This window comes from Oncorhynchus clarkii, chromosome 10 (assembly GCF_045791955.1).
Source record: "Oncorhynchus clarkii lewisi isolate Uvic-CL-2024 chromosome 10, UVic_Ocla_1.0, whole genome shotgun sequence".
NCBI classification, from domain to species: domain Eukaryota; kingdom Metazoa; phylum Chordata; class Actinopteri; order Salmoniformes; family Salmonidae; genus Oncorhynchus; species Oncorhynchus clarkii.
The window spans coordinates 52,704,107-52,825,871 of NC_092156.1; the positions used below are offsets into that span (position 1 = coordinate 52,704,107).

A 121,765-nucleotide genomic window follows, 5' to 3' on the forward strand; every position below is an offset into this window, starting at 1 on the left:
AGAGGTAAAGGTAAGTGAATATCTCTATTTCTGATTTTTGTGACTCTACTCTTTGGCAGGAAAATTGGCTGTGTTTTTCTGTGATTTGGCTCTGACCTAACATAATCGTTTGTGGTGCTTTCGCTGTAAAGCCTATTTGAAATTGGACACTGTGGTGGGATTACCTTTAAACAAGATTACCTTTAAAATGGTATAAGATACTTGTATGTTTGAGGAATTTTAAGTATGAGATTTCTGTTGTTTTGAATTTGGCGCCATGCACTTTCACTGGCTCTTGTCATATCGATCCCGTTTAACGGAATCTCAACCCTAAGAAGTTTTTTAACTCAACCAGAAGAAACATATTGTGTCCTGTCTGTCAGGTAATTTTCAAACCAAATGCAGCCTGCCTGACCCAGGACAATTTCAGACTGTCTATGAATTAATAATGAATGGTCAATCAATCAATCAATCAATCAATTCAATGTATTTATACAGCCCTTCTTACATCAGCTGATGTCACAAAGTGCTGTACAGAAACCCAGCCTAAAACCCCAAAAAGCAAGCAATGCAGGTGTAGAAGTGCGGTGGCTAGGAAAAACTCCCTAGAAAGGCCAGAAATCTAGGAAGAAACCAAGAAAGGAACCTGTCACGCCCTGGCCTTAGTATTCTGTTTTCTTTATTATTTTGGTTAGGCCAGGGTGTGACATGGGTGATTTATTGTGTTTCGTCTTGTCTAGGGGTTTATTAGATTTATGGGGTTGTGTTCAGTGTAGTTGTCTAGGTAAGTCTATGGTTGCCTAGAGTGGTTCTCAATCAGAGGCAGGTGTTTATCGTTGTCTCTGATTGGAAACCATATTTAGGCAGCCATATTCTTTGGGTATTTTGTGGGTGGTTGTCTCCTGTGTCAGTGTTTGTGCCACACAGGACTGTTTTCGGGTTTTCACGTTTCTTGTTTTGTAGTTTGGTCATGTATAGTTTCTATTATTAAAGAACGATGAACTTCAACCACGCTGCGTTTTGGTCCGCCTCTCCTTCGACGGAAGAATCCCGTTACAGAACCAGGTTATGAGGGGTGGCCAGTCCTCTTCTGGCTGTGCCGGGTGGATATTATAACAGAACATGGCCAAGATGTTCATAGATGGCCAGCATGGTCAAATAGTACTAATCACATTGGTTGTATGTAGAGGGTGCAACAGGTCAGCACCTCAGGAGTAAATGTCAGTTGGCTTTTCATAGCCGATCATTCAGAGTATCTCTACCGCTCTTGCTGTCTCTAGAGAGTTGAAAACAGCAGGTCTGGGACAAGGAAGCAGGTCCGGTGAACAGGTCAGGGTTCCATAGCCGCAGGCAGAACAGTTGAAACTGGAGCAGCAGCACGACCAGGTGGACTGGGGACAGCAAAGAGTCATCAGGCCAGGTAGTCCTAAGGCATGGTCCTAGGGCTCAGATCCTCTGAGAGAAAGAAAGAAAGAAAGAAATAAAGAAAGAAAGAAAGAAAGAAAGAAAGAGAGAGAGAGAAAAAGCGAGAGAGAATTAGACTTACATACTTAAATTAAAGGACACCGGATAAGAGGAGAAATACTCCAGATATAACAGACTGACCCTAGCCCACCGACATATAAACTATTTCAGCATAGATACTAGAGGCTGAGACAGGAGGGGTCGGGAGACACTGTGGCCCCATCCGACGATACCCCCGGACAGGGCCAAACAGGCAAGATATAACCCCACCCACTTTGCCAAAGCACAGCCCCCATACCACTAGAGGGATATCTTCTTTGTCCTTGAAACAGTCCTTGTCCTTGAAACAGTCTTGATATGTTCGTCAAAAGAGAGATCAGGGTTCAGAGTAACGTTGAGGTCCTTCACAGTTTTATTTGAGACAACTGTACAACCATCAAGATTAATTGTCAGATTCAACAGAAGATCTCTTTGTTTCTTGGGACCTAGAACTAGCATCTCTGTTTTGTCCGAGTTTAAAAGTAGAACATTTGCCGCCATCCACTTCCTTATGTCTGAAAGGCTTCCAGGGAGGGCAATTTTGGGGCTTCACCATGTTTCATCGAAATGTACAGCTGTGTGTGGTCCGCATAGCAGTGAAAGTTAACATTATGTTGACGAATGACATCACCAAGAGGTAAAATATTTAGTGAAAACAATAGTCTTAAAACGGAGCCTTGAGGAACAACGAAATTTACAGTTGATTTGTCAGAAGACAAACCATCCATAGAGATAAACTGATATATTTCTGACAGATAAGATCTAAACCAGGCCAGAACTTGTCCATGTAGTTCAAAGAATGTGGTGATCGATGGGATTAAAAGCAGCACTAAGGTCTAGGAGCACGAGGACAGATGCAGAGCCTCGGTCTAACGCCATTAAAAAGTCATTTACCACTTTACAACTTTCAGATGAGACTGAATTAAGATGACGATTAATATTGACTGCTATTGATGTAAAATATTACTAGGTCTTTAAGAGTTTATTCGGAAGATAACAGCTCTATAAATATTATTTTGTGGTGCCCGACTCTCTAGTTAATTACATTTACATGATTAGCTCAATCAGGTAATATTAATTACGGATAAATTATTTTATAGAATAGCATGTCATATCACTTAATCCGGCATAGCCAAAGACACGACAATAGCCACAGGCAGAACAAAGACACTACAGGTTCTACAGCTGCAACATCGAGAGCATCCTGACCGGTTGCATCACTGCCTGGTACGGCAATTGCTTGGCCTCCGACGCAAGGCACTTCAGAGGGTACTGCGTACGGCCCAGTACATCACTGGGGCAAAGCTGCCTGCCATCCAGGACCTCTACACCAGGCGGTGTCAGAGGAAGGCCCTAAAAATTGTCAAAGACTCCAGCCACCCCAGTCATAGACTGTTCTCTCTACTACCGCATGGCAAGTGGTACCAAAGTGCCAAGTCTAGGACAAAAAGGCTTCTCAACAGTTTTACCCCCAAGCCATAAGACTCCTGAACAGGTAACCAAATGGTTACCTGACTATTTGCATTGTGTGCCTCCCCCAACCCCTATTTTACACTGCTGTTACTCACTGTTTATCTTATATGCATAGTCACTTTAACTATACATTCATGTACATACTACCTAAATTTGCCCGACCAACCAGAGCTCCCGCACATTGGCTAACAGGGCTATCTGCATTGTGTCCCACCACCCGCAAACACCTCTTTTTACGCTTCTGCTACTCTCTGTTCATCATAAATGCATAGTCACTTTAACGATACCTACATGTACATACTACCTCAATAAGCCTGACTAACAGGTTTGCTACTCTTTTTTCAAATGTCTATTTACTGTTGTTTTATTTCTTTACTTACTTACACACACACACACGCACGCACGCACGCACGCACGCACGCACGCACGCAAACACACGCACACGCACACGCACACACACACACACACACACACACCTTTTTTTTCCGCACCATTGGTTAGAGCCTGTAAGTAAGCATTTCACTGTAAGGTCTACCTACACCTGTTGTATTCGGCACACGTGACAAATAAACTTTGTTTTGATTTGATGTCTGTCAATGTGGGTCAAATATGTACATTGAAAACATTTTATGTAAAAAAGCACCATCTCTGTGTAACTACTTCCACAGCCTTTTATTTAGTGAAGATGCACAAATAACAATTTCTAGTTAAATGAACATATGATTAAAAAAAAATAAACTATCGTTTTACGTTGACTGAATTTTTGCCACATTTTTGAAGTTGGAGCTAAGTTTGGGCCAATTAAAAGTGTTAAGTTCAGGAATCAGGAATTCCCCAGGGCAGCTGTCTAGGCCCCTTACTTTTTTCAGTGTTTCAATGAGTAAAGCCAGTGTGTCTATGTATGCGGATGACTCAACACTATACACGTCAGCTACTGCAGCGACTGAAATGACTGCAACACTTAATAAAAAGCTGCAGTTACAGTGCCTTGCGAAAGTATTCGGCCCCCTTGAACTTTGCGACCTTTTGCCACATTTCAGGCTTCAAACATAAAGATATAAAACTGTATTTTTTTGTGAAGAATCATCAACAATTGGGACACAATCATGAAGTGGACCGACATTTATTGGATATTTCAAACTTTTTTAACAAATCAAAAACTGAAAAATTGGGTGTGCAAAATTATTCAGCCCCTTTACTTTCAGTGCAGCAAACTCTCTCCAGAAGTTCAGTGAGGATCTCTGAATGATCCAATGTTGACCTAAATGACTAATGATGATAAATACAATCCACCTGTGTGTAATCAAGTCTCCGTATAAATGCACCTGCACTGTGATAGTCTCAGAGGTCCGTTAAAAGCGCAGAGAGCATCATGAAGAACAATGAACACACCAGGCAGGTCCGAGATACTGTTGTGAAGAAGTTTAAAGCCGGATTTGGATACAAAAAGATTTCCCAAGCTTTAAACATCCCAAGGAGCACTGTGCAAGCGATAATATTGAAATGGAAGGAGTATCAGACCACTGCAAATCTACCAAGACCTGGCCGTCCCTCTAAACTTTCAGCTCATACAAGGAGAAGACTGATCAGAGATGCAGCAAAGAGGCCCATGATCACTCTGGATGAACTGCAGAGATCTACAGCTGAGGTGGGAGACTCTGTCCATAGGACAACAATCAGTCGTATATTGCACAAATCTGGCCTTTATGGAAGAGTGGCAAGAAGAAAGCCATTTCTTAAAGATATCCATAAAAAGTGTTGTTTAAAGTTTGCCACAAGCCACCTGGGAGACACATCAAACATGTGGAAGAAGGTGCTCTGGTCAGATGAAACCAAAATTGAACTTTTTGGCAACAATGCAAAACGTTATGTTTGGCGTAAAAGCAACACAGCTCATCACCCTGAACATACCATCCCCACTGTCAAACATGGTGGTGGCAGCATCATGGTTTGGGCCTGCTTTTCTTCAGCAGGGACAGGGAAGATGGTTAAAATTGATGGGAAGATGGATGGAACCAAATACAGGACCATTCTGGAAGAAAACCTGATGGAGTCTGCAAAAGACCTGAGACTGGGACGGAGATTTGTCTTCCAACAAGACAATGATCCAAAACATAAAGCAAAATCTACAATGGAATGGTTCAAAAATAAACATATCCAGGTGTTAGAATGGCCAAGTCAAAGTCCAGACCTGAATCCAATCGAGAATCTGTGGAAAGAACTGAAAACTGCTGTTCAACAAATGCTCTCCATCCAACCTCACTGAGCTCGAGCTGTTTTGCAAGGAGGAATGGGAAAAAATGTCAGTCTCTCGATGTGCAAAACTGATAGAGACATACCCCAAGTGACTTACAGCTGTAATCGCAGCAAAAGGTGGCGCTACAAAGTATTAACTTAAGGGGGCTGAATAATTTTGCACGCCCAATTTTTCAGTTTTTGATTTGTTAAAAAAGTTTGAAATATCCAATAAATGTCGTTCCACTTCATGATTGTGTCCCACTTGTTGTTTATTCTTCACAAAAAAATACAGTTTTATATCTTTATGTTTGAAGCCTGAAATGTGGCAAAAGGTCGCAAAGTTCAAGGGGGCCGAATACTTTCGCAAGGCACTGTAGTTTCAGAATGGTGGGCAAGGAATAAGTTAGCCCTAAATATTACAAAAACTAAAAGCATTGTACTTGGGACAAATCATTCACGTAACCCTAAACCTCAAATAAATATTGTAATAAATCATGTGGAAATTAAGCAAGTTGAGGTGACTAAACTGCTTGGAGTAACCCTGAATTGTAAACTGTCATGCTCAAAACATATGGATACAACTGTAGATAAGATGGGGAGAAGTCTGTCCATAATAAAGCACTGCTCTACCTTCTTAACCTACCAACAAGGCAGGTCCTACAGGCTCAAGTCTTGTCACACAAAGAGGGACTTAGGAAAATTGCAATAGGCTCAGAACAGGGCAACACTGCTGGCCCTTGGATGTACACAGAGAGCAAACATTAATAATATGCATCTTAATCTCTCCTGACTCAAAGTGGAGGAGAGATTGACTTCATCACTACTTGTATTTGTGAGAAGTATTGACATGTTAAAAGCACCGAGCTGTTTGTTTAAATGACTAGCACAGAGCTCAGACACCCATGCATACCCCACAAGACATGCCACAAGAGGTCTCTTCACAGTCCCCAAGTCCATAACAGACTATGGGAGGTGCACAGTAGTACATAGAGCCATGACTACATGGAACTCTTTCAAGCAGTAGAATCAGATTCAAAAGACAGATAAAAATACACCTTATAGAACAGTGGGGAATGTGAGGCAACACAAACATAGGCACTGACACATGCATGCACACACATGATAAGATACACACTATGCACACACATACATATGGATTTTGTGTTGTAGATATGTGGTAGTGGAGTAGGGGCCTGAGGGCACACACTTAGTGTGTTGTGAAATCTGTTATGAATGTATTGTAATGTTTTAAAAATGGTATAAATGCCTTAATTTGGCTTTTTGTAAAAAAGGTATTTCTGTTTTTTTTACATTTAATACATTTGCAAACATTACTATAAACCTGTTTTGGCTTTGTCATTATTGGGGATTATGTATGGATTGATGAGGATTTTAAAAATATTTTATCCATTTTAGAATAAGGCAGTAAAGTAACAAATTGTAGAAAAGGTCAAGAGATCTGAAAACTTTCCGTATGCACTTTATATACAGTATACTGAACAAAAATATCAATGCAACATGTGACAATTTCTCGTATTTTACTGAGTTACAGTTCATATAAGGAATTCAGTCAATTGAAATAAATTGATTAGCCTCTATTCTATGGATTTCACAACTGGGAATACAGATATGCCTCTGTTGGCCATAGATACCTTTAAAAAAAAGGTAGGGGCATGGATCAGAAAACCAGTCAGTATCTGAGGTGACCACCATTTACCTCATGCATCACGACACATTTCCTTCGCATTGAGTTGATCAGGCTGTTGATTGTGGCCTGTGGAATGTTGTCCCACTGTCTCATTCCATGCACCAGTTTCGGAGGTCTACGTCACCGGCCTCTAGGAACTGAACTGTGTCATTATGCACACCTGGTCCCCATTCCTACTGATTATAATTGTCAACTTCGGCAGCTGCATCGGGTCCTGATCGACCCGCACTGCTTCCTGTGATCGTCCTCGAGGCCGGTGTCGTCCCGCTGCTAGTGCAGCGCATCATGGGGGTACTGTTACGGATCCCTCTGGTACTGTTTCTCATTCCGTGCACCAGTTTCAGAGGTCTACGTCACCGGCCTCTAGGAACTGAACTGTGTCATTATGCACACCTGGTCCCCATTCCTACTGATTATAATTGTATACATCTGCCCTTTGGTTCACCATTGGGCTGTCAATTATTGTTCCAATGTCCGTTGTGCCTGTCAGTACCTGAGCCTTGTTGTTTTGGCTTTCGTGCCGCTTGTATTGCGCAGATGATTACGGGTCTCTTATCGTGTGGTATCATTGTGCACTTGTGTATTTATTCCAGGTACTCCTCGCTCTTTTGTTTGGGTCTCAACCCTGTGTTTTGTATATGTGTTTGTTTGGTTTTCGTCCCTTGCCTTTACATGGCACGCTATAATTTGGGTGAATTAAATATCCTATTACGCTTTCCTGCGCCTGTCTCCCGATCATTCACACAACATGACACCCACTCCTCTTCAATGGCCGTGTGAAGTTGCTGGATATTGGTGGGATACTGGAACACGCTGTTGTACCCCTCTACCCAGAGCATCCCAAACATGCTCAATGGGTGACAAGTCTGGTGAGTATGCAGGTCATGGAAGAACTGGGATATTTTCTGCTTGTAAGAATTGTGTACAAATCCTTGCGATATCGGGCTGTGCATTATTATGCAGAAACATGAGGTGATGGCAGCGGATGACAATGGGCCTCAGGATCTCGTCACGGTATTTCTGTTCATTCAAATTGACATTGATAAAATGCAATTGTGTTCGTTGTCTCTAGCTTATGCCTGGCCATACCACAACCCCACCACCACCATATTCCCAATGTTGACATAATCAAACTGCTCATCCATACGACGCCATACACATGGTCTGTGGTTGTGATGCCGGTTGGACATACTGCCAAATTCACTAAAACAAAGTTGGATGTGGCTTATGGTAGAGAAATGAACATTCAATTCTCTGGCAACAGCTCTGGTGGACATGCCTGATTTCAACATGCTAATTGCAAGCTCTCTCAAGACATCTGTGGCATTGTGTTGTATGACAAAACTGCACATTTAAGAGTGGACTTTTATTGTCCCCAGCACAAGCTGCACCTACAGTATGTAATAATCATGCTGTTTAATTAGGTACATGGATTATCTTGGCAAATGAGAAATGCTCATTAACAGGGATGTAACCAAATTTGTGCATACATTTTGAGAGAAATAAGCTTTTTGTGCACATGAACCATTTCTGGGATATTTTATTTCAGTTCATGAATCATAGGACCAACACTTTACATGTTGTGTTTATATTTTTGTTCAGTGTATACATTGCCTTGAATTCACCCCTTTGGCGTTTTTCCTATTTTGTTGCATTACAACCTGTAATTTAAATTGATTTCTAGTTGGATATCATGTAATGAACATACACAAAATAGTCCAAATTGGTGAAGTAAAATAATAAAAACTAACTTATTTCCAAAAATGTAAAAAGGGGCCGCCCACCAAAACTTACGGACCAGGCAAGGAGGGCATTAATCAGAGGCAACAAAGTGACCAAAGATAACCCTGAAGGAGCTGCCAAGCTCCACAGCGGAGATTGGAGTATCTGTCCATAGGAACACTTTAAGCCATTCACTCCACAGTGGCCAGAAAAAAATCCATTGCTTAAGAAAGAAAAAAAAACACGTTTGGTGTTCGTTAAAAGGCATTCATCTCCCTCACTTTCATCTCCCTCACCAACTTCAAACATCTGCTATCTGAGCAGCTAACCGATCGCTGCAGCTGTACATAGTCTATCGGTAAATAGCCCACCCATTTTTACCTACCTCATCCCCATACTGTTTTTATTTATTTACTTTTCTGCTCTTTTGCACACCAATATCTCCACCTGTACATGACCATCTGATCATTTATCACTCCAGTGTTAATCTGCACAATTGTAATTATTCGCCTACCTCCTCATGCCTTTTGCACACAATGTATATAGACTCCCCTTTTTTTTCTACTGTGTTATTGACTTGTTAATTGTTTACTCCATGTGTAACTCTGTGTTGTCTGTTCACACTGCTATGCTTTATCTTGGCCAGGTCGCAGTTGCAAATGAGAACTTGTTCTCAACTAGCCTACCTGGTTAAATAAAGGTGAAATAAAAATAAAAATAAAAACTCCCCAAACATATGGAAGAAGGTACTCTTTGTCAGATGAGACTAAAATTGAGCTATTTGGCCATCAAGGAAAATGCTATGTTTGGCGCAAACCCAACACCTCTCATCATCCCGAGAGCTCAGTGAAGCATGGTGGTGGCAGCATCATGCTGTGGGGATGTTTTTCATTGGCAGGGACTGGGAAACGGGTTAGAAAACTGGTTAGAATGATGGCACTAAATATGGGGGAATTCTTGAGGGAAATCTGTTTCAGTCTTCCAGAGATTTGAGACTGGGTCGGTGGTTCATCTTCCAGCAGGAAAATGACCCTAAACATACTGCTTAAGCAACACTCGAGTGTTTTAAGGGGAAACATTTAAATGTCTTGGAATGACCTAGTCAAAGCCCAGACCTCAATCCAATTGAGAATCTGTGGTATGACTTAAAGATTGCTGTACACCAGCGGAACCCATCCAATTTGAAGGAGCTGGAGTGGTTTTGCATTGAAGAATGGGCAAAAATCCCAGTGGCTAGATGTGCCAAGTTTATAGAGACATACCCCAAGAGATTTGCAGCTGTAATGTGGTGGCCCTGTAATGTGCAACTGTAATGTGGTGCAAAAGGTGGCCCTACAAAGTATTGACTTTGGGGGGGTGAATAGTTATGCACGCTCAAGTTTCCTGTTTTTTTTGTCTTATTTCTTTTGTCTTATATCAAATAACACAAACCCCCCAAAAATCCATTTTAATTCCCGGTTGTAAGGCAACAAAATAGGAAAAACGCCATGGGGGTGAACACTTTTGCAAGCCACTGTATATATTTAATGAACACTACATTTCCCACTATTTACACAGATTACACACGATTTGTTTTAAGGGACAGAAAAGTACCACGAAATGACATAGTAACATGGTAATTACACAGTAATAATAACATATTAATTAGTTGTTTGTTTCTTTGGGATTCATTACAACAAGCACTACTAGGCAACATTTGATACCAGATAGGTACCAATTGTTACCAATTTCTACAGGATTAAATTACCAGGTAAATACGGTAAATAAAAGTGAAAAACAACCTCTAGAGGGCACTGTTGGGCAATCCTCAAGTACTGTATGTGTTAGGCTATATGTTTAGCTACTTATTACATATATTTACAAATTGTTCTACAAATAGTTATTGTTTTGTTGGAATAATGGATAGAATGACTGGAAATAAATGCCACCACGCAGTGAGATTGGGATTTGAATTTACACAGTCACGGTACATATGTGTAGGCCTAGATGGCGCCGATGCAAGATGGATCTCCTACAAAACTTTGCAGGTTTTTACTTTTTCTAGTGTTTTTGTGTGTGTTTTTCTCAAATGTTCTAGTTTGTTTCGTGCATTTCTTCATACACCGGGGAAGAACTATTGGAATATGAATCGCGGTGTACTCACCGTCCAACCGACCTTCCCAAATTCCCGGAGACAGCGGAACAGTGATCTAGCCCCTTTGGTGAGGCGCCGGGGTAGCCTGGGAGTCCTACCGGAGAGAAGGAAACAAAGATGTCGATGGAGAGGCAGACGTGGGGGTCTTAGGTGAGATTAGTGAGATTGAGGCGCCGAGCAACTAGTCCTCCATAACCGAGCATACTTCTCGCCAATGTTCAATCATTAGTGAATAAACTTGAGTACCTCTGAGCGAGGATCCCCTTCCATATCTGTTTTTATGAGACTTGGCTTTCCTTCAACATCAAAACAGATTATATAAAACAAGCTGGTTTTACAGTTCCTCAAGTGGATCGGAAGCGGGCTCTCTGACAAGAAGAAAGACAGTGGGGTCTGCTTTATGACCAATAACAAGTGGTGCGATGGGTGAAACAGGATCGTGTGAGCTTCTGCTCTCCCAACTTGGAATATTCTTGGTTATCAAATGTCACCCTTTTTACCTTCTAAGAGAGTTTTCAGGCATTATCATGGCTGTGTACATCCCGCCACAAGCCGACCCTGAACTAACTGGGGACCAGGTACCAGGAGGTAGCATTCATTGTCTCGGGAGACTTTAACAAAAGTAATTTGAGGACCGTGCTCCCTAATTAATTTCAACATATTGACTGTCCAACTCGCTGAAATTCCACTCTTGACCACTGCTACATGCCTTTTCGACATGGGTATATGGCCTTCTCCTGTCCTCCTTTCAGCAAATTGGACCATGACTCCATTTTTCTCCTCCCCACCTACAAACAAAGACTCAAGAGGGAAGTTCAGGTTTGGTCAGGTTTGTACAACACAGGTCTGACCAATCAGAATCCATGCTCCAAGACTTTTGATCACATAGACTGGAATATGTCACTGGTCGCCTCTGGGCATAACATCAATGAATACGTCGACTCAGTCACCGGATTCATAAAAAAATGCACAGATGATGTGATACCAATGGTGTCTTTCAAAACTTCCCCGAATCAAAAACCGTGGATTAATGGCAGCCTTGTCGGAAAGCTGAAGGAGAGAGATGCTTATAAACAATTGTATGGTTAAACAGTACAAATACGACCTACGCAGATCAATCAAGATGGCGAGACACAAGTATATAGACAAAGTGGAGGAGCAATTCCAAGGGTCAAACACAAGGTGTATGTGGCAGGGACTTCTTAACAATCACAAAAAGAAAGACAGTCACATCGTGAACACAAACGCCACAGCACCGGAGGACATATGTAAGTCATTAAAACGTGTTAACTCTCACAAGGCTGCCGGCTAGTCAAAGACCACATCACTTCCTCCCTCCCCGATACACTCAAACCTCTTCAATTCGCCTACCCGACAGATCCATGGACGACACAATCGCCAATGCACTGCACACTGCCCTCGCCCACCGGGACTAAAAGGAATGCATATGTGAGGATGCTGTTCAACGAATACAGCTCGGTCTTCAATACCATAGTGCTCTTTAAGCTCACCACAAAACTCACGGCCCTGGGACTGAACTCCTCCGTATACAATGGATCCTGGACTTCCTGACGGGCCACTCCTAGGTGGTGAAGGTAGGCAACATCACCTCCTCAACACTGATCCTCAGCACGGGGGACCCACAAAAGTGCCTCCTCAGCCCCCTCTCAGTCCCTGTATAGCCACAACTGCTTGGCCTCACACAGTTCCAACAGTAGTAGGCCTGATTAGCAACAATGACGAGAAGGCCTACAGAGAGGAGGTAGGCACTCTGACAGTGTGGTGCCAGTTCTTCCCCTTTCCCATTCCAGCCCCCCAGATTTCCTCCCCCACCCTCCCCCTACTGCTTCCCCTATGGACATTTTATTTCCACCCCCAAAATGGAAATTTTACCCTGCCCCCACCCCGCAATGGACATTTATCATTATTACAGTTGTAAATATGTGTCACGCCCTGGTCGAAGTATTTTGTGTTTCTTCATTTATTTGGTCAGGCCAGGGTGTGACATGGGTTTATTGTGGTGTGTTTTGTCTTGGGGTTTTGTGGGGTGTTGGGTGTGTGGCTTAGTGGGGTTATCTAGCAAAGTCTATGGCTGTCTGGAGTGGTTCTCAATCAGAGGCAGGTGTGTATCGTTGTCTCTGATTGGGAACCATATTTAGGCAGCCATATTCTTTGAGTGTTTCGTGGGTGATTGTCCTTAGTGTCTTGATGTCCTTATTCTGTGTTAGTTTACACTAGTATAGGCTGTTTCGGTTTTCGTTACGTTTATTGTTTTGTAGTGTTTGTATTTAGCTTCGTGTTTCGTTGGTTGAATAAACATGGATCGCAATCTACACGCTGCATTTTGGTCCGACTCTCCTTCACCACAAGAGAACCGTTACAATATGTTTGTATATATTTTTGTATTATTATTGTTTCATTCACTTCACTTTGACCTGCACTGTTGGAGCTCAGAGTTTAAGAATTTCACTGTACCCTGCCATTACATCCACGACCCTGTGCATGTGACTAAAAAACTCTAAACTAAACTAACTACTAAATGCATGGCTTTAACTTTGAATGTTCAACCATTTATTAACATTAAGTTGCTCCCAAATCAGTTTGTCCATAATTTTCATTACTGGTCTCAAGTTATCACAACCTATCTAAATTCTGTTGATTCCGAGAAAATCTGCAAGCTACAATTACAAAAGAATGGGAACTAATGTGATTGATAAATACCTCCATGAGAGTAGTACAGGGTTGTGTTCAGTATGACAGAACGGTGTGCAATGTTGAGGAGAAGATGGCGCCGATAGAGATGGCAGCTTCACTTCTAGTCCTTAGTATTTTGTTTTTTATGTATTATTTCTTACATTGTTAGCCCAGAAAACTTTACGTTTTATTACATACAGCCGGGAAGAACTATTGGATATGTCAACTTACCAGCACAACGACCAGGAATACGACTTTCCCAAAGCGGACCCTTTGCCTGCACCTTCCAGGGCATTTGAACTGATTCCAGAGGTCGACCCAAAACAACGCCGCCAGAGGAGAGGGAGCAGAAGCGATCTTCTAGTGAGGCTTCAGATGCACGTACACCACCCACCGCTTCCGACATTACTCGCTAATGTCCAGTCCCTAGTTAACAAAGTCGACGAAATCAGGGCAAGAGTTGCTTTCCAAAGAAATATCCGGGATTGTAACACACTCTGTTTCACGGAAACATGGCTAGCTGGGGACATGCTGTCGGAGTCCGTACAGCCAGGGGGATTTTCAATGCAGCCTGGAAACCATATCCTGAGGCTGCATTTAGTGTAGCTGGGGATTTTAACAAAGCTACTTTGAGAACAAGGCTATCTAAATTCTATCAGAGTAACACGCTCGACCATTGCTACTTTGACTTCCGCGATGCTTACATCACCTTCCTTTTGGCAAATCTGACCATGACTCCATCTTGTTGATCGCCTCCTCTAGGCAGAAACTAAAACAGGAAGCGCCCGTGCTTAGGTCTATCCAACGCTGGTCTGACCAATCAGATTCTACGCTTCAAGATTGCTTCAACGCCATAGTGCCCTCAAAGCTCATCAATAAGCTAAGGACCCTGGGACTAAACACCTCCCTCTGCAACTGGATCCTGGACTTCCTGACGGGCCGCCCCCAGGTGGTAGGGGTAGGTAACAACACATCCACCACGCTGATCCTCAACACGGGGGCCCCTCAGGGGTGCGTGCTCAGTCCCCTCCTGTACTCCCTGTTCACTCATGACTGCACGGCCAGGCACGACTCCAACACCATCATTAAGTTTGCCGACACAACAGTGGTAGGTCTGATCACCGACAATGAGGAGACAGCCTATAGGGAGGAGGTAAGAGAGATGGCCGTGTGGTGCCAGGACAACAACCTCTCCCTCAACGTGATCAAGACAAAGGAGATAATTTTGTGGACTACAGGAAAAGGAGGGCCGAGTACACCCCCATCCTCATAGACGGGGCTGTAGTGGAGCAGGTTGAGAGTTTCAAGTTCATTGGTGTCCACATCACCAACAAACTAACATGGTCCAAGCACACCAAGACAGTCGTGAAGAGGACACGACAAAACCTATTCCCCCTCAGGAGACTGAACAGATTTGGCATGGGTCCTCAGATCCTCAAAAGTTTCTACAGCTGCACCATCGAGAGAATCCTAACTGGTTGCATTACTGCCTGGTATGGCAACTGCTTCGGCCTCCGACCGCAAGGCACTACAGAGGCTGGTGCAAACGGCCCCGTATATCACTGGGGCCAAGCTTCCTTCCATCCAGGACCTCTATACCAGGTGGTGTCAGAGGAAGGCTCTAAAAATTGTCAGACTATAGCCACCCTAGTCATAGACTGTTCTCTCTGCTACCGCATGGCAAGCAGTAATGGAGCGCCAAGTCTAGGTCCAATAGGCTTCTAAACAGCTTCTACCCCCAAGCCATAAGACTCCTGAACAGCTAATCAAAGAGCTAGCCCAGACACCGCTGCTAATCTCTGTTGTTATCATCTATGCATAGTAACTTTAATAACTCTACCTACATGTACATATTACCTCAACACCGGTGCCCCAGCACATTGACTCTGTACCGGTACCCCCTGTATATAGTCTCGCTATTGTTATTTGACTGCTGCCCTTTAATTACTTGTTACTTTTATTTCTTATCCATATTTTTTAAAACTGCATTGTTAGTTAGGGGCTCATGTTAGGGTTCGTTTCCTTATCAGTTACTCATTGGTTAAATTAGCATTATGACTATCTTTAATTAAATCATTAAAAAACCTTTAATGCAATTGCAGACAGAAGTTGACAAACAGGAACATAGCACGAATGTTGCTGAGTAAGTTCTGCATCAAACAAAAGGCCTCAAGTTGTTTTATTAAACCTTAGTGATGTCACTGACTACGTCATTACCTTTTTATTCCTGAGACCAAAACCCTGCATCCATAGCTATTCAAACATAGTTTGTGTTTATCTAAAATCTAGGCAAAAATGTCCCCTCCCCAAAGTTGATTTATTGTGGAATGTCTGAGTAGTCTCTAATCTCCCACACTCCGCTGCAGAGTTCTGTCTGTCACACATGAGTGAGTGAGTGAGTGAATGAGTGTGAGAGAGAGATTGAGAACAACTGTGGAACAATTGTAAAACCATAAATTGAATATATATATATAGTTAATCTGTATGTAGTCTAGGACCCTATAAATGTAAGGGAGGGGTCTTATAACCCCTCCCCTTCTATTAATATAAGCATAATCAATTATTCTAATACATCAAACATTTGTACAGCCCCAAATCATGACCGCTAGGGGAATACTGACACTCGTAAATAAGCATTTCACTGTAAGGTTGGCACATGTGACAATGTTTTTTTATTTGATTTGATCACGTGGACTGGGATATGTTCTGGGTAGCCTGAGAGAATGACATTGACATATAAGCTGACTCTGTGAGCGAGTTTACAAGGAAGTATATAGAAGATGTTGTACCCACTGTGACTTTAAAATCTTCCCTAACCGGAAACTGTGGATTGATGGCAGCATTCACGCAAAACTGAAAGCACCATACCACCGCATTTAATCATGGACTGTGGGGGCGCACTGGAGGCCTGATGCGTGGGACCGGTACAGGTGGCACCAGGCTGATGACACGCACTTCAGGGCGAGTGCAGAGAGGAGGCACAGGACGTACTGGGTTGTGGAGGCACACTGGGGGTCTAGAGCGCAGAGCTGGCACAACGCGTCCTGGCTGGATGCTCACTTTAGCCCAGCAAGTGCGGGGCGCTGGCACAGGACGCACTGGGCTGTGAAGGCGCACTGGTGATACAGTGCGTAGAGCCGGCGAAGGATATCCTGGACCGAGGAGATGTACTGGAGACCAGGAGCGCTGAGTCGGCACAACCCGTCCTGGCTGGATGCTCCCTTTCGCACCGCAAGTGCGAGGAGCTGGCATAGAACGCACCGGCTGTGAATGCGCACTGGAGACACAGTGCAGCATCACCGCATAACATGGTGCCTGACCGGTCACACGCTCCCCACGGTAAGCACGGGGAGTTGGCTCAGGTCTAAACCTTGACTCCGCCAATCTCCCCGTGTACTCCCTCCCAAATATGTTATGGAGCTGCCTCTCGGGCTTCCGTCGTTGACTTAACTCCTCGTATCGTCGCCGTTCCTCTCTCGCTGCCTCCATCTGCTCAGGATGTCCTCCCATGTCCACTCCTCCTGGCAACGCTGCTTTGTCCGTTTTTGGCGGGATCTTCTGTCACGATCGTTGTAATGAGTAGACCAAGGCGCAGCCTGCGTAGAGTTCCACATATTTTTTATAAACCGAAACTCATAGAACAAAACAATAAAGCACAAACGAAACATGCCGCTACTGGTGTGCAAACAGGCAACTGACTGTAGACAAGATTCCACAAAATGGCTATATAAACATGATCCCCAATCAGAGACAACGATAAACAGCTCCCTCTGATTGGGAACCATATCAGGCCAACGTAGAAATACAATTCACCTAGATGACCCACCCTAGTCACTATCACGCCCCAACAAACATAGAGAATAAACAGTTTTCCATGGTCAGGGCGTGACAGTATGTGACCAATAAAATTTGAATCGATTTTAATTCAATGTAAACTGTACTCTACAGAACAATCAGCTAAAAAACGTTGTGATTATGGTGGCCCAGAGGGTAATTACTGTACGAGCTGTTTTGGGGAAACGTGTCATTCGGTACAAACCATTACACCATGTAGAAAACATTGAAGCGAACTGAACACACCCCAGCTGTCTTGTAATGTTTCCCTTGTGGAATGTAATTCCTTGAGCACATTCTTTGAGAACATACTGTATGAATCAAGATTATTTGCATGTGAAAATGTCATTGTTTACATTTTTTTGCTGGCCCATTCTCTGATGGTATGCACATTTTACAGTGTGTGGTTTTACTCTAATTGGAGTATTCCAGTGAGCCCTACCTTATATTACAATCTACTTCCCCCTTGTGGTGGACTATATGTACAAAATCCATTTTAGGAGAACATTTCCACTTAAACAGTGCTTTGTCAATGAATTAATGAAATATGCACACAGTGCCTCGCAAAATTATTCATACCCCTTGGATTTCCTCACATTTTATGTTAAAGTGGGATTAAAATGGATTTAACTGTAAAAAAAAAAATGTCAACGATCTACACAAAATACACAGTCAAAAAAACAAATAAAGCTTTTAAGATTGATAGAAATTAAATAACTAAAATAAAGTTGTCTAATGAGTAACATGAGTAATGAGTAACATCACATGTTAGAAACACATTTGGCAACAATTATAGCTGTGAGTCTTCTTGAGTAAGTCTCTAAGAGCTTTACACAACTGGATTGTGCAATATTTGTCCATTATTCTTTTCATAATTCTTTAAGATCTGTCAAGATGTTGGGGATCATGACTAGACAGCAAATGTCATGTCTTGCCATAGATTTTCAAGCAGACTTAAGTCCGGGAACATTAACTGTTTTCATGGTAAGCAACTCCAGTTGGTCTTGTTGAAGGTTATTGTCCTGATGAAAGGTGAATTCCTCTCCCAGTGTCAAGCGGTTTTCATCTAGGATTTTGCCTGTGCTTAGCAGCATCCTGTTTATTTTTTTCCTGAAAACCTCCCAAGCATTTGCCGATGCCAAGCATACACATACCATGATGCAGCCACCACTATGCTTGAATATAAGGAAGCAGTTACTCAGTGATGTGTTGTGTTTGATTTGCCCTAAACATGGGGGTGGCAGGTAGCCTAGCGGTTGGAGCGTTGGGCCAGTAACCGAAAGGTTGCTAGATCGAATCCCTGAGCTGACAAGGTGAACATCTGTCGTTCTGCCCCTGAACAAGGCAGTTAACCCACTGTTCGTAGGTTGTCATTGTAAATAAAAATGTGTTCTTAACTGACTTTCCTTGTTTAAATAAAAAAAACTTAAGCCTTTGCATTTAGGCCAAAAAGTGTATTCCTTTACAGTGTTTTTTTTCTTCATACAAGATGCATGTTTTGGAATATTTCAATCAATCAATCAAATTAATTTATAAAGCCCTTTTTACATCAGCTGATGTCACAAAGTGCTATACAGAAACCCAGCCTAAAATCCCAAACAGCAAGCAATGCAGATGTAGAAGTACGGTGGCTAGGAAAAACTATCTAGAAAGGCCGGAACCTATGAAGAAACCTAGAGAGGAATCAGGCTCTGAGGGTTGGCCAGTCCTCTTCTGGCTGTGCCGGGTGGAGATTATAACAGAACATGGCCAAGATGTTCAAACGTTCATAGATGACCAGCAGGGTCAAATAATAATAATCACAGTGGTTGTAGAGGGTGCAACAGGTCAGCACCACAGGAGTAAATGTCAGTTGGCTTTTCATGGCCGATTATTCAGAGGTAGCACGTCGGCTGATGTAAAAAGGGCTTTATAAATACATTTGATTGAAATATTCCAAAACATGCATCTTGTATGAAGAAAAAAAACACTGTAAAGGAATACACTTTTTGGCCTAAATGCAAAGCCTTCTGTTTTTTTTATTTAATTTAACAAGGAAAGTCAGTTAAGAACACAGTTTATTTACAAGGTAGCAAGTCCGGGGAACATGTCAGGGTTCCATAGCCGCAGGCAGAAAGAACAGTTGAAACTGGAGCAGCAGCACGGCCAGGTGGACTGGGGACCACAAGGAGTCATCAGGCCAGGTAGTCCTGAGGCATGGTCATAGGGCGAGAAAGAGAATAAGAGAGAGAGATAGAGGGAGCTTACTTAAATTCACACAGGACACTGGATAAGAAAGGATAAATACTCCAGATATAACAGACTGATCCTAGCCTCTCGACACATAAACTATTGCAGCATAAATACTGGAGGCTGAGACAGGATAGGTCGGGAGACACTTTGGCCCCGTCCGCCGATACCCCTGGACAGGGCCAACCAGAATACAGTATTTGTGTTCTGTATATTTGCAATTTAAGCCATTATTTTGGAGTCACTACAATGTTGTTGATCCATCCTTCATTTTCTCCCATCACAGCCATTGAACTCTGTAACTTTTTTTAAATCACCAATGGCCTCATGGTAACAGAACAGTTTAATTCCTGTCCTGGAGCTGTATTCAGAAGGAAGACTATCTTTGATGTATCTAGGTAGTTTAATACATCATCCACAGCATAATTCTTGTGGCCGCTTCGCGTGATGTATTGTTGTCTCTACCTTCTTGCCTTTGTGCTGTTGTCTGTGCCCAATAATGTTTGTACCATGTTTTGTGCTTCTACCATGTTGTGCTGCTTCCATGTTGTGTTGCTAACATTGTTGTCGTCATGTGGTGTGGATAGCAATGCTGTGTTGTCATGTGTTGCTGCCATGCTATGTTGTTGTCTTAGGTCCCTCTTTATGTAGTGTTGTTGTGTCTTTCTTATCGTGATGTGTGTTTTGTCCTATATTTTTATCTTTAATCGCCCGTCCCTATGGGAGACCTTTTGCCTTTTGGTAGGCCGTTGTTGTAAATACGAATTTGTTCTTAACTGACTTGCCTAGTTAAATAGTTTAAATAAAAAATGTAATAAAAAATAAATTAACTTGACCATGCTTAAAGAGATATTCAATGTCTGATTTGTTATGGTTATCCATGTACCAATCGCTGCCCTTCTTTATGAAGCTTATGAGGAAACGCTCCCCTGGTCTTTGTAATTGAATCTGTGCTTGAAATTCAATACTTGACTGAGGGACCTTATACATGTTGTATGTATGGGGGACAGAGTAATGTGTGTCAAACCCTATTATTTCTTACAGAGTGAGTCCATGTAACTTATTATGTGATTTGTTAAGACTCCCTCTCTTTTCTTGCCCTCCTGGTTTTGACCCTTGCCTGTCCTGACTCCGAGCCCGCCTCGGAATCAGCTTCGTGGGCTGATGGAGGGAGTCCAAACGTTGGCTGAGTGCCATGAACATGCCGCTGGAGCAATTCCACGGTTCATCTGGGGGGCAGCCTGCCACGGTGGTAACCCCACTGCCTCTCAGCAACTCGGAGGTTAGTAGCGCTGCCCCACCAGCCACTCCACTTTCCCGGGAGCCCCGGTTACCTCCTCCGGAACGCTTCAATGGAGAGCCGAGCACCTCTTAGCATTTTTAGCTCAGTGTGCCCTCATTTACGAGTTTCAGCCCTCCTCCATCCCCTCAGATTACTCCAAAATAGCCTATTTCATCACCCTGATGTCTGGAAGGGCTCTCACCTGGGTTACCACTGTATGGGAAGAACAGCCGTCCATATGCGTGAGCCTCGAGGGGTTCTTGGGAGAGGTGAGGAAAGTTTCTGATGCCTAGTTCTCCGGGAGGAAAGCTGCCCGGAAGCTAATCCAGCTCCGGCTATGTGGTGGATTTCCGTACGTTGGCAGCGGAGAGTGCGTGGAACCCGGAAGCACTGTTCAACATGTTCCTGCACCGCGTCTCGGAGGATGTTAAGGATGAGCTTGCTCACGGATTTTGACTCCCTCATCGCTCTGACCATCTGCATAAATGGGCGATTGCGGGAACAACGGATGGAGGGGAAATTCAATTTCACTTGCACGTCCAGGGATTCCACCTCGCCTCCGAGTCATCCTGGAAGTCCACAATGGTCCAGTGGCCGAGAGCATCCAAGATTCCCCCGACCTTCCTCAAGAGTCACCGAGGAGGGCAGAGGCACTGTTTTCCGAGCCCATGCAACTAGGCAGGGCTGGGCTGTCCCTGGCGGAACGGCAACACCGGATCAGCACAAGGAGCTGCATGTATTGCGGGACTTTTGGTGATTTCGTGTCCTCGTGCCCGGTAAAAGACCAGGCTCACCAGTAGGAGCGAGTACTCTACTGGGACATATGGGGATATTTTCTGCTTCCCTCACTCGCACCCCTTTTCATGTCATTCTGCTGTGGGGTAGCAAGGCCAAATTTCTCCGGGTCCTCATTGAGGATGAGAGCTTTTTGGATGCCACACTGGCTTCCGAGCTGAACATCCCCACTCAGACCTTCTCCATTCCCGTGGATGTTAGAGCTTTGGGCGGGCGCTCTATATGTCAGGTCACCCATAACACCACTCCCATCAACCTACGTGTGTAGGGTTAGGGTTAGCCATCATGGGCTGGGTTAGCCATCATGGGCTGGAGTCCGTTCTGCCACACCCACTGTCTGAAGTCGGCGCAACCTGCACCGGGACAGCAAGTCCCGGGCCACTTCCCTTCCGCCGTACCGCACCTATGACTGCGGGATTGACCTTCTCCCTAGCACCACACCGCACAAGGGTGTCTGTACTCGCTGACGGGACCTGAAACCAAGGCTATGGAGGACTACATTGGGGACTCCCTTGCTACTGGATTTATCCGTCCCTCCTCTCCTGCTGGCTCAGTGTTCTTCTTTGTGGAGAAGAAGGACAAGACCCTGCGCCCGTTCATTGACTACCGGGACCCCACAACATCACAGTAAGGAACCGTTATCCACTACCACTCATTTCCTTGGGGGGGCCATGGTGTTCTCCAAGCTGTATCTACGTAACGCCTACCACCTGGTGCGTATATGAGAGGGGGGTGAGTGGAAGACCGCCTTCAATATGGCCAGCGGCCACTATGAATATCTGGTCATGCCTTTTGGCCTCACCAACACCCCTGCCGTGTTTCAGGCTCTGGTGAATGACGTTCTCTGCGACATGCTGAACCGGTTCGTCTTCGTCTACATTGATGACATCCTCGTCTTCTCCCGCTCTCCCCAAGAACACGTGCTCCATGTCTGGGCAGGTTTCCCAGCGCCTTCTGGAGAACCAGTTATTTGTTAAGGCGGAAAAGTGTGAGTTCCATCGGTCCACCATTCCCTTTCTGGGCTACATTATCTCTGCTGGGAGCATCAAGATGGATCCCGAGAATGTGAAAGCGGTGGTAGATTGGCCCCAGCCTACGTCCAGGGTGCAGCTGCAACTCTTCCTGGGGTCCGCCAACTTTTATTGCCGCTATATCCAGGGTTACAGCACTCTGGCCTCCCCCGTGTCTGCCCTCACCTCTACCAAGGTTCCGTTCACGTGCTCCACAGCCGCTGACTGGGTGTTCCGGGACCTTAAACACCGCTTCACCACGGCTCCGATCAGTCAGTTTGTGGTGGAGGCGGATGCTTCGGATGTCGGAGCTGTTCTGTCCCAACGTTCTGCCCTGGACTTTAAGCTGCATCCCTGCGACATCCCTGCACCTTCGCAGTCTATCACAGTGCCATCCGTTTTGTCACCAAAGCCTCATCTACTAGCCACCACTGCAACCTGTATGCTCTCGTTGGCTGGCCCTCACTTCATATTCATCACCAAACCACCTTATCTCAGCTGGGCTGGCGCTCTCACTGGTCATCATAGCAACACTCAGCCGTAGCACGCGCTCTAGCAGGTATATTTCACTGATCATCCCCAAAGCCAATACTTACTTTGGCCGCCTTTCCTACCAGTTCTCTGCTGCCAATGACTGGAAAGAATTACAAAAATCACTGAAGCTGGAGACTTATTGTCACGGTCGTCGTTGGAAGTAGACCAAAGTGCAGCGTGATGAGTGTACATTTTCTTTTATTGTGGAATGACGCCAGCAAAACAAGAAACAAAATGAACAACCGTGAAGCTTACAGGGCTAAGTGCCAAAAACAAAGTTAACTACCCACACTGAAAAGAGGGAAAAAGGGCTACCTAAGTATGATTCCAAATCAGAGACAACGATAGACAGCTGGCCCTGATTGAGAACCATACCCGGCCAAAACATAGATATAAAGAAACATAGAAAACAAAAAATAGAATGCCCACCCCACATCACACCCTGACCTAACCAAATAGAGAACTAAAATGGCTCTCTACGGTCAGGGCGTGACAGTACCCTCGTTGCGGGCCCCGGACTGGGCACCCTCGTTGCGGGCCCTAGACTGGGAACCCGCACTGCGGGCCCCGGACTGGGCACCCTCGTTGCGGGCCCCGGACTGGACTCCCTCGTTGCGGGCCCCGGACTGGAGACCGTCGCTGGAGGCTCCGGACTGTAGACCGTCTCTGGAGGCCATGACTCCTCATTGGTGGCTTCGTGCCATGGATCATCACTGGAGGCTTCTTGCCATAGATCATCACTGGAGGCTTCTTGCCATGGATCATCACTGGAGGCTTCGTGCCATGGATCATCACTGGAGGCATCTTGCCATGGATCATCACTGGAGGCTTCTTGCCATGGACCATCACTGGAGGCTTCGTGCCACGGATCATCACTGGAGGCTTCGTGCCACGGATCATCACTGGAGGCTTCTTGCCATGGATCATCACTGGAGGCTTCTTGCCATGGAACATCACTGGAGGCTTCTTGCCATGGATCATCACTGGAGGCTTCGTGCCATGGATCATCACTGGAGGCTTCATGCCATGGATCATCACTGGAGGCATCTTGCCATGGATCATCACTGGAGGCTTCTTGCCACGGATCATCACTGGAGGCTTCGTGCCACGGATCATCACTGGAGGCTTCGTGCCACGGATCATCACTGGAGGCTTCTTGCCATGGATCATCACTGGAGGCTTCTTGCCATGGATCATCACTGGAGGCTTCTTGCCATGGATCGTCACTGGAGGCTTCTTGCCATAGATCATCACTGGGGGCTTCGTGCCATGGATCATCACTGGAGGCTTTGTGCCATGGATCATCACTGGAGGCTTCTTGCCATGGATCATTACTGGAGGCTTCTTGCCATGGATCATCACTGGAGGCTTGGTGCATGGGGCGGGCATCGGATACACTGGGCGGTGAAGACGCACTGGCGGTCTCGAGCACAGAGCTGGCACAACCCGTTCTGGCTGGATGCCCACTTCCATCCGGCAAATGCGGGACCCTGGCAGAGAGCAAGCCGACCTGTGAATGCTCACTCGAGACACCGTGCGCCTCACCCCATCGGTGCCTGACCAGTCACATGCTCCCCACGGTAAGCATGGGGAGTTGGCTCAGGTCTAAACCCCCCAAAAAAATCATTTTTTGGAGCTGCCTCTCGGGCTTCCGTGACCAGGTCTTGTCCCCTGCATCAGCTGTCAGAGCAGCTTACCAATCACTGTACACAGCCAATCTGTAAATAGCCCATCCAACTACCTCATCCCCATACTGTTATTTATCTTCTTCCTCTTTTGCACCCCAGTATCTCTACTTGCACATGATCATCTGCATATATATCACTCCAGTGTTAATGCTAAATTAACATCCATCCAGTACCGTTGCCCCACCTCTGGTTTTCTGACTCCGGCCTGCCTTGACCTGTCTATTGCCTGCCCCTGTTTGGAACATTAAACTATTGTTTATTCGACGTGGTCTGCATCTGGGTCTTCCCTTCATATCTGATAGTTATCACATCTTTATTAATCTTTAAAAAAATTTTGAATTTTTTTTCTCCCACTTTGACAGAGTATTTTGAGTAGATTGTTGACAAAAAATGTCAATTAAATCTATTTTAATTCCACTTTGTAACACAATACAATGTGAAGAAATCCAAGGGGTATGAATACTTTTGCAAGGCACTATAAAAACAATTTATAACAGAAGAACTGCCCTGACATTGCTAATCTGTATAATTTCTTTGCCGATTAAAAAAATTCTGCATCTGGACGACAGCCTTACTTGACTTAGTTTGTTGTTTATGGTATGTTTTGCTTAAGTAGGTATGCAGCATTGTCAGAGCCAGAACTGCTCATAGAGCAGGAGATGGTTTCTGTAGCTTCAGGCAGCTTGATGCACAAGTACACCTACTGAACCGGACGCTATAGTTTATTTCATGGCCTTATCATCGATCCATCTCCTTAATGCTGAGAGCCAAGCAGAGCGCCATCAGTCTTTGCTGACTCAAATGGGAATCAAACCCCCAACCTTCCAATATCAGGGCTGACACTAACCACAAGGCAACGTAGTTTGTCTGAGTTGTTCTGCTGAAACAGTTGATATTCTAGAGGTAATGAGAGAGAATCCCCGGGCTGACCTATTATCTCACTGAGATTATACATCCTTTTCCTACAGTGTCCTTTTCTCTCTTGATTGCTACATTAGCCTAATGCAACCGCATTGCACATGTCAGTACAATTAGCCCTCACTTAGTCATTAAGGTTGGCCAGTCTTATTTGTAATGGGCATGGTAACCATATTCTACAAAGAGGATTTTGTACAGTCTATTCAAATCAAATCACATTTTATTGGTTGTGTACACAGATTTGCAGATGTTATCGCAGGTGCAGTGAAATGCTTGTGTTTCTAGCTTCAACAGTGCAGTAATACCTAACAATAGATAATAATAACAATATTATACACATAATGCAGAAAAACTAAGAAATATCAGAATGAGCAATGTCAGAGACCGGAATATGTTTTGTATGGAAACATTATTAAAGTGGCCAGTGTTCAATGACTAGAACACAATATTTACATATAAAATGGGGAAAGCAGTATGTAAACATGGTCAGGGTCCTGTGTGTAGCTGGTGTAGAGAGTCAGGCGCAGGACAGCAGAAATGAGTAATCACCGTATTTTTACTCAAAATATCAAAATACAAAGTAACATCACCTGCACACCATGACAGACCGAAAATACAAACAATCACTCACAAATACAACATGGGGAACAGAGGGTTAAATAATAAACAAGTAATTAGTTGAGTGAAGCCAGGTGTGAAAAAGACAAAGACAGAACAAATGGAAAATGGATCGGCGGTGGCTAGAAAGCTGGTGACGTCAACTGCCAAACGCCTCCCGAACAAAGAGAGGGACCGACTTCGGTAGAAGTCGTGACAAACATTTTTTAAAGTGACCAGTGTTCAATGACTCTATGTACATAGGGCAGCAGTCTCTAAGGTGCTGAGTAGAGTAGCGGGTGGTAACCGGTTGAGAACAGTGACTAAGGTTAGTGGTGAATGTTTAACAGTCTGATGGCCTGGAGGTAGAATTTGTTCCTCAATTTCTTGGTCCCGGGCTTTGATGCACCTGTACTGTCTCCACATTCTAGATGGTAGTGGGGTGAACAGGCCGTGGCTCGGGTGGCTGAGGTCCTTGATGATCTTATTGGCCTTCCTGTGACACAGGTGCAGTAGATGTCCTGGAGGGCTGACCGCACAATCCTCTGGAGATCCCTGCGATTGCTGATGTTACAGTTGCAGTACCAGGATGCAGGACAGGATGCTCTCAATGGTGCATCTGTAGAAGTTTGTGAGGGTCTTAGGTTCCAAGCCAAATTTCTTCAGCCTCCTGAGGTTGAAGAGGGGCAGGTTGTGAGTGATGTGCACACCGAGGAACTTGAAGCTTTTGACTCTCTCCACTGTGGCCCTGTCGATGTGGATGGGGGCGTGCTTTCTCTACTGTCTCCTGTAGTCCACAATCAGCTCCTTTGTTTTGTTGACGTTGAAGTAGAGGTTATCTTTTTGTCACCACTCCGCCAGGGCTCTCACCTCCTGTCTCGCTGTTATTGTTATTCAGGCCTAGCACTGATGTGTCGTCAGCAAACTTGATGATTGAATTGGAAACGTGCGTGGCCACGAAGTCATGGGTGAACAGGGAGCACGCACTTCTGTGGAGCCCCCGTATTGAGGATCAGCGTGGCGGATATGTTGTTTCCTACCCTTCACCACTTGGGGCAAGCCCGTCAGGAAGTCCAGGACCCAGTTGCACATGGAGGGGTTCAGAGCTTAGTGAAGAGCTTTGGAGGGTACTAGCTGTAGTCGATGAACAAAATTCTTACATTCAGTTGAAGTCAGAAGTTTACATACACTTAGGTTGGAGTCATTAAAACTCATTTTCAACCACTCCACAAATTTCTTGTTAACAAACTATAGTTTTGGCAAATCGGAAAGGACATCTACTTTGTGCATGACACAAGTAAATATTCCAACAAAACTATAGTTTTGTTTACAGTATCACAATTCCAGTGGGTCAGAGGTTTACATACACTAAGTTCACTGTACTTTTAAACAGCTTGGAAAATTCAAGAAAATTATGTCATGGCTTTAGAAGCTTCTGATAGTTAAAGGCACATGACAGCCCACTTGGAGTTTGCCAACAGGCACCTAAAGACTCTCAGACCATGAGAAACAATATTCACTGGTTTGATGAAACCAAGATTGAACTATTTGGCCTAAATGCCAAGCGTCACGTCTGGAGGAAACCTGGCACCATCCCTTCGACGAAGAATGGTGGTGGCAGCATCATGCAGTGGGGATGTGCTTCAGCGGCAGGGACTAGGAGAATCATCAGGATTGAGGGAAAAATGAATGGAGCAAAGCACAGAGTTCCTTGATGAAAACCTGCTCCAGAGCTCTCAGGACCTAAGACTGGGGTGAATGTTCATCTCCCAACAGGACAACGATCCTAAGCACACAGCCAAGACAATGCAGGAGTGGCTTTGGGACAAGTCTCTGAATGTTCCTGAGTGACCAGCCAGAGCCCGGACTTGAACACAATCGAAAATCTCTGGAGAGACCTGAAAATAGCTGTGCAGCGATGCTCCCCATCCAACATTTGATTTGATTTGAACATGACAGAGCCTGAGAGGATCTGTGAGGCAAGCTTGTAGCGTCATACCCAAGAAGACTCGAGGCTGTAATTTCTGCCAAAGGTTCTTCAACAAAGTACTGAGTAAAGGGTCTGAATACTTATTGTTAGTAGAAAAAATAATATAATTTTCAAAATGTTTGTAGTATACATTAAGAGCTCAGTATTTGAATTATTTATTTTATTCAGTCTTTTTGCTAATCTTTATCAATGGTTCCACAATTTGGGAGGTAACTGTATGTGTTGTGTGGGGGATATAGCCAGAGCACTTACTGTTATAAATGTTTAATGTACACACTTATCGTTAATGCATCTTATCTTAACTAATTCAGTCACAATGCCATTAGGGTTGTCAATAGATCATATTAGCAGAGGTTATGATATAGAGGTCATAAATCAAAAGGATGAGTTGCAAACAAGTCCACAGCCCTAAAGGCCTATACAGAGTATTCAATGGTTTCAAATGTAAAATGTGTCTAGGCCTAGAGGTAGAACTATTACATTTGATCTAAGGTAGTCTAAAAGTATGGAATTGCTTCATCACCTGAGCTGGATCTGCCTCATTGTTTACACTAGCTTCTACAGTATATCCATACAGTCAGATTCCACAGACACTAATTGAGATTCACAGCTACAAAGTCAAATTGGCTACAAAAATGATCTTAATTGAAATCATCTTAATTTAAGGTTAGGGTTAGGCATAAGGTTAGCAGTGCAGTTAAGGTTAGATTTAAAATAAACTTTGATGAAAATAAATGGTAAATATGGGTGGGGTTTATGACTTAGAAGCTAGTCTAGGAGTTAGACATGAATCTGTCTCTCCTGTAGTTATCCTTCCTTGTCGTCTGTACTGGTGTAGGATCTTAATGTGATCACTCTTTTGTTGCTGGGATTTTTTTCTGCATTGCAGGAAAATCAAATCAAATGTTATTTGTCCAATGTCCCGAATAAAACAGGTCTAGTAGACCTTACCATGAAATGTTTTCCTACAAACCCTTAATTAAACAACAATGCGGTTCAAGAAATAGAGTTAAGAAAATATTTACTAAATACACTAAAGTAAAAATTAAATAAAGTGAATATGAGCTTCATGATTTACACAAATTCACTGAAAACACGCAATAACAACGGTTATATTAGCAGGCTATTGCACTTTTCATTAAGCATAATTTTGGACAAATAATAGATTCATGCAACATTATAGACTAAACTTTCAAATCCTGTTAGGCCTACTGTAGGTTTATTTTTCTGCGACAATAGGCTTATTGGTCAAATTAAAATCCTACACCTGTAAATCAACCATATACTGAACAACTAGGATGGCCCATGAATTTAGTTGTAATCAGGCATCAGACAAAACAAATATATAAGGGCGAGATATTGGAGATCACGAGACATGTACTAAATCATTCAAGAGAGGTCAGAAATTGTTTAGTTTAAACATGGAGCTGTAACATAATTGCGGACAGTATCCTATTTAGCCTATTTATAAAGGAGAAATGTATCCCGACAAAAAGCAGATATTGCCATGGCGGACACGTGGGTTTATGTGTTGGGGAAAAAGGGGGACAATTTATTTGAGAACATAACTACACTACAATCCTATTTTCAAACAAAAAAACTCTCCTTTCTCCGCTGCACATGTCAAGACTTCAAAAATCACTAGTCTGTCGCACATATGGGCCAACTTTCTCACCTATTGTAGCTTTGAAAGAAGGCTAACTACTGATATTATCATCAACATTTTTTAAATATTTTAATCGACCGTAGCTTGCCTGGAATCCCGGAAATCTTCCTGAATAGCGTTGGATGCGAAATTAGGAAGCCTAGCGGAAAGCATCTGCAGCAGAATCTGCTTATGTCAGGTGTTCTTCTGTCCACTGCTGTAGTCAAGGCACGGAGCGGTGAGATAGAGGTGGATTGCATCGAAGTCACTCTCTGCCATTGTCATACATTTAAAAAAAAAAATGTTAGCCTCGAAGCATTGGTTATGGATAAATTTGATTATACTGTGTCTCGGTCAAGCCAGTCTAGCTGCACCTAAAAAGGTTTTTCGATGCCCTTCGGGATGCTCGTGCTCCAGGGAGACCATTATCTGTGTCGGGACCTCAAGTGTACCACGGACTATGCCGAATGACATCAACTCACTGTGAGTATTGTCCTCAATTTATTCATCGTCACACATAGTTGAAAGGAAAATACAGTTGTCCTATCACATGGAATGTTGAAAAACGTGCAAGCATGAATTGTGTAATGACATGAAGTTTGTAATGACTTCAGTGTTACAAATGTAGCCTAACCCACTTTTTTTGTGTCAATGATTTCCTCGTTACAGACTATTTAGACAACTGAAGCATATTAATAGGTTAATGCTGGTTTCATATTGTCAACATTATGTCGATCTTCCACCAGGAGCATAGTAAATGGATCCCTCGCAGAAATCACAGAGGCCATGTTCTCCCTCATGCCATCTCTGCAGTTGCTGTACGTAGCCACATAATTTACATTTTCAGCAAGTACCTAAGAATATTTTGTTTTTATAGTAACCTATACATGGATGCAGCAATGCAGGCCTACACCACTAACTGTAAATGCAATTCTGATGAGGCTGTGGTCCTGTATGGCTCAGTTGGTAGAGCATGACGCTTGCTAAATCAGGGCTGTGGTTTGAATTCCTGGTGCTACCCAAACGTACAATGGATGTATGCATGAATAAGTCGCTTTCTGTTAAATGGCATAAATGATTACTATATCAGACAGAGACACATGCAGGGAGTCGTGTCAGACTGAACTGCCTTATTTATGAACAGTATTTCAATGACTTCGATAGTCTGTTTGGTCATTGTGTCTTGCAGATCGAAGGTCCGTCACTCACTAAATGGTCCGTCACTCACTAAATGACTAGATATTATGATGTAGCCATGAAAATGATTACTACAGTAATCATTTCAATTCTTCACTTGAAATCACACACACACTTGCGCGAGTACGAATGCAAGCCCTAACACGCACACAACTCACTGCATCCATGCTGCTAATCATTTTTTTTCTTCATCTTTAATAAGTGTAACATTTGCCTTCTAAATGTTAAAAGTGGAATATGCTATGGAATTTTGGCTAGTATGACCCAAAACGTATCATGTTTTTCTTATTTTCTCAGGCTTCTCAATTCAAATTCATTGACCACCATCAAAGATGATGCATTCTATGGCCTTCCTCATCTTGAATATTTGTGAGTATTTGGTTCAAACTAATTTGGCTTCCTCTCCTCAGTCAACTGTTTTTGCAGAGACTGTATGATTAACAAACATCTGAATTAATCTTCAATGTCTAAACACATTTTAAGGTGGCCTATGGAGCACTAGTGTAATGTGATACCTGTAATTCGCCATGATTTTTTCTTAATTTGTGTCATATAAAAACAAAAGTTGTTAGCTTTAGTAAAATAAGTAACTTGATGTTTTTAAAAGTGAATAACAAGCTCAAAAGACAGCTAGAGTAACATCATTACTCCCTTAATTTATTACATTTGTGATTAACAGATTCATAGAAGGCAACAAGATTGAGACCATCGCCAAAAATGCCCTCAGAGGTCTCCGAGACGTGACTCATTTGTAAGTCTGCTGATACCATTTCTACCGTCTCTATTCTACCCAGGGCTGTAACTGCATATGAAGACACCAAGGTCCGGACCTCTGTAATTGTTTAGAATTAAAAAAATATACAGTACCAGTCAAAAGTTTGGACACACCTACTCATTCAAGGGTTTTTCTTTATTTCTACTATTTTCTACATTGTATAATAATAGTGAAGACATCAAAACAATGAAATAACACATATGGAATCATGTAGTAACCAAAAAAAGTGTTAAACAAATAAAAATATATTGTATATTTTAGATTATTCAGGGTAGCCACCCTTTGCCTTGATGACAGCTTTGCACACTCTTGGCATTCTCTCAACCAAATTCACCTGGAATTAATTTCAAACAATCTTGAAGGAGTTCCCACATATGCTGAGTACTTGTTGGCCGCTGTTCCTTCACTCTGTGGTCCAACTCATCCCAAATCATCTCAATTGGGTTGAGGTCGGGTGATTGGGAAGGCCATGTCATCTGATGCAGCACTCCATCATTCTCCTTCTTGGTCAAATAGCCCTTACACAGCCTGGAGGTGTGTTGGGTCATTGTCCGGTTGAAAAACAAATGATAGTCCCACTAAGCGCAAACCAGATGGGATGGCGTATCGCTGCAGAACGCTGTGGTAGCCATGCTGGTTAAGTGTGCCTTGAATTCTAAATAAATCAGTGACAGTGTCACCAGCAAAGCACCCCCATCACAACTCCTCCTCCATGCTTCACAGTGGGAACCACACATGGGGAGATCATCCATTCACCTGCTCTGCGTCTCACAAAGACTAGTGGTGGAAAAAGAACCAAATTGTCATACTTCATTAAAAGTATCGATACCTTAATGGAAAATTACTCAAGTAAAAGTGAAATACTACTTGAGTAAAAGTCTAAAAGTATTTGGTGCTAAATATAATTGAAAATGTAAATGTAATTAATAAAATATACTTATGTATGAAAAGTGTAAATAATTTCAAATTTCTTATATTAAGCAAAGCAGACGGCACCCTGTCTGGGTACATTACAACACTCAGACATAATCTACAAATTATGCATTTGTGTTTAGTGAGCCTGTCAGATCAGAGGCAGTAGGGATAACCACGTATTATCTTGATAAGTGCGTGAAAGTCCTCAACTGGCAGCTTCATGAAATAGTACCCACAAAACACCAGTCTCAACGTCAACAGTGAAGAGGCGACTCCGGGATGCTGGCCTTCTAGGCAGAGTTCCTCTGTCCAGTGTCTGTGTTCTTTTGCCCATCTTAATCTTTTCTTTTTATTGGCCAGTCTGAGATATGGCCTTTTCTTTGCAACTCTGCCTAGAAGGCCAGCATCCCGGAGTTTCCTCCTCACTGTTGACGTTCAGACTGGTGTTTTGTGGGTACTATTTAATGAAGCTGCCATTTGAGGACTTGTGAGGCGTCTGTTTCTCAAACTAGACCCTCTAATGTACTTGTCCTCTTGCTCAGTTGTGCACCGGGGCCTCCCACTCCTCTTTCTATTCTGGTTAGAGCCAGTTTGCTCTGTTCTGTGATGGGAGTAGTACATAGCGTTGTATGAGATCTTTAGTTTCTTGGCAATTTCTCGTATGGAATAGCCTTCGTTCCTCAGAACAAGAATAGACTGACGAGTTTCAGAAGAAAGGTCTTTGTTTCTAGCCATTTTCTGGCCTGTAATCAAACCCACAAATGATGATGCTCCTGATACTCAACTAGTCTAAAGAAGGACAGTTTTATTACTTCTTTAATCAGCACAACAGTTTTCAGCTGTGCTAATATGATTGAAAAAAGGTTTTCTGATGATCAATTAGCATTTTAAAATGATAACCTTGGATTAGCTAACACAACGTGCCATTGGAACACAGGAGTGATGGTTGCTGATAATCGGCCTCTGTACGCCTATGTAGATATTCCATAAATAAAATCAGCCGTTTCCAGCTACAATAGTAATTTACAACATTAACAATGTCTACACCGCCTTTCTGATCAATTTTATGTTATTTTAATGGACAAAAAATGTGCTTTTCTTTCAAAAACAAGGACATTTCTAAGTGACCCCAAGCTTTGGAACGGTAGTGTATATATAGAGAGAGATTTTTTAGGACCTCAGTCAAGATCTCAACTTACTGCTAAGAGTTAGAATAATAGAATACACAAGGTGCAATTTTGAAACTTAGTTGTGAATTGGCAGTTTTTCTTTTGTTATATGTCACTCACAGACAGTCACTCAATTAGCCCAAGTCAGTTAAAACATTTTTGATTGGTAAATTAGTCTAGTTAGTCTATCCAGCTATATAAAATTGCAGTAATCATGGCCGAATTCCCGACCCGGCCCAGGGGCCCTGACTTCCAGGGGGCCCCCGTTGATTTTGTTAGTCACTCCCACTCAGATATCATATTAGCATGGCATAAGTCATGACAAAATGTGTAGAATTGCAGAAAAAGTGCTTTAAAACTGCAAAAAATTATCCCCATCCAATGACAAAACATTTAGAATTGTAGGAAATTATCTGTAAAACTGCAACCCCCCCAAAATGATTTGTTTACTTTTTGTTCATAAAATACTTTTTCTGCTTACAAATTCCTTTGTACGCATTCAATTATAGTTTTGAATCCTGGTGCTGAGTTAATGTGAGTTAATGTGTTGCGACTTATTCTATAGCTAAATCTCAAACCAAACACTTGGCCACTAAGTCCTTTATTGAGTGGTGTTGTGTTCGATAGTGATCATTCGTGTTTTGGCCAACATTAGCATTGGGACAATGCGCACTCCATGTCCCAATTGCCACTTAGCAATATTCAAACATTCTAAATCCATTTGCGAGAATCGCCTCCTGCGATCTGTCTTGTACCATGACTCACTTGCTATGAAACATGGGTACTGAGAACCTGGGGAAGACACAGACGCATACTCGGATAGACAGTGAGAAAGTTGAAAAAAAAAAAGAATCGGCGTTGGATGCCCACTCAATAAAGAGGCTTCCAAAGGGCGCAGTGGAGCCATCAATGACTCAAGACTAGCATTTTTAGATTGACTCAATTGACTTGTAAGTGCTCGAAGTACTCAAGTGTTTGGTTTGAGATTCAGCCTATATGTTTATAGATCAACTTTTTGCTGACCCCCCAACCCCCCCGTCCAAACCTCACTAAACTCAGACAGACCCTGTCTCTGCCATCTCTTCCATCTTTATTGTCTCTCGATCTCTATTATATTCCATCTTTATAATCTCTACCATCTCTATTTTCTATCATGTCTATCATCTGTACTATTTCTACCATCTCTTCCATTTTTCAATAATTTCTATCGGCGCTATCATTTCACTCTCCCTGATCATCTCTCTGTACCACCTCTGTCATTTCTATCAGATCTATCAATCTCTTATATCTACCATTTCTATTGTCTCTACCATTTCTATCATTTATATTCTCTACTATCTTTATCATCTCAATCCTCCACCCAAGAATCTCTCTCCATGATGACACATTATTTTTCTCACCGTCTCCTGCCGCACTGTCTCTCGCAGGTCGCTGGCTAACAACAACATGAGGGCTTTGCCAAGGGATCTCTTCCACGATCTTGACTCCCTGCTAGAGCTGTGAGTAAGAAACCCAGCTAGCAATCACTTATAGGACCACAGGTTTCAATGAGGCAGCACTGACACTGCACCAAACATCTCTAATTGACAGTTGGCAACCTGCTCTTATTAGGCTTTTAATGAGATTAACAGGAAATGGTTGTTATACTCAGCTACTTCAGTCAGAATGCTGCTTGTGCTTAAAGAGTTAATGGTCAATTTGTGTATATACCTCAATGTTTTGTTTTTAGTAGGTTCAATAATTAAGTGCTTTGTACCGTACACTGGCCAGACAGTGATTTAGAAATGGTGCACAAAATTGTTACTAGGGACAAGCTTAGTCCCGCATGCATACAGGGTGCCATTTTTGTCACAGAACAGAGCACAGATCTGTGAAAAACATTGTAGAGCTCCACATTTATAATATGCAGTGCAATATCATTTGAAAACGTTATTTAATGTTGTGCATAACTGCCAATTGCTCATGCAAAATTTTGCCCATAATGTGTTGTTGTTTTGGCATTTGAAAAGGTGTATGGGATGTTACGCCTGGTCCATAGACAACCTTCAGCCCCTTTCCCCTAGGTCCATCTGAAGAGAGATTGGATAGGTGAAATCAACATGATGTTTCATCAAATCTGAAAACCCACAAGGGGCTAAGGAAAGGGACTAGGGGTTGTTTTGAAAAAAGTGTTAGAGTTAGGTTTAATCTGATTTTAGGGAAGTAGATAAAGGGCTTCATTGCCACAATCCCAAACTATCCCTTTAATTGGTGTCCAGGAAACTAGCCCCTAGAGTCCAGACATTATTTTCTTGCAGTGTGAGGATACTGGATGGTATACATGTTCCCCATTATTTTAACTCTGAATGCCCTAAGCTTTGCCTTTTACTAAGTAATCACATTCTATCTTTTGGTGGATTTGTTTATGTTACTGCATCCATCCTCTGTCACATGTTAGGGATTTGAGAGGCAACATATTTCAGTGTGACTGCGAGAACAAGTGGCTGATGATGTGGCTGAAAAACACCAACGCTACCGTATCGGATGTCAACTGCGCAGGTCCCATAGAAATGAAGGGCAAACGCCTGAATGACCTTCCCATCCCGCCAGACGAGTGTATCTCCACGGGTAATTTAACCAGTCAAACATAAATGTCACACCCAACAAATGTATATTATTTCTCCTTTTAAGAATTATAATTTTGGTGTGTGTGTTGAGGGGGAATCAAATATACAGTTATGCATTTTATTTATAGGCACACTTGCCATCTGTGTGATACTGTAATAATACTACACATATACTGTAGTAGCTCTACATACTATGAACCATGTTTGATTTACATATTGTGATACACAAAGGTTTCATGACACACAGTCCTTTCACACCATATGTGTTGTCTGTTCAGCAGTTGATCAGATTTCTTGTAACAACACAAATACCTTTTTAACTCTTACATGGTAAAATACATTTTACTTTCTGTAATAATGTATTGGACATCATCAGTACTTTGCTGTTGAATAATTAACAAAAAATGACCAATATGGACAATGGGGGCTTTAATTCTTCAAATTCAAGTTATATTTAATTACTAATTTGTTGTAGCTTAATTAGAGAGTTGCCAGATTATTGTGGCCTTGTGTGGACATCAGGTTCTCCTCTGTACACATTTTTGTGTTGTGTTCATCATGTTGTGTTCCTTTTCTGCCCCACAGACTTTGTCCGTCATCAGTCCATTCCAACCCAGGCTTTGTCGGCTGACATTTTCTCCCATAAGGAGGACATTTATGTGGCGATGGCTGACCCCAATTACAACAGCTGTGTGGTCATGGAATGGGACCACATTGAAATGAATTTCAGGCCTTTCGATAACATCACAGGTTTGATTTCTTTTCGTGTTTGTTTAAAAAATAAAATAAAAGTTTATTGATTGTAGGCCTATCCTTGTTGTTTAGTTAAATATACTAGAAATCTCACCGTCCATTTTTTTTGTTTTTCAGTTGTACCATACACTGAGTTTACAAAACATTTTCATGCTCTTTCCATGACATAGACTGACCAGGTGAATCCAGGTGAAATCTATGAACCCTTATTGATATCACCTGTTAAATCCACGTCAATTAGTGTAGATGAAGGGGAGGAGACAAGTTAAAGAAGATTGTTAAGCCTTGACACAATTGAGACATGGATTGTGTATGTGTACCATTCAGGGGGTAAATGGGCAAGACAAAATATTTAAGTGCCTTTGAAAGGGGTATTGTAGTAGGTGCAAGGCACTCCGGTTTGAGTGTACCAAGAACTGCAACGCTGCTGGGTTTTTCACACTCAACAGTTTCCCGTGTGTATCAAGAATGGTTCACCACCCAAAGGACATCCAGCCAACTTGACACAACTATGGGAGGCATTGGAGTCAACATGCGCCAGCTTCCCTGTGGAATGCTTTCGACACCTTGTAGTCCATGCCCCTACAAATTGAATTTAGGCCCCAACGAATTACGGAAAAGGAGGGTACAACTCAATATTTTTTCATTTGTAAAAACGTTTTAAATTTTATTTAACCAGGCAAGTCAGTTAAGAACAAATTCTTATTTACAATGACGGCCTACCCCGGGCAAACCTGGACGACACCCTATGGGACTCCCCAATCACGGCCGGATGTGATGCAGTCTGGATTTGAACCAGAGACTGTAGTGATACCTCTTGCACAGAGATGCAGTGCCTTAGACCGCTGCGCAACTCTGGAGCAAATATTAGGAAGGTGTTCCTAATGTTTTTTACACTCAGTTTACATTTGTTGTTCCACACACAATTCAATAGAAATCACAAATTTGACTGGCCAGGACCTTAATACAACTTATCTAGTGTGAATGTATATTGAGAAACATTCTTTTCAAGTTGAAGTTTTTATTACACTCATATAGCAGTCAATATAAACTGAAATACAATCAGCATACAAAATATTAAGATAAGAGTAACAAAATAAAAAGTAAATACATTTGATAAAAAATGTCCTGCATCTTAAAGCGGCTCCTTAATCAATGAGCAGAAATATAGGGTGGTTGACCTCTTGTACTGTTCAGTTCTAGACTTTGGTATAGTCAGTTGGTTTTGGCTGCGGGTGTTCCTGCCTGTCACTGTTTCGTCAGGGGGTAGCCAGTCTTTGAATTTAGATTTTAGGAGGCTGACAGCGAAATCCTTGCAGAGTTGTGTCGTTATTTCATCGCAAGTGCCTCAGTATAACGGGAGTATCAATCCTAGGATGGTGTAGCATGCTCTTTTCTGAATAATTTCCAGGTCATCAGACTGGGCCTGGGTCAGTGAGCTATTCCATCACATGAGTAGTGGTAGAGCTTATAGGACTTGATAATTTGACTATATTTTATTTCATTTTGTTCTCATTCATAATTTCACTATTACTAATTATTTAAATATTACTCCAGGAAAGTCTGTTGTTGGATGCAAGTCTGTTCTGATTGACAACCACGTCTTGGTAATCGTGACTCAGCTCTTTGGCGGATCCCACATCTACAAGTTTGATGATCAGCAAAACAAGTTCACCAAGTTCCAAACCATTGAGGTCTTCAACATCTCCAAACCCAATGACATTGAGGTGTTCCAAATAGCCGGCGAGTGGTACTTCATCATTGTGGACAGCTCCAAGGCAGGCCTATCTACTCTGTACAAGTGGAACGACCAAACGGACCGGAACGAGACCGGTTTCTACTCCTACCAGTTCCTCCACGAGTGGTTCCGAGATACGGACGCCGAGTTCGTCGAGCTAGACGGGAAGTCCCACCTCATCTTGGCCAGTCGCTCTCAGGCGCCTGTCATTTACCTCTGGAACAAGAGCAGCCAGAAGTTCCAGCTGCACAACGAAATCCCAAATGTTGACGACGTGGTGGCGGTCAAAGCCTTCCGGGTGGACGAGGAGCTCTACCTGGCCATGACGTGCTACATCGGTGACTCCAAAGTCCTCAAGTGGACCAGCAAGCAGTTCACTGAGGTGCAGGCCCTGCCTTCTCGTGGCGCCATGGTCCTCCAGCCGTTTTCATTCAAGGACAGGCACTACTTGGCCCTGGGAAGTGATTACTCCTTCACACAGATCTACTTGTGGGATGAGGAGATCAAAATGTTCTCTAAGTTCAAGGATATCTATGTGCAGTCTCCACGTTCTTTCAATGTGGTGTCCACTGACCGGCGTAATTTTTTATTTTCCTCCAGCTTCAAAGGGAAAACTATGGTCTTTGAGCATGTTATTGTCGACATAAGCCTGTGAAACTAGAAAGCTTTTATTTGTGCCTAACACCATCAAATGATTGTTTCTGACACATTTATACCCCTGGCCATGAGTAGTAAATTATTTATTTATTTCATGAAAGATGAATATAGTGTTTTAAATTAGTCTTTTTCATTTGCAATGAACTATGGTTTAGACAGTCTCTGCAAAACTATGAATTTCTCTTTGTTTACGTTTGTTAACATTTTGTTATTGAATGTAATGATAGATTGGTAAAATGATTGTTAAGTTTGAAACCAAAATAATCATATTAAAGCAATGACAATATGTGAAATGTAACCCGCATGCTGAACAATTGGCTGCCAATACCTGCAATGGTCTTGTACAGTGACTTATCAGGGATATGATTATAGCAACTGCACAGTATTTACAGCTAGCTGTTAAACATTAACAACTATTATACCTTTACTGAACATAATGAATAACGGAACTGAAATTGATGATGGCCAGCTATATGGTGGAACAGTGCCTGGCTAATAGCAAAACAGAATGTCAATAATGTAGTATTAATTCCTATGCAAGATAATGATACATATCTTTCTGTATATTTAATGCTGTACTTTATTATTATGCTTTATTATATGCTGTACTACATTAGTACAGTTAGCTAGAACTTCATTTATATAATACACATATATTCCTTGTCTTTAGTGTCATGACCTTGCTGCCTTTACCTTCAACATGTTAACTATGCCCTACTACAGTATGTTACCTCTGTACAATGTTGATGTTCTGAACAAATGGTGTTTTCAGCCACATCTATCTATGTACTGTATATAAGTTAGACATAAAGAACATTAATTGAATGTAGATTCCATTTGGCTTTAAGAAGATCCTCGTGAAATAATTGTTCTCCATTTATTATTTAACATTTGTGGATTTAAAATGCAATAGAATTAAAGCATCTGACAGGAAATATACTGCACTGTTGTTTTTGTTCCCATTATTCTGTACAGCATACCTAGCACATACAAATGCTGAGAATTTGTCTGTGTGGCAATGATAAAGTGCCTAAGATGGCAAAGTTAAGATGTGTAGCCTTCTCAGCACTGAGCCTTTGTGACAGATTTATCTCTGGCTTGCAAGAATAGAGGACATCAGTGCATCGGTAGGCTACATGTATTAGCTAGTGTTATGAGAATAAGAGAAATTGTAATGTGTGGGGAAATTTCCAAACCACTTCCATTCCTTGATTAGTTGTCAATCAATGTTGTAATAGGAGGGCAAGTAGGCCTATGCTGTTATATTTCTTTCTTTGTGAAACAACAACACATTGTCAATATTCTTTGAATAAATTAACAAGGGCTATGAGCATCACTTGATTCTGTAGGATATAGCCTATAAGCCTACGCATTTACCTCAAGATGAGTGTGATAAGTGCACCACCCTATGTTTAAGACCCGACATTGCAGGGCATTGAGGCAAAAGGAAAACACAATATTTCGTATACAAATGCATTAAAATGTACTTTCCATGTCGGCATATTTGCATAACAAAGAAGACACAGATCACACTGAAAGGTCAGTCATATTCATATTAATGACCCTGATAGCTGCTCGACCCTGATAGCTGCTCAACTCTGCTGACGTTTCACACGCACGCATGCACGCAATTGACAGACAGACGGAAGTGAGGTAGACTGAAATAGCATGTCTTCCTATGCAGAATAAATACAGTGATGCTTCCCTCCTGATACTGACTGTACCGTCAAGCTTGATAAACGACAACATTGAAAGGCTGTCATAAAACAAACGAGATGAATTACTCAAGAAGAAGCGAAAGCGATTGGCAGGGTTTGGTCAGCGAGGTGAGTTTATTCAATATGCCACTGCCTCCATGTCAAACTTAATCCCAATCCCAATACATCGGCTCACAGCTGTCAGTATCTTTATCACGTTTGAAATAAATGTGGCTACAGTATCTCGTTTTTTTAAAACACTTCCTATAGTTTAAATGTTCATGTTTGTCGGGTAGCCTATTTAATCTACAACGCAGTTGCATATTTCAAATTCAACATGCTAGCCTACAACAAACTAGAACTGCATACAGGGTATTTTATTTCTAAAACAGATCCGCTACGTCGTTTCTTTTGATAAATATGACGGCTTGAACATGGAATGAGAGACAACATTTTGACGCATGTTCATTTTAAATGGAAATGGATTAACCTTGGTTTAATGCGATTATAAAATCGTCCTCGTTTGTTAGGAGGGAGGGAGGGAAGACTGTCTAGTACTGCACTAATAAACATCTAAATGTTTTCAATAAAGTCCATTACATGTTTTCCTGCTACGGACATAGTCTTCCTTGTGGGCATAGGCTATATGCTATCCCCGATAACATTTGTAAGCATAAGGAAGTACATTTTGAGAAGAATCCAGACAAATGTTTTCACACGGTGTTTGTACTGTTGGCCTACAGTACATTCTAAGCTTATTTACAGAAGCTTTTGTTAACAATTAGGTTAAGGTTAGTCAGTCAAAAAGCACACAGGCGCAGAACAGGAATGTGACAGCTATATAAAGCATTATATAAACTATTCCAATCTTTATTTTGGTCATGTATTCATTGGGTGTGAATAATAGTAGAGAATGATTTATTTAATATTGTATTTCTTTCATCACATTCCCAATGGGTCAGAAGTTTATATACACTCAATTCATATTTGGTAGCATTGCCTTTAAATTGTTTCACTTGGGTCAAATGTTTCAGGTAGCCTTCCACAAGCTTCCCACAATAAGTTGGCTGAATTTTGGCCCATTCCTCCTAACAGAGCTGGTGTAACTGAGTCAGGTTTGTAGACCTCCTTGCTCGCACACGCTTTTTCAGTTCTGCTCACAAATCTTCTATGGGATTGAGGTCAGGGCTTTGTGATGGCCACTCCAATACCTTGACTTTGTTGTCATTAAGCCATTTTGCCACAACTTTGGAAGTATGCTTGGTGTCATTGTCCATTTGGAAGACCCATTTGCGACCAAGTTTTAACTTCCTGACTGATGTCTTGAGGTGTTGCTTCAATGTATCCACATCATTTCCCTTCTTCCCTCTTCATGATGCCATCTATTTTGAAGTGCACCAGTCCCTCCTGCTGTAAGCACCACCACAACATGATGCTGCCACCCCTGTGCTTCACGGTTGGGGTGGTGTTCTTCGGCTTGCAATCATCCCCCTTTTTCCTCCAAACATAACGATGGTCATTTGCTTCATCAGACCAGAGGACATTTCTCCAAAAAGTACAATCTTTGTCCCAATGTGCAGTTGCAAACCGTAGTCTGGTTTTTTTATGGTGGTTTTGGAGCAGTGGCTTCTTCCTTGCCTTTCCGGTTACGTCAATATTAGGACTTGTTTTACTGTGGATATAGATACTTTTGTACCGGCATCTTCACAAGGTCTTTTGCTGTTGTTCTGGGATTGATTTGCACTTCTCACACCAAAGTACATTAATTTCTACTTGCATACTATTGTTTGTACAGATGAACCTTCAGACATTTGGAAATTGCTCCCGAGGATGAACCAGACTTGTGGAGGTCTACCATTTTCTTTCTGAGGTCTTGGCTGATTTCTTTAGATTTTCCCATGATGTCAAGCAGAGGCAGGCCTTGAAATACATCCACAGGTACACCCCCAAATGACTCAAATGATGTCAATTAGCCTATCAGAAGCTTCAAAAGCCATGACATCATTTTCTGGAATTTTCCAAGCTGTTTAAAGACACAGTCAACTTAGTGTATGTAAACATCTGACCCACTGGAATTGTGATACAGTTACTTATAAATTAAATAATCTGTCTGTAAACAATTGTTGGAAAAATTACTTGTGTCATGCACAAAGTAGATGTCCTAACCGACTTGCCATAACTAGTTTGTTAACAAGAAATTTGTGGAGTGGTTGAAAAACGAGTTTTAATGACTCCAACCTGAGCGTATGTAAACTTCTGACTTCAACTGTAGATGTAACAAATAGGTAACACATTACTAAATTGGGAGCCAGAGATAAATATAGTCTAACCAGAAAACCTGTTCAGCCCTACTTTAAGAAAATATCTGTGACTTTGAAAGAGGGGTCTCAAAGGAGCATAGAGGGTTTAAAGTGCGTGTGTGTGTGTATGCATGCGCGTGCCTCAGGCATGAGATTTCAACCAAATTGAACCATTATGGGAGATTCTGGACCAGCGCCTAAGACGGCGTTTTCCACCACCATCAACAAAACACCAAATTGTGGAAAAATTGGGGGTGGGGACAAAATAAATGCACTATGCCATAGATGCACATGGCGCACGATGGTTTGGATTCCGCGTAATAGGCTAAGTTTCTCTATCTGCATGTGTGTCTCCCGCCGTCTGTGTGTCCTTGTTTCACGCGTCACCTGCCTCGCAAGTGCGATGGTCAGGTGCATACATGAATGATGCAGGTTAAACAGCGGCAAGGAAGCGAGAAAGCTAACGTTAAGTGAACCTTCAGCTCTGCCTGGAAAATGTACATTCCAGGACTCGAGGCTCACCAAAGACATTTACAAAGACTGGCTTGTTAAAGATCATCCATATGGCCCGATGAAGAGCCTGCCGCAAATCAATAAAAGTGGGTGAAGCAGCTGTGACGAGCCATGCTGCTGGAGCATCACACATGACGGCACTGCACAAGTTAAAAACAGGTGGGTCCTACCCCTGGTAACATGTAGAAAGGAATACAACAACCATAGTTAGTTACTAACGTTAATTAGTTAGCTAGATTATTCCATCTCTTCGCAGTTGGGCAAATTTAACTTTAACGTTACAGAATTTTTCGGTAAAATTAACGTTTGCTATGTTGTTGTTAGCTAACGTTATCTAGATGTCAGTCAGTTCTCCCACAAAATCACACCTGTCAATATAGTGCTAGCTAGCTAACGTTAGCCAACTTGAGACAAGCAGAGCTAGACAGTGAACATTTCAAATTAATGACAGTTTGCTGACATTGACTGAAAGTTTACATTTATTTAAAGGACGTTAACTAGAGTTGTTAGTGAAAACATTTCATGACTAATGCTAGTTAACGTTAACCAGCTAGCTAGTCATTCATCAGACTTGGACACTTATTTTCTTACAGTTCCCACTCTATTGAACTAAGTGGAAAAGTAATCGTCATCTACATCACCACCAAGACAATCTTCTACAACTACTACCACATTCACCACCTCCTCAAGACAGTCTGTCATAACTGGCGTTCCCAAAGAGGACACATTGCGGGCTGAGACGTTATGGTGTCTGAATATGATGGAGTCTTACTACTCTTTCCACTCTAGTGAACGCACAGGTGAGTGGTATGGTTTATAAACTGTCACATGTAACATTAAATTATTTTTAGGAACATGTTTGTTTTCATATTCTCTCTCTGACACACACACACACAGGCTAGATGCAGAAATAAGTGTTTGATTTCAATCTTTTTTTCTAACTTTTAGGTGCTGTTCTTAGTGATGTTCCCAGACAGTGCACTAGCCCAGACCTTTGCATGCGGGGCAACAAAGACCAGCTATGTGTGCAGAGATGGCTTGGCTCCTCATTTCAGGCATTTATTGTCTAAAAAATGGTCTGCTGAGGAGGAGGACTATGTACTTCTCTTTGAGAGCTTTAACAGAAAGGCACAGTCAAAGCAGTGTGACTCACGCCCGTTTATGGGATAAGGACAAAGTCGTGACAAGAATTTATGATTCTAAATTCATGGGACATGCGACTGCTTTGGACCTTAAAGCTGTTTATGAGAAGAGCACCGAAGATCTACCAAAGAAAAACATGCTTCAGAATCAGATCTCCATGGGTGGACCAAATGTAATTTGGCCGTTTTACTCATAGGTTGAGAAGTCCCTCCTTGATGCTATTTACCAACTTCTGAAGGATACTCCAGCCCGCAGGGAGGACTACTTTAACGTAATTAGATCATCAGATCCCCCAATGCCACTTAGGTTTTGCAAGACACAGTGGGTTGAAAATGCGCCCGTGCTTGAACGAGCTTTAGAGTTTTTACCCCATATGGCAACATGTGAAGGCTGTAGATCTAGGCATAATCCAGGCACAAAGTCCTTTGAGGTGATTCAGGAGGCTGTTAAGGACCCTCTCTTGAAAGCAACATTTTATTTTATCTTGTCAGTGAGCAAAGAAGGGACACCATTCCTCACACGCTACCAGACCGATAAGCCCATGGTGCCATTGTTCAAGCTGCTTAAGAGCTTGATAAGCAGATTCATTAAGCCAGACCTCATGAAAGAAGTGAAGACCCCTCAAACTTATTGATGTCGAGGTGAGCCAGTCATCCAATCACATCGACTCCTCACAGGTAGACTTGGGCTTTGTTACTTGAAGAATTATGAGAGACTTGTCCGCATTGATTTTTTTTTTGTTGCCCGAGAACATTGATGGACTTCAAAATCGCTTGCAGGAAGTGTATGCTCACAACTGTTAACAAACTCATTGAGAAATCCCCATTGAAGTACTCTCTGGTCTCGCATCTTTCTTTGATCCAAGGGAAATGGCAGGCACAAATGGAAAGATGCTGTCTACAGAAAAATCGAAGATGGCCCTGACTTGCCTTGTAAATGGTCAACGAGAGGAAGAAGATTGTCATAACATCATTCAACAATACTCACATTTTATTGATGACATTGTCCACACATTTTTACATGAGTATATGCCAAAGGACAGAGTTCAGAAATCCTTGGAGACTTTGCCGCCAACTTCTCTTACTGTCACATGGGCAAGCCTCCGTAGAGCACGGATTCTCCATCAATCGGAAGATTGAAGTGGAGAACTTGAAGATTCATACGTAGCACAGAGATGTGTAGTTGACCACATAAGAGCTGTGGGTGGCATAATAATGTGTGCATTGACAGATCTCTGCTGATGTCAGTGGCATCTGCAAGGCAGAGGTATGTGACACATCAAGAAGAAGAGAGTAACGGAGAAGAATGGATGAGAAAAAAACAGAGACCTAATAGATTAACTTAAAGGGAAGAAAAAGACTGACAAATGCACTTGAGACCTCAGCAGACAAATTTGCCCTAAAAGCGGAGAGCACAGGCAATCTCACTCTTATTGCCAAGTCCAATAGCCTGAGAAGGGGTGCTAAAGACGAGTGCTGAAATAGAAACACTACTCAACAAAAAAGTGAATGTCCTAAAAGTGAAAGACTGGGGGAAAAAAAGGTCATGTTTTTGCTCTGCGACATGTTTCGTGTTAAGCTGGTGGTAATGAAATAAACAAGGAGTTACTTAGCTCTTCAACTCGTAAATAAGTCTGTCTTTATTACTCATTATACACAATATATTGTTTTGCTTTGTTAGAGAAGGCAAGAGACCACGTAGTCTGCCGTCACTGTAACACAGCAAAATTGAGAAGTGTTCACACATTCAAGCCTCTCTCTCTCTTTAATTGTCTGTGAGCTTCTGTAAAGCCTGCTAGTTCTCATTATAATAATTCTCAGTGTTGTAACTGTAATTAACCTTGATCCATGTCTCAAACTATGCCATGCTGGGTCCTTGAATTGGGCCTGGAAAGGACTTAAAGTCCTTGAATTTGATGTTTAAGAAGGTGTGGGGACCCTGGTTGGTGTTTCCATTATTTTGGCAGTTAGCTGTACAGTGTGTCCTGCTTATAGAAGTTTAATATGTCCCACACAGTGATCTCATCATGCAGGCAAGTTGCCTTTTTTACAGTATGTCTGATCTGCTTGCACAAGATGACAATGTGTGTTCGTGTCATGTGTACAGTTCCTGGTGTGTAAGCGCAAGTTGGAGAGCAAGAAGGAGGCCCTCCTGATTCTGTCCAAGGAGCTGGATACCTGTCAACAGGAGAGAGACCAATACCAGCTGATGGCCAACCAGCTCCGAGAACGCCACCAGGGACTCAAGAAGAAGTACAGGGAACTCATAGTGAGTCTACACCCTCGGAATAGGGTGATTTTGGATCAGTTACATTTTCAGGATTAGGGGAGGGGAATCTGATCCCAGATCTGTACCTAGGGGGGAAACTTCACCCCGGAGCCACTACTTCACACTACGACTCCACAACTGCTCCTCACATTGCTACAATACCTTACTACTGCCTATCTCACACGAGGGACATTAAAGGCCTCATTCAATCAAAAGTTGTATTACCGAGTTCTAATAATTCAAAGTGACACTTCCGGTATCACAAGAAATAAGAAGATCAAGTTTGATTTGTTACATGCTTCCTAAACAACAGGTGTAGACTCAGTGGCATGCTTACTTATGGACCCTTCCAACAATGCAGAGAGGAAAAAGAGAAATAATAGAAAAATAATAACACAAGGGATTGAGTGTACACATTGAGTGTATTGATAACTTGGCTATATACACAGGGTACCAGTACTGAGTCGATGTGCAGGGCTACGAAGTAGTTGATGTAGATATGTACATATAGGTAGGGATAAAGTTACTAGTCAACAGGATATATAATAAACAGTAACAGCCGTGTATGTGATGAGTCAATGCTGATAGCCTGGGTAGCTTAACTATTTACAGTGCCTTGCGAAAGTATTCGGCCCCCTTGAACTTTGCGACCTTTTGCCACATTTCAGGCTTCAAACATAAAGATATAAAACTGTATTTTTTTGTGAAGAATCAACAACAAGTGGGACACAATCATGAAGTGGAACGAAATTTATTGGATATTTCAAACTTTTTTAACAAATCAAAAACTGAAAAATTGGGCGTGCAAAATTATTCAGCCCCCTTAAGTTAATACTTTGTAGCGCCACCTTTTGCTGCGATTACAGCTGTAAGTCGCTTGGGGTATGTCTATCAGTTTTGCACATCGAGAGACTGACATTTTTTTCCCATTCCTCCTTGCAAAACAGCTCGAGCTCAGTGAGGTTGGATGGAGAGCATTTGTGAACAGCAGTTTTCAGTTCTTTCCACAGATTCTCGATTGGATTCAGGTCTGGACTTTGACTTGGCCATTCTAACACCTGGATATGTTTATTTTTGAACCATTCCATTGTAGATTTTGCTTTATGTTTTGGATCATTGTCTTGTTGGAAGACAAATCTCCGTCCCAGTCTCAGGTCTTTTGCAGACTCCATCAGGTTTTCTTCCAGAATGGTCCTGTATTTGGCTCCATCCATCTTCCCATCAATTTTAACCATCTTCCCTGTCCCTGCTGAAGAAAAGCAGGCCCAAACCATGATGCTGCCACCACCATGTTTGACAGTGGGGATGATGTGTTCAGGGTGATGAGCTGTGTTGCTTTTACGCCAAACATAACGTTTTGCATTGTTGCCAAAAAGTTCAATTTTGGTTTCATCTGACCAGAGCACCTTCTTCCACATGTTTGGTGTGTCTCCCAGGTGGCTTGTGGCAAACTTTAAACAACACTTTTTATGGATATCTTTAAGAAATGGCTTTCTTCTTGCCACTCTTCCATAAAGGCCAGATTTGTGCAATATACGACTGATTGTTGTCCTATGGACAGAGTCTCCCACCTCAGCTGTAGATCTCTGCAGTTCATCCAGAGTGATCATGGGCCTCTTGGCTGCATCTCTGATCAGTCTTCTCCTTGTATAAGCTGAAAGTTTAGAGGGACGGCCAGGTCTTGGTAGATTTGCAGTGGTCTGATACTCCTTCCATTTCAATATTATCGCTTGCACAGTGCTCCTTGGGATGTTTAAAGCTTGGGAAATCTTTTTGTATCCAAATCCGGCTTTAAACTTCTTCACAACAGTATCTCGGACCTGCCTGGTGTGTTCCTTGTTCTTCATGATGCTCTCTGCGCTTTTAACGGACCTCTGAGACTATCACAGTGCAGGTGCATTTATACGGAAACTTGATTACACACAGGTGGATTGTATTTATCATCATTAGTCATTTAGGTCAACATTGGATCATTCAGAGATCCTCACTGAACTTCTGGAGAGAGTTTGCTGCACTGAAAGTAAAGGGGCTGAATAATTTTGCACGCCCAATTTTTCAGTTTTTGATTTGTTAAAAAAGTTTGAAATATCCAATAAATGTTGTTCCACTTCATGATTGTGTCCCACTTGATGTTGATTCTTCACAAAAAAATACAGTTTTATATCTTTATGTTTGAAGCCTGAATTGTGGCAAAGTTCAAGGGGGCCGAATACTTTCGCAAGGCACTGTAACTAGCTTTTTAGCAGGGTATGGCGCTACAAGCTTGACACCTGTATTTGGAGAGTTTCTCCCATTCTTCTCTGCAGATCTTCTCAAGCTCTCAGTTTGGATGGAGAGTGTCACTGCACATCTATTTTCAGGTCTCTCCAGAGATGTAAGATCAGGTTCAAGTCCGGGCTCTGGCTGCACCACTCAAGGATATTGACACTTGTCCCGAAGCCACTTCTGCGTTGTCTTGGCTGTGTGGTTAGGGTTGTTGTCCTGTTGGAAGGTGAACCTTCGCCCCAGTCTAAGGTCCTGAGCGCTCTGGAGTAGTAATTTTTCGTCAAGGATCTTTCTGTAATTTTCTCCGTTCATCCTTCCCTCGATCCTGACTAGTCTCCCAGTCCCTGCCACTGAAAAACATAATAATGATGCTGCCAACACCATGCTTCACCGTAAGGATGGTATTGGCCAGGTGATGAGTGGTGCCTGGTTTCCTCCAGATGTGACGCTTGGCATTCAGGCCGAAGCGTTGGATCTAAGTTTCATCAGACCAGAGAATCTGTGTCTCATGGTCTGAGAATCCTTTAGGTGCCTTTTAATGAACTCCAAGTGGGCTGTCATGTGCCTTTTTACTGAGGAGTGGCTTCCGTCTGGCCACTACCATAAAGGCCTGATTTGCGGAGTGCTGCAGAAATGGTTGTCTTTCTGGAAGGTTCTCCCATCTCCACAGAGGAACTTTGGACCATCAGATTCTAGGTCACCTCCCTGACCGAGGCCCTTATCCCCCGATTGCTCAGTTTGGCCGGGCGGCCAGCTCTAGGAAGTGTCTTAAGTTAAAAACCACTATTTCATTTAAGTGTGATTGAGGCCGCTATGTTCTTTTTTGTAACATTTTTTTTTATTTAACATTTATTTAACTAGGCTAGTCTGTAAATAAGAATTTGTTCTTTACTATGACGGCCTACCCCGGCTAAACCCTAACGACACTGGGCCAATTGTGCGCCGCCCAATGGGACTCCCAATCACGGTCGGTTGTGTTACAGCCTGGAATCAAACCAGGGTCTGTAACGACTGTTTTAGCACTGAGATGCAGTTCCTTAGACTGCTGCGCCACTCTTGGGGCTGAAGAATATTTTTGGTACCCTTCCCCAGATTTGTGCCTTGACACAATCTTGTCTCAGAGCTCTAAGGACAATTCCTTTCGATCTCATGGTTTGGTTTTTGCTCTGTCTGTGGGACATTATATAGACAGGTGTGTGCCCTTCCAAATCATGTCCAATCATTTGGATTTACCACAGTTGGGCTCCCATTAAGTTGAAACATCTGAAGGATGATCAATGGAAACAGGATGCACCTGAGCAAAATTGAGTCTTGTAGCAAAGGATCTGAATACTTATGTAAATAAGGTATTTCTTAAATGTAATACATTTAAAAAATAAAAAAAACTGTATTCTCTTTGTTTATTATGGGGCTTTGTGTGTAGATTGAGGGAAAACAATTATTTAATTAATTTTAGTAATGTAATGTAACGAAATGTGGGAATAAAGGAAGGGATCTGAATACTTTCCGAATGCACTGTATAGTACTTTATTTCTTTACATTTTCATAATTTATTAACCATAGTCATATCAATCATACAATTGTATCTTGACTTCTGGTAAGTGATCTGTCCTCACTATCTATTTTTTTTCTTCTGCATTCTAGGATGGAGACTCCAGTCTACCACCTGAAAAACGAAATCAAGTAAGTCGACATCAATAGACGCCATGGCGTCAAAATATTTTCTTACTATTTGTAGTAGCGTGGCAGTCTAAATGTGTCGACTGAAAAGTAAATGATAAACCGTGTCAAATTGGATGACCGAGGTAACGGTTTGCATTATGACTGTACTGTACTGATATAACACCCTTGGCCAGCAACTTCCCTATGTCGAGGACGTTATAGTATGCTAGACTACACAGCAAATTTGCGGGTGTTAAAATCTCTGTGATGAGGTAAGTGTTGTCATTGTAATATCTGAATGTTGATTCTAGTGGGGTTAACAGTGGGATCGAAATTGACACCATATGCTGTGAGTAAATTAAGTGTTGTTTGAATCATAGTGGAATCAACACCAGTTGGTGTTACTCGACTGTGTTGCGTTAATTTCCATGAAAAAGACGTGGGAGGGGCCTCATCATATTTCCCAGCATTCTTTGTTGCAGGTTGCTTTTTAGAATTGTTTATTTTAATATGTATGTTACTGAATTAATTCATTGATCTTATGCCACACAAAGATAAATAAAAATTGGATTTGTTTAAAAAATATGTTAAGTGGTTGGACTTATTTCACCCGTTATTGAGATGGTCGATCCAGTTTAGATGTTTAGGTAGTCTTATTTATCAATCTCCCTACCTGGGCAGTTATTCTATCTGCAGATGCGGGTGATTAGAAGTTCAGACTGTTGTATATCCTAAATGGATTCCAATAGGAATTATATAACACTATGCAAGCCAGTAGAATATTACTTGCCGATGTAGCCTACAAACCAGGAGTTTTAGACCACTGTGTTAGGGTAAAACTAGGCTGTCAAAGTATGGTGTTAGGTTCTTATTTTTCAGAGTAAATAACTCAAGAACACTAGAGAAGCTTTAATTAAGCTTTAACCAAGTTTAATCATTCCCAAAGGTTCTGCACAGCTGAAATCAGACAGCAAACATTTCAGACATCACAGTTTATATACATCCTACTTAAGACACTCCACAGGAAAGAAGGTAGCCAGATACTAACCCTGATTACTCCCTTAAGGGGAACTGACCTCACCCCTCACCTCCTGATCCACAGATGTCCATCTGTCTTCCCTATATCAACACATCGCTCTCCTCTCCTACATCAAACACATTCCAAAGCCTTCTGTCTTTCTTTAGAGAACCATTAACTTCTAACATAGGAAATGAAAGAGACTATCATTCATTTACTACCTCAATGATCAAAGTTTAGCCGATTCCAACAATGGTATTGTCAAGAATGTTATGTATTCTCATAAATAATTTCATTTTTATTATAAAATATGACCTTACGCACTAACTTAGTGAAGGCTACAGGACTGAAAACCATCGAATGCAACAATCATGTCTCTGTCACTAGAAAAGGCCGTCATGGGTGCAACAGGTACCTCTAAAATTCACTCGAAAGGCACTCCGAGAAATAAATATGCCAAAGGCTTTATGTTAACACCCCAAAAATAGTTACTGAAAGTCCACAGGTGTAAATTCCATAAGACTATTAGAGCTGATGCTGTTACATTTTCTTAGTGTGCATTTATCAGCAACATTCTGATGGGTCACATACACATTTAAGAAAGTGTTACATTTAACACTGTTAAAATTCTGATCTCACATTTGCTGTGTAGATGTGAAAGAACAGTATACAGTTGAAGTCTGAGGTTTATATTCACTTAGGTTGAAGTCCATTAAAACTAATTTTTCCAACCACTCCACAAATGTATTGTTAACAACCTGTAGTTTTGGCAAGTCGGTTAGGACATCTACTTTGTGCATGACACAAGTAATTTTTCCAACAATTGTTTACAGACAAATTTCACTTCACATAATTCACTATCACAATTCCAGTGGGTCAGATGTTAACATGCACTAATTTGACAGCTTGAAAAATTTCAGAAAATGATGTCATGGTTTTAGAAGCTTCTGATAGACTAATTGACATCATTTGAGTCAATTGGAGGCATACCTGTGGATGTATTTGGATGTATTTCAAGGCCTTCAAAATCAAACTCACTCGCTTGACATCATGGGAAAATCAAAAGAAATCAGCCAAGACCTCAGAAAGAAAATGGTAGACCTCCACAAGTCCAGTTCATCCTTGGGAACAATTTCCAAACTCCTGAAGGTACCACGTTCATCTGTACAAACAATAGTACGCAAGTAGAAACGCCATGGGACCACGCACCCGTCATACCGCTCAGGAAGGAGACGCATTCTGTCTCCTAGAGATGAATGTACTTTGGTGTGAAAAGTGCAAATCAATCCCAGAACAACAGCAAAGGACCTTGTGAAGATGCTAGAGGAAACCGGTACAAAAGTATCTATATCCACAGTAAAACAAGTCCTATATCGACATAAATTGAAAGGCTGCTCACTAAGGAAGAAGCCACTGCTCCAAAACCGCCTTTAAAAAATCCAGACTACGGTTTGCAACTGAACATGGGAACATTTTGGGCTTTTTGGAGAAATGTCCTCTGGTCATTATCATTATGTTTGGAGGAAAAAGGGGTAGGCTTGCAAGCCGAAGAACACCATCCCAACCGTGAAGCACGGGGTGGCAGCATCATGTTGTGGGGGTGCTTTGCTGCAGGAGGGACTGGTGCACTTCACAAAATAGATAGCATCATGAGGAGGGAAATTGTGGCTATATTGAAGAAACATCTCAAGACATCAGTCACGAAGTTAAAGCTTGGTCGCAAATGGGTCTTCCAAATGGACAATGACACCAAGCATACTTCCAAAGTCGTGGCAAAATGGCTTAAAGTCAAGGTATTGGAGTGGCTATCCCAAAGCCCTGACTTCAATCCCATAGAAAATGTGTGGGCAGAACTGAAACAGCGTGTGCGAGCAAGGAGGCCTACAAACCTGACTCAGTTACACCAGCTCTGTCAGGAGGAATGGGCCAAAATTCACCAAACTTATTGTGGGAAGCTTGTGGAAGGCTACCTGAAAAGTTTTTCCCCAAGTTAAACAATTGACAGGCAATGCTACCAAATACTAATTGAGTGTATGTAAACCTCTGACCCACTGGGAATGTGATGAAAGAAATAAAATATTAAATAAATCCTTCTCTACTATTATTCTGACATTTCACATTCTTTAGGATCACCACTTTATTTTAACTGACCTAAGACAGGGAATTTGACTTGGATTATATGTCAGGAATTGTTTAAAACTGAGTTTAAATGTATTTGGCTAAGGTGTATGTAAACTTCTGACTTCAGCTGTACATATCATTCACTCTATCAGTTGAATTTGGCCCAGCTGTTGAGAGACTCCAGAGAAAGGACTAAGCAGCTGTCTGAAGAGGTGAAGGAGCTGAGTCAACGACTGGCTGAGGCCCAGGGGGATAACAAGGTATGATATCCTTAAGGGAAGGGGTCAATTATTTTTCAATTCAGGAAGTAAACTCAAATTCAAATTTTCATAATTTGAAAAAAAATTAAGTTTACTTCCTGACAGTGCAGCAATGGTTTACGCAAATTTGAAATCCAACAGGGGAGTTACTGTCAGATGCATTCCAAATTGAAATGGAATTGACTCTGTCCTCCCCCTACCCTCCCACAGCTCCTGCGGATGACCATAGCCAGACAGAGGTTGGGGGATGAAGAGGTGGGGGCAAGGCACTTCCAGGCCTATGAGCGGGAGGACCTGGTCCAGCAGTTGGAGACGGCACGAGAGCAGGTGAGGAATGGAACGGTTGTGCCATAATTTGTAACTGTTGGGATCTGAACCCCGGGCTACCACTCAGGAAACCAACTTATTTAACATTCGATCAAGAGGAAATTCCAGGGCAGGGCTACCTCATTGCAAAAGTGTGAGTCTGATTCACCTTTGCTACATTTGGTTGAGTGGTACTGCGACTAATTGCATTGGACCACATGTCCACTCTAGAGACCAGGGTTCAATTCCCCGGTCTGGCACTTCTGAACTGTTTCCACCTTCATCTCTCTCCTTTTTACTGTCTTAAATACATTTAAAAATTCTGAACAAGACTGCATTCTCTTTTTTTTTTTTTTTAATCAAAGTTGTAGAATAAGTTGTCCTGCAAAGAGGGTATGGTGGTGGGTTAATAAAAGAAGACAAGCAAGTGTGAGGAACATACCTTGGGTGATGTTGGAAACAATACTAATGGCAGAATGAAGTTGTACAGATGGTTTTAATATTTTCATATAGCAAGATAAGAGATCAATTGTCACAATACCATATTCCCAACCAACCATAGTTCAGCCTATGTTGCCCACTCATTATGCAAGGCAGTGTTGGAGGTTTGTCACAATATTATATCACTATAATATTATTATAGGCATCTCTTACAATGTTTGAAATGCCTTACAAAGTTTGAAATCGTACATGTTCTGTTTTTTTGTTTGTCCTAGAATGAGGAGCTGGAGCACAGTGTGAAATCTCTGACGGATGAGCTGCAGGATGTGAGGGCGGAGCGTAACGTGTTCCAGGAAAAGGCCCAGCGGCTGAACCACGAGGTGAACCACATCTTGGGGGGACACGAGTGTCGGATTCTAGACGTAGATGCACTCTGCATGGAGAACAGGTGTGTTTGTGTGTGGGAGAACATAATGTATGTAATATCTGTAATGTTTTACTGAATGCAATAAGGATGTTCATGAACAACTTTCTTCACAATGTATGACTTTGGGCATTTGTTTTGGAATACTTTTTAAATAAACTGTTTTCTTTCAGATATTTACACGAGCGGTTCAAACAACTGCAGGAGGAGGTCACCATGCTCAAAATGAATGTCATGAAGTACAAGGTATTGTAAGCAACATATAAACAAGCCTTTAACATTGTTGTGTGAATAGTACTAATAATACTATAGAATAGAACAATCCTTAGAGATGGTCTTAAATATCACAACTACTCAAGGCCTTATTTGGTCAAAGCTGGTAACTGAGTTTCTGGGCTCATGTTCTAATGTCAATTAAAATGTCATCTTTAGTGACAGTTTTGTTGCCAAGATGGCACCCATAACAGTTGTAGCTCTCAAACCAAGTTTGACAAACTGTATGATTATCTGTATGTTTTTTTTACTTGGTAATATTTTGTATGTTTTTTTTTTCCACAGTTTGTATGGTTCACAATCCTCTACTACTACACATGCTCAATCATGTTAGTGAACAAGGGTATACAATATATCATATGAATATTTTACTGGTTTTCAGAGTGCTCTGGAGAGCAGGAAGAACTCCAAGACTTATGGCAAAGCTAACAGCAGTGCACTCACTGGGGTGCTCTCTGCCAAACAAGGTACTGCACAAACCGTTCCCCCACTCATCTTCTTTCTGTTAGTATTTTGTTCATTAGTTCATAATGCAAATCAATCATTGTACTCTATTTTGAAACCGTGCACACTTCCAGACTTGGAGTTAGAAAACACCTTTTGGGGGGATTGTATTAACAGTGGACTAATTAACAAAATAATAAATATTTAATTTGTATGTAGTTTATTTGTAGTAGACCTATTGAGACCTAGGTCTCTTTTTGAAATGTGACCTGCAAACACAAATATACACACACAGAGTACCAGTCAAAAGTTTGGACACCTACTCATTCAAGGGTTTTTCTTTATTTTTACTATTTTCTACATTGTAGTATAATAGTGAAGGAATCAAAACTATGAAATAACACATGGAATTATGTAGTAACCGGAAAAGTGTTAAACAAATAAAAATATATTGTATATTTGAGATTCTTCAAAGTAGCCACCCTTTACCTTGATGACTGCTTTGCACACTCTTGGCATTCTCTAAACCAGCTTTACCTGGAATGCTTTTCCAACAGCCTTGAAGGAGTTCCCACATATGCTGAGCACTTGTTGGCTGCTTTTCCTTCACTCTGCGGTCTAACTCATCCCAAACCATCTCAATTCGTTTGAGGTCGGTTGATTGTGGAGGCCAGGTCATCTGATGCAGCACTCCACTCTCCTTCTTGGTCAATTAGCGGCTTACACAGCCTGGAGGTGTGTTGGGTCATTGTCCTGTTGAATAACAAAATATAGTCCTACTAAGCGCAAACCAGATGGGATGGCGTATCGCTGCAGAATCCTATGGTAGCCATGCTTGTTAAGTGTGCCTTGAATTCTAAATAAATCAGACTGTGTCACCAGCAAGCACCCCCAGCAATTTGACCATGAAGGCCTGGTTCACGCAGTCTCCTCTGAACAGTTGATGTTGAAATGTGTCTGTTACTTGAACTCTGAAGCATTTATTTGGGCTGCAATTTCTGAGGCTGCTAATTCTAATGAACTTATCCTCTGCAGCAGAGGTAACTCTGGGTCTTCCTTACCTGTGGTGGTCCTCATGGGAGCCGGTTTCATCATAGCACTTGATGGTTTTTGCGACTGCACTTGAAGAAACTTTCAAAGTTCTTAATTTTACATGACACAAGTCATTTTTCCAACAATTGTTTACAGACAGATTATTTCACTTATAATTCGCTGTATCACAATTCCATTGGGTCGGAATAATGCTTTATGACAGTGTCAAAGTGTATTTTCGACAAGTTTATTTAAAATGTTATGGATAAAACAACATGACTGTAAAGAATTCATTACAACAATAGAAAATTACTTTTAAAAAACCACTTTCAAACAAAAGGAAACTTCTTGGCAGGTAAACAACTAATCTGAGTAAATGTGGGTTTTGATGTGTGTAGGTGTCATAACAGCCATAAAATAACACACTGTCTCAACCGGTGTAAATATGGGTCATGACATGTTACGACAAGGTGTCAGCTGTTACGACATGCTATGTCAGCTGTTATGACATGGTTATGACGCTGGGTGTCGAGTAAAGTGTTACCTAATTTTCCTCTAAAGCCAGTGCTGATGTAGATATCTCTGAACATTGTGTCAGTTCTCTGCACATGTCATTTTAGATAATGAATACATAATCAAAATGCCAACATCCCTCTGTATCCAGCTAACATGCTCTTGCACCATGCATTTTCTTTCATACGTAATACGCATCAAAAGGCAAAGATATCCAAGATGGACACTCTAAACTTAAACCCCCCCCAAAACATCTGCCTAGGCAAACATAATCACAGACTAAATCTAGTAGTCTTTTTTTCTGATCATCTTACCTATCTTAATGGGATTTGTGTGTGTTCAGTGCAGGAATTATTGCTTTCTGAGGACAACGGATGCAGTCTCCCTGTCACGTCTCAGTCCATCTCAGACCTCAAGTCCCTGGCCACAGCCCTACTGGAAACTATCCATGAGAAGAACCTGGTCATTCAGCACCAGCGCCAAACCAACAGGTAGGGAGCTCTTCTACTCTGTAGAAATGTTTTAATTCCTTTCTTCTTAATCAGAATTTCTTCTGTTTTTCTAACTCTCATGACCAATTTCCTCTAGTTACTCTAAGTGGCCCCTTACCATGTACTCAATTATTGCATTTCTACCTGTAACGTTGTGAACATCTCACCTCAGTGAATACAGTCTGTTTGTAACTCTTCCTATGTTGTTTTAACTCTTCCTATGTAAACAGGATTCTGGGAAACCGAGTAGGGGAGCTTGAGAAGAAACTGAAGACTCTAGAGGTGTCGGGATTATGGAGCCTCCCAGGTCTCTGCCACACACTGTTTATTTTTTGGTTCTGGGGTCATTTTTATTATTTTAGAATTTATATCATGATGCATATTGCATAATGAATAACTTACTAGCCTGTATGTATACCATGCAAATATAAATGTGGACCTCGAAGCCAGTTCCATGATTGATTTTCATTTCCCTGCTGTAATCAGGGACTGATTTAGATCCTGGGACACCAGGTGGATGCAATTAATGATCAGGTAGAACAGAAAACCAGCAGTACTCCGGACCCCCAGGCTCTCATTTGAATTCCCCTGCTGTATACATTCATAAATGCTGTTTGAAAGTGGCATGAGCTCATAAAAATAGAGTATTAACTGGTGACTTATACTGATAGCTTTTGATCCTGTATGTGGTCACTGGCCAGTATTATTGTTACCCAGTCACTATTGTCAAACTATGAATGATTTTGATTGATGTTCCATCTCTCCCACTGTACTGAGTTTTTTTCTCTCTTTTCCTTCTGCTTTCTGGAGGCCTGACTTACAATGTGTCTCTGGGATTCTCTGGAAGTATGTTTCCACTGCTTTACTTTACTTCACTAATACTATACTGTACTATAGTGCACTACCATTTTTAAAGTTGCTTGCTTTATCTCCATCCTGTCCCTGAAAATATCCATGGTACACTTTTTTTGCTATATGTATACTTAGCAATCCCCACTGCATGCATGTTTTGAGATTAGTCTGTTTTTTTACAGAGAAGAAAATACACTAATGCAACAAAACCATACTTATAAAGCTTTTGAGTCACTGCAGAAAGCCTGACCGGCCTTCAAAATAATAAGGCCGGTCAGGCAGAGAGAAAGTCGCAATGCTGTCCCTGTCTTTCTTGTCTACAGTGTGAACCCAAAAATAAACCTCTGAACATTCTTTCTTTCTCACTGGATGGGAAGAATGTCCTTTGCACTGATCCCTGTAAACCCAGACTCAACTGAAGAGAGGTAGCCTGGTCCCAGATCTGTTTGAGCTGCATAGTCAACTCGTATGGTCGTTTCTGCATTGGTGTGCTACACAGCACAAACTGATCTGGGCCCAGTCCAGAAGAGAAGCCACTCTGAAGCCACACCCTATATTTACCCTGTCCCTTCTACAGTATGATGTATCCAAAAATAAGGGATGCTCTGCCCAGTCACACAACACTGAGACGCCTTGGTTGCCAGTTCTTTGTATTGTAAATTCATTACAAGTAAAGATCTTGGCTTTTATGTGCAGGGTAGGTTGGGAGTATAATGTTTTTGTCAATACAGTTGCTGACGTGATCTAGTAGAAATATGTGACAATTGTTGCAACATGGTTATGTTAACACTGTACAGGCATTAGGACTTGTTATTATATCAAAAGTGTAATATGGCCCTCCCGAGTGGCGCAGTGGTCTAAGGCACTGCATCGCAGTACTAGTGACCGGGAGACCTGTGAGACGGCGCACAATTGGCCCAGCGTCGTCCGGGTTAGGGGAGGGTTTGGCCGGCCGGGATGTCCTTGTGCCATTGACTCATGTGCACGCTGACATGGTCGCCAGGAGTACGGTGTTTCCTCCGACACATTGGTGCGGCTGGCTTCCGGGTTTAGCAAGCAGTGTGTCAAGAAGTAGTGCGGCTTGGCGGGGTCGTGCTTCGGAGGACGCATGGCTCTCGACCTTCGTCTCTCCTGTACTAGAGTTTTAGCGATGGGACAAGACTGTAAACTACCAATTTGGATATCACAAAAAAGGGGTCAAAAATAGTGCTTGTAATATAATTTGGCTTGTTTTGTGATAGGAGGGAGAGATGCCATCATCCTGAATGAAACTCTGCAGCCTAGCTCCACTGTGACAAGCTCTGAGGAGAAGAAAGTACCATCCAATGATCACGAAGTACCCCCTACTGAGCACGAAGTACCCCCTACTGAGCACGAAGTACCCCCTACTGAGCACGAAGTACCCCCTACTGAGCACGAAGTACCCCCTACTGAGCACGAAGTACCCCCTACTGAGCACGAAGTACCCCCTACTGAGCACGAAGTACCCCCTACTGAGCACAAAGTACCCCCTACTGAGCACGAAGTACCCCCTACTGAGCACGAAGTACCCGCTACTGAGCACGAAGTACCCGCTACTGAGCACGAAGTACCCGCTACTGAGCACGAAGTACCCCCTACTGAGCACGAAGTACCCCCTACTGAGCACGAAGTACCCCCTACTGAGCACGAAGTACCCCCTACTGAGCACGAAGTACCCCCTACTGAGCACGAAGTACACCCTACTGAGCAGGATGTAACCCCCAATGAGCAGGAAGTACCTCCCACTCACCACAAAGTACCCCCTACTGAGCAGGAGGTACCTTCCACTGTGCAGTCTACCACAGGTAAGAATATTCCATGTAATTATGTGGGGCTAACTGTATAAATAGCAATTTTATTAAATATCTTGCATTCCAATTCTCATGCATTATATAGAGTAATATATCTTTCACTGGCTCTTATGTACTATATTGTTAATTTGTATTACAGCAGACTACACTATTCTCATTGCTGCCAATTTGGTTCTGGGTGTTGAAATCAATGTTACTAATGCTGCTACATTTCAATTACACCATAACATTCTCAATTCTTTTGACCGTAGAGCAGAGGATGACAAGGTAGCCAATGACATGCAGATCCCCGTCCCAAGACATGTGGGGGGGTTACCCAGTGTGACGGGGGATACAGAAATAAGCACCAAGGAGTCAGAGCCACTAGTGTCACCAGTCAGCCTGGACACATCCAAGCAAAACTAGTCAGGCAAAACTGCTGAGGAAGTCACTGACTTCTCAAGCAGAGACAATAAACCTGGATGAATGTCAGACTGTTGACCAATCACAAAGTGCAAATGAGGTCACGGTGCTTCCATGGTACCAATTAGATGAGACTGTAGGCGGGACTCCATCCCCTTCCTCAAGGCCAGACTTGGACGTGTCCTCCTGTAAGACATATGCCACATCAGAGCCTCTAAATTACACAAAACCCACCCAGAGAGAGGTAAGTTGGTCAGATGACAACGTCTTTAGGGTGGGGTCTGAGGAGATTGACATGGCAGAGGGCTCTATGACAGAAAACACCAATCTTCCATCCTCAACATCAACCTGCAGCTCTCCTATTCAAACTAGTCCCACCCACAGGGAGAATAACCAATCACACCACAAGGCAGAACATTCAGAAGATGTGAGGGTCGAGTGCTTAACGAATAAGAAGTAAAATCCTTCCCTTGAACAGTAGCCACTCAAGTGCTGAATGATCAGACCGGGATGGGAAAACGGTGAAGAATGACAGCTACTTCAGCCAAAACCATGCCTAGATTGACACTGTAATAGAATGGGTTTCAATATTCCTGAGGGTGCATTCTGTAAAATGTCGTACTGCTTATTGGTGATTCCAAGCTCCCAAGATTTCTGTTTTTACTCTGCTACAGTTGCTCTAACGTGGAATTGAACCCTGCGGCCCTTCTATTCAGTGGTTGAAGCTGGCCTGGACTGACCAGTACAGAGAACCTACTAGCTCCTCATATGTTCTACTGCTTTTTATTTTTATGTACACTGCTCAAAAAAATAAAGGGAACACTAAAATAACACTTCCTAGATCTGAATGAATGAAATATTCTTATTACATACTTTTTTCTTTACATAGTTGAATGTTCTGACAACAAAATCACACAAAAATGATCAATGGAAATCAAATGTATCAACCCATGGAGGTCTGGATTTGGAGTCACACTCAAAATTAAAGTGGAAAACCACACTACAGGCTGATCCAACTTTGATGTAATGTCCTTAAAACAAGTCAAAATGAGGCTCAGTAGTGTGTGTGGCCTCCACGTGCCTGTATGACCTCCCTACAATGCCTGGACATGCTCCTGATGAGGTGGCGGATGGTCTCCTGAGGGATCTCCTCCCAGACCTGGACTAAAGCATCCGCCAACTCCTATACAGTCTGTGGTGCAACGTGGCGTTGGTGGATGGAGCGAGACATGATGTCCCAGATGTGCTCAATTGGATTCAGGTCTGGGGAACGGGCGGGCCAGTCCATAGCATCAATGCCTTCCTCTTGCAGGAACTGCTGACACACTCCAGCGGAGGTAGCGGTCCTGCTGCTGGGTTGTTGCCCTCCTACGGCCTCCTTGTCTCCTGATGTACTGGCCTGTCTCCTGGTAGCGCCTCCATGCTCTGGACACAACGCTGACAGACACAGCAAACCTTCTTGCCACAGCTCGCATTGATGTGCCATGAGCTGCACTACCTGAGCCACTTATGTGGGTTGTAGACTCCGTCTCATGCTACCACTAGAGTGAAAGCACCGCCAGCATTCAAAAGTGACCAAAACATCATCCAGGAAGCATAGGAACTGAGAAGTGGTCTGTGGTCACCACCTGCAGAACCACTCCTTTATTGGGGGTGTCTTGCTAATTGCCTATAATTTCCACCGGTTACTAGTCCAACGCTGTAACCGCTGTAAGTTTGAAATAATTTTAAAAGCTTACAAACAGTGTTGTCAACCTATTTTCTTATTTATTGGAGTGCACAACAATTTAATAAAGAAATTCATTTTTAAAACTTTTACCGTCAATTATCTAAAACCAGTAAAAAGGATTTCACATCATCTGAGGTTTTAGTGTTCAAAAAATATCTCTTGAACACAGGGTAGGTGTTATTTCATTTAAGTGTGTTAACACTTACAAGGCTGCCGGCCCAGATGGCATCCCAAGCCGTGTCCTCAGAGCATGTGCAGACTAGATGGCTGGAGTGTTTACCGTCATACCGGCATTCAATCTATTCATATCCCAGTCTGTTGTCACCACTTGCTTCGAGATGTCCAACATTGTTCCTGTACCCAAGAAAGTGAAGATAACTGAACTAAATGACTAGCACTCACTACTGTCATCATGAAGTGCTTTGAGAGGCTAGTTAAGGACCATATCATCTCCACCTTACTTAACAACTTAAACCCACTACAATTCACATACTGCCCCAACAGATCCATGGACGATGCAATTGCTATGGCACTGCACACTGCCCTACCCCAACTGGACAAGAGAAATATCTATATAATGCTGTTCATCGACTACAGCTCAGCCTTCAATACCATAGTGCCCTCCAAGCTCATCACTAAGTTCAGGGTCCTGGGTCTGAAACCCTCCCTGTGCAACTGGGTCCTGGACTTCCTGACAGGCCGACCCCAAGTGGTGGAGGTAGGCAACAACACCTCCGCCAAGCTGATCCTCAACACCGAAGGCCCCACAAGGGTATGTGCTCAGCCTCCTCTTATACTCCCTGTTCACCTACGACTGCGTAGCCACACGTCTCAAACTCCATCATCAAATTTGATACACTTTATATGTACAGTGCATTCGGAAAGTATTCAGACTCCTTCACTCTATCCACATTTTTTTACTTTACAGCCTCATTCTAAAGTGGATTAAATACAAAAATCGACACACACTACCCCATAGTGACAAGTGAAACAATTTAATTTTTTTTTGTATACACACTTTTTTTTTCAAATAATACCCTATGTAAATAAGTATTCAGACCTTTTGCTATGAGACTCAATTAAGCTCAGGTGCATCCTGTTTCCATTGCTCAAGATGTAGAAACATCTCAAACATGATTGGAGTCCATCTGTGGTAAATTGATTGGACTTGATTTGGAAAGGCACACACCTGTCTGTATACGGTTCCACAGTTGACAGTGCATGTCAGAGCAAAAACCAAGCCATGAGCTCGAAGGAGTTGTCCCAGACAGGAGCTCCCAGATATTGTTGTTTTGAGGCACAGATCTGTGGGAAGGGTACCAAAACATTTCTGCAGCATTGAAGGTCCCCAAGAACACAGTGGCCTTCATCATTCTTAAATGGAAGAAGATTGGAACCACCAACACTCTTCCTAGAGCTGGCAGCCCGGTCAAACTGAGCAATCGGGGGAGAAGGGCCTTGGTCAAGGATGTGAACAAGAACCTGATGGTCACTCTGACAGAGCTCCAGAGTTCCTCTAAGTGCATACACACACAATAACATACACACGTACACGTGTATTTTGTGTTGTAGATACAGTTGAAGTCGGAAGTTTACATACACTTAGGTTGGAGTCATTAAAACTTGTTTTTCAACCAGTCCACACATTTCTTGTTAAACTATAGTTTTGGCAAGTCAGTTAGGACATCTACTTTGTGCATGACACAAGTCATGTTTCCAACAATTGTTTACAGCTTATTTAACTTATAATTCACTGTATCACAATTCCAGTGGGTCAGAAGTTTACATACAGTAAGTTGACTGTGCCTTTCAACAGCTTGGAAAATTCCAGAACCAACAATCTACCAGTGGCACCGATGGCTTTAGCCTATCAGAAATAAATAAATAGGCTAATGGACATCATTTGAGTCAATTGGAGGCATACCTGTGGATGTATTTCAAGGCCTACCTTCAAACTCAGTACCTCTTTGCTTGACATCATGGGAAAACCAAAAGAAATCAGCCAAGACCTCAGGAAAAAAAATGGTAGACCTCCACAAGTCTGGTTCATCATTGGGAGCAATTTCCAAACTCCTGAAGGTACCACTTCATCTGTACAAACAATAGAACGCAAGTATAAACACCATGGGACCACGCAGCCGTCATACCGCTCAGCAAGGAGACGCGTTCTGTCTCCTAGAGATGAATGTACTTTTTAGTACGAAAAGTGCAAATCAATCCCAGAACAATAGCAAAGGACCTTGTGAAGAGGTCTTGTGCTGGAGGAAACAGATACAAAAGTATCTATATCACCCTGTATTCAAGAGCATGTTGTGTCTCAACTAATGGCAGACATGATGTAAAATAGGGTCTAAGCTACAACGTTAAAAAAATTGGTGTTCATGCTTTTTTGGATAACTGGCGTTAAATAGGGACCATTTTTATTTAAAAAAATACTTTATATTATATAATTGTTTGATAACCCTGTTTTTTAAGCTTTTAAATTATATCAATCTCAACCATTTATATTTTGGGGTATACCAAATGGATCAACTTTGAGGACCTTTCTCTCTTGAATATTTTGGCATTCAGGTCCAAAAAGTCACTTCGGAGCACTTGGGCAAATATGTATGGAAGGTTTCGTTCCAATAAAGACGGGTGCTGTCAAAAAAGTGATTTACCTAGGTGCAATATACTGTACCATGCCATTTTGGGCATATGCCCTTCCCACTGGGCACACCACATAATTTCAACGTGGACAATCAGGTAATATTTGGTTGAGGCATTGATCAATGAGATTACAACCTATTATTGCCCCACTCAAAAAGACAGCCAGAAGTTTGTTGAATTTCCAATGTGTTATCACTACTTTCAACCATCACAAAGCACACTGCTTGGCTAGTATCTGCTTAGATAGTTCCATCAGTGCCACGGGGGGATTGTTGGTTGAGTTGAAGACATGAATCCAACATAATTTGTCAACAATTTATTCAGCTAGTTACTGTATTATAAAAGTGATATTGAATTGTGTTTGGTTGTCAACACAAACAAATATAAACATTTGAAAGAGATGTATCTATTGCTTGGAAAGTTCCATCTGTCCTATATTCTTTAACTTCAATTTTTGGTTGAATCCAACATATCAATAATTAACTTGTCAACAACCTGGAACTAAATTTGAAATCAACCAAAGCTTGAAACCCTAGGCCTATATTGTCTTTTTTGTTGGATCTTGGGTTAAATTGCTTAATCGAAACGATTGAAATACTGCTAGTTTTCCCAGAAAGCTTCCCTTTTCATTAGCCAATGCAGCAATTTTTAAATGGAAGTGTCAGCTAATCAGCTCCTTTGTTGTTCAACACAATGTGCCATTCCATATTTGCTAATGGGGCTAATGCTAGCTAGCGTGAGAACAAAAAGTGCAGTTTTCCTGGAAAACTAGCAGTATTTCAATCTTCTCAATTGAGCAGTATGGATAAAGGTAACATTTGGAGTACAATGGCATATCCCATCCCTGGATTGAGGTATGTTTTCTGACGAATATCTTGCGCCATAACCACGGTGTCTTAATGTAAACATGATTGCGTTCCGACCCTATTGCAGCTCAGTGTAAACAAGCACAACGGTAGGGTCGGGATCTTCTAGCTTCATTTGAAAGATCTTTTTTGATATACCAGTTAAAGTATAATGAAATGTAATGAAAATAAACATTTCTCAGAAATGATTTACAAAGCACACTTGGAATTTCAATAAAGGTCTTTTCAAAGTTTAATACAAGATACATGAATTGCTATCAGCTATGGTAAACCTGTCCTATCCCTTAAAATAAAAGATAAACATGTCTTTAAAAGAGAAGGAAACATTTTTGTAATTTAGATCTGGATAAAATTAAAGCAATGAAATTAAGTTGTCTTGCGATGAAAGATGGTGAGCTCAGAAAGAAAAGGGAAGAATAAACTACGATTCTCATCCCCTTCTTCTCTGCTGTCGATGATGGTGCTTATCCCACAGTTTGGGACTGCTCATCCCGATGGTGCAACATGCCAGCCTCCGCCCAGCATTACCATGTAGCAGGCTCCCCGCATCCCCGCCCTGCCCTAGGTCGTCTGCCTTCTCATGGACCACCACCGCCCGCCCAAGCACCGACAGCCCCCCGAACAGAGTGGCCTTTGATTCAGTCAACTTGTGAACCCTCCCCTGGTGGGCCACAAAGTTCCCAAAGTCCCCCGGGTGGCTGGGATGGGGGACCCTGTAAGGGTTGTAATGGCCGCCTGTGGAATCGCAGCCCTGGCTGAAATCCCCGTACTGGTGGATGTGGATGGCTTTTGACTGATGATCACTGTCACTTGGGAAACCATGGAGACGAAAGAGGACTTTGAGGCTTCCCTCAGGGTATTCCTGCTTGAACAGCACCTGTCCATACACGTTAGGTAGACCTTCGCCTAGTTTGGTGCTGGGTCTCATTTTGCAGGCTGCATAGACAGTTCTGTTATACTCCATGGCCTCTGGTGGGGCCATGTTGGAGGCAGCCTCCTGGCTGTGTGTAGAGGAGCATGCTTGGAAGCTTACCAGAACAAACAGAAATATTGGATGAAATAAAGGCATGGTCCTAGCTTTTTTGTGTAACCTAGAAGAAAAACAAAATACACAATCAGGATCTCATAGTGTCCACAGGGCAACCATGTTTTATCATTAAACTAACCTGTAGCCTAACTAATGCACTTAAATATAAACAGATTTAAATTGGGAGGATGAAGCCTTTAGGTCGAAGTTGGGATTTTAAGTACATTAAACTATTCTATACTATTTAAGTACACTTCTTTATACATTTATAATATTGGCCTAACACTATAGACTTGTATTAGGCTAACCATTGCCTACCTAACCTTGTAGATATTTTTGAAAGATATGCCCCGTCATATTTACATTTAGAATATTTAGAAAAGTCTATTGAAAAGCCAGGTTTACCTGCCAGGCTGGTATTACAGAGACGTGGGAGGGTAAATACAGTGGGGCAAAAAAGTATTTAGTCAACCACCAATTGTGCAAGTTCTCCCACTTAAAAAGATGAGAGAGGCCTGTAATTTTCATCATAGGTACACTTCAACTATGACAGACAAAATGAGAAAAAAAATCCAGAAAATCACATTGTAGGTTTTTTAATGAATTTATTTGCAAATTATGGTGGAAAATAAGCATTTGGTCACCTACAAACAAGCAAGATTTCTGGCTCTCACAGACCTGTAACTTCTTTAAGAGGCTCCTCTGTCCTCCACTCGTTACCTGTATTAATGGCACCTGTTTGAACTTGTTATCAGTATAAAATACACCTGTCCACAACCTCAAACAGTCACACTCCAAACTCCACTATGGCCAAGACCAAAGAGCTGTCAAAGGACACCAGAAACAAAATTGTAGACCTGCACCAGGCTGGGAAGACTGAATCTGCAATCTGCAGCTTGGTTTGAAGAAATCAACTGTGGTAGCAATTATTAGGAAATGGAAGACATACAAGACTACTGATAATCTCCCTCGATCTAGGGCTCCACGCAAGATCTCACGCAGTGGGGTCAAAATGTTCACAAGAACGGTGAGCAAAAATCCCAGAACCACAACGGGGGGACCTAGTGAATGACCTGCAGAGAGCTGGGACCAAAGTAACAAAGCCTACCAACAGTAACACACTACGCCGCCAGGGACTCAAATCCTACAGTGCCAGACGTGTCCCCCTGCTTAAGCCAGTACATGTCCAGGCCTGTCTGAAGTTTGCTAGAGAGCATTTGGATGATCCAGAAGAAGATTGGGAGAATGTCATATGGTCAGATGAAACCAAAATATAACTTTTTGGTAAAAACTCAACTTGTAATTTTTGGAGGACAAAGAATGCTGAGTTGCATCCAAAGAACACCATACCTACTGTGAAGCATGGGGGTGGAAACATCATGCTTTGGGGCTGTTTTTCTGCAAAGGGACCAGGACGACTGATCCGTGTAAAGATAAGAATGAATGGGGCCATGTATCGTGAGATTTTTAGTGAAAAGCTCCTTCCATCAGCAAGGGCATTGCAGATGAAACGTGGCTGGGTCTTTCAGCATGACAATGATCCCAAACACACCGCCCGGGCAACGAAGGAGTGGCTTCGTAAGAAGCATTTCAAGGTCCTGGAGTGGCCTAGCCAGTCTCCAGATCTCAACCCCATAGAAAATCTTTGGAGGGAGTTGAAAGTCGGTGTTGCCCAGCAACAGCCCCAAAACATCACTTCTCTAGAGGAGATCTGCATGGAGGAATGGGCCAAAATACCAGCAACAGTGTGTGAAAACCTTGTGAAGACTTACAGAAAACATTTGACCTCTGTCATTGCCAACAAAGGGTATATAACAAAGTATTGAGATAAACTTTTGTTATTGACCAAATACTTATTTTCCACCATCATTTGCAAATAAATTCTTTAAAAATCCTACAATGTGATTTTCTGGATTTTTTTTCTTCTCGTTTTGTCTGTCATAGTTGAAGTGTACCTATGATGAAAATTACAGGCCTCTCTCATCTTTTTAAGTGGGAGAACTTGCACAATTGGTGGCTGACTAAATACTTTTTTGCCCCACTGTATCTATACTACACTTGATGCTTAATTTAGCCAATACTACAATTTCTGTTTAGCCTACTTCTCTAATACAAATAGGTTTAAACACATATAAACACTATAGGCCGTGGTGTAAAGTACTTAAGTACTACTTAAGTAGTTTTGGGGGGGTATCTGTACTTTACTACTTGTATTTTTGACAACTTTTACTTTTACTTCACTACATTCCTAAAGAATATAATGTACTTTTTACTCCATACATTCTCCCTGACACCCAAAAGTACTCATTACAAAAAAATCACAAGGTATAGCTTGTAGTAATAATTGAGGAAAACACACCCAAATGAACACATATTCCTCAATCGTTTACGGTCTTTGAAGTCCAACGTAATTCGGATTTGGCAAGCAATTTTCTAGAATATAAATTGATGGCCATGTTCGTGATCTCTGTAGCCTACCTGTCTGGCGAAATCACAGTTCTTGACAATTGTCGGAATAAACCATCGGGGTTGTCACAAACTTTGCAGAGATAGAGCCCGTCAATCTTGAGGGTGTTCGATTAAGTGCACCGTGCTATTGTCCATGACATGAACGGGTAAAAAGTAGTGAGGGTAGAGCGCCCTCTAATAATCTCAAATAGAAAAAGTAATCTGCACCGCTCGGTCATGTTCTAAACACTGCAGCATGATGTGTAGTTCAGAAACATACATCTATTTTCCATTAAAGTATGTGTTCGAATTCTCAAAATAGTATTTTTATCAAAAGCAGTCACTTCTGCATGTGAAAACACAGAATCCTACTCATTACTACGTCATTTTTGTTTTGAGACGATTTGGCACCTGGCTCACACCAGGGTGGAAGCCGGTTCCTAAACGAACGCATTAATAAAATCCTCTCCTTGTGTAACCAGAGGGCGTAGGTGGTGGGTGGAGCGGGGGTGAGAAGGGACACATTCTTTCCAGGGCATTTCGCTCGGGGGCGGTGCTTTACGTCACGGTGGGCGTAGGTTTCAAAGTGCATGGACTGTCCAGATGCTCGTCCACGTTCAACCGAGAACCTTCCGCCTGGGACCTTCATAAATTAAAGTCTGGTGGGTTTATACTTTATAGTTTACACTTGAACTTTCGTATTAGTACATCATTTTGCTTTATTTGAACTAACAATAGCTAGCTGGACCAGTTTTCCCCAAAGTTAACGATGTGTAAAGGTTTGCTTTCTAGCCAACCAACAACGTCAATGCTGCTATCAAGCCAATCTACTTTAGCTGAATGAAATATATGAAATTGATCATGACTAGATTTAATCTCATTTCACTGCAATTGTTTAATCAACGTGCAATAATACCTGTATACTGTCAATCACTGAGATTAATTATTTGCCTTGCTGGCTTCATTCAAAACTCTTAATCTGATGGATTTTGGATGTCTTTGATTTTATTGATTTGTTCAAGGGCCTATACATGAGGCCAACTTTACCATAATTTATCTTAGAGGCATTGGGCATACTCACACATCCAGTCTCATTACTTTGCGTGAATGAAACAGTATCTCTCAACTTTTAACAATGCAAAATATCAATACAACATCATTTGTTTTAGTTTATTTCTATTCTGTGGCTGCATTATTAGCAAACAACGTGAATTCAGAGATTACATTTGTTTAGGCTACTTCATCTTTGTGGCTCCCTGATTAAACAGTAACATCCATTACTGTAGTTAGGCTTGGTATGTCCACCAGATGCATGTCCACCAGATCAGTGGATGCTGGTGGGAGAAGCTATAGGAGGACTGGCTCATTGTAATGGCTGGAATGGAATTAATGGAATGGAGTCAAACGTGTGGTTTCCATATGTTTGATGTGTTTGATACCGTTCCATTAATTGCATTCCAGCCATTACAATGAGCCTGTCTTCCTATAGCTCCTCCCACCAGCCTCCTCTGCACCTGATGCATCAAACTCTGCTTTCTGGCGGAGGTCATTCGTTGTCAATGGAGCAGTCAGCAGTGCAATTTTGGGGATGCCGCACTAGGCTGCGGTGCATTCTGTGTACCACATGCATTCAATATTTTAAACTCTTGCTTTAATTTAACATGTGGTGGTACAAATGGAAGTACACACACAGACTCCAACTAGCTAGTTTTTAGCTAGTTGAAAAGCGAGCTACATATCAGGCAAAACAAAACGCATATGTATCTGGTGGACATCGGACATACCCCTGCACATCGACTCGGTACTGGCACCCCTTATATATAGCCAAGTTAATGTTACTCATTATGTATCTATTATTACTTTTATTATTAAGTGTTTTACTTTTCTATTATTTCTCTATTTCATTTTGCTGCATTGTTGGGAAGGACCCGTAAGGAAGCATTTCACTGTTAGTATACGCCTGTTGTTTACGAAGCATGTGAAGAATAACATTTCATTTTAATTCCAACTCGGAAACTTTCTAGAGCTCTGACTTTCGACCTGAAGATCACTGACGTCATGATTTGACATAGCTTTTTCAGAGTTCCCAGTTGTCTTGAAAGCACAATGGGTGGTTCTCAAAATCCATACTACTTTGATATGTGTCTATACCTTAATTGTAAAATGTAATATTAAACTAACAACTGATAAGTCAATGATTATTGTAGTGATTATTGGAAGACTCGAACTGCTCATGCTCCGAGCACGCAAATTGGACCAAGGAGGCTGGAGAATGAGCCCAAATCAAAGTATGCGAAACGGAGCGCGGAAAGCATTTCTCGAATGCGTACTCTGTTTGAACATATTTTGAAGAATGTATCGATGCTTCAATGGAAGGTATGCGAAGAAATATGACGCAACCACAAAAAAAATGGACGCGAAAATGTATTGAAATCAATGGCAGACATTATTTGAGCTGACATTCTTTCTCTCATTATTTGAGAGAAAATACACTCTGACTTCAGAATGAAATGTTGCCTATTCACATCTCATACAGTATGGTTACCTGACTGCAATACGTTATCTTGATATGTTAATAAAGACATGCTGTGTTCATTTTGGCATGTTTACCTATGTACCGTAGATAGCAAGCCCATAATAAGTCAATAGGGGTAACTGGCGAGCTACTACTACTGTTTGCTAGCCAGCCAGATAGCCATGAAAAATTGTTAGCAAGCTATCAATGAAGAATTGACATCTATCTTGCATAATATTTGTTTTAGGTCATTTTTGCCTGCTAAACTATCTGGTTAGCTACATTATCATGATTCACATATAGCTTGCTGTTAGTTCTGAAGTAAAACGGTTGCTTTGTGTATATATTCTTCTCTATTGCCATTGTTGTCCTGGCTGGAAGACGGTTCAGTAAATGGGTATTGTAAATTAACTGACTAGCCAGGAAAAATTGGTGGCTACCCATGAAAAATGTACATCTACCTTGCATATTTTTAATTTTACCTTTATTTAACTAAGCAAGTCAGTTAAGATAAATTCTTATTTACAATGACGGCCAAGGAACAGCAGGTTAAAACTGTCTTGTTCAGGGGCAGAACGACAGATTTTTACCATGTCAGTTCAGGGATTCTATCTAACAACCTTTCAGTTACTCGCCCAATGCTCTAACCACTAAGCTACCTGCCGCCCCGCATAACATTAGTTGTAGGTCATGTTTGGCCGTTTAACTAGCTGACTAGCTAGATTATTACGATTCACATATCTAGCTGATAATTATGTATCAAAACATTTGCTTTGTGTATATCTTGTTTCGTCTATTGTTGCCATTGCCATAGCTGGACAAGTTCTATAATTGTTTTATTATTAACAACAAATCAATACAAAAAGTACATGGGGAACACAAGTATATATCAAATCAAAGCAGATGTTATTGTGAGTGGAGTGAAATGCTTTTGTTTCTAGCTCCAACAGTGCAGTAATATCTAAGAATTTCTCAAAAATACACACAAATCGAAAAAAAATCTTAAACAGTTATCATTTTATATATATATATACACTACCGGTCAAAAGTTTTAGAACACCTATTCATTCGAGGGTTTTTCTTTATTTGTACTATTTTCTACATTGAAGACATCAACACTATGAAATAACACATATGAAATCAAGTAGTGTCAAAATATATTTTAAAAATCACTTTGCCTTGATGATAGCTTTGCACACACTCTTGGCATTCTCTCAACCAGCTTCATGAGGTAGTCACCTGGAATGCATTTCAATTAACAGTTGTGCCTTGTTAAAAGTTAATTTGTGGAATTTCTTTCCTTCTTAATGCATTTGATCCAATCAGTTGTGTTGTGACATGGTAGGGGTGGTATACAGAAGATAGCCCTATTTGGTAAAAGACCAAATCCATATTATAGCAAGAACAGCTCAAATAAGAAAAAATAAAAGACGTCCGTTACTTTAAGACACGAAGGTCTGCCAATCCGGAAAATTTCAAGAACTTTTAAAGTTTCTTCAAGTGCAACCACAAAAACCATCAAGCGCTATGATGAAACTGCCTCTCATGAGGACCACCACAGGAAAGGAAGACCCAGAGTTACCTCTGCAGCAGAAGATAAGTTCATTAGTGTTAACTGCACCTCAGATTTCAGCCCAAATAAATGCTTCACAGAGTTCAAGTAACAGACACAACTCAACATCAACTATTCAGAGGAGACTGCGTGAATCAAGCCTTTATGGTCGAATTGCTGCAAAGAAACCACTGATAAAGGACACAAATAATAAGGAGAGACTTTCTTGGGCCAAGAAACAATGGACATTAAACTGGTGGAAATCTGTTCTTTGATCTGATGAGTCAAAATTTGAGATTTTTGCTTCCAGCCGCCGTGTCTTTGTGAGACGCAGAGTAAGTGAACGGATGACCACCGCATGTGTGGTTCCAACCGTGAAGCATGGAGCTGCATTCTGCAGTGATTCGCCATCCCATTTGGTTTGCAGTTATCAGACAAAGATTGTACTTTTTGGAGAAATGTCCTCTGATCTGATGAAACAAAAATAGAACTGTTTGGCCATAATGACCATCGTTATGTTTGAAGGAAAAAGGGGGAGGCTTGCAAGCTGAAGAACACCATCCCAACCGTGATGCACGAAGCAGCATCATGTTGTGGGGGTGCTTACATCAAGAGGGACTGGTGCACTTCACAAAATAGATGGCATCATGAGGAGGACAATTATGTGGATATATTGAAGCAACATCTCAAGACATCAGTCAGGAAGTTAAAGCTTGGTTGCAAATGAGTCTTCCAAATGGACAATGACCCTAAGCATACTTCCAAAGTTGTGGCAAAATGGCTTAAGGACAACAACATTAAGATATTGAAGTGGCCATCACAAAGCCCTGACCTCAATCCTATAGAAATGTGTGTGAGCAAGGAGGCATACAAACCTGACTCAGTTACACCAGCTGTGTCAGGATGATAGAAATAAGTTTAAACAATTTAATGTAATTAATTTCATTATTCTTTTGGCCAAATGTCATATTCACAAATGTAAATTTACAAACAAAACATCACATTTTCTTACCTTGCAAAAAGAAATTGAACTATATTTTAAGACAACTGGAAGAAGGTTCAGTTAATGGGAAGGTGAAGCATGAGGTAATACAGTAGGGTGCTTCTCAAATGTATTGTTTTATGCATTCTCCACACTCTCGTCCTCACAAGAAAGTACTCAAGAGAACGTGGTCGGAGAACACTCGGAGCATGAGAGTGCGGAGCACGGTATAATGCACATTGATGAATACCCAATGTGTCCCCATTGCTTATAGAGCTTGCCAGTTTGTTCTAAAATCCGGAAATGAAACCTCTGGTTCGTTCAGCCAGAGATTTGTGTATAATGAGGAGATGCCCTAACAATGGGAGTCAATGTTTTAGTGGTATAGCAACCGACCGTTGTCCCAATGGCGGGAAAGGCAGGTAACAAGTTTAGGTGCAAAATAAATCAAGAGAAACGTATTGGGCAGATTTTGGGGAGATGTTATCTCTCGCTTCGCCTCTTCTTCTCTGCTTCACCCCTTCCGGTAGGGCAGTGGTTCCCAAACTTTTTATAGTCCCGTACCCCTTCAAACATTCAACCTCCAGCTGCGTACCCCCTCTAGCACCACGGTCAGCGCACTCTCAAATGTTTGTTTTTTTGCCACACACACACACATTATACGATACATTTATTAAACATAAGAATGAGTGTACGTTTTTGTCACAACCCAGCTCGTGGGAAGTGACAATGAGCTCTTATAGGATCAGGGCACAAATAATAATGTAATAATAATCAATAATTTTGCTCCTTATTTAACCATCTTACATATAAAACCTTATTTGTTCATCGAAAATTGTGAATAACTCATCACAGGTTAATGAGAAGGGTGTGCTTGAAAGGATGCACATAACTCTGCAATGTTGGGTTGTATTGGAGAGAGTCTCAGTCTTAAATCATTTTCCACACACAGTCTCTGCCTGTATTTATTTTTCATGCTAGTGAGGGCCGAGAATCCACTCTCACATAGGTACATGGTTGCAAAGGGTCTTAACAGCTCAGTTTGCCAAGGCAAGATAATCTGAGTGCAGCCCAAATCCAGAAATCTGGCAGTGGCTTCTGATTAAATTTAATTTTCACAGAACCGCTTGATGCAATTTCGATGAGGCTTTCTTGTTCAGATATCGGTAAGCGGACTGGAGGCAGGGCATGAATGGGATAATGAATCCAGTTGTTTGTGTCATCCGTTTTGGGAAAGTACCTGCATAATTGCTCACCCAACTCACTCAGGTGCTTCACTATATCACATTTGACATTGTCCGTAAGCTTCAATTCATTTGCACACAAAAAAATCATACAATGATGGAAAGACCTGTGTGTTGTTCTTGTTAATGCAGACAGAAAAGAGCTCTAACTTCTTAATCATAGCCTGAATTTTGTCCCGCACATTGAATATAGTTGCGGAGAGTCCCTGTAATCCTAGTTTCAGATCATCCTGGAAAGAAAAAACATCACCCAGATAGACCAGTCTTGTGGGAAATTCGTCATCATACAAGTGGCCAGACATGTGAAAATGATGGTCAGGGAAGAAAACTTTAAGCTCGTCTCTCAATTAAAAAACGTGTCAATACTTTGACCCTTGACAACCAGCTCTCTTCTGTATGTTGTAAAAGCGTCACATGGTCACTGCCCATATCATTGCATAGTGCAGAAAATACACGAAAGTTCAGGGGCTTTGCTTTAACAGTGTATTTGTATTTTTCTAATAGGCCTTAATGTGATCTACAATTTCTTGTCACAAAGAATATTCAATATCCTGAAAATAAGTAGACTAGTCCAAGAGACAGAACGTAAAACCTGCGGATCTTACGATAACGTAGCCTATTTTCCCAGTGCACACTAGCAAATCACTGTTGCCAACTCCTCGGTAAGGAAAGTAGCCATTGGCTGTCCTAAAAGTCGCTATAAGTAGCTGGATGACGCCATCACCTCATTTGCATAATTGACAATGTGCATGTAATTGTGATGGACACTGTAGGAGAAAGGAATAACGTGGGAGAGACAAAAAGTGAGTAAAAAACACCCTAAATATGTTTAGAACTACAAATGAACTTTCTTCTGTCAATTCTTGTGTTTTTTTATGACCGGCAAAAGTGACCCAAAAGAGACACTGGCGGAGTTACTTCGTTTTTTATTTTATTTTTTAGTTTAGTTAGTTAGTTTAGTTCTTAATTTGGTTTGGTTTTTAACCTTATGATCCACTCAGGGGCCTACAACAAGTCACAGTAAAACATTAACATTTTTAACCATAATATTTTGTACATTTTTTGTATACAATCTACATCAACAATCTAAAAATGGAACAAAAAGAGACATTAGAAAAAACACAATGGCAATGTGAGAAAATTATGGTAACTAGTCTGGCCCTAATTCAGGATCATTTTAATTTTCATGTAAACCAGGGTGGCAATTAGCCAGCGGCGGCTTCCCGCATGCGTGATTCATTTGCAGTGTGGAAGAGGAGGGATGAACATCTCCTGCTCTGACTGCTGCGCGAGGACTGGGCCACCTGTGAGTGCTTTGGGACCCACGGCAGCACCCGCTGCTCGTTGAGAAGAGTAAGAACGATACGTGCTTTCACGTTCGAGTCTCCAAAAGTCTCCAATAACACCAGAAAAGGTCGCTAGATTTGTCGCTAGTCGCTTTTTTGAAAATGTGTCGCTAGAGGGGCCTGAATACTTGCTAAATATAGCGACTAGTCGCTAAATTGGCAAATTGGTAGATAGAAAGACACCAAATATACTGAGAACTGAGTCTGACCGTGTAACAACTGTTATGGCGCAATGATACAGAGGATGGCAGCAGTGAGCGACATACTGTTTTACCGAAGATGTTTTATAACTAAACCAAGATATACCATCGCCCCTCGTTTCCAATGGGGAACAAATTACCAATAGTGGGCAGATTCAAGCACGAGTTAGCGAGATCCTATTGGCGTGTTCTAATATAATCTGCAGATTTCCGTTCGGGAACGCCTATTCTGTGAAGTGCGCGTGTGCAAGAACTCAATTCGCCTTTGCGCACCTTCTAAACAACGCGATTTTTAAAAACGTTTGCAAAGGGCAAAGTCTACAATAATTAGTCCACTATGTTCATAACAGATTATAGTTTTGTGAACAGAAAACTGTATTGAGATCACATGTTTCGTCGATAAGAAAATTTGCAGAATGTCTGCCAAAATCCATCTCCTCCCACTGCCCAAAGCAGATGCTTCACATTTATTATCCAGTGAAACATCTGTCTCATTGTCCTAGTCTGTGGTTTTACCCTCTGCCCGAACACAACCAGCGAGCTAAAACAAACTGCTTCCGGGTTACCCGAATTTGCTTCCTCGCGCGGAACACTATCTTGCCGGTTGTAAAGGAAACTAGCTAAATATACGCTGTTATTTTAAATCTGTGTTTATTCATCATGTCTAAAAGACACCGTTTAGATTTAGGCGACGACTACTCCAATAAAAAGAGATCTGATGGGTAAGCTTCTCGTTTCATGCAGCTACTGTCTTTCGGGTAGCAAGTTGTTGCTAGCGAACGGCTAGATTGTTTTGTTTAGCTAGGTACCAACCGGCAAATATTGCGTCTTACTAGTTATCATTTATAAATTGGATACTTTGTAGAGATGATACACGATTAGCTACATATCCGCGAGTTTCCTGTGTTATTCAGCCTGTGACGCTCGTGTAGTCATGTTGACAAGGCACGTGTTGATGTTCTGCGGCCTAGCGCTAACGTTAAACTGGCTAGCCATAATGTTAACTCAATTCCACGATGTCTTTACATCAAAGGAGTTGGGTGGACTGGAGCTCCGACGTCACATACAATGGAGTTTTTATTTTAAACTACGGCACTCAAAAAATAGCCCGCAATTATGCGACACATTGTCGTTTTCTGTGACATCGGAGCTCCAGTCCGCCCACGCCTTCGCTCAATTCTGTTTATGTACCGGAGCTGGGTGGCAGGTAACCGAAAGGTTGCCTGTTCTAATCCCTGAGCTGACAAGGTGAACAATCTGCCGTTCTGCCTTTGAGCAAGGCTGTTAATCACCCACAAACAGGTGCCCAATGTGGCAGCCCCATGCACTTCTCTGATTCAGAGGGGTTGAGTTTTGGTTGGGCCTTTTTGGCAATTGACGATAAATGTAATCCTTTAATCATGGAGTTGGGGTTTATTTGGCAATTAATTGGCCAAGCTATTTCCCAAGTTCAGGAACTAGCCTCTCAGCTGAAAGATAGCCAAATAACAAACACTTGCGTATTGTAATATTGCATCCAATTAGCATTAGCACATAATCTGTTTTAATCTACATACAATAGTATTTTGGGGACCAGGTGAAAAACTTGCATATTTGGATTCCATGAATGGGTCATATGTAAAAATGTCCTGCTGTAGAATGGTCAATGAATAATACAAATACACTGATTATTGAGTAATAATTATTTTTGACATAACCCCAAATATAAGAATATATAACTGTTTTTGTCATTGAGTTTTTATTAACACACTGTGCACATTTTGTAAATGTCCCACTACATTAAAGTGCACTCTATTTCAAGTAATATACTATCGTGGGTTGACTTATGTATATTATTCTATTTTTCAGGAAAGACCGAGATCGCGACAGGGACCGTGACGAGCGCTCTAAAGACAGGGAGAGGGACAGGGACCGCGACAGAGATCGGGACCGGGACCGAGATAGGGACGTGAAGCCCTCTGTCGTGCCCCCCAACACCATGATGGCCGTTGGAGGCATGCTTCCTCTCAAGCAGACAGCCATGCAGCAGCAGATCAACCCGTTCACAAACCTGCCCCACACACCACGCTACTATGAGATCTTGAAGAAGAGGCTGCAGCTACCTGTGTGGGAGTACAAGGAGCGCTTCAATGACATCCTGGCACGCCACCAGAGCTTTGTGCTTGTCGGAGAGACGGGCTCCGGGAAAACCACACAGGTGCAGTTCTGTTCAATAGTCCTTAAACAGGGATTGACATTAAGGTCTAAACGGCTCTTCCCATTGGGCAAGTCAGGAGTACTTTTTTTTGGTTGGCTCGAAAGATTATGATCACTTATTTTCACCTACCCACGGGAGGAACCAGAAAGACCAAACTACTAGATTTCTTTGCATTTTGGTTATCTGTAAATAAACTCTCCCCTGCCCAATGGGGCAACTTGCCTGACTGCTCAGGTCACTTGCCCCGGGAAATTGGGAAACCCTTAATGTTAATCTCTGGCTTAAATTCTTCTGTTTCTCTACTTTGCAGAGGTGCTTCGTTTGCATTTTTGCATTGGTGAATCTTCACTCTTGTAACAGAAGAAGCAGTTTGGATTGACTTTTAGTTTGATCTCCCGTTCCCTCTGTGTTTGTGTTTCTGATGGAATCAGATGGGTGATATTGCTTACTGTACACTTTTCACCCCCCTCCCCACACATGCTATTGAAGGCCAAGTGGTTACATCACTGTGTTGTTTACACCTACTCTGTTCCCTCAGATTTGCAAACACAGAAGAGGTAGTGTTTAAGGGCCATTTGTAATTTGGCATTCCAGTCAATTCTCTCCCTCACCTCCAAACCAATGCACTTTGAAATATGTTTGTTTCAAGTAGACACATCCATAACATGCACTCCCTTTTCCCTCCTCAGATCCCACAATGGTGTGTGGACATGGTGAAGGGCTTGGGTGGCCCCAAGAAGGCGGTGGCCTGTACCCAGCCCAGAAGGGTGGCAGCCATGAGCGTGGCCCAAAGGGTGGCCGACGAGATGGATGTCATGCTGGGCCAGGAGGTGGGCTACTCCATACGATTTGAGGACTGCAGCTCCGCCAAGACCATACTGAAGTAAGCAACTTCTTGTCTGGATAGTAGAGGCTACATCAGGGTTATTCAATTCCAGGCCTAAACACTTCTGGTTTTCATTCTTGCATACGACCAGGATCGTTAATTATTAGGGCACGCACGTAGCAAAGCGCTGCAAAATGTTATGCAACGGAATTAGAAAATGAGCATTTGTTATTGGATAAGTTCAGATGGTACCTCTATTTCACTCAGTTTTTAAGAGTTTTCTTCTGTTTTGTGCCTACTAAACACAACAGGTCAAACCAAAAAAACTGCATTTTGGCCCTTCAGTACTGTAATTTGAATACCCCCAGAATACAGAATTTGCGGTCATAGCCAGTTAATTCAATTTGATACACAGCTTCAGTCAAAATACGTTGGACGTGCTTTAATAATGAATAAGAATTAAGTTATTTTAGGCAACTGTGGTCAACAAGTATTTGGTATAGTGTTGCAGCTGCACACTAAAAGAGAGCAAAGGTTGTTTATATTTATTCATTTTGAAGAGGCGTAAAATCAATGAACACACATTTTGGTGTTCAAGCCATCACTCGGTCAGCATCTGCTATGTTTTTTCCCCTTTAAGGTATATGACAGACGGTATGTTGCTTCGGGAAGCCATGAACGACCCCTTGCTGGAGCGGTATGGCGTGATCATCCTGGATGAGGCCCACGAGAGAACGCTGGCCACGGACATCCTAATGGGAGTATTGAAGGAGGTGGTCCGACAGAGGTCAGACCTCAAGGTACAGCTTCCGCGTCCAGGGGGGAATCTCAAGTCTTTCCTCGATTCCTCATGTCTTTGATTTGGATATTCTCCTTTGTGTTTTGAGAAAGAGGTGAGGAATCAAGGAAAGACAAATGAGGGTTGGTATCTCTTTTTTTCTTTTCTTTTTTGCATTTAGTCCATTCTGGAGATAAATTTGATTCATTAGTTTAATGTAAATTAGCTTGTTTTTGGGTGAAGTTAAAATGGCATTGACCATAACTGAATGAGTCGCATGAAGAAAGAAAATCACATATGAATTGTACATTTTGTTTTACCGTTGAAATTATTTTAAAGTCCCAAAACAACTCCTGGCTTAGCCCATTCCCCATGCCTCTACAAAAGGCAAAAAGAGCCACTGAACACCCCAATTGGCACGTGTTTTTTTGTTGCTTATTAGAAAAATTTAATTTCTGTCTTGGTGTGTTTCCTGACAGGTTCTGCGTTTGGTTAGTTTGTCGCCCATGAGACACTAGACACGGAAGCCTATTTCACTTCCGCAAACTCCCCAGAATGACTCTAAGATACTGTAACTCAAGAAATATGTTAATTAAGACATTTTTGCAGAGATGTTTTAGCGGCGCAATTTTACGTGTAAGTTGTTTGTGCAGTATTTGGACAAATGGACATTGTCAAATCAAAACCCAACCTTAATTTATCCGTTGTGACGCACTGATTATCCAAACTGTTTTAGACGACACAAGAATAACTGTTTCTGATTCATATCGATGCCACATAGGCCATTTTCAAAGGGATTTCTTTGCTTTTTAAATGCAGTCGCTCTTTAGGGGTTATGTTTTTGGATTGCTTTTGACTTACCTTAGTCCCAATGTAATTTAGCCTAGTTATTTGCTCGCCCATTCTAGATCCCTATTCAAACGTAGATGTTTCCCTCTTTGGCTCCCATAGTCAGGCTTTCACTATTGTACACTAAAAGTGGCATTGCAACAATCCTTAACAACCACAAAGCATTAGCAGGAATATGTTCTTTGCCCACAGGTGATTGTGATGAGTGCCACATTAGACGCCGGGAAGTTCCAAGTGTACTTTGACAGCTGTCCGCTGCTGACCATTCCCGGACGCACACACCCCGTGGAGATCTTCTACACCCCTGAGCCGGAGCGGGACTACCTGGAAGCCGCCATCCGCACGGTCGTTCAGATCCACATGTGTGAGGAAGAGGAGGGGGACTGTCTGCTGTTCCTCACCGGACAAGAGGTATACTTCCACCCCTTCTCAAATGCAGTCACGATGGTTCAATTCAGTGTTGAAGAGTGATACTGTCAACACCAAGGTTGTCGCCTGAATATAAGTTGAATTGTTGGGGAGGTTTAACTTTCAGGATACTTGTCTACTGCTCAACGTAAATATTGCCTGACTCTGAACTGTCTATCAGGAAATTGACGAGGCCTGTAAACGGATCAAACGGGAGATCGACGACTTGGGACCTGAAGTCGGAGACATCAAAGTCATTCCACTATATTCCACACTGCCTCCCCAGCAGCAACAAAGAATCTTTGAGGCCGCACCCCCCAGGAAGCCCAGCGGTGCGATAGGAAGAAAGGTAGACCCGCAGAACACTGCAAAAACAGGGTTGTGTTCAGTAGGAAGAAAACATTTTGGAACTGAGAAGAAATGGGAAGGTACTTCCTGAACTTGTACAATCAGATTTTAATTTTCCATTTCAAAATGTTTTGCTATGGGGTGCCCTACTGTATATACAACCCAGATTTCATACATTGGTGCTTGTTTATCACCAAATATTTCCAATGTCTTATGATGTAAGTATGTATAGAAAGTCCTTGAATTGTCTGCTAGTGCTAACCCCCAGTGCCTGTTCCCTAGGTTGTGGTTTCGACAAACATTGCTGAGACATCCCTTACCATCGACGGAGTGGTGTTTGTGATCGATCCCGGTTTTGCCAAGCAAAAGGTAGGCTGCTACTCCTCTCCCTCTATAATGTTTTACTTTACCTTGTCTCGTCATTTCAAACCCAGAGGGAATACCTGGCACTAGAACTACGAACTTGTACTTTTTTCAATAACAGGGACACTTGAACTGTCTGTGGTCCACAATCTGAGCACAATGCAGATAGAAAAGTAATAGTAGTTAATTAACCAGGTTTCCATCCAACCAGTTCAAGCGGATTAATTACCTGACGCATAAAACAACTCATGACAGGCCTCATAGAAACAGAATGTTATCAGTAAAGTTTTGCAATTTCGACAAATCAAAAATACGAAAGACAAGATAGGATCTTTGTGTTGTCTGTGAAGTAGATTGTGCGACAATTGTGGTAGAAATGCTTTTATGTGCAAATATTGATATAAAAACCATCATACTTTTGGCCATGAAGTGTATATGGACACCCCTTTAAATTAATGGATTCATCTATTTCAGCAACACCCGTGTATAAAATCGAGCACACAGTCCCATAGACAAACATTGGCAGTAGAATGGCCCATACTGAAGAGCTCACTGTCTTTCAACGTGGCACCGTAATAAGATGCCACCTTTCCAACAAGTCAGTCCTGCTAGAGCTGCCCCGGTCAACTGTAAGTGCTGTTATTTATCATGAAGTGGAAAAGTCTAGGAACAATGGCTCAGCCTCTAAGTTTTAGGCCACACACACTGCCGAGGGCTGTAGTGTGTAAAAATGGTCTGTTCTTGGTTGCAACACTTACTACGGAGTTCCAAACTGCCGCTGGAAGCAATGTCAACATAAGAACTGTTTGTTGTGAGCTTCATTAAATGGGTTTCCATGGCCGAGCAGCCGCACACAAGCCTAAAATAACCATGCGCAATGCCAAGCGTTGGCTGGAGTGGTGTAAAGCTCGCCGCCATTGGACTCTGCAGCAGTGGAAACGAGTTCTCTGTAGTGATGAATCATGAAATTGCGGTCCGACGGACAAATCTTGGTTTGGCCGATGCCAGGAGAATGCTACCTGCCCGACTGCATAGTGCCAACTGTAGAGTTTGGTGGAGGAGGAATAATGGTCTGGGGCTATTTTTAATGGTTCGGGCTAGGCCCCTTATTTCCAGTGAAGGGAAATATTAACGCTACAGCATGCAATGATATTCTAGACGATTCTGTTCTTCCATCTTTGTGGCAACAGTTTGGTGAAGGCCCTTTCCTGTTTCCACATAACAATGCCCCGTGTACAAAGCGAGCTACGTACAGAAATGGTTTGTCGATCGAGGGAGGGAGAGCTTGACTGGCCTGCACAGAGCCCTGAACTCAACCCCATTGGACACCTTTGGGATGAATTGGAACGCCGACTTAATCGCGGGCCTAATCGCCCAACATCAGTGCCCGACCTCACTAATGCTCTTGTGGCTGAATGGAAGCAAGTCCCCACAACAATGTTCCAACATCTAGTGGAAAGCCTTCCCAGAAGAGTGGAAGCTGTTATAGCAGCAAAGGGAGGACCAACTCCATATCAATGCCCATGATTTTGGAATGAGATTGTGCCAATGTAGTTTCTAAGTGAACTTAGTCATGTGATATGTTTTGTTGTACAACACCACGACTCGAAAAAGCATGCAGAGTTTATAGGCAGATGGAATAAGTTACGATGAACTTTATAGCTTATGTCTTTACTTGGTGGTTAAGTGCACTGTGATGAGCTTCATGCACATTTCCACTAAATATCGAGGGTAGGCGATCATTTGAATGATGCTGGTGACATGATGACCGGTTTGCTTGGCTGCCAATTATCAATTAAAAATGATCTGGCTTTTATCATATAACCTACCCTGTCCACTTTATCAGCAAACTGTCTGTAGAGCATGCGCCAAAAACATATTGGGCAAGTTTGCTATATTATTGCAACAGTTTTTGGGTCAAAATCATCGGTGGAGTTGAAAATGCAATGGACACCCATTTAACTTAGATTATTTAATTCGGTACATGGGGAATTTAACCGCAAAATAATTTTTAATGTTCACTACGTCATTACACACAGCCGTTTATCCTCAACAAGTCAGTTTGGCAGAAACGCCCCTCTGGTGGGAAAATGTGCTTAACCTAGCGACAGTACATTTTTTGAGAACATTTGTTCCCGTTATTACCTGTTTTTTTTTACCTGGGATTTGAACCAGAAACCCTCCCATTACTCATTCACCTCGCTGCCGTTGTAGACTAACACTTGTGTAATGGGTTCCCCTTCGCCCCATATCCAAATCCTTCCAACTGTACCTACAGATGAACAAGTGATTATCTTCAATCATTTGTGTATTCATTGATTTTCACCTGTACATCTGTGGTACAGTTTAAGTAATGAATGTATGATTTAGGACAGCACTTCTAGAGATAATCTATGACATTCACTGTGGACTTAACTGTTAAGTTCATGTTTTAAGTATCCCTATATTTCTGTTATTACGGCGCTATCACTCTGTTAGTACGCCTGCGCAGTAGTCTCACTGGAGATGGACCTGACTTGAGTGTGATGGCACCTACCGGTATGTACTGTAGTCATACGGTGAAGTAAACATTGTTAAACTGGAACCTGGTCGTGGTGTCATTATGAGTTACCATTAACCAACGTGGAATCAGCATCCAGTGTTTAAAAAAATAAAAAATAAAATAAAAAAAATAGACTTGAGTGAGAATGTTGTCTATACCTGTAACCCACAGGTGTACAATCCTCGTATCAGGGTGGAGTCTCTCCTGGTAACGGCGATCAGCAAAGCCTCGGCGCAGCAGAGGGCGGGCCGTGCCGGCAGGACACGGCCAGGGAAGACTTTCCGCCTCTACACTGAGAAAGCCTACAAGACCGAGATGCAGGTGAACTGTCCTGGATTGTAGAAATGTTGGATAATGTTGAGGACAATTAATTTAAGGAAATGTTTAAGGAAATGTTTATAGTCTAACTTATCTCATGTGGTGCTGGGCATTTTACACAGAAGCCTGTTTCGGCCAGTACGTTCAGCTCTTGTTAAACACATGATTTGGCAGAATTAGCCGACCTTGTTACACAACGGATTATATAATACAGTAGAATGGCTTCATGTTCTACTGATCTGACTATTTTCCTTTCCACACTACAGGACAACACGTATCCTGAGATTCTCCGGTCCAACTTGGGTTCTGTCGTGTTGCAGTTGAAGAAGCTGGGTATCGATGACCTGGTGCACTTTGACTTCATGGACCCACCAGGTGAGGAGCCAAGGTTTTGCTGCAATACTTGCCTTTTGGAAGTGCTACTTTAGTTTGAAACTGTTTCATTTGAAACTGACTGGCAGCCCTTTTTCTTGATATACCTCTTGACCAACCATTTTATCATAAAATATAATTTGTTGATTGATCCTTTGACAGACAGAAAAGTAAAAATGACAAAGAGATCAAACATGTTCTATGCTGTACTAATCACTTGCTCTTCTTGCTTCCTCCCTTGCGCTCTCAAGCCCCGGAGACCCTGATGCGGGCGCTGGAGCTGCTCAACTACCTGGCGGCGCTCAACGACGACGGCGACCTGACAGAGCTGGGCTCCATGATGGCAGAGTTCCCGTTGGACCCACAGCTGGCCAAGATGGTGATCGCCAGCTGCGAGTTCAACTGCTCCAACGAGATCCTCTCCATCACCGCCATGCTGTCAGGTAATGGCCCAGGGCCGGGATGGCTGGCATCCAAAGTCGCCCAGTGCCCACCCTTGGCACCAGTTGGCACCTTCTCAACCCTGTGGGTTCCAATTTAATGCAAGATGGAGATCTCTAAATTGATCGTCTCCTCAGTGCTTTGTTAATGCTATTTGTTAATTCCTGGTAGAGTTCATTAATATTTTGGAAAAGTAAGGAGGTGGCCCACAGTTAAGGGGGTTTGCAGATCTAGTTAGCAAAGATGCTAGAAAGTATTAGATTTATATGGAGGGATCAAGTTAACAATATTTGGTAAGTATTCCTCAAATCAAAATGTGAGAACAAAAAGCCAATTGTGGGAAACTTCCGCTGTAGAGGGCTCCATGGAAAAATACACTTTTTTTGGTCTACACAAAGTATTTGGATTGCTTACTGGTTAGATACTTGATTGATAATGACAATTAGTAATTTAAGGTGATGGTTGATGGAAAAGTAAACTGAAAGCCAATTGTATTCTGTATCAAATTGAAAAGTTGACCATGTTTCTTCCAGCTGCTTGAAATATGGGAGTGTTTATCCTCAGTGCAATTGGGCAGGGCAGGCATCTCAATATAGTGCTCTCAGATAGGTCTAAAACATTGCCTCTGCATTTGTTTAGTGGTTTGTCTATGGCTGTTTTAATGGTGTCTCTTGATGTATTATTGGCCCAAATGCAGTACAAGATACCATGGCAAGCAATGTTTTTTTTATCGTCAAGATGTTGTAATGGTCTTACTCGTCAAATGTATTTCTCATCAAGACCTGATCTTTATTTTTGTTTTAAGTGAGGTTTTACACATTTTAAAGGATTATTTGTTATCTGCATGTGGGTGGTTGATTTAGGTTATATTTAAGCTTTCTTGGCCAGTTTTGGTTTTACTACCGGGGGGGTGGGGGGAACCATTTGCGTTCAATATGGCAAGATAGAGTTCTGATTATATCATATAGAATGTTCAGTGTTTGGACTATTCACAATATTTCAAATTGGCATTCCCCTCGTGTTTTACTCGTACACATTTGTGATTCGGTTGTGGTCAATTCAATATCAACTCAGGAGATTCATAGAAATTCCAGTTCAGTACAAAGGCCATACATTTTTTGTTTCCTGAAATTCATGTTGAAGTTGGTCTGCGACTGTAAAATGACTACCTTGAATGTCAAATATTAATTTAAACATGTATGAGTAAAGCAAAATTAGACTTACCAGCGGAACATGAAAGTAATGATCGGTGGTGTTGCAAAAACTCCCAATTTGGACATATTGATCTTCTTTCATACAAAGCCGTATGTCAGTAGTGACATCGTATAAGGACATCTATTTCCCTTTTATAACGTCAAGGCCATTGACTTGAATGTGAAATGGACTTGGATTCTCTTGAATGTTATACATATATACACTGTTCTCAAGTTCAATGCTCTCTTTTAACGCTCTGCAGGTGTGTGAAACCTCTTTGTTTTGCAGATGTGGTTAGGTGTTGACTCCCTTGACAAGCTAGTAGCCAGTCATCATGCAGTCGGAAGAGCCCCCCCTCATAAACACACCACTTGGTCCTGCCCTGCCCACCTATGCTCTCTGTCAAGTTTTCTAGCTACAATAGGCCTTGTTCCTCTGTTCTGTGAATGCTTGACTCATCCCTATGGGCGTCTGTGTTGGGGCCCATACCAACCTTGTCTAGTCCCGCAGTGTTTCGTCCGCCCCACCGAGGCTAAGAAGGCGGCGGACGAGTCCAAGATGCGGTTCGCCCACATCGACGGAGACCACCTGACGCTCCTCAACGTCTACCACGCCTTCAAACAAAGTAAACATGGCCACCACAAACATCTTATTTTGATAGGGTAAAATGAATTAAAGGGACAGATTAGACTCCAAAATCAACGTTAATCAGATGTTTTCAGACCTCAAAAGTGAGTCCACATCCTATGCCATCAGTTGTGTAGACCAACCTTTAATTAATGACAGACTAAAGATAAGCATCACAAATCTGGAATTAACATGGGATATTTGGATCTATAAATTGATAGACTGATACATGGGCCGTGTCCGAAATCTTACTAAAACAACATACTGTGTACTTAGTTGTACTGCATACTATTTAGAATGTATTGTTTAGTAAAAAGCAAATGCCGTAAGCAACAAATGTCCTGAGAATGTACCATCTGATGCGTATTTGCGTTGATTCCCGCAATTCGTTCATTTGGGTACAGCGTGTCCCCTTATCTCATCAGCTGATATTCAGCTGTTGTCAAACACACGTGAGTGAGTCTGGAAAGATGATTCTCTTCCTCAAAAGTGTGTAGCAAATTCTACTAGAAGAGAAGCCGGAATGAGTATAACAAACATCCTGCATTTAAAGCATACTTGAATTTTTTTACATTTACTATAAAACTTTATTTTCGCATACCTAATATGCTTACTATGTAGAATGCAAGTATGGGTAATCGGACTTGGCCATGGACTTATCTCAACAGAAGATTAACCTTTGAAGACTGATTTTTAAGTGTAATGTCCCTTTAAGTAACTTACTTTGAAACATGATGCTTATTTGACTTGCCGTTGCCTGTAGGTTGATCTTTGTTGTCGTTTCTCAGACCACGAGTCTACACAGTGGTGCTACGACAACTTTGTGAACTACCGTTCGCTGATGTCGGCCGACAACGTGCGCTCGCAGCTGTCCCGGATCATGGACCGCTTCAACCTGCCCCGGCGCAGCACCGAATTCACCAGCAGGGACTACTACATCAACATCCGCCGAGCGCTAGTCACAGGCTTTTTCATGCAGGTCAGTCGGTGCACAGCAGGGCAAGTTCCATTTCAATTAACTCCGAATTGAAATGGAATTAAGTGAACAAATACGATTTATCTCGCATTGTGTGCATTTTCTTAAATGTTTTCTTGTTTGCTTAGGTGGCTCATTTGGAGCGCACAGGCCATTATCTCACAGTCAAGGACAACCAGGTGGTCCAGCTACACCCCTCTACCGTCCTGGACCACAAGCCAGAGTGGGTGCTCTACAATGAGTTTGTCCTCACAACCAAGAACTACATTCGCACCTGCTCGGATATCAAACCGGAATGGTACGTTTGTGGTCATGAAGTATGACTCAGAAATGTCCACACAAATAAAACGATTAGCGAATACACTGTAAATAACAAGGGTTTTTGATAAGCGTCAACATTTCAAAACTAATTGATCTCTTATGACTTATTAGTCGTTTACAGGTAATGCTTTTATTGGATATTTTGATTATATTCTACGACTTTGCTTTAATTGATCTCGTCTTCCCAGGCTGGTGAAGGTTGCTCCTCAGTACTACGAAATGGGCAACTTCCCACAGTGTGAAGCCAAGAGGCAGTTGGAGCGAATCGTTGCCAAACTCCAGACCAAGGAGTATTCCCAGTACTGATTAACAGCGACTGGAGAGAGGAAGACATCCTTGAAAGAGCTTGGCACAATTCATACTTTAAAAGTTGTATCCTATCTTCAATCTTAATGTTTCTCTCGATTCAAGATATGATTTTTATAACTTTTGTTTGTGGTTTTTCTGTCCATTCAATAGCAACGTGTATAACTAAGCATTTATGAAATTGATCTCAATGGTGAATATTAGGCTATTCTGATTAGAGATTTTCGAAAAGGAATTCAATTAACATGTTAAGCATGAGAATTCATGTGGATATTGTTATGTTCCTCTAGGAAATTGTGAACCCTGAGAAAGTGTACTTGCCTAGGTTGTCCTTGTTTCTTCAATAAAGGAGCTTCGACTTGAATAAAACCATGAATAATAGCTCATGGTCTTTGATTGTCTACTGGTACGGGAATTACTACTAAAAAACATGTTATGGGTCTAATCCTAGAAGTACATATAGAATCCCTATTCATTTAGTGACCTCTGTGGGTCAAGTAGGCCCATGAAGATTTGTCATAACTTTGATCATGTGTTTATACCACATTAAAAGGTAATACAACTACTTTTGTTTTCATCTGATTGTCAAAAATATCACTTCAAAACGCTCTCCTGTTGACTACCGGGGCGGCATATTTCACCTCTCGCTAAATTCCAGCATCCAAACGGTGCACCTGCAATTTGATGAATGGAAAGCGATGTCTGTTAAGACGTGTAAATAACGTTCAGCGATTGACATTAGGCACACTACACTTATAGCCTGAATTGATGCATCCAGTGCTGTTTGTGCGCTTCTCTGTCTGGGCCACATATCTCTACCTTGATAACATTTTAGTGTTCTTGTCGAACCACGATGCAATTTGGAGAGTATACTGCACATGTTGAAGTCAATTTGCTCATGTTCATGCAGCTGACATGCGGTAATGTTAAATAATGGTGCAATTGCCAACAGTGCTAGGCTTGTGTTTAACTGGTATGGCGTACCCCCAGAATTTATTTTGTCAGGACACCGAACCATACCATCTTACTTTCACCCCTGAGTATACCTTACATTTGCATTGCTGAACTTATCAATGACCTTTGAGTCCCAAGCTCGTACATTGATAAAAATGGAAAACAATTGATAAAAAATGTCATGACAACGATGTTCCAGCTTCGGCATGTTTACTTAGTTTAGTCTGCATGTTATACATGCAACTATGGATGCACACAAGGGACATTGTACTACATATTTTCTCTTATGAACAAGAAGTCAACATTCCTAACATTGAAAAATAACTTCAATGCAATTTGAGAACAAGTATTCTTTAACAATGCAACTTCACATCCAGAAACTGTATGAAAGCATGAAATTACAGTCTGAACTCTTGGATAGTCTCTCTTTTTGCTGGGTATAGGTCCCCCCAACAGTATATTCTATTCACATAATATAGTATTTTTGGGGGAGCTTGTGGCTCTGAGGATTCTCTCCACCCCCCTCTTTGTGTGTTGTCTGTGGCTGGATCTGGAAGTGCTCTGAGGTCTTGTTCCTCCTCTGAGCCTGTGTCCACCACATTGAAGTGTGGTGCATCTGCATTCCCCTGTACTGTTGCTGGTGTCTTTGAGGTTGTAATCCACACACGTTGACCTTCTCACAGCCCGGTGTCTGATTAAAGTCTACAGTTTGTGTTTGTTTCAGCTGTTTGTCCCTCAGGGAATGCCTTCCTGTTAGGCCATTGGGGATTGAGCTGAGCTGGCGAGACAGGCAATGGGGAACGCAGCCTCTTGCCCATAAGGAGCTCGACAGGCAACGGCCCATGATGCAGTGGTGTGACCCTGTTAGCTAACAGCCCTGTACGGATCCTTGTTCTTTTTCAACAGTCCCTTGACTGTTTTCACAGCCCACTCAGACTCACAGTTGCTTTGTGCGTGGTATTGGTTATTGGTCACGTGTGAAGTCCTGTTGTGCTGAAAAAGCAGAAAAGGAGCTTGTGGAGACCTGGGAAGCATTATCTTTAACCAGGACCTCAGTGACCACTGGCAAAAATGTACTGTAATCCATTGATAACTCCAGCTGATGTGGTTATGGGTGTCTTTGCTATTTCAATGTATCTTGAATAGTAACCTACAACTAGCACATACGTCATTTTTCCAATAAAACATATATGCCGCTACCTTTTTCAATGGCCATGTGTCCCTCATGCACTCTGTCTAGCATTTCCGGTTGTAAAGTTTCTGGGATTACGATACGTTGTACTATCATGAGAAGGTCCATTACAGTGGAAGTCACTTTGATGAATCCAGCAGCTGATAAAATTGTACTTTATTAATCCCCCAGAAGGGAAATCTGATTGTACCAGTCAATACTTACATTACCAGTAAATAGACCATAAAAACACAAGGACACACAGACATTAAAAGCAGCACATCATAAATGGATATAAAAAAAAACGAAGTGTTTGTGTTCAAAAGTCTCATGGCATATGGTAAGGAGGATCTGCGGAAACTTTTTGTTTTGGCCCTGGGTAAAATAAATCTGTCTGCCATCGCACTGCAATGTTCCTGGCAGGTACTGTGGCTAGTGTTGGCCTCTATACTTCTAAGCTTTTTGAGGATCCATTTATCCAGCAGTTTAGACAATCTCTAGTTTGTCCTGGTTGGTGCTGATGGTAGATCCAGCCTTCTTGATGATTTTGTTTAACCTGTTTGCTTCATCCCTAGTGATGTTAACCCATTACACTGCAGATTACACTGTAAAAAAGCCACAACACTATTAAAAAACATTTGGACCATTTTTGAGCAGATGTCAAAGGATCTGAGCTTCCTTAAAAAGAATAGCCTTTGCTGAGCCTTTTTAAAAACCATGGAGGCAGTCTGCTGTGTAGCCGGTGAAGAGGAATGGTGACAAAAACGTCTCTTGTGGGGCACCTGTGTTAGTGATGATCATGTCTAAGAACGAGTGGTTCTGTAGTCTTTTATTTAACCTTTCTTTAACTAGGCAAGTCAGTTAAGAACAAATTCGTATTTACAATGACGGCCTACCCCAGCCAAACCCTAACTCGGACGACGCTGGGCCAATTGTGCGCCACCCTATGGGACTCCCAATCATGGCCGGTTGTGATACAGCCTGGAATCGAACCAGGGTCTGTAGTGATGCCTCTAGCACTGAGATGCAGTGCCTTAGGCTACTGTAGGTACACTAGAGGTAGACAGTGACTGCATGAAGAGAAAGTGCAGGACCCTGCTCAGCTATTCAGCACAGTCCTTGAGCACATGGGGTCTGACTCCATCCTGCACTGCAGCCTTCCTGGCATTTGTCAGTTTTAACTGTTTCCTTACCTGGTCAAGAGTAAATGCAGGACTGCTGCTGTAACCTCTCCATAGACCCTTCTGTCTTTCTGTGCAGAAATCGCAGTTATCAAAGCGTGCAAAGAACTGGTTGAGCTCATTAGCTGGTACCTCCACAGTTCCCTCAGCTGAACGCTCACCATATCCAGTCATGAGCTGCATCCCCTTCCACACCTCCCAGATGTTGTTGCGAGCAAATTGTTGCTCAATCTTACACTTGAAGTCCCTCTTCCCAGCCCGGATCTATTGTTTTAATTCCTTCTGTATCCATTTCACCCTGACTATGTCACCCATCAGAAATACTTGTTTTTTGTGGAACAACATTATCAACACAGAAGTTGATATAGTCAGCAATACTGTTGGATAGAAGGTTTATGTCACCGCCAGAGGCATCAATGAATGTATTCCACTCAGTACACTCAAAGCATCTCCTCAAAGTTTCACAGCTGTCCTGTGACCATTTCTGTACCATGATGGTTTTGGGCTTCTGGTGCTGGACAAGTGGTCTGTACTTAGGCAGAAGGTGGATCGTATTGATGCAGTTTCTCCTGCCTGGGCAAATCCATCCATTCTGGAAACAGAAGACAAAGGGCTGTGAGACAAGAGCTTAATCCTGGACACATGAAAAGTAGGGTGTATACAGAGGGTACGGGGTAACAGCAGATGAACAGCAGTGGGACTAAGGACTCTAGAGATGGGGAAAGGACCAATGAAACAGGGGGAAAGTGGCAGGGGGTAACGATTCTTTACCGTGATGTTATTGAGTCCCCGGTAGTCGATACATGGACGCAGGGTCTTGTCCTTCTTCTCCACAAAGAAGAACCCTGCACCCGCAGGGGAGGCAGAACAGTGAATGCTCCCGGCAGCCAGAGAGTCCTCATTGTATTCCTCCATGGCCTTGGTCTCAGGACCAAATAGGGAAAATAGCCAGCCTCGAGGCAGTGTGGAGCCCGGGAGGAGGTCAATAGCGCAGTCGTAAGAACGATGCGGAGGAAGAGAGGTAGCACGAGCCTTGCTGAAAACCTCCAGGTTATGGTACTCTTGAGGGAATGGCAGAGAAATCTGAGGCAGTACTTAAACCTGGAGGAGGATGTTCCAGGTGATGCTGCAATGTGAGTGGTAAAACGGACTCCAACCCAGGATTGAAACCGTGGTCCAGTCAATAACGGGGTTGTGCTTCTGGAGCCATGAGAATCCCAAAACAACTGGGACGTGGGGAGATTCGATAAGGAGAAGCTGTATGGACTCACTGTGATTTCCTGATACCCGCAAGTGAATGGGAACTGTTCTGTGCGTTCCCCTGCCAATGGAGCAGCCGTCCAGTGCTCTTGAGAGGAGTTCTGTGGAGATATCTAGCTTGGATACCAGGGTAGCGTCCATAAAACTTTAATCTGCCCCAGAGTCGATGAGCACCCGGAGAGAATTAGACCGGTCACCCCACAGCAGAAGAAAAAGGGAGTACAAGTAATGGGAGTTAGAAAATTGCCAGTCTGGTCCACCAGCGTACTCGTTCCTACTGATGAGCCTGGTCTTTTGACTGGGCAGGTGGCTATGTAATGCCCCGCAGCACCACAATACAGACAACAGTTGGAGCTCAGCCTTCGTGAACGTTCCTTAGGCGATAATCTAGCTCTGCCTAGTTGCATAGGCTCCAGAGTAAATGAGTCACCCCTCGCCATTGATTCCCGAGGGAGTTCGGGTGGCTTCAGCTCCTCTCGGATATGCAGACATCGGGGACTTCTTTGGAGGTGAGCAGGCAGCAGCGGATGAACGAGTGTGACCGAGATCCGACCTCCTCTCACTCCTGCGGTCCCGTAGACGCCTATCAATCCTAATTGTTATGGCAATGAGGTGATCGAGGTCCAAAGGTAACTCCCGAGCTACGAGATCGTCTTTTATCTCCTCCGACAGTCCGTGAAGGAAAGTATCGAATAGGGACTCCGGATTCCAGGCACTACTGGAGTCTTAACGTAATCCAAGTAGTTTTCAGGCCGCCTCTCTCCCGGGTATAGGAAAATCTAACACCTTCCTCCCCTTCATGAAAACTTTCAGATGACGACAAATGGCTGATTGTTGCTCTCAAACTGCCGTTGCCCAGGAGAGCGCCCTTACAGACATTAGCGTAATCAGATACTCTATCTTCGAGCGATCCAAAGGGAACGAAGACAGTTTCTCAGTGCTCAAAAACGAGGTGGCACTGAGAAAGAAATGCCCGGCAGGTTCCAGGATCCCCAGAATATTGCTCAGGAGGAGATAAGTGGGGTCATCGGAGAGCCGGGTCGGCTGTACCAACCCACCACTGGTAGGGGAGTTACTGAGTGACTTGCAGGTCTCAGTTGTGGTATGCTGCCTGTGAGATAACGGAATTGCTCCAGTAATGTCTTGAAGCCCTGGTTGTGGCGTTCCACCAGCGAATGGAGCCCTTCCATAAGATTCTGGAGTAGCTCGTTATGTCTTCCAATGGTGGCTCTATGCAGAGAGACAGTTTTGCGGAGCTGGTTTGAGTCTGCTGGGTCAGTCATGGCCAGGTCGTACTATAACGACACAGGGCGAGACCCAGATGCCGGCACAGGAGGCAGATGGTTGAAGTCTCTGATATTTAAGGGGCAGGCAAGAGTCAGGTTGAGGACAGGCAAAAGTTCATAAACCATGTCAGAGTTCCAAACGGTACAGGGCGGCAGGCAGGCTCGAGGTCAGGGCAGGCTGAATGGTCAGGCAGGTGGACTTAGTGTCAGGGCAAGCAAGAGGTCAGAACCGGGAGGACTAGAAAAACAGACTAGGACCAGAAGCTCGGAAAAAACACGCTGATTAGCTTGACAAGACAAGACGAACTGGCAACAGACAAACAGAGAACACAGGAATAAATACACTGGGAATAATGGGGAAGTTGGGTGACACCTGGAGGCTGGTGGAGACAATCACAAAGACAGGTGAAACAGATCAGGGTGTGACACTTTCAACCATGGTCGACAGTAACCAGCAACACCCAACAAAGACATTGTGCTGCTTGCTAACAGGTTTAGGCACATATTTGATTGCTTCTAATCTATCTTTGGAGAGGACACGAGCCCCAGAAGTAATGTCATGACCCAAATATTTAACGGAGCTTTATGACCTTTTTCTGCCAAAAAAATTAACAATGCCCTAGTGTCCTCATGCCATATCTCCTCTGATTTTGAGCAAACCAACAAATCGTCAACATACTGAACCAAAGTACTCCCTCCCGGAGAAACAAAACCCCCTAGGTTTTGAGACCAACATATTTCAAGCAGACCACCATAGTCCCTGTGCCCAAGAAAACAAAGGCAACCTGCCTAAGTGACTACAGATCCGTAGCACTCACGTCCATTGCCATGGGGTGCTTTGAAAGGTTGGTCATGGCTCACATCAACACCATTATCCCAGAAACCCTAGACCCACTGCAATTTGCATACCGCCCAAACAGATCCACAGATGATGCAATCTCTATTGCACTCCACACTGCCCTTTCCCACCTGGACAAAAGGAACACTTATGTGAGAATGCTATTCATTGACTACAGCTCAGCGTTTAACACCATAGTGCCCTCAAAGCTCATCACTTAGCTAAGGATCCTGGGACTAAACACCTCCCTCTGCAACTGGATCCTGGACTTCCTGACGGACCCCCAAGTGGTGAGGGTAGGTAGCAACACATCTTACACGCTGACCCTCAACACTGGAGCTCCCCAGGGGTGCGTGCTCAGTCCCCTCCTGTACTCCCTGTTCACCCACGACTGCATGGCCAGGCACGACTCCAGCACCATCATTAAGTTTGCAGAATACACACAACAGTGTAGTAGACCTGATCACCAACAACGAAGAGACAGCCTATAGGGAGGAGGTCAGAGACCTGGCCGGGTGGTGCCAGAATATCAACCTATCTCTCAACATAACCAAGACTAAGGAGATGATTGTGGACTACAGGAAAAGGAGGACCGAGCACGCCCCCATTCTCATCGATGGGGCTGTAGTGGAGCAGGTTGAGAGCTTCAAGTTCCTTGGTGTCCACATCAACAACAAACTAGAATGGTCCAAACACACCAAGACAGTCGTGAAGAGAGCACAACAAAGCCTATTCCCCCTCAGGAAACTAAAAAGATTTGGCATGGGTCCTGAGATCCTCAAAAGGTTCTACAGCTGTAACATCGAGAGCATTGCCTGGTACGGCAATTGCTTGGCCTCCGACCGCAAGGCACTTCAAAGCGTAGTGCGTACGGCCCAGTACATCACTGGGGCAAAGTTGCCTGCCATCCAGGACCTCTACACCAGGCGTTGTCAGAGTAAGGGAATACCCCCCTGAATTGTACAAAAATGAATGGCAAGATATTGGCATTGGACAAACCATATACACGATGTCCAATACCACCCAAAGCGGCGTTGATTCGTGTAAAGTATATGGCAAATGCCATATGGCAATTGCCAATTGTAACACCTCAAAAATCCAACAGGGGGCGAGTGCGCTCCACCGGGGTTTTTCATATTGGAAATGTAACCCAAGTCAACATCCAAAAGAAAATTTTTGAAAAAAGGATATTTTTTTCAAAAACTTTTCACCCCTTAAAAAAGTGCTTTCTGGGCCTTTTTTCGAAATTCTTTCGATTTTTTTGTCAATTACACATGTGTAAGAGCTGTATGAATATACTTTTGTCCAATTTTTTTATCATATTTTTTTATTTTTTTAATTACATGCGCATAAGGCATATGTTTTGTACATTTGCAATATGATTTCATAGGAAGTCAAAAGTCAAAAGTCAAAAATGTCAAAATTTGGTAAAAAACTTCACACATCCTTAAAAAAGTGCTTTCTGGACCGTTTTTCAAAATTCTTTCAATTTTTATGTCAATTACACATGTATAAGAACTTTATCAACATACTTTAGTCATACTTTATTATCCTATTTTTTTTTTTTTTTTACTTGTGCATAAGGCATATGTTTTCTCCATTTGGAATATGATTTCATAGGAAGTCAAAAGTCAAAAGTCAAAAATGTCAAAATTTGGTAAAAAACTTCACACATCCTTAAAAAAGTGCTTTCTGGACCGTTTTTCAAATTTCTTTCAATTTTTGTGTCAATTACACATGTATAAGAACTTTATCAACATACTTTAGTCATACTTTATTATCATTTTTTATTATTTTTTTTTTACTTGTGCATAAGGCATATGTTTTCTCCATTTGGAATATGATTTCATAGGAAGTCAAAAGTCGAAAATTTGATTTTTTTTTTAAACTTTAAAAACTAAAAAAAGTGCTTTCTGGACCGTTTTTCGAAATTGTTTCGATTTTAAGACAATTAATCATGTGTAAGAAGTGTATGAATATACTTTTGTAAAATGTTATTATCATAATTTTTTTTTTTTTACTTGTGCAAAAGGAATATGATTTGTCTATTTGCAATATGATTTCATAGGAAGTCAAAAGTCAAAGTTACCCAAAAATGTTTTGGATGTTTTTTTGTTTATGTTTCCTTACTTTTTCAAAGTCACTGTGCATTTGCAATATGTTTCAATGGGCAGGTACCGTCACGAATTTGTCATGCTCAAAAATTTTTAGATGTATTTTTTTTTGTTTCTTACTTTTTCAAAGTCACTGTGCATTTGCAATATGTTTTAATGGGCAGGTACCATCACGAATTTGTCATGCTCAAAATTCAAGCTTTACTTTGCTCAAACTATACCTTTGTCATCTTGTGATCTAAAATATGCAACTGGTTACCCAAAAAATGTGTTGATGTTTTTTTGTTTATGTTTCCTTACTTTTTCAAAGTCACTGTGCATTTGCAATATGTTTCAATGGGCAGGTACCGTCACGAATTTGTCATGCTCAAAAAATTTTAGATGTATTTTTTTTTGTTTCTTACTTTTTCAAAGTCACTGTGCATTTGCAATATGTTTTAATGGGCAGGTACCATCACGAATTTGTCATGCTCAAAATTCAAGCTTTACTTTGCTCAAACTATACCTTTGTCATCTTGTGATCTAAAATATGCAACTGGTTACCCAAAAAATGTGTTGATGTTTTTTTGTTTATGTTTCCTTACTTTTTCAAAGTCACTGTGCATTTGCAATATGTTTCAATGGGCAGGTACCATCACGAATTTGTCATGCTCAAAATTTTTTAGATGTATTTTTTTTTGTTTCTTACTTTTTCAAAGTCACTGTGCATTTGCAATATGTTTTTTCACTATAGAATCATATTGCAAATGCACGTGCATCTGGTCACCCCCCCCAAAAAAAATTTTGATTTTTTTTGTTTATGTTTCCTTACTTTTTCAAAGTCACTGTGCATTTGCAATATGTTTTTTCACTATAGAATCATATTGCAAATGCACGTGCAACTGGTCACCTAAAAATAAAAATAAAATGTTTATGTTTCCTTACTTTTTCAAAGTCACTGTGCATTTGCAATATGTTTCAATGGGCAGGTACCATCACGAATTTGTCATGCTCAAAATTTTTTAGATGTATTTTTTTTTGTTTCTTACTTTTTCAAAGTCACTGTGCATTTGCAATATGTTTTTTCACTATAGAATCATATTGCAAATGCACGTGCATCTGGTCATCCCCCCCAAAAAAATTTTGATTTTTTTTGTTTATGTTTCCTTACTTTTTCAAAGTCACTGTGCATTTGCAATATGTTTTTTCACTATAGAATCATATTGCAAATGCACGTGCATCTGGTCACCCCCCCAAAAAAATTTTTGATTTTTTTTGTTTATGTTTCCTTACTTTTTCAAAGTCACTGTGCATTTGCAATATGTTTTTTCACTATAGAATCATATTGCAAATGCACATGCAACTGGTCATCCCCCCCAAAAAAAATTAGATTTTTTTTATGTTTCCTTACTTTTTCAAAGTCACTGTGCATTTGCAATATGTTTTTTCACTATAGAATCATATTGCAAATGCACATGCAACTGGTCATCCCCCCCAAAAAAAATTAGATTTTTTTTATGTTTCCTTACTTTTTCAAAGTCACTGTGCATTTGCAATATGTTTTTTCACTATAGAATCATATTGCAAATGCACGTGCAACTGGTCACCCAAAAATAAAAATTTTGGATTTTTTTTGTTTATGTTTCCTTACTTTTTCAAAGTCACTGTGCATTTGCAATATGTTTCAATGGGCAGGTACCATCACGAACTTGTCATGCTCAAAATTTTTTAGATGTATTTTTTTTTGTTTCTTACTTTTTCAAGGTCACTGTGCATTTGCAATATGTTTTTTCACTATAGAATCATATTGCAAATGCACATGCAACTGGTCATCCCCCCAAAAAAAATTTAGATTTTTTTTGTTTATGTTTCCTTACTTTTTCAAAGTCACTGTGCATTTGCAATATGTTTTTTCACTATAGAATCATATTGCAAATGCACGTGCAACTGGTCATCCCCCAAAAAAATTTTTAGATTTTTTTTGTTTATGTTTCCTTACTTTTTCAAAGTCACTGTGCATTTGCAATATGTTTTTTCACTATAGAATCATATTGCAAATGCACATGCAACTGGTCATCCCCCCCAAAAAAAATTAGATTTTTTTTATGTTTCCTTACTTTTTCAAAGTCACTGTGCATTTGCAATATGTTTTTTCACTATAGAATCATATTGCAAATGCACATGCAACTGGTCATCCCCCCAAAAAAAAATTAGATTTTTTTTATGTTTCCTTACTTTTTCAAAGTCACTGTGCATTTGCAATATGTTTTTTCACTATAGAATCATATTGCAAATGCACGTGCAACTGGTCACCCAAAAATAAAAATTTTGGATTTTTTTTGTTTATGTTTCCTTACTTTTTCAAAGTCACTGTGCATTTGCAATATGTTTCAATGGGCAGGTACCATCACGAACTTGTCATGCTCAAAATTTTTTAGATGTATTTTTTTTTGTTTCTTACTTTTTCAAGGTCACTGTGCATTTGCAATATGTTTTTTCACTATAGAATCATATTGCAAATGCACATGCAACTGGTCATCCCCCCAAAAAAAATTTAGATTTTTTTTGTTTATGTTTCCTTACTTTTTCAAAGTCACTGTGCATTTGCAATATGTTTTTTCACTATAGAATCATATTGCAAATGCACGTGCAACTGGTCATCCCCCAAAAAAATTTTTAGATTTTTTTTGTTTATTTTTCCTTACTTTTTCAAAGTCACTGTGCATTTGCAATATGTTTTTTCACTATAGAATCATATTGCAAATGCACATGCAACTGGTCATCACCCCCAAAAAAATTTAGATTTTTTTTATGTTTCCTTACTTTTTCAAAGTCACTGTGCATTTGCAATATGTTTTTTCACTATAGAATCATATTGCAAATGCACGTGCAACTGGTCATCCCCCCAAAAATTTTTTAGATTTTTTTTGTTTATTTTTCCTTACTTTTTCAAAGTCACTGTGCATTTGCAATATGTTTTTTCACTATAGAATCATATTGCAAATGCACATGCAACTGGTCATCCCCCCCAAAAAAATTTAGATTTTTTTTATGTTTCCTTACTTTTTCAAAGTCACTGTGCATTTGCAATATGTTTTTTCACTATAGAATCATATTGCAAATGCACATGCAACTGGTCATCCCCCCCCAAAAATTTTAGATTTTTTTTGTTTATGTTTCCTTACTTTTTCAAAGTCACTGTGCATTTGCAATATGTTTTTTCACTATAGAATCATATTGCAAATGCACGTGCAACTGGTCATCCCCCCCAAAAAAATTTAGATTTTTTTTGTTTATTTTTCCTTACTTTTTCAAAGTCACTGTGCATTTGCAATATGTTTTTTCACTATAGAATCATATTGCAAATGCACATGCAACTGGTCATCCCCCCCAAAAAATTTTAGATTTTTTTTGTTTATGTTTCCTTACTTTTTCAAAGTCACTGTGCATTTGCAATATGTTTTTTCACTATAGAATCATATTGCAAATGCACGTGCAACTGGTCACCCAAAAATAAAAATTTTGGATTTTTTTTGTTTATGTTTCCTTACTTTTTCAAAGTCACTGTGCATTTGCAATATGTTTCAATGGGCAGGTACCATCACGAATTTGTCATGCTCAAAATTTTTTAGATGTATTTTTTTTTGTTTCTTACTTTTTCAAAGTCACTGTGCATTTGCAATATGTTTTAAAGGGCAGGTACCATCACGAATTTGTCATGCTATAAAAATCTTGCAGGAATGTGAAATTGACTGGCCCGATGAACTCGGGATGGCTTTGCAGTGATTCTGGGTCATCTCAATCGCTCGTTTGGGTTGATTTCAGAATGTCGCTTTTGGTGATGTTTTTTCACTATAGGATCATATTGCAAATGTACAAGAGTCAAGTGGACAAGAGTCCATCAGTCAATTAGATATCATTCTGACCACCAAACTGATACAAACTGACACCAAACCCACTTTTTCCAACTCGTTTAGTAGCCAACTATTACATACTTCAGAGCTGGCCCAAAATTCACAACCCCTTCGGTTCAAACCATAAAAAAACCATAAAACACGTAGTTACGTTCTAGCTGCGGGTCCATTTCTTATGTTATGTGTTGGCCTAGCTGAGGCGACCCCGAATCCCAAGTTTCGGCTCGATAGGTCATTTGGTGTCCGAGAAAAACCCTAATTGGTGCTGAAAATCCACTATTTTCCATGACTTGCTACGGGGTCCTTGAATGAGCTATTGGACAGAAACGTTGGGGTCTGTCTATATGGGCCGAGACGTTTGCAATGCACCTAGTCTTGCGACTCTGGGACATTTCTAAATGTCGTCATTTTCGTGATGCAAAAATGAATTGAAGTTATTTCAAATGTACGAGGCTGTTTCTCGGTCCGAGAACCTTCTAGAGCCACGTAACTCACCACGCACCATCTACGGGAGGTCTAGAACAGGTTTCTAAAGTTTCGGAACTCTAGGTCCGACGGTTCTTTTTTAGCTCCAACAAAGCTAACTATTGGAGCCAGTGTCTGTCTCTACGCACCCCAATACGTCCCTCCTTCCAAGTTGTGTTTTAGTGTGATTTTTTTTTCCTTTGAATTTTTTTGGGAAAAATGACTGATTTACAGTTCATGGGGGTTGCCTAATCACACATATGAAGTTTTGGAAAGATCAGACTTTTTTAACCCTTCGAAACAGCCCCTAAGACACCAATTATGGCACTTCCGGTTGGCACAGGAAGTTATAAATCAACACATATCCTCATTGGGGTATGCTGTTACAGAATCCTGAGTTTTAAGTCCTTACGTTAAGAATTGACTGATCTACACAGGGTTGAATGCACTATGTCTATCAAACTGCATGCAGTGTATGGGTAAACACTTTTAGGGGCATTTTAACCACTTCCGGTTGGTCCAGGAAGCTTAGAATCAACACAGGTAGACCTCATAGTGGCCTGATGGACTGGTACCGAAGACAGGTTCATACGGCATTCATAACCCACATAGGCCTCAGGTTGAAATTAGGGGTGCAGGCAATGTATTCCTATGGGGAGAGATGACACTGTAATCTGTGAGATCAAAAAACACTGTTTTACTGTTAAGGGTTAATGCCACACGGTCAAGGTTAGGCTTGTTCAGATCGGGAGGACCTTAGGAACATTCATGTGGTGCAATTTTTCTTCTCACTCTAACGGTTCTCTCACTGTCACCCAAAAGCAAATGACATTGTGGTGCAGGCTTCATTTTGGGCCTACTATTCTAATGCTCGCTGCGCCTAGACCGAGCGAGCTACGGTCAAGCGGGATATCTCGCTGAACTCGGTACGGCCTAGGGATTATGGTAATGCCATTTCCTGCTCTCTGTGTCTTTAAGCACCGCACTTTATCACTCCATCCTTCCTGTGTGTGTGTGAGGGAGCTTTTCTTTGACATCTGTTGGGATTAATGACTGATTTACAGTTCAGAAGGGTTACCTAGTCACACATATGAAGTTTTGGAGAGATGTGACTTTTTTAACCCTTCGAAACAGAGAGTGTGACCCAATTAAAGGCACTTCCGGTTGGCACAGGAAGCTATAAGTAAACACATGTCTTGATTTACATAGCCACTTACAGAATCCCGAGTTTTAAGTCTTTACGTTAAGAATTGACTGATCTACACAGGGTTGAATGCACTATGTCTATCAAACTGCAGGCAGTGTATGGGTAAACACTTTTAGGGGCATTTTAACCACTTCCGGTTGCTCCAGGAAGCTTAGATTCGACACAGGTAGATCTCATAGTGGCCTGATGGACTGGTACCGAAGACAGGTTCATACGGCATTCATAACCCATATAGGCTTCAGGTTGAATTTTGTGGTGCAGGCTATGTATTCCTATGGGGAGAGATGTCACTGTAATCTGTGAGATCAAAAAACCCTGTTTTACTGTGAAGGGTTAATGCCACACGGTCAAGGTTAGGCTTGTTCAGATCGGGAGGACCTTAGGAACATTCATGTGGTGGAATTGTGCTTCTCACCCTAACGGTTCTCTCACTGCCACCCAAAATCAAATGACATTGTGGTGCAGGCTTCATTTTGGGCCTTCTTTTTTTCAAGTTTGCTGCACTCAGAACGAGCTACGGTCAAGCGGGGCGTCTCCTTGAACTCGGCACAGTCTGGAGACTATGGTGATGCCATTTTTTGTGTTGATTTCAGAATGCCATTTTGGTGATGGTCCCTCTCCGTTTAAACATATTGCAAATGTACAAAAGTCAACTAGCAAGTCAGTGTCCATCAGTCAATTAGATGTCATTATGACACCAAATGGATATCAATTGACACCAAACCCACTTTTTCCTACTCATTTAGTAGCCAACTATCACATATGTCAGAGCAGTCCCATAATTCACAGCGCCTTCGGTTTAAAACATAATAAAAAGGTAAAACACATAGTTACGTTCTAGCTGCGGGTCCAGTTCGGACATTATGTGAAGGCCTATGTGAGGCGACCCCGAATCCCGAGTTTCGGCTCGATAGGTCATTTGGTGTCCGAGAAAAACCCTAATTGGTGCTGAAAATCCACTTTTTTCCATGCCTTGCTACGGGGTCCTTGAACGAGCTATCGGACAGACACGTCGGAGTCCGTCTCTATGGGCCGAGCCGGTTTCAATGCACCTAGCCTTGCGTCTCTGAGACTTTTCTAAACGTCGTCATTTTTGTAATGGTCAAAATGAATTGAAGGTATTGCAAATGTACGAGGCTGTTTCTCGGTCCGAGAACCTTCTAGAACCACCTAACTCACCACGCACTATCGACATGAGGCCTAGAACAGGATTGTAAAGTTTCGGAACTCTAGGTCCGACCGTTCTTTTTTAGCTCCAACAAAGCTAACTATTGCAGCCACTGTCTGTCTCTACGCACCCCAATACGTCCCTCCATCCAAGTTGTGTTTAGTGTGATTTTTTTTTCCTTTGATTTTTTTGGGGAAAAATGACTGATTTACAGTTCATGGGGGTTCCCTAATCACACATATGAAATTTTGGAGAGATCAGACTTTTTTAACCCTTCGAAACAGCACCTGAGACACCAATTATGGCACTTCCGGTTGGCACAGGAAGCTATAAATCAACACATATCCTCATTGGGGTATGTTGTTACAGAATCCTGAGTTTTAAGTCCTTACGTTAAGAACTGACTGATTTACACAGGGTTGAATGCACTATGTCTGTCAAACTGCAGGCAGGGTATGGGTAAACACTTTTAGGGGCATTTTAACCACTTCCGGTTGGTCCAGGAAGCTCAGAATCAACACAGGTAGACCTCATAGTGGCCTGATGGACTGGTACCGAAGACAGGTTCATACGGCATTCATAACCCATATAGACTTCAGGTTGAAATTAGGGGTGCAGGCAATGTATTCCTATGGGGAGAGATGACACTGCATTCTGTGAGATCAAAAAACACTGTTTTACTGTTAAGGGTTAATGCCACACGGTCAAGGTTAGGCTTGCACGGATCGGGAGGACCTTAGGAACATTCATGTGGTGTAATTTTTCTTCTCACCTAAACGGTTCTCTCACTGTCACCCAAAAGCAAATGACATTGTGGGGCAGGCTTCATTTTGGGCCTACTTTTCTAATGGTCGTTGCACTTACACCGAGCGAGCTACGGTCAAGGCGGATAGCTCGTTGAACTTAGCACAGTCTGGAGACTATGGTGATGCCATTTTTTGTGTTGATTTCAGAATGCCATTTTGGTGATGGTCCCTCTCTGTTTAAACATATTGCAAATGCACAAAAGTCAACTAGCAAGTCAGTGTCCATCAGTCAATTAGATGTCATTATGACACCAAACCCACTTTTTCCTACTCATTTAGAAGCCAACTATCACATATGTCAGAGCAGTCCCATAATTCACAGCGCCTTTAGTTTAAAACATAATAAAAAGGTAAAACACATAGTTACGTTCTAGCTGCGGGTCCAGTTCGGACATTATGTGAAGTCCTATGTGAGGCGACCCCGAATCCCGAGTTTCGGCTCGATAGGTCATTTGGCGTCCGAGAAAAACCCTAATTGGTGCTGAAAATCCACTATTTTCCATGCCTTCCTACGGGGTCCTTGAACGAGCTATCGGACAGAAACGTTGGGGTCCGTCTCTATGGGCCGAGCCGGTTTCAATGCACCTAGCCTTGCGTCTCTGAGACTTTTCTAAACGTCGTCATTTTCGTAATGGTCAAAATGAATTGAAGGTATTGCAAATGTACGAAGCTGTTTCTCGGTCCGAGAACCGTCTAGAGCCACGTAACTCACCACGCACCATCGACCGGAGGTCTAGAACAGGTTTCTAAAGTTTCGGAACTCTAGGTCTGACGGTTCTTTTTTAGCTCCAACAAAGCTAACTATTGCAGCCACTGTCTGTCTCTACGCACCCCAATACGTCCCTCCATTCAAGTTGTGTTTTAGTGTGATTTTTTTTTCCTTTGATTTTTTTGGGGAAAAATGACTGATTTACAGTTCATGGGGGTTGCCTAATCACATATATGAAGTTTTGGACAGATCTGACTTTTTTAACCCTTCGAAACAGCCCCTGAGACACCATTTAAGGCACTTCCGGTTGGCACAGGAAGCTATAATTAACCACATATCCTCATTGGGGTATGCTTTTACAGAATCCTGAGATTTAAGTCTTTACGTTAAGAACTGAGTTATTTACGGAGGGTTTAGTATGTGTGTGTTATTTCAGAAAATCATAGAAAATCACAGAAATGTCGCAGAGCTCCGCAGCACACTTTAAAAAGATTCGTATGAACACCCTGCAACTGGATCTGTAACCGTTGAAAAAAAAAAACGCCTATTTGTGACCATCACCAAGATGTCATTGTTCCGTTTCTCTTAAATGACGATAGATAAATGGCTGTTTTTTTTTTTATTGACACCGGAGGCTCCTTGACTTTGACCTGAAGTGGAAAAATAATTTCTCTATTTCCATTTAGGACCTTTAATCCCAGAAAAACGGCCATAACTCAAAAACCGTCGAGGCCTAGACGCCATCTTGTTCGGGGCCAACTGCCCATTATGCCAAACCTACGCTCACCGAGTTTCGGCTTCGAAATATTTTCCGTTTTCGAGATAAGGCCCCGTCGTGATTCGTGATGTTTTGCCAAATTGCCATATGATTCCGTATGCCCTCTTGTGGGAAATTCCGGGACAGCGGAAAAACGGTCAAAAACTTGTTTATTTTTTAAAACGGAAACCGAATGTCCGACAAAGTTCATTTGATGACTTCCCGGTAGGCCTGGCCCTACCGCACGGCCCGACGCCGACCGCGAATTTTACAAACGATTTCGGACGTCTAGTAAGGGACCGTACATTTGCAATATGGACTTTCTCACTGATCATACACGAAATGCCGAAATGTTCCCTTAAGGTATGGAAGGCCCTAAAAATTGTTAAAGACCCCAGCCACCCTAGTCATAGACTGTTCTCTCTACTACCACATGGCAAGCGGTACCGGAGTGTGCCAAGTCTAGGATAGGTAATCAAATGGCTACCCGGACTATTTGCATTATGACCCCTCTATTTATTCTGCTGATATATGTTTATCATATATGCAATGTCACTATAGCTAAATACTCATGTACATAACTGTACTACCTCAATTGGGCTGACCAACCACTGTTCCCACACATTGGCTAACCAGGCTATCTGCATTGTGTCCCACCCACCACATACCAACCCCTCTTTTACACTACTGCTACTCTCTGTTCATCATATATGCATAGTCACTTTAACCATATCTACATGTACATACTACCTCAATCAACCTGACCCTGACTAACCGGTGTCTGTATGTAGCCTCGCTACTTTTATAGCCTCGCTACTGTATATAGCCTATATTTTTTACTCTTGTTTTTATTTCTTTACCTAACTATTGTTCACCTAATACATTTTTTGCACTATTGGTTAGAACCTGTAAGTAAGCATTTCACTGTAAAGGTCTACACCTGTTGTATTCGGCGCACGTGACAAATAAACTTTGATTTGATTTGACATTTCTTTTGCAAAGATTTCCAGTGATTCCACGTAGCCTTGTAGCATCACCGTCCATTTCCATTTAGTCCCAAGAAATGTAAACGAGATCCAGTCCTGTGACTCTTCAGCCACAGGGACGCTAAAGAAAGCATTAGCTAAATTAATTAATGATAAACAACAACTACCTGGAGGCACCTGGGATAAAATGGTAACATTGTTAGGCACCAGGGGTGCTCTAGCATGTACAGCATTGTTTACTAGTCTAAGGTCTTGCACAAAACGATAATCACCAGATGGTTTCCTATCAGGTAAAATTGGTGTGTTTAAAAGGCTAATTCGGGGAGGGAACCAGAGCGCCTCTTTCAACTAATGCACTATGAATTAGAATGATACCCATTTCGGCTTCCTTGCTAAGAGGTTACTGAGCTTTGTAAGGTCTGTGGGTGCTTTTTGGAATTACCACAACTGGTGGAGCTCCTTTCATGTCTCCAATGCCAGTCTTTGATTTAGCCCACAGTTCTTCAGGGATATCTTTTAGCCAATATCTTGGATGAAAAGACTGGCATTGGATGAATTATATTGTAATACCACAGGCATGGTTTCAACGGGAATTAGTTATTTTCTTGGTGTTGTCATTGCAGTAGCCCATTATGGGGAATAGAAAGTTGCTGTAGAAGCTGACCACTGTTCTTACCCTTCCCAGGCCACCCAATCAGTTGCTTCCATCACTTTTTCATCCAAATACCCACATCTTTCCATTGTTTTTCTGGAGCTTTTGATAAGCTACAATGGGGAACTGAGCCAGGGACTTCATACAAACTTATCTGAGTATCCATCAACAACACTCCAGCTGCTACAAAGTCTTCTCCTCTGTATACTCCATTCATGGTTATCTCCACTTTCTCTTTTTGTTTTGACCATCTCTGTTGGTATTCAGTGTCATCTTCGCATGAGGGAAAAGCAGCAGTACAATGTAGGTATTCAGACACTTCCCAGTTACCACGCAATGGGGAAGAGAGGGATTGCTTTCTCAGATGTCCCTCAACATGGTGATCATTCAGGTGCCAAGCATAGTAACAGTTCATCAGGTATGGGAAGATTCCATTTTCTCTCGATCCCAATGACAATCCTTCTTCAATACAGGCAACAGATAAATTAATTTTACACATCAAATCTCTTCCTAATAAATTTACTTGGCAGGCGGAGGAGTACAGGAATCGGTGTCTCCATTTGCCCTCTCCCCATGTCCAGAGGACAAGTCTAACATTCTTCAGATGGAATTCCAGACGCTCCCAATGTGTGCATAGTTTTTTTGAGGGGGAGACAGACACGGCAGACATTTTCAACACTTAGACCGCTTCCCCCTCAGCCCCCTCATCCACCTCCTCTTCCAAATGGGTTGTTCACCTGCACGCCCACAGGTAGGGACGGCCACTCTCCTTGTCCTTCACCTACTGGGCAGTGTGTTGTAAGATGCCCTACCTTCCCACAGTTGTAGCAGCTCCAGTCTCTACCTTCGTCAGCTCCAGGGCCCACTTCAGGGCAATGTCTTGAAAATGCCCTAACTTCCCACCGTTGTAGCACTTCCAGTCTCACCCCGCCAGCTCCAGCAGGGGACCCCTCGACCTCTACCTCACCTCTACCTCCTTGGATTCCTCAGTTGCCACCATTGTCCCAATGTCCTCTTCCTCCTCCAGAGTAGTACATCAGCTGTGCCTTCTTCAGTGTCTTTCCATCCTTCGTTTCATTTTCCTTCAACTGTGGGTGATATAAGGCTTTACGTCAGATAGTGGTTTCATTTCCCATGCAATACAAGTTGTAGTTACAGCTGTCTTCAGATCTTGTCTCAGGCCTGTCACCACAGCATGGCACAATAAGCTGCTGTACGAGTCTTGGTCAGGCATCAGACCTGAGTGTTGGAGGAAGACTGTCTCCATTCATTCCATGTAGTCACTCAATTTTCCATCAGTTCCCTGTTTGGTGGAATGGATTTTCTGCCCGTCTGTGTGTTTGGGTAAAGCAGCCTTTATAGCGGCAAAAACTGCATCCAGCTGGTCGCCACGATCATCAACTGGTACATTGCGGTCCCACATGTGTTTATAGTCCCCCCAATTAAATTTCATGCAGTGGCGATACACTTCTATTTCTCTGGTGGTGGGGTTGTACATGGAGATGATTGCTTTTACCTCTTCCTCAAACCTCACAGCATCTTTTGCTGGGTCATTGACATTGCCCACTATTGTTTTTATTTCGTCAACATCCCACGTTTTCTCCATTTCCAATATCCCACCTCCATTGGTGTCGGGGTAGCGTATTATTGGAAACACTCTCTCAAGCTTCTTTTTGGAGGTTTTCTTTCTGTCATTCTGCTGGTCTTTTCTGCTTTGTCCTTCATTGCTGTCCTCGCTGCTGCTCCTTTTATCTTCGTCTTGGCTACTTTCTTCTTCATTCCTCCTGCTTGCACTCCTTAATTTGCTTCTTATTTCTCCACTTTACTTTTTTTCCTTACATTTCTCCAGTTCTTTCCTGAGGTCTTATAGCTCCTCTTCTTCACTCTCCCTGTCCTCTGTTTTTCTCTGCTCGTCCTTGTTTTTTGCTGTTAGCTTTTTGTCTTCAGCTCCAGCACCCACAGCACCTTCAACAGCTCCTAATCCCATGTCTCCTCCACGTGGCACAGGCCCAACCCCCGCTTTCTTCTCTGGTTCCACTTGCTTTACCATCAGTCCTCTTATAGCTTTATATTTAGCATTTTCTGCTTCTCGCTCCCACTTTCTGAAATCGTCCCACTTCACTTTAACCTTCTTGTGTGTTTTTTCAAGTTGGCCTCTCACAGACTCCAGTCTTTCTGTGCTCAGTGTCCCATCAACAGGGAAATGACCATCTATTCATTTTGTCCAGCCCTCTGTTTGGTTCAGTACCCCCCTACAAATATTTTTTTCTCCATTACACTACACGGCCCTTTTGGTTCCCAGCAGTGATCCTCCATCTTACTCTTACTATTTCCCTTTCCCATACTCAAACCCTTTGTTGAACTCTTCAGAAAAAAAATTCTGCTTAACGTCATCCCACATTCCAAAACACATTCCCAAACACAGTAATCTCCCGTATCACTCGTCGTTACCTCCTGTGCATACATATGCATCTTCTGCGGTACCTCTAGTCTCCATAGTTGCCATAGTCTCTACAGTTTCCATAGTCCCTGAGCATCTATAGTATCAATAGTTTATATAGTCATAAATGCTATGGTCTCTATAGACTCTATAGTCTTGCTGATTCTCATATATATAGAATAGCACCTTGTGCACCTTATGCTATTCTCAGTGGTTCCCCGACCACATAGACACTTTTCATAAATGCCTAAAATAACACTTTTTGCTATTATCAGCGGTTCTCAGACACGTAGACACTTCTCATATAAATGCCCACAAACAATTATCAGTGGGGCCTCTCCTGCCCTCACCTTCTCTTAAGACTTCTCTTCCTGCCCTCGCCTTCTCTTAAGACTAGTTCTAGCCTTATTCTAAAACTAGTGATACCCTTCTTCTACATCTTTTTGTTAAATTTTATTGGTTTTATCATTTTTATTTTATTTTTATGCAAATTAATTTAAATTGAATTACTGAAATTCAGTAGACGTGTCCCTCAGAGGTTAGCGGATCAGGTATCGTCCTCCGGGCAGCTCACAGTAAAAGTCTGGTCTGGGCGGGTCCTTGACGTCTTCGGTCAGACAGGAATTTCCCTTGCACGCCTTCTCATGGAATACATCACTGGTGTTCCCTCGCAGACCTTCACTGGGATGCTCCAAAAGTAGAATCACTGATCAAGTTCGAACGCCAGATTGTGGTGGAAGTTCAACACCAGGGACACCTGAAACCATTATTGAAATGAATCACTCTTTATTATCAGCAAGCTGGAGAGGTTACAACAAACTCTGCACACCGTACAGGTCTATCAGAAACTCTGCTGGAGTGGTCCCAGCAGTTGTCTTTTATACATACACAGACAAGATATATGGGGCGACGCACAATTGGCATAGCGTCGTCCGATACATTGGTGCGGCTGGCATCCGGGTTGGATGCGCACTGTGTTAAGAAGCAGTACGGCTTGGTTGGGTTGTGTATCGGAGGACGCATGACTTTCAACCTTCGTCTCTCCCAAGCCCGTACGGGAGTTGTAGCGATGAGACAAGATAGTAGCTACTAACAATTGGATATCACGAAATTGGGGAGAAAAAAGGGGGTAAAAATTCAAAACAAAAAAAACACACAAAAAACGTACCATTGATTTGATACATAAACATAACATTTCCTTCACAGAGGTCTTCCAATGCCTTGCAAAGAACGACACCTATTGGTAGATGGCAAACAACAATTTCAAGCAGACATTGAATATCCCTTTGAACATGGTGAATTTATTAATTACAATTTGTAATTAATAATAAACAGTCACAAACATACAGGTGTCCGTCCTTCCTAACTCAGTTGCCGTACAGGAAGGAAACCGCTCAGGGATTTCACCATTTAAAAAATATATATTTCACCTTTATTTAACCAGGTAGGCTAGTTGAGAACAAGTTCTCATTTACAACTGCAACCTGGCCTGTCACGCCCTGACCGTAGAGAGCCTTTTAATGTCTCTATTTGGTTTGGTCAGGGTGTGATTTGGGGTGGGCAATCTATGTTAATTTTTCTATGTTTTGTATTTCTTTGTTTTGGCCGGGTATGGTTCTCAATCAGGGACAGTTGTCTATCCTTTTTTCCACCTGTCTTTGTGGGTAGTTGTCTATAGCCTTGAGCTTCACGGTCGTTTCTGTATGTTTATTGTTTTGTTGGCGACATCTACTACTGAAAGTATGTACGCTCACCACGCTGCGCCTTGGTCCTGTTCCTTTGACGGCCGTGACATGGCCGAGATAAAGCAAAGCAGTGCGACACAAACAACAACACAGAGTTACACATGGAATAAACAAACATACAGTAGAAAAAGTCTATATACAGGCAATAAATAGGCCATGGTGGCGGAATAATTACAGTATAGCAATTAAACACTGGCATGATAGATGTGCAGAAGATGAGTGTGCAAGTAAAGATACTGGGGTGCAAAGGAGCAAAATAAATAAAATACATAACAGTATGGGGATGAGGTAGTAGCTCTGACAGCTGGTGCTTAAAGTTAGTGAGGGTTATATGAGTCTCCAGCTTCAGTGATTTTTTTCTTCTCAGTTCGTTCCAGTCATTGGCAGCAGAGAACTGGAAGGAAAGGCGGCCAAAGGAGGAATTGGCTTTGAGGGTGGCCAGTGAAATATACCTGCTGGAGCGCGTGCTACGGGTAGGTGCTGCTATGGTGAGCTGAGATAAGGCGGGGCTTTACCTAGCAAAGACTTATAGATGACCTGAAGCCAGTGAGTTTGGCGACAAATATGAAGCGAGGGCCAGCCTACGAGAACATACAGGTCGAAGTGGTGGGTGGTATATGGGGCTTTGGTGACAAAACGGATGGCACTCTGATAGACTGCATCCAATTTTCTGAGTAGAGTGTTGGAGGCTATTTTGTAAATGACATCTCCGAAATCAAGGATCGGTAGGATAGTCAGTTTTACGAGGGTATGTTTGGCAGCATGAGTGAAGGATGCTTTGTTGCGAAATAGGAAGCCGATTCTACATTTAATTTTAGATTGGAGATGCTTAATGTAAGTCTGGAAGGAGAGTTTACAGTCTAACCAGACACCTAGGTATGTGTAGTTGTCCACATATTCTAAAAGCCAATGGTGACTTTAAAACAGCTACGGAGTTGAATGGCTGTGATAGGAGAAAACTGAGGATGGATCAACAGCATTAACAATACCAACCTAGTTGACAGAATGAAAAGAAGGCTAGCTTGTACAGAATAAAAATGCATCCTGTTTGCAACAAGGCACTAGAGGTATACTGCCAGAAATGTGGCAAAGCAATTCACTTTTTGTCCTGAATACAAAGTGTTTATGTTTGGGGCAAATCCAATACAACACATTACTGAGTACCACTCTCCATAGCATAGTCATGGCTGCATCACATTATGGGTGTGCTTGTAATAGTTAAAGACTGGGGAGTATTTCAGAATAAAAAATAAACGTAATGGAGCTAAGCACAGGCAAAAACGAGTCTGCTATCCACCACACTATGGGAGATGAATTCACTTTTCAGCAGGACAATAACTTAAAACACAACACTGGAGTTTCTTACCAAGAAGACTGTGAATGTTCCTGAGTGGTTTGGCTTAAATGTACTTTAAAATCAATGGCAAGACCTGAAAATGGTTGTCTAGCAATGATCAACAACCAATTTTGAAAAGAATAATGGGAAAATGTTGCACAGTCCAGGTGTGGAAAGCTCTTAGAGACTCTTAGAAAGACTCACAGCTGTAATTGCTGTCAAAGGTGATTCTACAAAGTGACTTAGGGGTGTGAATAGTTCATTAAATTAGATATTTCTGTATTTCATTTTCAATAAATTAGCAACATTTCCTAAAAACATGTTTTCACTTTGTCATTATGGGGTATTGTGTTTAGATGGGTGAGAGAAAAATGATATTTAATACATTTTGAATTTGTATTTGCCAAAGCAGCAGTTACTCTTCCTGGGGTTCAGCAAAATTAAAGCAGTTTACACAATTTTAAAACATTACAATACATTCACAACACACTGTGTGCTCTCAGACCCCTACTCCACTACTACCACATATTTACAGTACTAAATCCATGTGTATGTATAGTGTGTGTGTGTGTGTGTGTGTGTGTGTGTGTGTGTGTGTGTGTGTGTGTGTGTGTGTGTGTGTGTGTGTGTGTGTGTGTGTGTGTGTGTGTGTGTGTGTGTGTGTGTGTGTGTGTGTGTGTGTGTGTGTGTGTGTGTGCATATGTCTGTGCCATTGTCTGTGTTGCTTCACAGTCCTGTTCCATAAAGTGTTTTTTTAATCTGTTTTTAAAATCTAATTCTACTGCTTGCGTCAGTTACTTATCGTGGAATAGAGTTCCATGTAGTCATGGCTCTATGTAGTACTGTGTGCCTCCCATAGTCTGTTCTGGACTTGGGGACTGTGAAGAGACCTCTTGTAGCATGTCTTGTGGGGTATGCATGGGTGTCCGAGCTGTGTGCCAGTAGACTAGACAGACAGCTCAACATGTCAATGTCAAGGTCAATCATGTCAAATTGAAACCTCTCATAAATAAAAGTAGTGATGAAGTCAATCTCTCCTCCTCCTTCAGCCAGGAGAGATTGACATGCATATTATTAATATAGCTCTCTGTGTACATCCAAGAGCCAGCCGTGCTGTATATTTAAAACCAAATACTTTTACTCAAGTAGTATTTTACTGGGTGACTTTCACTTTCACTTGAGTTATTTCCTATTAAGGTATCGTTCCTTTTACTTAAGTATGACAATTGGGTACTTTTTACACCACTAGCTCCATGTATTCTGCGCTGCTCCCCCAGGCTACGGCAGAACTAGGCTACATCTCTGTTAAATTCGCAAACGTTATCTCACCGGAGAAAGCATCCAATCAAGCAAAACAGCTCTCCTCTATCTTACTATATGGAGCCTATGCATCTGATGCTGTCTGGCCAAAAAGAGTATGACATGCCATTATCTTTTTGTCCAGACAGAATCAGATACATGGGCTACACATACTAAGACAGAGGGGAGCTGTTTCGCTTGCTCGGATGCTTTATGTGAGATCGATATGTCTTTATGTCGGCATGCGTTTTGGTCAAATAAATTATCAACATTTAAATATTTTATTTGGACGGGCAAGAAGGTATGGGGCCAGGCCCCCTAAGGCCCATGTTTGTGATGGCGCTGATCTTCTGTGGGTCCGGCTCTATACTAGCTGTGCTGATTTTGCGTCCCAAGAACAGGACCTCTGATTGTGCGAAGGTGCATTTTTCATTGAGTGTCATGACAACCTCCTGGATGTTTATTTAAATGTATTCAAACAGGGAAATCCCAATTTAGACCAAGGCCTCTTTTACAAGGGAGTCCTGCACACAATCCTACAAATTCACAGTATTTACAGTTCCAACACAATAAAAACATACAATATTTAGAAGCAATTTAAGAAAAGTAACTTACAAAACATGATCATGAAAAACAAACATTCCTCAGTAAAAAAGCCATCAACCAGCCATCTGAACGGCCCTAGCGGCACCAAAACAACCAACTTTAGAGAGTTCTGGAGATCATTCCACAAGTAAGATGCAAAAGAACTAAACACAGACCTTCCAGATCTACAGTACCTACCTAACTCAGTGGAGCATTTTGCATCATTGTGATGATGTGGCCAGTGACACTTTGCTTCTTTAAAGTCCAATATCTTGAAAACTTGACTGCTGACATGCAAAACATTTTGGGACTGTGTCAACAGTGATGAAAAAAAGACCAAAAGATAGTTTGAGTGGATCCTCTGCTCTACAGCCCAATCTCGCTGGGACATCTTGGGAAGAGTGCTTGAACCAGGGAGTAGATCAGCGTGGGAGAACTCAGCTGGTATGGCACCCACATCTATGGCGGTACACTGGACAGCGACAGTTGAGTCATTACTGCCATCTTTAGCACTTGAAGATCTGTATGGATTGTGTACATGTGCCATTCAGAAGCTGAATGGGCAAGACAAAATATTTAAGTACCTTTGAACGGGGTATGGTAGTAGGTGTCAGGCGCACTGGTTTATGTCAAGAACTGCAACGCTGCTGGGTTTTTCATGCTCAACAGTTTCCCGTGTGTATCAAGAATGGTTCACCGCTCAAAGGACATCCAGCCAACTTGACACAACTGTGGGAAGCATTAGAGTCAACATGGGCCAGCATCCCTGGGGAACGCTTTTGACACCTTGTGCACTGACAAATTAAGGCGGTTCAAAGGGAAAAGGGGGGGTGCAACTCAATGATAGGAAGGTGTTCTTAATGTTTTGTACACTCAGTGTACAGTTCTGTATGGACTCTGTTGGCTTATTAGTGGATTTCCTAATGCCTGGCCATCCTCGAGGTTGAGAATTTTTCAGTAGTATTCTAAATTGATGAAGACCCTTTATGAACTCCTGACTCATGGTTTGTTTAATCCTCTTGAAACTACGAAGGAAGATGTGTGTCCCCCATTCCTGTACAATGTTGTTCTTTGTAGTCTTCCAGGGGATATTAGGTGAATGACTTCAATGCAGGTGTTCAAAGCAGGTATGCAATGCAGGAATAAAAAAAAGTATAACAATCTCTGGCTCTAGACTTTGTTGATGGCAAGAAGTCTAATTTCTTATCCGGTTTCAACATTGAAGGTCAAAATAACTATACAGAACAAAAATATAAACACAACATGTAAACACATACATTTCAAAGATTTTACTGAGCTACAGTTCATATAAGGAAATCAGTCAATTGAAATAAATTCATTAGTCCCTAATCAATGGATTTCACACGACTGGGCAGGGTTGCAGCCACTGTGGAGCCAGGCCCAGCCAATCAGAATGATTTTTTCACCACAAAAGGGCTTTATTACAGACAGAAATATAAATACTCATCAGCAGGTTTAGACAGTCCAGTAAGTTAAGGAAGTCAGCAGCCATAGGAAACTTGGGTGAGTCAACATGGATGTTAAAGTTTCCAAAAATTACAATGTTAGAGAGGGTGGGGCATACAGAGGTTGTTAGTTTAGAAAAACTCAGAGATTAAAGTCTTCAGGGATTTGGTTGTTTACATTTAAAAGCAAGGCACTCAAAAGACTGAAAATCAGCAACAGCCATTGGGTTTAAAATAATGCAGTCTTTTTGTAAAACAAGAAGGCCTACACTGTGACCATGGCTGCACAGCTTTTTTTAAATGCATTTGTATCCAAGCGCAGCTGCTTCATTAACATGGTAAAAAAGTAACCTTCTCTGTGCCATGTTTCAGTGAGGCAGATCATGTCAAAGTCATTGTCATAGATAAACTCATGCGGACATTTAACCCAATCCCTCTAAATCAGTGTCTTGCCACGTTTGTGTTGTTTCCCAATCTACTCTGTCACTCTCTCTCCTCTCTTCTCTCTCTGTATCAGATGGTAGGGACCAAGACAGAATATATTACAATTCATATTTGTGCAATAGAGCCAACTAACACTGTTTATTGTTCTTCCTGCTATGTATCGTGTCATGAGTGATTGGCTGATATCTGACTGTAGTCTGATGGAGTGAGCCAAGGCATAATCTGTAGAGTTCTGAATTTTTTCTCTCCCCCTAAATGTTTTTGCTGCAAGGGATATAGCCGTACATGTATTTCCTTCTTCAAAGTGTATCTAATGCAAGGGCCACTAGAGGAAGATGTTGTATAATGTAATTTGTATGAGATGTACTACTTCAAAAGAACTGAAAGGTCTTATGGAGAAAGGAAAGGATGTATATGACAATGAATGAGCAATAGTGTTTGAGTTTATTATCAAGTCAGCATCGTCAGAATAGCTTCCCAGTTCCATGCAGAGTATCAGTGTAATGTATGGTAACCTTTGTTGGATATGGCAAAAGACATAGGTCATGGCGTGGAAAGCCAAGCGATTCATGCAGCACGACCAGAAAGCCAAACAAGACTATCAGGACCATGAAGACCACCTAACCAGAGACCCATAGTCAGCACCTAACTGGTCAGGGCCATAGACAGCGCCTAGTCAGTCAGGACCAGAATACCTAACCCAAGACCTCACCTAGCTATAGGTGTGTCTGTGTGTGTGTGTTAGGCAGGACCAGAATACCTAACCCAAGACATCACCTAGCTATAGGTAGGTAGGTGTATGTGTGTATGTGTGTGCGTGCGTGTGCGTGTGTGTGTGTGTGTGTGTGTGTGTGTGTGTTAGGCATGATCAGAATACCTAACTCAAGACCTCACCTAGCTATAGGTGTGTGTGTGTGTGTGTGTGTGTCTCACAATGCCTCCTCATGCATGTCAAACAAATGTCCGTCAAGGGAGAAACCTAATGTTCACTAAGTGTATATCATTATTCCCTCCTCAAATCTTGTTTCAAAACAGCACATATTTCCAATTGTTAGATGAATTATGTTAGATCAGATAATAACAACAGTTATGAATGTTTAGTTACAGTATGTCTGATTTAAACATAAAATCTGGTGCAAACCTACTGACCATCGACGTAAAAAACAACAACAAAGGAAGTAGTATACGCAGTGTTTCCCAACAGTACATATTTTTGTTGTGGCCCCAGAAAAGGACCACTCTAAAAAGGAACATGATCAGGTTCCCCTCAACTAGTATAAGCAAACAAAACACTGAAAAACGGACATTCTCTATTTCCTGTTGAGGACACAATGGCATTCCTGCTTTGAACGAGAGTCCCCTTCTTGTTTTCTTTATTTTTGGTAGTGGCAGTCCCACTCCTCACGTCTTTGTTTTGTTTATTGGAAAGATAGATATAGAGAGGAGAGAGTGTGCTCAAATAGCGGTGGTATATGTGTTCTGGATGCAGTTGCTTAGACCGTTAGACCACCGTTAGACCACTACACTATGAGTCCTTCT

The 121,765-nt window shown here is 41.9% G+C and overlaps 4 protein-coding genes across 8 annotated transcripts; 3 read left to right on the top strand and 1 right to left on the bottom strand.

Moving 5' to 3' along the window:
- The first annotated feature begins 29,703 nt into the window (after nucleotides 1-29,703).
- Nucleotides 29,704-40,722, top strand: LOC139419642 (leucine-rich repeat LGI family member 2-like). The gene is made up of 8 exons (XM_071169627.1): nucleotides 29,704-30,456; nucleotides 30,720-30,791; nucleotides 31,468-31,539; nucleotides 31,850-31,921; nucleotides 35,457-35,528; nucleotides 36,467-36,636; nucleotides 37,221-37,385; nucleotides 38,946-40,722. The coding sequence occupies exons 1-8, from the start codon at nucleotides 30,275-30,277 to the stop codon at nucleotides 39,779-39,781; spliced, it is 1,641 nt and encodes a 546-aa protein (XP_071025728.1). The 5' UTR covers nucleotides 29,704-30,274; the 3' UTR covers nucleotides 39,782-40,722.
- Nucleotides 40,723-41,419: 697 nt separating this feature from the next.
- LOC139418768 (coiled-coil domain-containing protein 149-like) lies at nucleotides 41,420-62,868 on the top strand. 5 transcript variants are annotated; one of them, XM_071168453.1, is made up of 14 exons: nucleotides 41,420-41,609; nucleotides 47,543-47,704; nucleotides 51,614-51,652; nucleotides 54,923-55,030; nucleotides 55,241-55,357; nucleotides 56,053-56,225; nucleotides 56,375-56,447; nucleotides 56,857-56,941; nucleotides 58,807-58,954; nucleotides 59,185-59,261; nucleotides 59,765-59,800; nucleotides 61,048-61,310; nucleotides 61,539-61,632; nucleotides 61,890-62,868. In XM_071168453.1, exons 1-14 carry the CDS (start codon nucleotides 41,559-41,561, stop codon nucleotides 61,907-61,909), a joined length of 1,446 nt encoding a protein of 481 aa, XP_071024554.1. In that variant the 5' UTR covers nucleotides 41,420-41,558; the 3' UTR covers nucleotides 61,910-62,868. The 5 variants fall into 5 exon arrangements, with proteins under 5 accessions (XP_071024554.1, XP_071024553.1, XP_071024552.1 ...); XM_071168451.1 differs by having other exon boundaries at nucleotides 41,439-41,609; nucleotides 61,048-61,632; XM_071168449.1 differs by having other exon boundaries at nucleotides 41,439-41,609; nucleotides 61,048-61,632; nucleotides 61,895-62,868.
- A 1,880-nt stretch (nucleotides 62,869-64,748) lies between these two features.
- LOC139419643 (extracellular superoxide dismutase [Cu-Zn]-like) lies at nucleotides 64,749-70,955 on the bottom strand. Its single transcript, XM_071169628.1, has 2 exons — nucleotides 70,790-70,955; nucleotides 64,749-68,375 (listed from the first exon to the last, which is right to left on the bottom strand). Exon 2 carries the CDS (start codon nucleotides 68,351-68,353, stop codon nucleotides 67,715-67,717), a length of 639 nt encoding a protein of 212 aa, XP_071025729.1. The 5' UTR covers nucleotides 68,354-68,375; nucleotides 70,790-70,955; the 3' UTR covers nucleotides 64,749-67,714.
- Nucleotides 70,956-79,061: 8,106 nt separating this feature from the next.
- On the top strand, nucleotides 79,062-91,845 carry LOC139418769 (ATP-dependent RNA helicase DHX15-like). Its single transcript, XM_071168454.1, has 14 exons — nucleotides 79,062-79,320; nucleotides 80,447-80,795; nucleotides 81,485-81,678; nucleotides 82,262-82,421; nucleotides 83,441-83,659; nucleotides 83,838-84,005; nucleotides 84,287-84,373; nucleotides 87,081-87,230; nucleotides 87,494-87,602; nucleotides 87,851-88,042; nucleotides 89,737-89,859; nucleotides 90,650-90,840; nucleotides 90,966-91,135; nucleotides 91,347-91,845. The coding sequence occupies exons 1-14, from the start codon at nucleotides 79,259-79,261 to the stop codon at nucleotides 91,462-91,464; spliced, it is 2,292 nt and encodes a 763-aa protein (XP_071024555.1). The 5' UTR covers nucleotides 79,062-79,258; the 3' UTR covers nucleotides 91,465-91,845.
- Nucleotides 91,846-121,765: the final 29,920 nt, after the last annotated feature.

Coding starts and splice junctions, on each gene's coding strand:
- LOC139419642 (XM_071169627.1), top strand. CDS start 30,275: ATGTTAGCCTCGAAGCATTGGTTATGGATAAATTTGATTATACTGTGT. Junction 30,792..31,467: donor ATGCCATCTCTGCAGTTGCT/GTACGTAGCCAC, acceptor TTATTTTCTCAG/GCTTCTCAATTCAAATTCAT. Junction 35,529..36,466: donor CTTGACTCCCTGCTAGAGCT/GTGAGTAAGAAA, acceptor GTCACATGTTAG/GGATTTGAGAGGCAACATAT.
- LOC139418768 (XM_071168449.1), top strand. CDS start 41,559: ATGAATTACTCAAGAAGAAGCGAAAGCGATTGGCAGGGTTTGGTCAGC. Junction 41,610..47,542: donor GGCAGGGTTTGGTCAGCGAG/GTGAGTTTATTC, acceptor TCATGTGTACAG/TTCCTGGTGTGTAAGCGCAA. Junction 47,705..51,613: donor AGAAGTACAGGGAACTCATA/GTGAGTCTACAC, acceptor TCTGCATTCTAG/GATGGAGACTCCAGTCTACC.
- LOC139419643 (XM_071169628.1), bottom strand. CDS start 68,353: ATGCCTTTATTTCATCCAATATTTCTGTTTGTTCTGGTAAGCTTCCAA.
- LOC139418769 (XM_071168454.1), top strand. CDS start 79,259: ATGTCTAAAAGACACCGTTTAGATTTAGGCGACGACTACTCCAATAAA. Junction 80,796..81,484: donor GCTCCGGGAAAACCACACAG/GTGCAGTTCTGT, acceptor TTCCCTCCTCAG/ATCCCACAATGGTGTGTGGA. Junction 89,860..90,649: donor CTACCACGCCTTCAAACAAA/GTAAACATGGCC, acceptor GTCGTTTCTCAG/ACCACGAGTCTACACAGTGG.